The 144,179-nt window shown below is 40.0% G+C and overlaps 2 protein-coding genes and 1 long non-coding RNA gene across 3 annotated transcripts in view; all 3 read right to left on the reverse strand.

Annotated features, from left to right (window-relative positions):
* Positions 1 to 19,480, reverse strand: part of PPP1R17 (protein phosphatase 1 regulatory subunit 17) — a 34,678-nt gene extending 15,198 nt beyond the window's left edge. Inside the window, exons 1-4 of the mRNA XM_053466981.1 lie at positions 19,387 to 19,480; positions 17,168 to 17,255; positions 12,019 to 12,168; positions 10,352 to 10,501 (exon numbers count right to left, since the gene is read on the reverse strand). Coding sequence (XP_053322956.1) covers positions 10,352 to 10,501; positions 12,019 to 12,168; positions 17,168 to 17,237 — 370 coding nt within the window. The 5' untranslated portion in view covers positions 17,238 to 17,255; positions 19,387 to 19,480. The remainder of the gene's footprint in view (positions 1 to 10,351; positions 10,502 to 12,018; positions 12,169 to 17,167; positions 17,256 to 19,386) is intronic.
* A 20,213-nt stretch (positions 19,481 to 39,693) lies between these two features.
* ITPRID1 (ITPR interacting domain containing 1) lies at positions 39,694 to 99,830 on the reverse strand. The gene is given in 15 exon segments (XM_053466973.1): positions 39,694 to 40,048; positions 40,527 to 40,586; positions 40,589 to 40,777; positions 43,162 to 43,273; positions 44,264 to 44,391; positions 44,972 to 46,189; positions 49,366 to 49,436; positions 49,655 to 49,756; positions 62,122 to 62,176; positions 66,862 to 67,415; positions 76,778 to 76,980; positions 81,315 to 81,395; positions 86,920 to 86,971; positions 89,153 to 89,178; positions 99,670 to 99,830. Coding segments are annotated over 15 exon segments (2,955 nt in total). The 5' UTR covers positions 99,738 to 99,830; the 3' UTR covers positions 39,694 to 40,012.
* Positions 90,011 to 95,801, reverse strand: LOC128497092 (uncharacterized). Its single transcript, XR_008354279.1, has 2 exons — positions 95,705 to 95,801; positions 90,011 to 90,434 (listed from the first exon to the last, which is right to left on the reverse strand). It is a non-coding gene; the product is annotated as an uncharacterized LOC128497092 (long non-coding RNA).
* Positions 99,831 to 144,179: the final 44,349 nt, after the last annotated feature.

The following is a 144,179-nucleotide window of genomic DNA, read 5'->3' on the forward strand; positions in this document are numbered from 1 at the left end:
AGTTCCAACAAAAACTCAACTGGCGGACCCTTGTACAGTGGATTATTGGTGATAAGTTGCTTGACAGCTTGCATGCCCAGGTCATGGGGAATCACTGTGTATAAACTGGTAACGTCCATCGTCGCCAGTTGAATTTCACCTTCTGGTAGAGATGTATTTTTGAGTATTTGTATTAATGCTTGGCTATCACGCAAGTGACTCCTGGTGTTTTGGATCGCATCTTGTAGATGGTAATCTATCCATTTACCTAATGGCTCAAGAAGTCCACCTTTTGCAGATACTATGGGTCGGCCTGGTGGCTTATGTGCATTCTTGTGAAGTTTTGGTAACGTATACAGTACTGGAATACGAGGAAAGTCTTGAATCAGAAAATTGGCTTCATCTGGAGTCAAATAACCAGCTTCTTGCCCTCGCTGAATCACTATTTTAATCATAGCTGAAAATTTCTCCGTTGGATTATACGTGAGTGTCTCATATGTTTCTGGATTCGAGAGTTGTCTTATAATTTCATCCCTGTAATCTGTATAGTTAAGGACCGCAATCCCACCACCCTTGTCAGCGGGGCGAATTACAATCTCTGGGTCAGTGGATAAAGTAGTCAATGCCTGTTTTTGTGAAATGGTTAAATTAAAATGAGTTTTACGTTGATTCCAGGGGTAATTCTCCAATTGAGTTTCTTGAACCCTCTGGAATGTGGTGAGAGAAATATTATTTGAAATAGGATCAAAAGTGCTTCTAAGTTTGAACGGATGATTCAAAATATCAGTCTTAATTTTTTTCTTATGAAAAAATTCTTTCAATCGTAGTTGTCGTCCAAATTTATACTGTTCAACCTGCCAGTCAAATTTCTTGATATAGTTAGTAGGTATGAAATTCAGACCGTATGACAGCACTTCACGTTCACTTGTAGAAAGGGAGCGATTAGAAAGATTAAAGACAGGAATTATCTCCTCGTGGATGGTTTTGTCTTTATTGGTTGATTGCCTTTTTTGCCCTCGCCTAGGTTTCCTTCTGGAGGTTCTCCTAGGGTATCCTGGCGTGTTTTTCTGGTACTCTTTATATATCCCGGTCCTTCGCCTAAAAAAGAGGTTGGAGTAATAGTGGTATTTTCTAGTCCACGGCTCGCTTGGTTCTTCTTATTAGTACCCTCTGTGTCTGAGGCTGAGGTTGAATCAACAGAACTCTGATCCACCGTGAATTGGTTTGGTTTCCTAATTTTATATGGATATTGACGAAATCTTCGAGCTGGTGAAGGATTCTCCATTTTATTCCCTAACCAACGATATACTCTGTGTCTATCATAATCTTCATTCACTTTGGAAAGCTTCTGTCTTTTAAACCTTAGTAGATCACTGCGATAGGAATCCAGTTGTTGTTGTAGAGTGGTTATGGTAGTTGCATCAAATTTGGTGATAATATCCATTTGTGCGGTCTCAAAGTCTAAGAGTTGTTTACGAACTTGCTGTAATTCCTCTTGTACATCCTCCATGATGATTACCATCAAATCTAGGGAACATTTGTTAAGTAATGCTATCCATTTTCTACACACCTCAGGTTTATGTCGTCCGAGTGTGGGAACATTGTGGATCCGAAATCCCCTTGGAATCCTCTTTGCTCGATAATAATCTGACAAAAACAGACCGTGCATATCCAGATCTATTTCTCTCTTTTTTAATCTGTTTAGCTCTTGTGACACATCTTTTTCTGTAGTTGTGGAAGGGTAATCCGTATTAGTAGTCTGCCATAGTACCCTAGCCACCTGTTCTTCAGTAATTAATAGAGTCTCTGCATAGTCAAGATGAGCTCCAGCCCGTTGTTCAAAATCTTCCATCATGTGGTATGGTCCAGGTCGTAGAGGTAGAGTAAAGGGTCTCCAGAGGTGCTGTTTATCTTTAAGCCAAAAAAGTGTATGCAAAAAAATCTTTAAATATATTTAAGAGGTGCCAGACCACTGACCGCGCCACCGGTCTTTACATTCAATATACACAAACCAAAGGGAGCGGCTGCACACTCAGAGAATTTATTAATATACACAGGCTTTTATTTGCCCAGGTGCTCCAAAAATAGCCAGATATATGAAACCAAAGAAAAAATGGGCACTCACGGGTCTTTGCAGTAAAGTGCATTAAGCACAATTTTATTTCAACCAGCACAGCCAACGTTTCGGACCACCTCCGGTCCTTTCTCAAGGCAAGTGCTGTGTGGCAAAGTGAAACAATTTATGCAGTGCAGTGATTAATGTGATAAACAACAGGAGTGGCTTACCCCACCTCTCAAACGATCATCCTGTGGGAATGAAGACTGGAATCACCAGAACAGCATGTGCATATCCCCAGTTAAACATGGTGTGTACCTAGTAAAACATCCCCATGCAACACGCGGAACCTATAACCGTTCCGTTCAATACATTGAATTTCCTTTGGTCATGTGAAATAATATAAATAAAAGAGAAACTTCTCAGTGAAATAGCAATTAAATAGTGCATATAGAATGAAAATGTGTACGTTTAAAAAATACATAGTACCATACCCCATGAATCTGTAATGGACAAAATTTAGTGAAGGCAGAGACTTCTGCAGGCTGCAAAGAAGTATTATGCATGCAATAAATAAAAACAGAACATATAGGGATTTCATAAGTGCCGCAAGCAAAAGTCCATAAAAAGGTATGATGCTCCATTTCATCGAGTATCCAAAAATGAGGAAAAAGAAACATGTTCATTTAGTCCCATTGGTGTGAGGGTGTTGAGAGTCTTGATCCAAAAGGTCTCGCGTTGAAGCAATAGCTTAGCCCTGTCACCTCCTCTTCTCAAGGGGGGGACCATATCAATGGCTACAAAGCGTAAAGAGCTCAAGTGATGTTTCTCGCTCAAAAAATGTTTAGCCACTGGCTTATCAGTTGTTCCATCTCGGAACGCTGTATTGATAGCTGACCGGTGTCCCCGGATTCTGTCCCGTAATGTCAAGTCCGTTTTTCCAATATAGCAGAGGCCACACGGGCATGTGATTTTATATACAACAAACTCCGGTGTACTAGGTACACACCATGTTTAACTGGGGATATGCACATGCTGTTCTGGTGATTCCAGTCTTCATTCCCACAGGATGATCGTTTGAGAGGTGGGGTAAGCCACTCCTGTTGTTTATCACATTAATCACTGCACTGCATAAATTGTTTCACTTTGCCACACAGCACTTGCCTTGCGAAAGGACCGGAGGTGGTCCGAAACGTTGGCTGTGCTGGTTGAAATAAAATTGTGCTTAATGCACTTTACTGCAAAGACCCGTGAGTGCCCATTTTTTCTTTGGTTTCATATATCTGGCTATTTTTGGAGCACCTGGGCAAATAAAAGCCTGTGTATATTAATAAATTCTCTGAGTGTGCAGCCGCTCCCTTTGGTTTGTGTATATTGAATGTAAAGACCGGTGGCGCGGTCAGTGGTCTGGCACCTCTTAAATATATTTAAAGATTTTTTTGCATACACTTTTTTGGCTTAAAGATAAACAGCACCTCTGGAGACCCTTTACTCTACCTCTACGACCTGGACCATACCACATGATGGAAGATTTTGAACAACGGGCTGGAGCTCATCTTGACTATGCAGAGACTCTATTAATTACTGAAGAACAGGTGGCTAGGGTACTATGGCAGACTACTAATACGGATTACCCTTCCACAACTACAGAAAAAGATGTGTCACAAGAGCTAAACAGATTAAAAAAGAGAGAAATAGATCTGGATATGCACGGTCTGTTTTTGTCAGATTATTATCGAGCAAAGAGGATTCCAAGGGGATTTCGGATCCACAATGTTCCCACACTCGGACGACATAAACCTGAGGTGTGTAGAAAATGGATAGCATTACTTAACAAATGTTCCCTAGATTTGATGGTAATCATCATGGAGGATGTACAAGAGGAATTACAGCAAGTTCGTAAACAACTCTTAGACTTTGAGACCGCACAAATGGATATTATCACCAAATTTGATGCAACTACCATAACCACTCTACAACAACAACTGGATTCCTATCGCAGTGATCTACTAAGGTTTAAAAGACAGAAGCTTTCCAAAGTGAATGAAGATTATGATAGACACAGAGTATATCGTTGGTTAGGGAATAAAATGGAGAATCCTTCACCAGCTCGAAGATTTCGTCAATATCCATATAAAATTAGGAAACCAAACCAATTCACGGTGGATCAGAGTTCTGTTGATTCAACCTCAGCCTCAGACACAGAGGGTACTAATAAGAAGAACCAAGCGAGCCGTGGACTAGAAAATACCACTATTACTCCAACCTCTTTTTTAGGCGAAGGACCGGGATATATAAAGAGTACCAGAAAAACACGCCAGGATACCCTAGGAGAACCTCCAGAAGGAAACCTAGGCGAGGGCAAAAAAGGCAATCAACCAATAAAGACAAAACCATCCACGAGGAGATAATTCCTGTCTTTAATCTTTCTAATCGCTCCCTTTCTACAAGTGAACGTGAAGTGCTGTCATACGGTCTGAATTTCATACCTACTAACTATATCAAGAAATTTGACTGGCAGGTTGAACAGTATAAATTTGGACGACAACTACGATTGAAAGAATTTTTTCATAAGAAAAAAATTAAGACTGATATTTTGAATCATCCGTTCAAACTTAGAAGCACTTTTGATCCTATTTCAAATAATATTTCTCTCACCACATTCCAGAGGGTTCAAGAAACTCAATTGGAGAATTACCCCTGGAATCAACGTAAAACTCATTTTAATTTAACCATTTCACAAAAACAGGCATTGACTACTTTATCCACTGACCCAGAGATTGTAATTCGCCCCGCTGACAAGGGTGGTGGGATTGCGGTCCTTAACTATACAGATTACAGGGATGAAATTATAAGACAACTCTCGAATCCAGAAACATATGAGACACTCACGTATAATCCAACGGAGAAATTTTCAGCTATGATTAAAATAGTGATTCAGCGAGGGCAAGAAGCTGGTTATTTGACTCCAGATGAAGCCAATTTTCTGATTCAAGACTTTCCTCGTATTCCAGTACTGTATACGTTACCAAAACTTCACAAGAATGCACATAAGCCACCAGGCCGACCCATAGTATCTGCAAAAGGTGGACTTCTTGAGCCATTAGGTAAATGGATAGATTACCATCTACAAGATGCGATCCAAAACACCAGGAGTCACTTGCGTGATAGCCAAGCATTAATACAAATACTCAAAAATACATCTCTACCAGAAGGTGAAATTCAACTGGCGACGATGGACGTTACCAGTTTATACACAGTGATTCCCCATGACCTGGGCATGCAAGCTGTCAAGCAACTTATCACCAATAATCCACTGTACAAGGGTCCGCCAGTTGAGTTTTTGTTGGAACTTTTACACCTTACTCTTTCTTTGAATTACTTTAAATTTGAACATAAATTCTACGTACAGCGCACTGGAACAGCTATGGGAGCATCTATGGCACCCTCTTATGCTAATGCATATATGCATCGTTTTGAAGAAGACTACTTGATGGATATCTTGGGTGATCAAGCCTTGTTGTACAAACGCTACATCGATGACTGCCTCATAATTTGGAAGGGCACCAAACAGTCATTTCTGGAGACCGTTGACCAAATTAATTCACTCCCCACACCTATTCTGATGACATCAGAATGCAATATGGATTTTATAAATTTTCTTGATTTGAGGATCTCCATCTCTGAACGTCAACTACATTTTTCATTATTTAAAAAACCTACTGATCGAAATACATTACTCCACAGACAAAGCTGTCATCCTCCACATGTGTTTAAGGCCATCCCCTATGCACAATTCCTGCGGGTATTGCGAAATAATTCTAATATTGACAACACGGAACAACAATTAAGTGAGATGGAGAGCAAATTCCTATATCGTGGATATGAGCAGAATTTACTAAGAAAATGTTTAACTAGAGCTAGAAAGACGATGGGCCAGGATATCTCTACTAATATTATCGGACAAAACAACTCTGATAGATTGACGTACAATATGCGATATACCATGGCTTCAAAGGATATCTCAGATGGCATCAAAACCAACTGGAATCTGGTAACAAACGATAGAAGCCTTCCTTTATCATTTAAAAAGCGACCGAAGATGAGCTATTCGAAAGGCAAAAGCATTAGAGACATGGTAGTTTCCTCTGATCCTATTCACTGTTATGACACTAATTGGTTGGCTAAACTTCCGGCTCGAAAAGGGTGCTATAAATGCAGTGGTTGCGTTACCTGCGGCCACATGACTCAAACGAAATCATTTCAACATCCACATACAAATAAGCAGTTTGACATTAATCATCATATCACTTGTAAATCAGAGTTTGTTGTATATAAAATCACATGCCCGTGTGGCCTCTGCTATATTGGAAAAACGGACTTGACATTACGGGACAGAATCCGGGGACACCGGTCAGCTATCAATACAGCGTTCCGAGATGGAACAACTGATAAGCCAGTGGCTAAACATTTTTTGAGCGAGAAACATCACTTGAGCTCTTTACGCTTTGTAGCCATTGATATGGTCCCCCCCTTGAGAAGAGGAGGTGACAGGGCTAAGCTATTGCTTCAACGCGAGACCTTTTGGATCAAGACTCTCAACACCCTCACACCAATGGGACTAAATGAACATGTTTCTTTTTCCTCATTTTTGGATACTCGATGAAATGGAGCATCATACCTTTTTATGGACTTTTGCTTGCGGCACTTATGAAATCCCTATATGTTCTGTTTTTATTTATTGCATGCATAATACTTCTTTGCAGCCTGCAGAAGTCTCTGCCTTCACTAAATTTTGTCCATTACAGATTCATGGGGTATGGTACTATGTATTTTTTAAACGTACACATTTTCATTCTATATGCACTATTTAATTGCTATTTCACTGAGAAGTTTCTCTTTTATTTATATTATTTCACATGACCAAAGGAAATTCAATGTATTGAACGGAACGGTTATAGGTTCCGCGTGTTGCATGGGGATGTTTTACTAGGTACACACCATGTTTAACTGGGGATATGCACATGCTGTTCTGGTGATTCCAGTCTTCATTCCCACAGGATGATCGTTTGAGAGGTGGGGTAAGCCACTCCTGTTGTTTATCACATTAATCACTGCACTGCATAAATTGTTTCACTTTGCCACACAGCACTTGCCTTGAGAAAGGACCGGAGGTGGTCCGAAACGTTGGCTGTGCTGGTTGAAATAAAATTGTGCTTAATGCACTTTACTGCAAAGACCCGTGAGTGCCCATTTTTTCTTTGGTTTCATATATCTGGCTATTTTTGGAGCACCTGGGCAAATAAAAGCCTGTGTATATTAATAAATTCTCTGAGTGTGCAGCCGCTCCCTTTGGTTTGTATATATATATATATATATATATATATATATATTGTTATTGATTTTTTTGTCTAATTTTGGTGAGTTACTTTTAATAAAAGTGTTTGTTTTTTTTCAAGGTGTGGGGGGTGAATGCTAAATTTTCAGGTCCAGAATTTTCATTTCGGTGCACCCCTATATATATATATATATATATTGATAGATAGATACTAGGCCAGACACTAAAGTGGTAGGCCTACACCACATCAATGTTTGGCTTAGTATTTAGTGATTGGGGTTATGCTGCATTATTGTCAATGTCTGGCTCAATGTATAGTGATAGGTGTTATGTTGTACCACGGTCAATGTGTGCCTCTGTATATAGTGATAGATGTTCTGCTGTACCACTGTCAGTGTTTGCCTCAGTATATAATGATAGCAGTTATGCTGTACCACCGTCAATGTTTGCCTCAGTATATAGTGATAGCAGTTATGCTGTACCACTGTCAATGTTTGCCTCACTATATAATGTTAGCAGTTATGCTGTACCACCGTCAATGTTTGCCTCAGTATATAATGATAGAAGTTATGCTGTACCACCGTCAATGTCTGCCTTAGTAAATAATGATAACAGTTATGCTGTACCCCTGTCAATGTTTGCCTAATGATAGAAGCTATGCAGTTTTAAAGTGTGTGTGGGGGGGTCCCACGTACAGGATCCGCCCCAGGTGCCAAATACTCTAGGTATGCCCCTGCGGACAACAGTTTTTCCCAATTTTTTTCTCTCCTTTATGCAGCCTGGAGCCTCCGCTCGTGATTCGCTCATAATTTACTTATGCAGTCAGAATTTCACCTTTAAAAAACATTACAGTAAGTAATACTGTTGTGTAACTAATACTACATTATCACACTATAATGTAGTGTTATTAACCATGAGCGAGCTATACCAAACATATAGAATAACAATTTAAATTTAACATTTGCAGAAGCATATTGTGTGCACAAAATTTTGGCTCTAGAAAAATTTTTGCACAAGAGAAATTTTCTGCGCACACCACCTACGAAAAATTAGAGGGAACATTGCTTTTGACCCCCTATATGCCACTCTGCCTCCAGAATTGCCTTATACCCCTATATGCCACTCTGGCATTTAGAGGGTTAAAAGGCATATTATGGGGCAGAGTGGCATATAGGGAGGTATAAGGCATTTCAGGAGGCAGAATGGCGTATAGAGGGTTAAAAGGCATTTCTGGAGGCAGAGTGGCATTAAGGGGGTTAAAAGGCATTTCAGAGCGCACTCTGCCTCCAGAAATGCCTTATGCCCCCCATTTAACACTCCCTCCCCCTCCCTCCTCCAAACTTACCGGTGCTTCTGAGTTCCCGGTGCTTAGTCCGGGCAGCGTGTAGAGCTCTACGCGATTCGTGTAGACAACTTCCGAAGTTGGGGGGGGGGGCATAACACAGGAGGATTCAGGTCCCCTGCATCGCCGCAGGGGATCTGGATCTTAGTCTCATAGTCAGACCTATTTGAGGTCTGATTATAAGACGACCCGATTATAAGACGAGGAGTATTTTTCAGAGCATTTGCTCTGGAAAAAAAATCGCCTTATAATCGAGCAAATACGGTAATTAAATTGTCTCCTCAGAGAGGAGCATCATTATGCGCCTAGATATCATGCAGGTCCCTCTCTAGATTCCCATGGACCAGTGCTGGATTCCCACATATGGCTAGTCTGGGCAGTCATAAATAAAATAGACAAGTATGTATTTGTGGGGTTCAGTTAAGGGCCAATGCTCCATATAATTCTGATGATGCCACGTCCCATTTGAATGGATGGGGCATATGAGCATATTAGAAAAATTTCTGTAGACATCCAGACGCTTACACATACACACAAGCACATGCACTTTTGCATACACTTACAAAACACACTTGCACTGAAACATTCTTACACTTCTGCACCTTTGCCTTGTCCAGAGCCTCTTTTTTGAGCAGCTTGTGTTATGTGATCCAAATGAGTTTTTTGCCTCAATGTGTAGGACAGTCAAACTCAGACCATAAGAATAAGTCATGGTAATGTGTTTTTTTCATTGATATAGCAACAATGTCTGGTCAACAGCCTTTTCATTTGGATCCACAAGCAAGAACTGAGGAGTCCAGAGAGGCCTTATGGGGTGTTGGATGATCTGTTTAAACCAGTTATATTACTTGTCCATGGTTGCGGTTGTTGATTGAGGCATTATGTGATGTTGTTAATGTTTTGTCGGTGAAAATTGTATAATTAAAGCTATGGTCACTTTACATTTAACTGGTGTCCTGTGATTCTTTATCTGCAAGAGGGGTTTCAATGAGGTGTAATATGGGTACAGGAAAAGTGTTGCATCTTTGAGCAAAGGCAGTCAATGGGCCAGTAGTGCCATTAACATCATAGGAGCATAACTGTCATGCCCCAGCTATTAATAGTAGCAAGGTCGCTGTGTATGGTAAAAACACAGAATTTGATGTTAGATAAGAAATATTTAACCAATCTAGATAACCCAAAATGTTTCCTTTCCTGCATGCCGCAGCTCATTTCGCCTTGGGCATAAATATCACCTACAGTTGGTGTCCTCTGTTCTTTATCATGTTCTTCTTAATGCTTTTAAAATCAGTTTCTACTTAATCCCCTCTATTCCACAACCCAGGAGTTGACGGGGAGGGGCACAGGATGGTGTCTGTGTTTTAGTCCAACTTTTAGACTTTTGAACCTAGTCTTACTTGCATGCACACCCCATTTAGTAATTTAACAGATCTGCCTTATGAATGTACAAGTCCGGATAAAAAGAGATACAGTAATAGGGGCAAGTATGGTAGGTAGAATAAAACACTAGTAATGCAAGAGAATTGTTTAAACTCATCCTAATTAAAGCATCAGAGACACAACATGTAGAAATTTTATGACTACAAAATGCAAGGAATGGTTGTATACAATAACTACCACTGAGCAATGTACATACCTGGGAGAAGAGGTGATATGTATAAAGCAGGGGTGTCTTTTCTTTTAGGTTTCATCAGCACCTGCTCATTATTGTACACAGGATGGATTGTTTTACTTGTTTGTTGTCTCTTTATTGCATCACGGGTTTTCATTAATTTATCTGAGAAATCTGATGAAATATATTTTTTTTAAGAAAGGGAACAAAGAAAATCCACAAGTTAGATGTGATAACATATACATCTACTGCCCTCAACCAATAATCACAGACACGGTGATACTGATACACTGAGGTTTCTCTGATGCAGTTTATCTACATATTAAAGTTAAGAAACAACATTAATTTGCTACATTTTTACAGTTTATAGGTTATAGTAGTTTAGGTTGAGAAGAGACTTGCGTCCATCAAGCTCAACCATTTTCCTGTTCCTTGTTTACCACCGTTGATCCAAAAGAAGGCAACAAAAAACCCTATGTCAGCAATTTGGAATGGAGTCATTCCTTCTTTACTCCAAATGGATCAGATTTCTCCTTGGATCAACAAGCACTAAATAAATAATAATTCCTATCATACATAGCCCTGCTATGTTCTGCTTCATTAAAAAATATCCAGGCCCCTTTTAGAGGCATCTAATGTATTTGCTAGGACCACCTCTTCAGGCAGTGAATTTTATACTTTTATTGTCCTTACTGTAAAAAATCCCCTCTGGTGTGATGGACTAAATCTCCTTTCTTTAAGTCTTAGCAGGTGACCTTTTGTCCTTTGCAATGTTCTATTAATGAACAGGTCTTTAGAAAGTCCTTTGTATGGGCCCTGTACATATTTATATGACATTATCATATCCCCTCTAAGTTGCCGTTTCTATAGTGTAAACAAATGTAACTTTTCTAGCCTTTCTTGATAACTAAAACTTTATATTCCCCTTATTAGTTCTGTGGTCCTCCTCTGAACTTTCTGTAGCTCCATAATGTCTTTTTTTAAGAAAAGGTGCCCAGAGTTGCATATTCAAGGTGAGGTCTTACCATGGACCTGTAAAGAGGCAGAATAATATCTTCCTCCCGTGAGTCATTACTCCATTTAATATATGCCAATATCTTATTTGCCTTTACAGCCCCTAGTTGGCACTGCGCACTACTGCTAAATCTATTGTCTAATCTAATCTATTGGATGTAATTTGACTGAGCTTCAATAAGGTTGAATGCTAGATGCTTCTAAATGTGACTGCTAACTGTGGAGTTTTTAAAGTACTTGTGCCTCTAGCAGCAGCTTTTTGTTTCATATATTTTTGTTGTGGATGCCAGCTGGTGTTAGAGTAAAATAAATGAAGCTAATTTTGACCCTCTTTTTTTCCGACCATTGGTTTCAAATTCCGTATTCAACTTCTTCTATGCATTTATTTCTTGTTTCCATGGCAACTGGACGAACGAATGGGATACCCAAAAACGGAATGGAATCCGTGGACGGAAGGTGGAATTTTGTTGAATATGAAGAAAATGTTCTCACTAAAACGACCACGAAAGTCTCCAAGTCTGCAGGAGAACCTGCCAGATACCTGTATCTCTAATAAACAAGTAACTGGCCATCGGTATATTGTTTTAAAGAGGGAATATAAACCTAGTATAATTTTGTAAAACACAGTTTTAATCAACTGAAAAACTTTTATATTCTAATACAACATTCATCCTTGCCTTGTAAGATTGGTGGTGTGTGTAACGCTGGTGTGTCTTTTCTGCGGGGATGTTTTTGTGCCACCTCCTTGCTCTGGGAGACTTGCGGAGTCTTTTGTCTTGCTTTAATTTGGATGTCACAGCTTCTGATCAGTTGTTCAGATAGGTTATCTGTGAGTAAACAAAACCTCTTAATCCAAGATGAAATATTAAAAATTATTTAATTTGAATTAATCAAAATCAATTTGTATGGAATATTTAAAATCTAATTAAGTTACATACAAACTTGCAATGAAAATGTTCTTTTTTTTTTAAATTATAATATCTGATACTATATCTTTGTTTAAAAAAAAACAATTTTCTGCAAAATGTTTCCCCCCCATCTAACTTTGAAAGATAATGGTTTATATATGAAGAATGGCCTCAGATTGGTCAAATAAGAGTGATTTGCCCGAGGAACGATATTCTATACAGGCCAGATACATTAAAGGTGTTGCCCTGTGCTAACAGAGATCCCTAAACCAATTTTTTTTAAAAACACGGTGGATCTCAACCCAAAAAGTAAAAATTTACCCAAAAAGTAAAAAAAATGTATATATATATATATATATATATATATATATATATATATAATCCCACCATATCTATCCTTTTAATTTTTAAAATCCTTTTCCTATATGCAACACCCCCAGTTTAAAAAAATTACAGTAGGTCGACTTCTTTTTTGAACCGGGGAAGAATTAACTAACCTAATTAACACTACTTGATCTACTAAAATGGAGTTTTTAATACAGTAGCCCATTTCTATGCATAAAAAAAATCAAAATGGCAAAGCATGAGTAAAAACCAGATAAAAAAGTTCCCGCCAAATTTGATGATAGTATGGCCTCCTTAAAAGTGTCAAACTGTCGCTAAGTCCCTCTTAATTGATGGAGGGCTCTATATATCTTTTAGTAATACATGAAAGTCTATGTAGGGGCGTACCTAGAGCATTTGGCAACTGGGGCGGATCCTGTATATGGCACCCCCACACACTTTAAAACTGCATAGCTTCTATCGTTAGGCAAACATTGACGGTGGTACAGTATAACTGTTATCATTATATAATGAGGCAAACATTGACGGCGGTATAAGATAACTGTTATCATTATATACTGAGGCACGCACCGACGGTGGTACAGCATAACACCTATCACCATATACTGAGGCAAACATTGACGGTGGTATAGGATAACTGTTGTTATTATATACTGAGGCACGCACTGATGGTGGTACAGCATAACACCTATCACCATATACTGAGGCAGACATTGACGGTGGTACAGCGTAATCCCTATCACTATACATTGAGCCAGACATTGACAATAATGCAGCATAACCCCTATCACTATATACTAAGCCAAACATTGATGTGGTGTAGGCCTACCACTTCAGTGTCTGGCTTAGTATATAGTAGGGATGCACCGAAATGAAAATTCTGGACCGCAACTGAAAATTCAGCATTCACTTGGCCGAAACCGAAAACATCCCCCTCTCACCTTTAAAAACAAAACAAAACAAAACAAAAAAAACACACACACATACTTTTACTGAAAGTAACACACCAAAATTGGACAAAAAAATCAATAACAATATTAACCCCTTGGCTGCTAAGCCATTTCACACCCTGGTGCTAAGCTAGTTTTCGGCATTTTGGTGCATCTCACGTTTAAACGTGTTTCAAGTAAATTTCTTGGGAATAAACTATACAAACCATATATTGTTTTTTTCAGCACATCCAGCAGATTCCAAATATACCATTTTTATATGTGTATGTCTCATTAGGTTTGCAAAATACAACCAAAAATGGGAAAAAAGTGTAATTTTTCACTTCCAACTCAATAAAAACTAGTTTGTAATGTTATTTTTCTAAACTCTAATATCAAAACCTGTGTTGCTAAATATTTGTAGTAGGTAACCGGTCTAAAATAAACAGACATTGAGAACAGTAGACTGTGTTTTTCTAATATTTTATTGCTAAAAGTTAAATTTATTAGACTATCACAAAATTCATCTTTAAATTTAATGCATGGCTGCATCAATTAAACAGCTCTAGCTGCCCGGGATGTTAAAATATGCCAACTAAACTATATATTTTTAGAAACTACACCCCCAGCCGCAGCAAATGAGGTCTTATTTGTATTTGTATCACAAATCTGACGTGCACAACAAATAAGTAAATATCACACAAATAAAAATAAAAAATAAATAAAATTAAAAGCGACAAGTTCATTTATGTCTTCCGCACTCCAGGTTTGTCCTAGAAACACATGAAGCCCCTCATTTGATGCGCCAAGGGGTGTAGTTTCTGAAAATATATACTTTATGTACCATAATTTAACTTCCCAGCTGTCTAGAGCTGTCTAAATGCAGGCATCGCCCCTAAATGTTTTAAGACAATTTTTTAACAAGATTCTCCAATCTGCCGTATCTGAAGTTAAGGTGGTCTAGACATCTGGGAAGTTAAATTGGGGTACATAAAGTACACATTTCAAGAAACTACACCCCTTGGAGCTTCAAATGAGGGGTTACATGTATTTCTAGGACAAAAGTTAAGTTCACAGATAATGATGGAATATGTCGCTTTGGCTAGAAAATATGTTTTTTCTAACCATAGCGACATGTTCATTTGTGTCTTGCGCACTCCAGGTTTGTCCTAGAAACACATGCAGCCCCTCATTTGATGCGCCGAGGGGTGTAGTTTTTGAAAATATGTACTTTTTGTGCCATAATTTAACTTCTTACGTGAGCAGTAATGCCACGTCAAGGCTTCAACCCATACACACGCTTTTCATATCTCCATTCACTCGCAGAAGCACACACCATACTTTCCATACATTCACTCGCAGAAGCACACACACCATTCTTTCCCCTTACAATCCCAAAGAGATGATCGTAAAGGGAGAAAAAAATCATTTTTACGGCAAAAATAAGTTTTGCAGTAAAAATGCAAGGGGCTCCAGGGATGACATGGTTAACTTACGTACTACAGGCTATACGGCTGATTTTTGCAGTTCATCTGGATTTCAAAAATTGCCTTACTCTACCATTGGCTAAATTTAACCCCATGATCAAAGGGATCATGGGGTTAAAATTTAGTATCGGCCATTTTTAAAAAGGGAATGTGACTTTTTATAGCTGTATGATCACTGTGGTAACATTGGCTACCACAGTGATCATTTACCTAGAATACTTAAACTTTTTTTTTTTTTTAAAGTTAAACCAGTTTATGTTTAGATAATTTAATTTGGGGGTCTCTAGGCAATTTTGATCTTTATTTATCTGCCTTTAGAGACCCCCAAATCATTTTTTTTACTTTTTTTGTACATTTTTATTTTTTTAACATAATATTTTTTATTCTTTTTTTACAGGCATTATACCGTTGGAAAGGTGAGGCGATTACCTTTCCAATGGTATATGTTGGGGGTCTGTAGCTGCTCAGATGCCTGAGATACAGGCATCTAAGCAGCATGCCCCCATACCGTGAAAACTGACAATTGTTCTCAATAAAGTTGCGCGGTGACGTCATCGCGTCATTACGCGCGACGTCACCGGCCGGATCGGGTGGTCCCAGCGATGCCCTTCAAAATGACGGGCAGATCGCCGCTAGAAAATATGTTTTTTCTAACCATAGCGACATGTTCATTCGTGAACATGGGTGATGATGGGGGTCCACAGACCCCCATCAAGGTAGGAGAGTGCTAGCGACGGCATGGTGCCGTCGTTTGCACCTGACTGGGACTGCTAGCGACGGCACCATGCCGTCGTTAGCAGTCAAGGGGTTAATATACATATATATGATTGTTAACAGCAATCACAATCCTATCATGCCTAGGTTATAGCATTGCACCACCGACAATGTCTGGCTCAGTATATAGTGATAGAAGTCATACTGTACCACCCATCAGTGCCTGACTCATTATAAAGTGATGGGAGTTATGCTGTACCACCATCAATGTCTGGCTCAGTATATATTGATGGGAGTTATGTTGTACCATCTTCTGGGACTGGCTATATTTAATGATAGGAGCTACCGTCTGTGTTTAGCTCACTATTCAATGAGAAAGAGTTATACTTTACCACTTTCAGTGACTGGATAGCTATATAGTAATAGGAGTCATGCTGTGCTACCCTTTGTCTGGATCGATATATAATGATAGAAGTCATGCTGTATCACACTCAGTGTCAGGATTACTATATAATGATAGGAGTCATGCTCTACCAACATTTAATACCATATTTACAGGCTGTGCTGAGCTGGCACAGCATCCATAGTGTAAATAGGCCAGTTGGGGAGATCACTTTATACAGAGGAACCTTGACGTGGCGGTGGGCTTAATAATGCCTCGGCCAATTCATATAACCAAAACCTCTCATTTATATTATGTTTATATATTTGTTGCCAACTTTATTAGGGTGAGCAGCACATACAGTTTTTGTTTTTTGTTTACACTGTATTTGCAGCATGCTCACACCTATTTGGTAGGCTTCATTTACACGTGTATTATTTGAGCCTGGAACTAGCTTAGCGCACGAACATTTTACTTTTTCCATATTGCTTGCCTTAGCAAGAGCTGCCTAAGAGTGTGCACATCTGCATAGTCTATTGTCAATAAGAACACCCAAATCCTTTTTCATAAAGGAACACACAACCATTTAGAGTATAATTAGCATTTTTGTTTTTCTTACCCGTGTGCACTTAAAAAGCATCTGCCAATTAACTGCCCAGTCTCCCCTTTTGACTAAATCCTTTGCAGGGAAATTACATCCTGCTCAGAGTTTATTACCTTACATAATTTTGTGCCATCTTAAAAAATTGAGACATTAGTTCCAGTACATTCCTTTAGGTCATTACGTTACATATTCTGCTTAATTATAATGGATTTACTTACTGAATACAAGATTCCTTTAAGAAACTATCTATTATTAAAGATATTTGAACTCACAGGCCATTCTGAATTGTACTTTTGATTAATGTGAGGCCATCCCCATCTGGCATCATGCTTTTTACCAGAAGGCAAAAGATATCATGTTTCCTCAGGGTGAACCATTATCTTATGTGCTTTAGCTGAGGATGACTCACGTTTCTACTAATGAATGATAACGCATTATCACCAGTAATTATATTTACCTAAAAGCTGTTCTCCCTTATCCAATCTGTCTTCTGTGATGTCAAGTGGCGACACATGTTCTGTTGACATGATTAAATTTTTCTTCTCCTGAAATTTAGAAATAAACCACAGTAATGAATTTGAAGGTGTTGTTACTATTTAACATATTTTTGAAAACTAATGTATTAATGTAATCTAATAATTATATTTGTGTTACTATTTCAAAAATCAATCGCTGATGCACAGATTGAAAAGTGGCTTTATCACCATAGCAAGGAATGCAAAGTCCCTGGTAATTGGAGCTTTCCATTAATCGCTGTGGCAATAACACCACTTTTAAGAATTACTTTTTTTCTATATATCTGTGTATTTTATACACTAATGCATGGGCAAGTAAGCTTGACATTTTCACTAAAACTTCTTTTTCAAGCTCCTTATTGTCTCTGGCACCTTTTTTTTTTTTTTTACCATAAATGTAAATAGAACCAACAGCTTTCCCAGTTTGCATTTTATGGAGAAAACAGACAGACTTCTACTTCACTCATTGAGGTCAGCTTATGACTCAGAATTCAAATTTAGATATAACAATACATAAGGAGCTGAAAAGAAGAGACCTTACTGGTCTAATTACAAAACTGTCGTGATATTTTTGCCTACCTACAGGATATAACTTATTAAAACATACCTCCCTTCTGAGTAACTTTTCATTATCATGTGACAATGATTAACGTTTCAACATTTAAATTATTTTGTTTAGCATATTTTTTTAAAAGTAGGATCAATAACAAGCATTTGATTTATACCTTACAAAATATATTATTGTGAAAGCAGTAGATTATCATGCAGATGTCATTCTGGCTAGTGTATATAACTTGGTCAATAACCATTAATAATTCATGTTCACAGCGCTTACCAACATGTGAACCTTGAGGAATCACTGAAATAAATCAGTGATGTAATATGTTAATATTGGCAAGCCAGAGACATTTTTAACTACTACAGAACTTTTAGTAAAGATTATGTTTAATTGCATGTGATGGAAATAAATTCATATTGGTGTAGGTGTTATACAATCTAAATAGCACATTGTTGGGCTTATAGTGAGAAGAATAAATTGTTAATGGCATAGTCTATCATTTAAGACCCTACACATATACTTGAGAATATGGGGTAATTACTAACCACTCACTTCAGACTTCTCCTTTATATATTTTTTGATCCAGATATGATTCAGAATAACGTGTAATATGTTTTATCATAGGTCATGGTTACATACATTAGGAGCTGCTCTAGTTTGTATCATGCAAATGCAAATAATATTTTTTAATCTGCCTGCTGAAATGATTGTTATAATTATGGATTTTCTTTCCAGCTCCTGGACACAACTGTTCCATGCATTATTCATTTTCAAACGGCACTATTGCTGGGTGAACAAACTTACTGTTCCCTATTTCTGTGAAATATACTTTGTCTTGCACAAAATGCTCAACCTTTATTATTAGGGCGTCATCTGTTATTTGTTTATCTCTTTTAGTTACTAAGAAAGGCTTTTTTAAGTGATACAATGGAAAGTCCACCCAGTGGAAGTGATCTAATCTCTGGAGAAAGATCAGGGAAGGGCTACTAAAATGGTTTGCAGGACATAAAAGACAGACTGCAGGATCTCAAAATGTATAGTTTGGAAGAGAGAAGAGAAAGATTGAATATAAATATAAAAAACTGAATTTTTATGGAAGAACCATTTGGGTTATTTGGCCTGCCCATTATAGATAGAAGCATTTACATACATAAAGGGATTCAACAAGGTACAAGGAAAGTATATTTCAAAAGAGGAGATACATTGGGACAAGAGGTCACATGCAACAACTACAGTGTCAGAAGCTTAGATGTAATTTTTCCTTCACAGAGAGGTGGTAGAAAGTGTGGTATCTTTCCAAAAGTAGTAGTAGCAGTTAATACAATGAGGGGATTGAAACATGCATGAGATAGGCATAAGGCTATCCTGAACATAAGACAGGACCAGAGATCGAATATAAAATATGTATAGTACTGGATGTCTACAAAATATATATATATTTTTTTTTTATCTGGTGATCATATTATAAAAAACTTTAACACACTGAATAGCTAAATTGTGGAACAAAATACTAAAATAGTCATGTCTGTTATTCATATTATAGTGCAGAAGCAAATAAAATAATTCAGAAATACATTTTCTCCAAACGTTAATCTTACTTACTAATATAAAAGCCTGGTCCAGAGCAGCTTTCAGTTTTACTCCACTGCAATTCTTTCCTCTAATGGCACCTTCTGGTCTTCACTTCTATTTAAGAGGAAGCGGCAGATGTTACCATGGCAATATTATATCCAAAGACAGGCGCCTTTCTTTGAATGAAGTAGCAGTGTTAATGTCCACGTGATGCCTATTGATTTTCTTCTAATGCAATACCCCTAAAATGTAAGCACATTAATACATGCTTAAAATGTCCATTATTGAATGACAATAAACAAACATGGTGTACTTTCATAATTAATTACATAACTGTAAAATGGAACAGCCTATGACTGGAAACTTAATTATGACCAAGCAAAGACTAAGCTGAGAACCATTAAGCGAAATACGGAATATACAGAATACGGACAGCTGGATGTTTTTATATTGTGGAGTACCAGAATAAAACAGCTGCTTTTCACTGTACCACCTGAATAGGTATTTGAATGGTAATGCAGGCAGATACTCAGAGAGAATGAGGCCTCTGTTGAATGAACATGAAAGAGAATCTTGTGCATAATAAAATGCATTACAAAAAATTGCAGTATAATCTCAGTAATAGCAGAATGAAGAAGCAAATGAATGACTAATTAAAGAGTTACCCGTGTCATTACGCAAGCCAATAAATATTCCACCAATTATTTGGTTACACAAAATTATTAAGGTGCTTGCCAGGGGCGGGCTGGGCAGGGGGGCAATTGCCCCCCAGGCCGCCCGAAATCTAATCTAAAAGGCCGCTGGGTGCTGATGCCGCCGGCCGGCGCTACTTTAATACTTAAAAAAAAAAAATGGAATATGGCAAGCCGGATCGGCTATTAAATGAAAAAAAAAGTATTAAAGCAGCGCCTGCCGGCGGCATCAGCACCCAGCGGCCGTATGCAATGGCCGCCAAGTGATGGGAGCAGCGTGAGGGGTGAAAAGTGAGTGCGAGGGGGTGGAGCTTTCACCCCTCACGCTGCTCCCATCACTATGCGGCCATCAGACTGCTGGAAAACTAATCTAAACGGCCGATGCGTGCTGATGCCGCCGGCCGGAGCTACTTTAATACTTTTTTTGTTCATTTAATTGCCGATCCGGCTTGCCATACAAATTTTTTTTCTTAAAGTATTAAAGTAGCTCCGGCCGGCGGCATCAGCACCCAGCGGCCGTTTCGATCAGTTTTCCAGCAATCTGATGGCCGCATAGTGATGGGAGCAGCGTGAGGGGTGAAAGCTCCACCCCTCGCACTCAGACTGCTGGAGCACCGGATGTCGTGTCAGTGACATCCTGTATACATAGAAAACAGTCTGTTGCTACCAGGGGATGGAGGTCTAGACGAAACCCCTCAAAAGTGGAAGTAGAAGGTTAGTAAGCCAATTTATTGTTGTACAAGCTATATATTTTTATTGTATTCGTTAAAAACTAAAAAATAGGTGTGTGTGTGTGTCCCCAGTGTCACTTCTGTCCCCAATCAGCCCCCCCATGTCATTGCTGTCTCCATTCAGCTCCCCAGTGTCGCCTCTGTCCCCAATCAGCCCCTCCCAGTGTCACCTCTATCCCCTTTCGACCCCCCATGTCATTGCTGTCCCCATTCAGCTCCCCAGTGTCATCTCTGTCTCCAATCAGCTCCTCCTAGTGTCACCTCTGTCCCCTTTCGACCCCCCATGTCATTGCTGTCCCCATTCAGCTCCCCAGTGTCATCTCTGCCTCCCTTCAGCCCCCGTGTCATTGCTGTCCCCATTCAGCTCTTCAGTGTCAGCTCTGTCCCCAATCAGCCCACTTTATGGTATGATCCTGGTAGGGTACTCATATTAGCCTTTACAATTTTCCTGCTGCTGTGTACTATACTTCCCATAATCCTCAGCCAGTATCATGGGGGGCATTTAACTGGCTGAGCATCAGGGGGACATTAGGTTTTGCTTTTTTTTTTTTTTACCATCCTTTGTTGCTATTAAATTTACTTATGTTGAACCACATTTGAATCATATTTGTATTTTTATAATGAATATGCATTCAGGAAAAGATGGCCATGTATGGTGGGCTGATTCGTGGCACAACGGGCCACTTCACTTGACTTGCCCCCCAAGCCTTAGGCTGCCAGCCCTCCCCTGGTGGTTGCAGACGAGGAGTGGCAAAAAAAAGTGGCGAGACAGGCTAAAACATGAGGACTGCTCAAGAAAGTGACACTAGAAGAGGCAGGAAAACAATAGAGGTTGAACTAGAGATGACGAAGATGTCTTGGAAAAAAAGGGAGAGAAAGCCATCTGTTGATGGCATATATAAGCAAGGTCAAATACACAGTTATATATTTGGATTACAACTAGGGGGTTAGATTCTACCCTGTCTATAATACCACTAAAATCTATCTCTGCTAAGGATATAAAATCAAATGTGGAATGATTATGAATTTAATATATATCAAGTCAGATACGTGCCAGTGCCCAGCAAGGGAAAGGGCCAGAATTGGTATTGGTCGGCTATATATGCTAAAAATTGAACCATCTTGCCTGTGCTGATCCCCTAGCGAGTAACAGAGAAAGCAAGCACTTCTCCAATTTCTGACCGTTGCCCGTAGGATAACAAGGATAAAGTAGACGCCTATCCTTTTGGTTGCCCGCCCACCCTGGAGAGTTGAGTCAATTCTCCCGTGAGCCACCTTATCCCCATCACAAGGGTGTGCATTATTGAGTGTACTTGTTGATCTCTTTAAATCAATCTAATTTAAATCGTCACCAGTTTTTTTATAAATCTCCCTTTTGTTCGGTTGTGTATAAAAGACCTACTTCTGTCCTTAATTAAGGTTTGTATGTTCACGTGGTCCATTTAACAGTCCCAAGTGACTCCCATCCCCAGAGAGGAGATATCCCCATGTAGCCTGCTAACTGAGAAACCCAGCAGTAGCGTACCTAAGGGCATCTGTGCAGCCCCATTGCTGCTAGGCCAGCCCCCAGACCAGTGAAAACTGCAGGAAAGGGAAGGGCTTGTGGGAGGCCGTATGGGTGAATGAGTGAGAAATGGGACACGCAGACTGTTAAGTTGGCAGAGCACAGGCAGGCTGTTTATGGGGGCTAGAGGTGGTGCATGCAGGCTGTTTATGGGGGCAGATGTGGCATAGGCAGGCTGTTTAGGGGACAGAGAGGTGGCACGGGCAGGCTGTTTATGGGGGCAGAGGTGGCACAGGCTGGCTGTTAAAGGGGCAGAGGTGGCACAGACAAGCTGCTAAAGGGGCAGAGGTGGCACAGGCAGGCTTTTTCAGGGGCAGAGGGCTACCACGTCAATGTCTGGCTTAGTATATATGGTGCACTACCGTCAATGTCTAGCTCATCGTATAGTGATGGGGGTTATGCTGTACCATATCTGTTCAGTAAATGTTATTTATTTAAACGTATTTAATGTATTTATAAGGTAAAAATTTTTTTCAGATTTCCAGTTTTTTCCAGTTGACATACAGTTTACAAATTTGTATTTGCCAACATTAATTTGTTTGTGGATATCTTTGCACTATAAGGCTAGGTTTCCACTTGGTTTTTTTTTGCTAAAAACGCCCATAAAAACGCCAATAGCGCCACCTGGCGTTTTTTTAGTGAAAAAACGCAGCAGCCAGATGTTAGCTGTTCTTTAATAGGAAATCGCAAAATGCCATTTCCACTTGGCGTTTTTCTGTTTGGCGTTTTTTCAGTCCTCTTTGGCGTTTTTCTGCTTTTTTGGGCTCTGGCAGTTTTTCAAAATCGCAGCATGTTGACACTCTGGTGTTTTTTGCAAGGAAATCTTGGCGTTTTTCTCCAATAGAAGTCTATGGGAGAGAAAAAACGCCATGAAAAAGCCATGTGGGTTTATTGCCTTGGCGTTTTTTATGGCGTTTTTTCCACAGTTACAATGCAGAGGATGGACCCAGTATCTGTGTGTCCTACGAGAAATAGGCTGAAAACAAACAGTTTCACACAAAACAAAGTCCTGGACTGGTTCATATTGAATTTTACACCATTTGGAACAAACATGCCATTACAAACAAACATACCCGACGCATCAACTGGATCCTGCGTGCCAAAAGCAACAGCAAACAATTTGCACCATCATTTGGGGCCAATCTTCCCAGAGGAGCAGACATTCGAAATAAAGCATGCCTTACAAACCACAGAAAAGAGACAAAAGGGTCTACCAAGTAAATGACATCAGGAGAGGGCAGATACTTGCCATTTATCCTAATCCCTTTTAGCTGGGTGAAACTTCTAACTTGTAAAAGCTGGAAAAACTGCCTAAGGTCAAAAAAAGCAATTTCCACAGAAAGGCTAAAACGCCAGAAAAAACGCCAAAATGCAGGAAAATGCAGTGGCAGTTTTCTTGGCGTTTTTCATTAACAAAAAAACGCAGGACAAAAACCTAAGTGGAAACCTAGCCTTAGGCTAGGTTTCCACTTGGGTTTTTGTCCTGCGTTTTTTTCTTGATGAAAAACGCCAGGAAAAACGCCAAGAAAACTGCCACTGCATTTTCCTGCATTTTGGCGTTTTTTCTGGAGTTTTTTCTGGCATTTTAGCCTTCCTGTGGAAATTGCTTTTTTTGACCTTAGGCAGTTTTTCCAGCCTTTACACGTTGGAATTGTCACCCAGCTAAAAGGGATTCGGATAAATGGCAAGTATCTGCCCCCTCCTGATGTCATTTCCTTGGTAGAGTTCTACTTAAATGCCCCAGCGGACCCTTTTGTCTCTTTTCTGTGGTTTGTAAGGCATGCTTTATTCCGAATGTCTGCTCCTCTAGGAAGATTGGCCCCAAATGATGGTGCAAATTGTTTGCTGTTGCTTTTGGCACGCAGGATCCAGTTAATGTGTCGGGTATGTTTGTTTGTAATGGCATGTTTGTTCCAAATGGTGTAAAATTCAATATGAACTTTGTTTTGTGTGAAACTGTTTGTTTCCAGCCATTTCTCGTAGGACACACAGATACTGGGTCCTGCCCCTGTTTTGTAACTGTGGAAAAAAACGCCATAAAAAACGCCAAGGCAAAAAACCCACATGGCTTTTTCATGGCGTTTTTCTCTCCCATAGACTTCTATTGGAGAAAAACGACAAGATTTCCTTGCAAAAAACGCCAGAGTGTCAACATTTTTGAAAAACTGCCACAGAGCCCAAAAAAGCAGAAAAACGCCAGAGAGGACTGAAAAACGCCAAACAAAAAAAACGCCAAGTGGATATGGCATTGTGCGATTTCCTATTGAAGAACAGCTAACATCTGGCTGCAGCGTTTTTTCACAAAAAAAACGCCATGTGGCTGAATTGGCGTTTTTATGGGCGTTTTTAGCAAAAAAAAAAACAAGTGGAAACCTAGCCTAAAGGTTGTGTGTGGGGACCACATACAGGATCCGCCCCGGGTGCCACCAAAAACAAGCACCAAACTTCTTTTAACCCCTTCAGTCCCCTACGGACGTACCGTTACTTCCAAAAAACGCATCGCAAGAATCCCCTATGAATATAACGGTACATCCTGCTCTTCTTGCAGCGGCAGGGACACATCCTTGCCGCTACATGGGAGATCAGGATGTCAAACAGCCTGCACTCCCCCAGCCTGCACTCGACCCCTGACAGCAGAAGCCAGCATCTCTGGCTTTTTGCTGCCCGATCTCCAGTAACAGCTTCCGTAACGAACGCCTGAAAACATTTTTAAACGCCAGTCGCTTGATCGGGCATTCCCTTCCAGGTCGCGTCACTGCTGACGTCACCCGGAAGGTCATCGCTCTGATGAGGCACAGAGATTGTGATCTGTATGCAAGTCTATGGGGACTTGCATAGAAATCACAGTGCGATCGGTGCAGGGGATCACAAAACGAAGAAAAAAAAAATGGTTAGTGATTTAAAAAAAAAAATGAATCACTAAAATAATACAATAAATAATAATATAAAAAAATAAAGTGAGCTAAGTGATGTCATTGTGACATCACTGGCATTAATAAAATGTTCAAGAGGTCCCTAAGAGGACCTCTAAACATTTTAAAAAAATATATATATAAAAAATACAAAAAAAATAAAAAAAGAAAAAAAGAAAAAAAAAACTTACATCCCATTGCCCTAACACAACATCTAAACAGTATAACCCTTCTGCCCGCGTTCACAACCCCCAAGCCCGTTAAGCCATAAGCATAAAAATTCTATGAATAATGTACACCTTATAGTGTTGGGAAAGTATGGAAAATCTATATAAATTAGGTATTTCTGAAATCAGGACACCTGAATTGATAAACTTGGGGAGGATTTTCCATCACTTTACCTAATTTTGTGAGGATTCAGAGGCAAAATTTATAAAAAAAATTTGGTGTTTTTTTCTAATTTTTGCTAGTTTTTACTACATTTATTATCCTAAAGATACCATAGTTAGATATAGTTGGATATGTCTCCTTGAAAAAACAATATATAGTTTACATGGTACACTATTCACAGGACAAGAGAATAATCGCTGAACCGACATAACACAAAAATGGCAAAATTGCTCCGGGACTTGAGGTACCAAAAACCCCTGGGACTGAAGGGGTTAACTGGATTAATTAGCAGTAATTATTTCAGCCAAACACATCCTTAATTGATTAAAATAATGTTAGCTGGTACAATTGTATATAGTATATATTTTTTTGAAAACTTACTCAGTGCCTTTTCATTTAATGCAAATAGCAGGCTGCTTAAAAAGCAATGGGCATCTAAACAGAAAGGTGCTGTTAAACTACACGCTGATAACTAGGGCAGCAAGCCTTGATATGACTCTTCAATGAGCATTCCTGGAAAACACAATGATGTTATATCAATATATGTCTCAATGCTATTGGTCCACTGGGGGCATTTCTCAACCCAAAGCAGACATGAAGACGCCTTTGGAAAATCCTCTTGCACAATTTTCAGCAGGTGATGTCATTTATTTGAATAACCTATATCATTGTGCAAATCTTGACTATGCTAGCATATTATATTTACATAGAAATGTTTACAAGTTTGGAAACATCTTCTACATAATAAATATGTAATAGTTTCTAAAGGTATCAAGTATAAATGGAATTTGTAAATTTACATGTTGGTAAAAATGAAAATCAGGTATTACCGTACTATTCTATTTCACGATGGCTAACCACATATAAATGTTCTAGTTAGGATTACTGTTATATTTACCTATACAAGAACTGGGGGCAAGATTCTAAAACACCATTTTTTTTGTTTTAACTTTATTTAACATCCTCCGTGTTAAATAAAGTTAAAGAAATGTTATTTAACATGGAGGATGTTAAATAAAGTTAAAAAAACAAACAAACAAAAAACCCCCCGATGTTTTAATTTAAGTCCCAGGCAGGTGCCCCTGTTGCCATGGCACCCTGTGCGGCCGCACAGGTCGCACACCCCTAAAGCCGGCCCTGAGCCTATGTGCCTGTGATTTGTATTTCTCCTTTATGTGAGTTTGCCGTGGCCCTTTCTTGTAGCAGATGGTCTCATATTTGGTCTTATTATCCCTGCCTCACCATCTAGGCCTTCCTACACCGCCTGAACCACCGAATCCGAACCCATTTATGCATCAAGCACAAATGGCTTCCTTCTTGTTCATCTAAGTGAACTTCTGCCAATATACCAGTTGGCCACATAAACACAAAGCTTAATTTGCATTGTATGGTTACCCTGTAAGCTCACTTCTGATATATCACTCTTGATTTTAGGGGGGGTTTTGACAGTTACCTGTGGTGAGAAAAACACTGAGAAATGATACAGCCCTTTCTTCATAGGCAACGTATAAAGTAAAACATAACATTTATTAAATATGATAAGCATACAACCTTATTACAGAGCAGACACATTCAAAACCTGTATCACTCTTTACACTGTGCTTGTAGTATGTTGGTTGCTTAGGCACTCATTTTAAGTATTTATCTGTTCTGAGTTCCCAAAAATAGAGAAAATAAGTGAACTACAAGGAAATGCTGGCCTTTGAAGTAAGGGTGCAAATACCCCCTGGGCCAGTCAAAATTCTTCAAACAGGGCAGGTATAACTCATAGAGGCAGTTTTCAGTATTAGGTAACATAACAGCTTTGTGGGTGAATAAGTGTATTGGACTGTGGTGTAAAAATGTGTTAGAAACCACTGGTGTGTCTGAGTGATTTTTTGGTTGTTTCTGGTTACAAGGGAAAATCCTGAAAAGCTACTTCATGCCTGAAACTTTGAGAGAACTGATTGAGGTGATTGTCAAGGAGATTAAGTTCATTGTACCTACAGGGAACGGGAGACATGGAACAGGAGACAAAGAACTTTTTCTTGCACTTCAAAGCTGACTCCTGTCCCTATTTTTTAATTATTTATTTAATGAATTTTCATCAAGCCATTTATAAATATAAGAATTACACCAATCACTCCGTATATATATATACACATTTTTTTCTTTCAATATACTATCAAGTAAAGCAAGCTAAGAAATTTCTGGTCTCTATGAAATCTTGAGAGCATTCACACCAGGGGACCAAGATTATACACATTTCTCAAAGGTCCATCTGTCATACTCGAGATTAGATATGTTCTTAGGCACAGGGCAGGATTAACGTAGGAGCTGATGGAGCTGCAGCTCCAGGCCCCTACCTGAAAATAGGCCCAGTCAGGGCCGGATTGACAGGGCCGATGTGGGCCGTGGGCTGGCAGACCAACATTCAAAGCTGCCACTGGTCGCGAAGTTCAAAGCAGCTGTCGAGCGGCTGTAAAACAGCCTCTGCTGGCCGCTTTAACTTCATTAGGCGGCCAGTGGATGCAGTCTTACAGCCGCACAATGGCTGCTTTGAACTTTGTTGCTGGGTTGCCGGTTTGAAGATGTGACGTTAGAGGGAGTGGGACTCACACTGGAGTTCCTCTTGACAAGCAGGAAAAAAGAAAAAAACTAAATATAAGTATTACCAAAAAAATAGTTAGGGGACCCATATTCAAGGGATGGGGGTGGCTGGGTTTTGCCAATAGAAAATCAATATTAACAGGGGGGAGGTGTGGCTGGGGTGAATGAATGTGAATGAGTGTGTGTGTGATAGCATGTAAGTGTGGGGGGGGAGTAGCATGGCATAGGGAGGCTGAAATCACACTCCTATCATGCCCAGGTTCTAACATGTACTGGTTGCCTGGGCATGATATGAGTGTGATTGCTGTTAGCAATTATATAAATTATTATTATTATTATATAATATTGTTGATTTTTTTGGTCCAATTTTGGTGTGTTAACCACACACTTATTAAAAGTAAGCAACACACCAAAATTGGACGGAAAAATTCAATAACAATATCAATATATATATATATATATATATATATATATATATATATGATTGCTAACATCAATCACACCAGGTGTGGATGAGCATGTCCTGGTGTGTGTGTGTTTGGTGTCGGCGTGGCAGAACCTGTCCTGGTGTGTATTATAAGACGACCCTGATTATAAGACGACCCCCCAAAATCTGAATATTACTTTAGGAAAAAGGAAAAAAGCCTGAATATAAGACGACCCTATAGGAAAAAAGTTTTACTAGTAAATGTTAATTCATGTAAACTATGTAAACTATTTTTTTTTAATAAAAGGTAAGATTGAGAAAAATATTTTTTTGTTTTTATTTCCTTTTATTTTCCAACCTGCCCCCCAGTTATGCACATCTGCCCCCAGGCTTGCCACTCTGCCCCAGAAATGCCTTATACCCCATATATGCCACTGTTCCAAATGATATGCCTTTTAACCCTCTATATGCCACTGTTGCCCGTGATATGCCTTTTGACCCCCTATGTGCCACTCTGCCTCCAGAAATGCCTTATACCCCTATATGCCATTCTGGCATTTAGGGGGTTGAAATGGGGCAGAGTGGCATATAGGGAGGTATAAGCCATTTCAGGAGGCAGAGTGGTGTATAGAGGGTTAAAAGGTATTTCTGGAGGCAGAGTGGCATTAAGGGGTTAAAAGGCATATCATAGAGCACTCTGCCTACAGAAATGCCTTATGCCCCTATTTAACACTCCCCCCTGCTTCTGACTCCCCGGTGTGTTGTCCGGGCAGCGTGTAGACGTCTACGAGATTTGTGTAGGCAACTTCCGCTGCAGCCGGAAGGAGGTGCGGTTAGCAGCGGGGGTTGTCTGCGTCCATTGCGCAGACCTTCCCCGGCGATCAGAGAGAATTCCCCCGTGAGGGGAACTCTGATCCCTGACAGCCGGGGAAGGTCTCCCCTGGTTAATAAGATGTCCCCCCTGGTTTCTGATTTATGCTGGAGATGCAATATAGAAAAGGGAACGTATGATTACATGTGGTGGAAATGTGATACATTCTGGGAGATGGTAGCTTCAGTACTAGATAATTTAGAAATAAGGGGGATTCACAACTCCCCTGAGAGTTTTCTAGAAGAAACTAGAGGCACCCTTATGGGCAGCACTTAAACTACAAATCCAGTATCAACTACAAATGGAGAAGGGTTTATTTCCAGGTAAATATGAATCAACTGCGGAGGAGACTCTAAAACAATGAGTAATCTAGGTTAGATTATTCTAGCATAGTTTTCCTTAGCTATCCTCTTGATCTTCTTTATGCAGTACAGTTTAATTCCCTTGGACAGATGATAATAGTATGGCGACTCCCGAGATATGGTCTTAATGTATCTGTTTTTATATTTTATAGTTTATAAATTATATATTTTATAGTTAGTACATATTACTTTTGTATATGCACATATACTACTTTCTATGTACACTTATATGTGTTTTTTTCTTTGTTTATTTGTCTTTAATAAAAGAAATTAAAAAACAAAAACAAAAAAACCCTCAATGTCAGGGAGTTTTACGATCTACACCTACAACATTGTACTTTTAAGGATATGTTTATTGAGCAAGGTATAACTAAATACAACAATAATAACCCCAAACTAAAAGTCTAAATCGCCATTTAAAGCTCAACCTTCTGTTCAGTGTAATGACATTGCTGCATTGTCATTGTCTCTTAGGCTTGGTAACTAAGCAAATAATCCACATTTAACTCATTATGCTTTAAATATGCATTGTTCAAAGTGTGTAGTTAGCATCACAAGCTAAAGTTGCCTAATTGCTTATATTGTTTGCTGCATTAGCAGGGTCATTCATGTACCATGATTTGTTTTATTATAATTTTATATATATATACATACACATATATACACTCACACACACACACTAATGGAAAAGTGGGATTTAAAGAAATGTGTGTGTGTGTATATATATATATATATATATATATATATATATATATATATATATATAGTATCCTAATCCTTAGTAGGTTTTAATATAATAGTCTGTGCTACTATATTTGAACATTCAATTGATTATTTGACTATTATTTGAGCGCTTTCTCAGTGTCTGCCTAACTTTGGAAACAATATATAGCACTGTTCAAACCCTATTAGACTTTTTTGGGTCTCTATCCATACAAATGTGCACTGCAGACGGAGATTAACCTAAATTCGAGAACATTTAGTCACAATGGCCTAACTAGTTTTATATATTAGTTTTTGGACCAATGCCAGAACAATAGTACTGCAAGTGTTTTTAAAAATGAAAACTGCTTTTAATAAAGTAATAAGTCAAGGTGACCATCCTGATCAAGTATTTTCAACACACTGTTAAGGTTCTTTTTTCTTTGAACTATTTAATACAGTTACAGTCACTAGACTTTAAAGACCTTTGAAATATAATACAAAACATGATATCTGGTTACACCAAACCATATGGCTCCTAAAAGGGATTCATTTTAAAATCAAAAGTCAGTCAATGCATTCTATTCTCCGAAGGATCACTCCAAGATCAGATAATAAATTTGATTTAAATTTCGTATTTTGGATATCTCTATTTCTATTACTCAAATTACTTTTAATAGTGCTCTAGACAATTTATATGAGAAGATGAAATCCAAATTTGAAAGAAACATAACAAATCTTAAAAAAGAAATGTCACAACTGTTACCCTGTTATCTCAGGTATCACAAACTATTATCTCAGGTATCACAAATTAAATTACTTCAGGACAAAGTTGATACATTACAAACCCAGAACATCACATTGGAAAATAACCTAAATAAACGGGTTGGATTGGAAGAACGATCTCCTAGGAGAAACCTGAAAATGAGGAATGTTCCAGAGTCAGTATCTAGTGATGAGCTTGAAGCTTATTTCCTAGAATTATGTAACAACCACAGCATGCAGCTGTTGTATCAGTACTCTAGCAAATGTTTATGCTCCTTCAGATTGTCCAGTGAGGTATCTTAACAGTATTACACACAGACAATAGAAAAAGGAATTGTAATCTTAGGTGGAGACTTAAACTGTATTAGTTGGGTGCCAGCGAAGTCTTTGTGTTCGGGAAAAAAAATCTTCATATTCTCTGAATATTCGTCAGTTCCCATGTTTGTTTCGGGCCAATATTCGTATACACTCTTCTTATTAGTTTTTCTCTTCGTTTTCTGCTGGTTTTCTAGCAGGGGTTAATATGAGGTAAACACTGTAACTGTGTTTAGCAGCAGCTTTGGCGCCAGGTTTTAAAGGCCTGTGATAGCGAATCTGACAACCACTCTGAGCAACTTAGCTTGGGAGGAACAGGGATTTTAGTCCCACTGGCAAAGGGAGAGCAAGGTATACCTCAGAGCAACGTAGCCTGAGGAGACTAATGGATTTGGCTCGAGGAATTAAAAGGCCCGTAAGAGTGACTCTATTGGTTGCCGGCAAGCGGCTCTTCTGGCATCAACCAATACATTGGTAAGTGTAGGCGGGGGGCTGAGTGGCATATCAGGGGAGCAGAGTGGGATATAGGGGGGTATAAGGCATATCTGGGAGGACAGAGTGGCATATAGGGGGTATAAGGCATTTTTGGGGGCAGAGTGGCATATGGGGGTATAAGGCATATCTGGGGCAGAGGGGCATATCAGGGAGGCAGGTTGGCATATAGGGGGCTATAAGACATATCTGGGAGGCAGAGTGGCATATAGGGGATATAGGACATTTCTGGGGGGGCAGAGTGGCAAGCCTGGGGACAGATTTGCATAACTGGAGGGTGTCATGATTAACACATATAATGTAGTGGATGCATAGAAGGGTAACCCAGCAGAAGTGGTTAGTTTCTTTGTTTAAGCATTCAATTAGTTAATCTGAGGTTGATTTAATGTGCATGCCCTCTGTATCTGTTCTGGCTAGAGGTGTCATCTTCCCAAATGACCCCTGTGGTGATTCATGGCCTAACAGATAAGGACCCTGAGTTATAGGAATTCCATTCCTATCTTAAGTGGTGGGGTTTCCATCACCTTTACCCCACCATAACTTATTGGCACATCAAAGATGGGACACGATTCTTGGGGATGGTGTCATATTATCAGTCATGTGGTCAGAGGGGCGTTTGCTTGCAAATGTCTGATTTAGGGACAATGCAGCGACCTCAAAGCAGAACTCCATGATATACTCTGATCGGAACAACATCATAAGAAACCATCTGGACTTAAGGAGTTCCCACAGGCCTACTTATCGGAGAAACTCGTGAGTGAGGGTCCTGTGTTTAAGTCCCATTGTTTTTAAGAACTGTTTGCTGTTTTATTTTTCTTTTGTATGTCTTGTTTTTTGTAATTGTGGCACTGTGTAATCTTTGTCTTTTTGATATTAAAATATTCATAATCCAAGTCTGTCTTTGGGCTCTAGTATTGCTATCCACAAACCCTAAGAGAGGATAACACGTTACCGTATTGTTATTAAGTTCTACGGGATATATATATGTTGGTTGCCCGGGGTGGGTTGATATATATATAGAGATAAAGGTTCTAATTCGGATTTCTCACGAATCCGTTATCAAAATCGTGAGTGGTGGCAGACTACCTGGGGGGATACAGGCAGGATTTGGGGGTTAATTTGGTGTAACTTATGCCTTGATAAGGGGTGAAGTTAGTAAATCCAGAGGCCTGGTGCTATTAACCCCTTCATGCCCACGCCCTCCACACAGTCACAGCTTGGCAAGTAGTCTTGACCGTGACAGGGGGCAGGTAGGCAAATAAAAGGAAATAAAAACAAAAAATGCATTTTTCTTCATCGTAGTTTTTATTAATTATGAAAAACAGAGTTAACGTGAATTAATCTGTACTAGCAAAACTTTTTTCCTATAGGGTAGTCTTATATTCAGGTTTTCGTCTTATAATCGATCAAATAGAGTAAATGAGTATACCCTATCTTTATAGGTTAAAAGAGCTGGACTTATTACCGTACTTGCTCGATTATAAGACGAGGTTTTTTTCAGAGCAAATGCTCTGAAAAATACCCCTCGTCTTATAGTCGAGCTCGTCTTCTAATCAGACCTCAAAAAAATGTCCGCTGGGGCCAGGCTGCTTACCGGTGCTTTGGTCTTCTCTTCTACTAGCAGCAGGAGAACAGGAAGCTAGCAGAGTGTCACATAATTCTGCCTCCCCCCTCCTTCCTCTGGTGGCGGGGCCAGAGAAGTTGCTCGCACAGCTGGGCCCCTGCAGAAGTCTTCGAGTGAGAGATCTGCAGTTCAGGTAAGGGGGTGGGTGAGGGTTTTTGAGCAAGTATGTGTGACATAGGGAGGCTGTACTCACACTCCTATCATCCCCAGGTTCCAGCATGTACTGGCTGCCTTGGCTTGATAGGAGTGTGATTGCTGTTAGCAGTATATATATATATATATATATATATCTCCAGAAATGCATTTTAACCCCCTATATGCCACTCTGCCCCATGATATGCCTTTTAACCCCCTATATGCCAAAGTGGCATATAGGGGGTTAAAAGGCATATCATGGGGCAGAGTGGCATATAGGAGGGTATAAGACATTTCTGGAGGCAGAGTGGCATATAGAGGGTTAAAAGGCACATCATGGGGCAGAGTGGCAAATAGGGGGTATAAGGCATTTCTAGGGGCAGAGTGGCAACCCTGGGGGCAGATGTGCATAACTGGGGGGCAGGTTGGCAAATAAAAGGAAATAAAAAAATATATATTTTTCTCAATGATAGCTTTTATTAAATATGAAAAATTTGTTTACATGAATTCATATTTACTATTAAAACTTTTTCTCCTATAGGGTAGTCTTATATTCAGGCTTTTTGTTTTTTTCCCCTAAATTAATATTTAGATTTTGGGGGGTCGTCTTATAATCAGGGTCATCTTATAATCGAGCAAATACGGTAATTAAGGACAGAATTTTATTAAGGATAATGATAATGGAGAAGTCTCAGATGCAACCTTATGATGCTCATTTAAGGGTGCCATGAGAAGACATTTGATTAAGATGGGATCTGCTCTTAAGAAATCTCAAGATAAACCCTTGGCTTATCTTTCTACTCACTACACTGGAGAATGCTAATAAATTAAATCCCACTAAAACCACTTGCTTAGAGACTAAAATGACTCAAGATGAAACCAAGATAAAACTGGATGCAAGAGCCAATAGAACATTAACATAATGAAAGCAATCAATTAAGCTACTTTTATAATTTAAAACATCTCTTAAATGAGATACAGGGAATTGTTTTAATAGAGAAACATGTATTTCTCCATCACAGATTATTCTAGATCTTTGTATAACCTTTCACAAAGTAATAAATTGCCGACCAAAATCAAGCAATTTTTGGCAAAATTGAACGTCCTCAATTATCCGAAGAGAAATTACAAGCTAAAATTAAAAATATAATTAAACAACTGAAAAGTGGTAAAACTCCTGGCTCGGATAGTTACATTTCAATTTGTATCAACTTCTTAAAACCAGTAATTTTCCCTCTTCTAGGTAGACTATTTAGGGAAGTAAGTGGCAATAAAGCTTTTATGTTGAAAGCAACACTTTTCCTGATTTTAAAGTTAGGGAAAGAACCCCACCTTAATTCTAATTAGTGACCCATCCCCCTGATCATTCCAGACATCAAGATCTTTCTTAGATCTTGGGGCATAGATTAAAACTAGTCATTTAAGATGTTATTCATATGGACCAGGTTGGATTCATGGTGGGAAGATCTTGGTAGAATAACACAATAAAACCTTTGTATATATCTGTATATATCATATATGATGTAATAATTATGTATTTTTATAAATACCGTATTGGCTCGGATATAGGCCGCACCCGAATATAGACCACACCCTAAAAGTTAGGTGCTTTTTTAATGAAAAAAGTTTCTGCCCCCCCCGAGATATGCTGCCACTCTATCCCCCCTCCGAGATATGCTGCCACTCTACCCCCCCACCGAGATATGCTGCCACTCTGTCCCCAAGATGTCCCCCCTCCACCAGACTTACCGGTGCAGACTCCACGGGGTCTTGCGGGGCCGGCGGGGGACATCTACACATAACACTTCCGGTGCCGGCACTTCCGCCGTGGGAAGTACCGGCAAGGAAGATTGTTCGCGCAGACGTTCACCGCCAGCGGCGATGTGAGCATAAACAACCTCCGCTGCCGGCACGTCTGCAAGATGTGCTTTAAAAATCACCCTTGCCGGGACTCCCCCCGTGGGCAGCGGAGGTTGTTTATGCTCGCATCGCCGCTGCCGGTGAACGTCTGCACGATGCGCTTAGGCAATCTCCCGTGCCGGCACTCCCCCCGTGGAAAGTGCTGGCAGGGGAGGCTGTCTGAGCACATCCGAGAGTAGGATACGGGTCCCCTGCACCGCTGCGGGGGATCTGTATCCTAACCCCGCTGCCTGCCCGGCGCCCGGGACTGCATGTCCCGGGGCGTCGGGTGCTAGACCACGAATATAGCCCGCACCCCCACTTTAAAGACTTAAAGTGGGGGGAAAAAAGTGCGGCCTATATTCGAGCCAATACGGTAATTTGGGGGGTTTTATTATTACCTGAGATGACCCTCTTTTCAGAGCAGGGTCATCCAGAGGCTGCCATAATGATCAGATCACTCCTATTGGCCAGTTAAAAACTGCTGCAGATCCTAAACTCACAGCAATTAACCTGGATGCACCTTTGACTTTCAGGTCAGTGCTGTTATGTTTTTTAATTATTATTATTATTATTTAACTCGTTCAATGCTGCTGCTCCATAGGAGCACAGTATTGACTGATATCTGGTCCCCACAAGCTTGTGGGGACAAATATTAACCCCTTGCAATGCTGCGATGGTGTCATAGGGCATTAAAGGGGTTAACACTGCACCCAGCAGGGGTGGGTAGGGGCTGGTCTCCAGATTCACGTGGAGACCGAAGAAACCTTTCTCCCTGTCCCTGAAGCTTCCTTTGACAGCTAGGAAACAATCAGGGATTGCAGGAATGAGTCTCTTTGATCACTCCTGTAGGGCTATGTGGGGGCTGGTTTTTTTTGCTGTTGCTGGTCTGCGTGGGCAGCATCAGTAGAAGAGCCCCGTACAAAACTGGTATTAACCCCTAAAATGCCGCAATCACGGCATTGAAGGGGTTGTCGCTGCATTGTCCCTCTCATGGAGCAATCAGGCAGCAGGGGAATGTTGTGATAAGTGTGGGGACCCAGTCAACAAACATCCCCCTTCCCTGAAGCTGCCTATGGAAGCTGAAAACATGATCGCTGGTTTGCGTTTTGAGCCTACAGATTCGCTCCGTGGGAGTTATCAAAGGCTCGGGGGCGGGCTCGAGGTAGCTGTGCTGGTCTGCCCAGGTGTCTGAAAACAGCAGCAGTGCCCCTGCGATCACCACGACTGTGGTGACGTGGGGGCATTTTTTTTTGATGATGTACCAGATACGCCACAGAACCACTAAGCACACTTGGGCATTGCGTGCCTAGTAAATCACCAGATGCGAAGGGGTAAAAATACTAGCGTTTCAAATACCCAAGGGGTGTCTACTTAAAAAAAAAAAAAAAAAAAAAAAAGAATGATTAAGAAAACTTTTACTTGAAAATCTTTTACTCATCTATAAAAGCTAATGAAAAAACCTGCTAAATAGATTCTACTATTTGTCCTGAGTTTAGAAATACCCAATGTTTTGATGTGTTTTTGCTTTTTTCTGCACTTTATGGGGCAATAAGTACAACTAGCGTTTTGCTATTTCAAAACCATTTTTTCCAAATCTGGTAATTCTTCCCCCATGTGCTATTTCGGGTATCTTTGAAGCTGGCCAATGCAATTGGGGCACGCGCATTTTTCAATTTTGAACTTTGACATTTGGTGATCCATTGCCCATGCCCTATTTAGTACATCTTTGCATGCACATATTTTACCACCAGCCTTTGTCAAAATTTTATCAGAAAAGGTGAAGGATTGTTAAATGCCTTACAAAAATATTAAAAAGCAGCAGACATTTAATTTCAAAATGAGCAAGGTAACTTAAAAGAAAATGAATATGAATGATAAACAGCTTCAGATACCTGTGGGTATAAAAGTTTGTTAATTCTGCAGATGTTATGACAGTCATACATTGGTTCTGCTGTCAAGCAGGTAAGATTCAACAGTGTTCTGTAAATCATCTTTTGTAATGTTCTTGAGTACATACTGTATCTTCCTGTACTCATTAGATGTGATACGAATGGTGAGTGAATTAACAGGACATATGTTTATGGTGCATGATGTAAGAAATCCAGGCTTTCTTTATTTGAAATATAGATTCACATAAGGTATAAGTGAAATGTGTTTTAACTACGTGACAGAAGTACTAGAGGGTCTCTCTGGAATTCTTAAATGATGTAGTAGGTACATGAGATCTATGCATATTTTTTGCCATAGAAGGTAATCCCTTCAACTACTTCCGTTCTCTATTCCAGGGGTGTCCAAGTTTTTTTCTGTAGTGGGCCACTTCATCAGAAATATATGTGTGTATGGGCCGCACTTATTTTTCATTGAGAGAAAATATGTATTTTTAGCAGTGTAATGCATGTCAATACAGGGTTAATTTGGAAAAAGTACAAATTCAGTCAACAAACACACATTGAGACATACACAGGCACTAAGCACCAACACACACCCACTCACACCAACACAACTATACACTCAGCTCTAACACATACACCAACACACACCCACTCTTACAAACATACTTAGGTACTCAAACTAATACATCCAGACACACACTAACATACAGACACATGTTCACACACTAAAATACCCCCAACAAACTCACAAACATACCCAGACACGCACATTAACATATGCAGACTTTCACTAACATACTCAGACACAGGCTAACATACCCAAACAAGCATACTTACATACCCAAAGACACATGTTCACACACTAAATTATACCCACAAAAACACACTCACTAAAATACCCACAAACACACACATGCTAACATAGCCAGACACACACACACACACACTAACATACTCAAAGATACATGTTCACAGACTAACATACCCAGACATATTTTAGGATACATATTAATAACAATGGTGTAGAAGAAAACCAACTAAAAAGGGATTATATAATATATTTTATTTTTATCATCATTAGTATTTATTCACACATATCGTATAAATTCTGTTTTATTCACAAACTCAAGTCTGTTGTGCTAGTGAAAAACATTAGCAGTGGATTACACTAATGGCATAATAGCGACAGACTCTGCAGGTGCTATATAAATACATTTTTACGTTTTTACTCCATTAGGAATATGTTATAGAAAAAAAATATTACAAATGTACTATTATATAATTCCAGATGTTGTGCACCTGGTTTATTTTTAGAATGTATTAAATCAATCATTTAATATTACTGTGTACATTATTTGCAAATGTCATTAATGAGGCTTCAGTTTGCTGAGTTCCACCTCCTTAGTGCTTTAAAAATAGTTTTTTATGCCATTTCTTAGCAATGTAAAGTTTTTCTATGTATTGATCTCTGGGATGAGGCATGCAGAGGAAAAGGTGGTAATAGGATGGATCTATTTATTATACATTTTTGCTAATTGGGATACTGGGCTGCTCAGAACTGCATCATGTTCATGTTATTATGCTAATAAACCAGTCTTTGCTTGGTATGTTTTGCCAAGCCAAATTGAAGTATATATTCTACTGAGTGTAAAGTATTTGTCTTCAGTAAATTATGTCTTTGTCTATGTGTTACTTTGATATTTGTCCTCTGTACACAGGGGCAGAACAACAGGGGACACAGCTGGCCAAAACCCCCAGGGAGCCCGATGAGGGAGATCACATCATCTCTCCCAGGGAAGCCCCAAAGAAAAAAAAAGAATTGTGTCACTCCTTAACTGCATATTTCTAGAGTATATGTTGTGCTTATGAGACATCCCTGTGCTATTTTGCTGACTCTTAGAGGCCAACAGAACATGGTACCCTCTGATATATAAGCATGCTTAATTGAAATGAGAAATAGTATTAAGGACAGTTCTGAAGATACCATTCAAAAGGTGTTTAATGATTCAAAAACAAAATTCATGCAATCTGCAACCTATATCTAGCATAAATCTGTTTTAATACAAATATGATTATATAAGTAATGCATTTCAGGAATGCATCTGTTAAGTTACCTGGTTCCTTAAAAGAATAACAGGTAAAGGATAACAAGGGTCACTGTTACCGTACAAAGCAAATAAAACTTCAGTTACATCTCAAATACCAGAACATTTTTAAGCAAAATGTCCATTTGCCTTAATGAGCATCTTCAATTGTAAAATATTTTAATATGTCAATTGTCTGGAATACTTTCAGGAGTTTTTAAAGCTTCCGAATGATTTCTTGATCTAGGAAAAAAAATAACTTGTGTTAGAAATGCATATAACTGACCTTAACATAACATAACATAACAACCTTTAGTTTTATCTACATAAAAATTGGAACAAGTTATGACCAAATTATAGAGAGGGGAATATTACATTAGATACAGATTAAAAGTAAAATGAATTACTGCAAAGTACTTAAAGACCCTTACATACTTCCAATTAAGTAGCCCTTTTATGCTTAGTTTGATACACTTGTTGCTGAGTGAGGCACCAGGAAAAATAAATCCACTCTGAATTTCACTCCAGGGATTACCTGACCTTATATGCCTTTTATTATTCACATCAGCAAACAACCTCCTAAGAAAAGTCAATGAACGCTGAAGTGCTTGTTTTGGTTAGGACAAATGTGTTCCTGATCACACAGGGAGCAGCATTGCACTAGATGTGATTAGTGGATAACCTAGCATCTTTAAATTCATATATTGTTGAAATTGCTTACGTTTTGCAAAATGGAACTGAAGTCGGTTTTTGGTTTGTGTGACTGCAGTTGCTCTTTTTGTCAATTTCATCTGGTTTAAAGGCGTGAATTGGTGTTTCATGAGATTTATTTTTGGAAGATGCCGATGATGTGAAATTTGTTCTTGTCTGAAGATTACCATACTGCCTTGAATTGTTCCCTTCCCGTTGCCAACTAGAAAACTCCAATTCTGCATACAGTCTTGATTGCTCTTCCAATGCCTGTTCAAGTTGCTGAAAACAAATGAAGAAATAGACATGACTTGAACTAGATGGTCGCTGTAATTATACAATCCACCCACTTAACCCCTTCAGTCCCTGGGGTTTTCATAACCAAAAGACCAAAGTATATTTTGACATTTTTACCATATGTTTGGTAAAGCATGGTTTCCAGTTTCCATATTTAATGAACCCATACAAATTATACACCATTTTGCTCAGGACAAATAATAGAAATACATATAACATAATTATTAGTGCTAATAGAAAAAAAAACTATACATAAAAATAAAAAAAAATCTAACTTTGGTAATCCTCTCTTCGTCTGCATCTCCAGTGGAAATATTCAGCCAAAATGGCGCCGCTTCCGGCGACATCCTCTACCCCAATTTAAGAATTGGGGAGAGAACATCACCAGGAGCTCTGTCATTTTGCAATATGATAACTTGCATAGCTGAGCTTCTGGTGATGTCCAATCGGTGGATTGGGGGCAGAGGACATCACCGGAAGCTCCGCCATTTGGAAGTTCGCCGGGAGTTTATGTCCGTGGAGATGTGGGCAAAGAGAGAAAAAAGAAGAGGGTCTTGATGTCTTTTTGCTGGCGACACAAAAATATGCAACAGGGTTGATGTTCCTGGAGGGAGAAGCCAAATAGCAAATGATTTAGGTACACTGAAAAAATGGTCAGAGCTGTGGCAACTGGCATGTAATGTGGATAAATGCAAAGTAATGCACGTAGGGCATAAAAACCCAAGAGTAAAGAATATTCGATACAGCCTAACCTCACCATGTGAGGACATTCTTAAGTTCTTAATTTTCACACCCTTATATAGTTCCACCAGCTGGCTAACTTCTCTCCAGGTTGCCTTAATCTTAGCCCTCCACCTCATTTTACATGGAGGGTATGTTCTCTTATCCTTCTTGAGTGTGTAGTCAAGCATTTCCAGCATTGCAGCAGCTGTAGCAAATATCAGTTCATAGGTCTGTGTTATGGTGGTAATAAAGATTGCCACGAGGCATCTATTGGCATCTTCTAGCATACTAGGTGATGGACCTTCTCCATTGAGCCTTGGTAATCGTTCTTGAGGGTTGACTGAAGCTAGTCTATCCATAATCGTATGCCTCATCTCAGCTGCTGTGCTCTGCAGATGGCAGTTTAATAATAGTGAAGACCCAGCTTCTGCTGTCAGCTGCACAGTCTTTTGTTCTTCTGGGTCTTCTCCTGGCTCTCCAGTCATAGTTCTCTTGTTTCCTATATCCCCTCTCATTAGGTCTGCTGTTGCAGTAGCAATCCATCAATTTCATGTTCTCTTGTCTTTTCCATTTATGGTTTGTTCAAGTTCAGGTAGCCCACTTGTCATCAGATTGTCCTGATTCCTGATAACATGGATGCTGTTAATTATAGATAGATAGATGTATAGGCTGTTTACAGCCTGTATTTGTGGGAGGGGTCTTAGGGGGTATTTATACCCCCCTTCAACATCCTCTTCTTCAGGGCGTTACATTTGCGTTCTTCCTGCCCGCACCCACCCTCTCTTTACTCTCTGTGCTCCCCTCAGTCTCTATATTCCTATCCCCCTTTCTTCTCCTTTATGCCCCTTTTCCTATCTACCTAAGGGGACATTTTTTGGGGTCTAGGCATCTCTTCCCCGCTGGGCATTTCCTACATGTTTTACCCCTACCACAAATATATATATATATATATATATATATATATATATATATATACGCACATACATACAGACACATGTATACACTGTATGTATATATATATATATATATAAACATACATATAAACATACTGATATTCAATATTCTCTTTGTTTAGTGCAATTATCAAATTTAATGATTTCCTATATGTGGCTAAACTGCAAAATATTTTGGACTGTCACCTAGGTGGGCTGCATGTACAGTCTACATATACAGACAACTTATCTTTAGGTTAAATTTACTAAAGCGGTGTGAGATTTATTACTTAGATTCCATTTTTACTATTTATATGTTTTTGAGTTTTTGTATTTTTACCCCTATATTTTGTTATGTGATACACAGTCTGCTAGGTGTCTATGGACAGCTGAACATGAAAAAAGATAGATTCCCATAGGCAAAGTGTACACTTGAATTGTAACCTAAAGGAGAAAGTAAGCACATATAAAATCCACAAAAGGACCACTGAATGATCTACTCATAATGTAAATACTGTCTAAGGTCATTATTAGTCTAGTCACTGAGACAGTGTAATTAAAAGTAAAATAATGAACATATTTCTAGCAGTAGTCAAATGTATTTAAATTAGAGCACTTTTTACAGCCCTTTCCTGATTGAGGTAGATACTAATATCACATACCACACAGCTACAGTTTTTCTTCACTATGTTACATTGTACTTAGATTTCATACCATTGAAATTGTTTCTTTAACATGATGTGCTCTCTCATCTAAATGGAATTCCAATTCTGACATTTCTTTCAAAACACTACGACGTAGCAAATATAGTCTTCTTATTTCTTCCCTAAATAAAAAGAAAATATGTACATGTGAGGAAACAATATTGGAAGACCCCAGATCTTCATTGGTCAAGCACTGCAAACACACACATGTATCATCCTGTTTATAAACAGAAAACATCTAATTAAACATTAGTTTTTTTAAGACAAGTTTTAATATTTCTGGTTTAAATGCTTTAGGGTAGTGATTTTTTTTATATTTTTTTGTTTTACTTGTGGAGGGGTAAAAGGGTATTACTTTTTTTTCTTTGTACTGCTTTCAGGGTAATATGCATAGTGGTGATCTCACTTGCATCTTACAGAAGCCAGTGATGACCTATAAAGTTTATTTTCCTTGAAATGTATTTTTTTTTAAAATATTTTCTATTTTTTGGAATGGGACAAATTTGTGTTCTTCCCTGTACTAATCATTCTGCCATCAATAAACATGGCTCCAGTTTGGGAAGGCCCTACTGGGCCTCTTCTGTGCTTCCGGCTGGTGTATGCTTGGACACGCGATTAAGCATTCAGGCAATAATGGTATACCAGTTATTGTGCCAAGCACGTTCACACTAGATCTGTTTTCAGGAAGCCAACAATGCTGGCTTCTGTGAACAAGGAAGAGTCCAGGCTGTTGTTATACAGTTATATCTTCTGTGCAGTAGCAGGCAAATCACCCTGCCACTGCAAATAAGACTGGAACGTCATGTGGGAAATCTTGCATCTCATTTTATGGATGTACCAGTACGTCCATATGGACAGAAAAGGGTTGATATCTTTTTAAGAATAACAGCAATACGTGTGGATTAGTTTCTTTCATCTATTGTGTTATAATTTCTGCATGTATGTATATACCAAACTTTATGGACGCATGTATTAGAATCATGAGAAATGCTTTACTGTTGCAGGGCCATGGTGAAAATGTATTAATCTTTTTATATGCCCAGTTATTGTGCCTAGTTATCTAGTACCTTTAAACATAAAAGAAGTGATAATAATACATATATAGTACATACCTTTCTTCACTTGAGAGTATATGGAAGCATCCTGCTTGCTGCTCAGTCAAAAGTTGCTCAATGTCCAGTAGCTGATTCCGAAATATATTACATGCTTTTTTGATGTTTTCTATATCATTGCCTGTACACTGGGCAGAGCAACAATATAATATTACAGAGCTTGTGAGACAAAAAAAGAACAATTTTTCTACCTGCTGTAAAAGATCAAGCCTTATTCACTTCGCAGCGTTCAAAAATCACTTTTTCAAAATTATAATTAACCTGCACATTGTTTGTGAGTTCCCACTGAACTTACACACCCTTGTCTAATACTCACAAAAGTTGCATGCTTCTTTGCTTTTGTCATTTTGCCACCAGGATGGATGGTTAATGCAGCCCTTTAGTGAGTTTTTGTTGTGAGAACTGTGATGTTAGACATGCACGCTGCATCAATTCAATCTTTAAATACCCACATTAAAGTAATTGTGCATAATCTACTTATAACTGCCTACCACTGGATTTGTGATCTGCTTCTTACTCTCTCCCACTCATATACCTCAGAGGTATCACAAACCCTCCTTGCATTGTGCCCCACAAACCTTGAGGTCAGCCGTGGCTTAGCATAAGGATTTGCCGACACACTTGATTCACTACATGGCATGCTAGTGAAGAACATACAAAAAATTAGTACTATGTTTTAGTAGTGTTCCATAGGATTGGCATACATACCAGTGAGATATTTGTAAGGGACTCTTTCAATAATATCAATGTTTCTGTTAGTTCCTTTTCTAGATTGCTGTGAATTAGGTTAGGTCCCAAAGATCCAATGTGATTATGCGCTGAGGGCAATCCTGAAAAACAGCAGTGGTGGCAGTGGCAACAATGACAACAGTGACAGCCTGTCCCCTGTAGTGATATATGACATGGATGATACAGACCACAAAGACCTGTATCAAAACAAAGTGACTCTGTGAGAAAATCTCTGTGAAGCATGCGGTAACAGTTAGTACAGTTATTTGACCAATTCATATCAGTTTGGCTGAATGCCTCTTTCTTCTCAGCATTATTTTCCTTCTGCTCAGTTATTGTGGAGTGAAAAGAATGTTGGCTTCTTAAGTATCCATTTGTGCTTTTAGAATCATATATTAAAGGTGGAGACATCTGAATGGTCACAGATTTATAAATGTTGGTGCTCAGTTTTGTTTGGAATGTGCTCTTCTTATTTTCATAGGAAAGACTTGGTTCTTGTTTTTGGTGATCTGAAAAACTGCCATGATTCTGTATTGGAGAACAGAAGCTTGGAAAACCACTTATGGGAAGAGGTGTGCATTTCATTTCTGATACTTCAACTAAACTATCAATATGATAGTGACTGAATGTATTTTCAAACATATCTTCGCCAGTATTACTTTTGTCTTCAAGATCACTTACACTTTTGTCAGGGCTGTTTTGTTCTTCATGCATCAATCCATAGGTGTAATCATCACTTCCCATAGCTCTGCCTATGTAATGTGTTTTGTATACCGGAAAGTCAACTTCTGAGACATCATTGTTGGTGTATTCATCTTCCATTTGAACATTTGGTCCACAACCTTGCAGGTAATGTTCTTCACTTTCACTTCCAATTCCCTGCTGATTGGTTTCTGGCAGCATTACTCTTTGATGCATTTCATTTAAAACACCTTTGTCAACTTCATCTATAGAACTTTCAAAGCTCTGAAACACACCATTACTATTTTCAGTATTTATTGATAATACCCTGTGTTTTTCTTGGTTTACTTCAACTGTATCACCTCTAGATGGCACTTCATATTTTCCAAATTCTTTATCAAGTTCATGGCCGTTTTCATCATCAGAAATTCCACTACATTTTTGTATGTTTTTTTCCATGAGGGTTGTTTGACTGTCAGTACTATTTGAAGAAAAATTTAAACTTCCATGCAGGTTCTAGGAGAAAAAAAAACATACAATGTCATTCTGCAATAAGAATAAAACAAAACAAACTTTAAGTAGTTACCTAAGCAGGTGTTGTAGTACTATTAAATATCTCTATTATTATCTATTTTATACATATAAAAGCCTGGCCCCACCCTATGTGACCAATAATTCACACAAAGACTCTGCCAGAAAGAGCATTGTGCAAGTACTGATGCTACTAGATCATATTGTGTGAGCTAAGTGAGCTAAGGGGTGGATGTCCTTAGAAATAAATAAGTCAGCTTAAAAACTAAAAATATGCTAAGGTCTATTCACTAAGCAAAAAACTAGTGAAAATTTCAAGGGATATGCATGAGAATTGCAAACTTGAAGCCAAAATATCACAGTTCTAACAGCTGTTAGCTATTTTGGACTCAGTTTTTAAATTCTTCTACAATTTTCATGAAATGTATTTCCCATCCATTACTCTTTTCCCAATATGTACTTTTTAACCCCCTCCTGGATGTCTCACCATATCTTTTTTTATTAACACTCTCCTTTGCTTCTCCCTGATACTCTTTCTTTACCAATTCCTTTTCACCCTCCTTTATGCCTTCTCCTATCATTTTTTTAATGAAATTACTCATTTTTCTTGTCTAGTCTTAACCTCACCATTACATCTCACCCTCAATCATCTCCTCCAAGTTTTAGACCCAGTGATGTATCCTGACCTAGGCCGATCAAGACATCTGGTGGGCCTGGTACAAGGCAGATCTTTGATCACCCCAACCATCCTATTTACGTTATGGTGGCAACCACTTCTTCCTGTCTTTTCGTACTGGTTAAAATAGTTTAGAAAGGGTCCTTCCAACTTAGACTGGACCAGGTTGGAATGGCCCTTTATAAACTATTTTGAGTGGGAGACAGGAGTGAATTGGGGTCATCTTACGTCACAGTGTGCAAGCAGCCGGTCAGCAAGCTGCAGGAGCGGTGAGAGGTAAGCGAGGGCTTATATGTATGTATGTGAGTGAGCATAGATGTGTAATTGTGTGTATGTGATGTGAGCATGAATGTGTAATTGTGTATGATTATGGATATGTAATTGTGTGTATGTGAGCATGGGTGTGTAATTGTGCGGGTGTCAGCATGGGTGTGTATGAGTGTCAGGCACCACAGGGATTCGAACCTGCAACCCTGTGGATTCTAGGTAAATCACTATCGACTACTCCACTGGGTGGATCTTGGATTGCAGTGTCCTTCTGCCTCTCCTTGGACCATGCTGTTCCCTAATCATGCTGTATTAAGATGGAGGACTACCAGGGAGCATTGCATGGAAGAGAGGGGCTGCTGCATAATGTGTACAGGTGATGTCAGATAGAGTTGTGTGTCAGGAGGGTGATTTTGGGGAGTGGATTCCTTTCCTTACTCCCCCTTCCCAGGCTTTAAGACGGTACAGTTCTGTGATACAGAAATTACACCCTTTTTGAATTCCAACAATTAGGTAAGTACTACCTCGGATGAATTGGTCTCTCACATCATTGTGTAAGAATTTTGGCCCACTCTTCTTTACAACGTTGCATCAGTTCATTGATGTTTGTAGAGATTTGTTTTTGCACAGTGCTCTTAAGGTCCCGCCACAGCATTTCAATCGGGTTGAGGTCTGAACTTTGACTGGGGTATTGCAACACCTTGATTTTTTTTCTTTTTTAGTCATTTTGTTGTTGATTTGCTGGTGTGCTTGGGATCATGACCCAAATTCAGTCAAGCCTTAGCTGTTGTATTCACATTTGACTCTAGAATACTTTGGTATACAGAGGATCTCATGTTGACTCAATGAATGCAAGATTGCCATGTTTTGTGGCAGGAAAATAACCGCAAATCTCCGCCTCTTTGATTGACAGTTGGTATGAGGTTTTTGTGCTGATATGCTGTATTTGGTTTTCGTGGAATGTGGCGCTGTGCATTATGGCCAAACATCTCTACTTTGGTTATGTCTTTCCAAAAGTACATTGTTCCAACAGGCTTGTGGTTTGTTCAGATACAACTTTGCAAACCTAAGCGTTGCTGCCATGTTATTTATAGAGAGAAGAGGCTTTCTTCTGGCAACTCTTCCTGACAAATCATACTTGTTCAGTCTTTTTCTAATTGTACTGTCATAAACTTTAGCATACTAACTGAGGCCTGTACAGCGACCTTATTGACCTTGGGGTTAATTTGCTGAGACATCCACTCCTGGGAACATTGGGCACCAACCATTGCTTCTCTAAGATAACCGCTTTATTATTATTATCATACTTTATTTATAAAGTGCCCTGTTCCCGCAGGATCTTACAATCTAGGTGGATAAGGGGTGAGAAATCTTGTCTTTTGTCCTTAACATTGTGTTAACACACACCTAAATGTCCCAGACCAGCAAACTGCTAAAACTTTGGCTTTTATAGAGGTGGTCACACTTGTTGATGATCAATTAATGAAGGGCATTTGATTAGCAGCACCTACCTGCTATGTAGCATCTTAATTCCTATGAAAGCAGTAAGGATGTACTTAGTGTTTCACAAATGGCTTCTCCATTTTGGCTTTATTTTGTTGAATAAATATGTCATGGTGTAATATGTAATGTGTTGTTGTTTATCTGAGGTTGCATTTATAAAATTTGTAGACCTGCTACAGAACAAATTTATTGTTGTTATGTCCTGTTATGTAAAGCCATCGCATTCAAAGAGAGTGTATGTTCTTTTTCACACGACTGTATATTTTTTCATGCCTACCTTCTCTCCTGCGAAATGTTTTTCCATACCTCCTCTCTGTAGGAGGTATGCTCTGTATGCACTCCAGGAAGAGATGTCACATTAAGGAGCTAAGTTACCCTGAGAGAGTGTTAGAGACAGCTTTTCATAAAGCAAGCTACCTCATTTTTGAGGCAATCTTCAGGTAATTATGGACAGTAGTGAGGTATGCAAAATACCAATTCAGTATAAGTATAACAATCTTTAAAAATGTCTCTGAATTTAGGATGTCATCAACACCAGATATTGACTAAATTCCAATTTATAGTAATGTCTTCTTTGGAAATGTACAGCAATTGATTTTTTATAATATATCAATGAATTATATCACCATCTGTTTTACTTTTTGGGGGTACATGTTTTCCATTTAAATAATATTATAATAATTATTACTTTAAGTAGCTTTAAAATGCCACTTACTTGTAAATGTTCTGGTGGTTCATCTTGAAAGCCACTGCTGTCAGACTGACAGCTATTTGTTCTTGTCATTTCTGCAGGTATTAAATAAACATATGTTATGTTAATAAATGAAAGTTAATTGAACAGTTTGTAAATGTATTGATTAGAAGGAAATTTTTAAAATAGAAGAAAACCAAATATGATGCATTGATTTCATGCTTGCCTCTTGATCAATGGCCTGTGGGATGTAGGGGGATAAGTAAAAATACATGTATAAAAATATTTTCTTTTTTTAACATAAAAACCCTACCTACTCCAGCCTTACTCCTAAATCCTCCTGGTGGGAAACGGGTCCATCCAAGGCAATTTAAGTCCATGGAATACACTGAAATTAATGGGCCAGCTGGTGCTTCTATGATACAAAGATAGATGCGTGGACCATTGCTGGATGGCTTAAGAAAGTAAGACAGGTAACAAACTTTGTTGCGCAGGACAGAGATAGAGGGAGGGTGCGGGATGTGGTCCAAGCCCCTCTAAATGAGATTTTATTTATTTTTAACTCCACCCTTACTCCAATGGGCAGGAGGTGGGGAACAAAAGTGCAAAAGGGGCAATACTGCAACCTTAACTCCCCATCCCACTGAGAAGGTTTTTTAGATGATTTAATACCCTCACCTCCCTTATCAGGGGATGTGGAAAAGGTGAAAAAAGGGACATATACTCTCAAGGGTTACTTAATCACCCTCACCAAGCATGAGGTGGTGGAACAGGGGGGCATTTATCACCCTCCGCCCTTGGCTTTGGTAAATTTAGTAAATGTATCAGCTATAAACTCACATTTTTGTCAACTCGCGACCATTATTTCTTTAGTGAATAGAACAGAATGTCTGGCTAGACATTATCAATGTGCTCAGTCAGTACAATATATTACAAATATAGTACCAATGCATAATAAAATTATATTTCTTTTTCACATCTGTGACCATATACCTTGTAGGAAATAATTGTCTGGGGTATGGTGGCCACAATGACCATTTCTTTCCAGGACCTTTTCTAAATCTGACAATTATTTTAGAGTTCTAAATGTAAACTAATGACCATGAAAACATTTCTGTGGACTGCTTCACATGTATCTTCTATTCACAAATGTGCTGTGCATATACAATATACAATCCAGTGTAAATATACATGCACATGGTACCAATTGTGCTAGCACAACATACAAAAAATGTTAATACATCCCATTGTACAGAGCTGTAGAATATGATGTGCTATTTAAAATAATATATTTGTAAACTAACTGATACATGCTTTTAGGGCTGCAACTAACGATTATTTTAATAATCGATTAATCGGCCGATTATTTTTTCGATTAATCGATTAATCGGATAAAAAAAAACAATATGCAAATTTTTCGTTTATTTAAAAGAATTTAATGAACTGGATGTTAAAAAACAACTTAAAATTTACATTAACATTCTTATTTTGTTATGATGTAATAAAAAACAATATTTTCAAAGTACAAGAACCCAAACACAATATTTATGAAACAAAATAACCCCAAACATTCTAAAAAGAGGTGGACTATTACTGTTCAAGAAACTTTGCCCCAGCACTTTGCACTTTGCACCCAGCACTTTGCACCCAGCACTTTGCACCCAGCATTCAGCACTTTGCACCCAGCCCTGGCACTTTGCACCCAGCACTTTGCACCCAGCCCTGGCACTTTGCACCCAGCACTGGCACTTTGCACCCAGCACTTTGCACTGTGCCCCTGCACCCAGTCTCTAACTCTGCCCTGCACCCAGCCCTGCCCCCACATTCTGCCCTGCCCCCACACTCACACTCTGCCCTGCACCCACTCTGCCCTGCACCCACACTCACACCCTGCCCTGCATCCCCACCCCCACTCTGCCCTGCACCCAGTCTCCCACTCTGCTCTGCACCCACACTCACACCCTGCATCCCCACCCCCACTCTGCCCTGCACCCAGTCTCCTGCCCTGCACCCCCCACCCCCACTCTGCCCTGCACCCCCACCCCCACTCTGCCCTGCACCCACACTCACGAACCGCTCTGTGCGAATGGAGCCACTCGCACAGAGCGAACCGCTCTGTGCGAATGGAGCCACTCGCACAGAGCGAACCGCTCTGTGCGAATGGAGCCACTCGCACAGAGCGAACCGCTCTGTGCGAATGGAGCCACTCGCACAGAGCGAACCGCTCTGTGCGAATGGAGCCACTCGCACAGAGCGAACCGCTCTGTGCGAGTGGAGCCACTCGCACAGAGCGAACCGCTCTGTGCGAGTGGCTCCATTCGCACAGAGCGATTCGCTCTGTGCGAGTGGCTCTGTGCGATCCGTGCACATAGACATGAAGAATACTTACCTCCGGAACGCGTCACATCCGTCACGTAGCTAAAAGAAGGCGGAGACTGCAGAGCGTGTAGCAGAAGCGGGGAACGCTCGCGGAGGTAAGTAAAAGGAGCCGAGTGCTCCAACAACGAATTGATCACTCGATTAATCGATAACGGAAATCGTTATCGATGATTTCCGTTATCGATTATTATCGATTTTATCGATTCGTTGTTTCAGCTCTACATGCTTTTTTCATAACAAAAAATACCCCTATTTTGTTTAAGTAGAACATATAGTCTTATATCCTGTGTAAAGCAAGGTCCATTAACACATACATTTATATGTTAAATAAAGCATACATTTCAAACTTTAAAATATAATTGTTAATTTGCTTTGTATAAAATGTACAACTATAATCAGTAATTTCTACTTCACTTTTAAAGATCCCCAAAAAGAACATTTTTATTATTTTTTAAAAATGCAGTTCCAAGAAGTTTCCACATGATAGCAGTAGTGATTTATTTGTTCTGTATAATTTGGGAAATATATAAAGTTAATCCTGATGTTTATGGTATTTTTTGAATCTCATTATTAACTGATACCGTTAAGAGACATGTTATTTAAGTGGAAAATGGGCAACTAAAAAATAAGCTTCCTTACCTTTTTCTGCCACAAATGCACAATTCATACTGTATAAGTATCGAGATATACTTCTTAAACGCATTGCCACAAGTGTATAAAATCAAGCTTCGCATTCTGCATTTACAAACATTTGTGAAAAAAATGGGTCATTTTCATCCCTGCTAGATAATCCACAGTCAACTGTAAGTGGTATTATTGGTAAGTGTTTAGGAACAGCAGTAACTCAGTTGTGAAGCCAAAGGCCACTCAAGCCCGGTCACAGAGTGCTTAAGTGGTGCGTGAAAGTCGCCACCGCTCTGCTGATTGCATAGCTGAAAAGTTCCAAAGTTCCACTGGCATTAATATCTGCACAAGAACTGTGCAACGGGAGTTTCATGGAATGGGTTTCCATGTCTGAGCTGCTACCTGCAAGCCCCACATCACCAAGTACAATGCCAAGCAATGCATCAAGTGGTGAAAACACTAGCTGTGTAACACTAATATTAGGTTGTACATACTGTTGATGGCTGCAGTCCTAACAACAGAAATAATTCAATTATGACCAGTGACAGAGGCTAATTAAAAACTCAGACAAGTAGCCCCCCTGACATGTTTCGCTCCTCAGAGCTTTATCAGAGGTCTGGGCTAATAGCTTAGGGTCATAATTGAATTATTTCTGTTGTTAGGACTGCAGCCATCAACAGTATGTACAACCTAATATTAGTGTTACACAGCTTATGTTACTGTGACGTATACCTTTTATGGTAGGACTGGTGACACTGGTGTTTTTAAAAATCTTTTTCTGGTTATACCTTTTAATAAACATATTAATAAAAGTTATGTTTTAGGGTGGGGTTATAATAAGGGTATTTTTTGATCCCGGGAACAGGATTGGTTTATTTATTAGACATAATGGAATCAAAACATTTGCTATTGCAAAATTTTTTAGATAAAAAAGTTCCATTTTATTCAGTGGAAAAAAACAGTGATCACATTACTCTTCACGATATTCTTGTAAGAAACTTCTGGCTATTAATACCACCACAACTGTTCTAGCTCTGCATCATCCAATGAATACCTCATCCCACATACATTATTAATTTTTTTTTTTAAATGCACACAGTTCATGGTGCAAAGTGTTCTGCGGTATGTTTATGTAAAAGGTCCTCTCTTAAGGGGGAAGGACTGCGAAACCAAAGGGAATAGCGAAATCAGTCCTTACAACTAATGTGGCCGTTCCTGCAGCTGAAGAAGTTTATATAATGAAACACGTCCTGCATTGTTGGCGCCTAGCCTGGCCAGGCATAACTCTCTTTAACAGTGAGTTTCTCTCTTGCTTGTATATTCAAGCCATATTGGAGATTGTCATTTTACTATTTATACTCCGTTTGTATATTGTTTTATCTTTTTTATTTATATGTTGATTCTTTTTATATTTTTGTATTTTATTTACATTTGTTTCATTATTTTTTGTTTATAATAAATTATTTAATATTTATATGTCTTCAGCGCCGTCTTCTTTTTAATGTAATCCTTGTCATTATAGTTTTCCCCCAATAGGTGGAACTGTTTTTTCAAGACTATCTGCTCTAATACCTTCCATTATTGGTAATGGTAGGACACTACCTCGCTCTATCAGTCCTTTACCATTCTATCATATTAAGCTGTTAATTACCATTTTTCCCATCTATTTTACTTCTATAACCACAGTTGTCACTATATATAATTTTTTGGGGATTTAATTGTGTTTATAATCTAACACTGGGTTAATTAAGTTGTATCCTATATTCACTTTTCTGTGTATTGTTTGTTGTCACTATTAGATAATAGGATATTAATTGATTGCTCTCTGAAGCTGATCTTAATAAATTTAAAGACACAGTTGCACTTTGGGAAATTAATAAACAACTAAACAAGCAAGGGTAACAAATTGGAGGATGAGTGAATTGAGCATAAAAGGTGAAAACTGCGAAAACAATAGGATTTATGCATGGAAAAATATCATCTGTAAAGTCTTTACATAAGAAGAGGAGATCAGCATCCTTGTGCTGCATTGATCAAGTTAATCTATTTATCTATCTCTCCTCTTCCATCACACAGGAAAAAAGATCTACTAGAGAGTCTATTACCACTGATGAGGAGGATACAGATTTATAACATTTTTCTTCAGGGTCTAAAAACTGGCCCACTTTTAAAATGAAAAATCAGCATGAGAGAGGAAGAAGAGGAATGTCCCTCTGTCAAAGTCAATAGTAGAGAGAGAAAGAGGAACCTCAATTGGGCTTAAATAATGTAATCGTTCCAAGTATAACCTATCAGCAGTGGGGGCTTTGATTTGTGCCTTGTACTGATTTTCATTTACAGTTACCACAATGAAAGATTACCTTTGTGGGAAGTGGTGGAGAGAATACAATGGATTATACACTCACTGGTCAGTACTGGGTTGGACCCCCTTTTGCTTTCAAAACTGCCTTCATTCTTTGTGGCATACTTTCTACAAGGTACTGGAAATATTCAATTGGTACTAAGGGACCCAAAGTGTGCCAAGAAAATGCCCCACACACAATTACACCACCAGTCTGAACTATTGATACAAGGCAGGATGGATCCATACTTTCATGTTGTTTATGCCAAAGTCTGACTCTGCCATCTGAATGTCACAGCTGGAATCGAGACTCATCAGACCAGGCTTCCATTATCCAATTTTGGTGAGCCTGTGCAAATTGTAGCCTCAGTTGCCTGTTCTTATCTCACAGGAGTGGCACCCGTGTGTGGTCTTTTGCTGCTGTAGCCCATCTGCTTCAAGGTTCGACGTGTTGTGCATTCAGAGATGGTATTCTGCGTACCTTGGTTGTAATGAGTGGTTATTGGAGTTACTATTTCTGTCATTGCCCATTCTCACCTGACCTCTGACATCCACAAGGCATTTTTGTCCACACAACTGTCGCTCACTGGATATTTTCTCTTTTTCGGACCATTCTCTGTAAACTCTAGAGATGGTTATGCATGAAAATCCCAGTAGATCAGCAGTTACTGAAATACTCAGACCAGCCCGTCTTGCACCAACAACCATGCAACGTTCAAAGTCACTTAAATCCCCTTTCTTCCCTATTCTGATGCTCGGTTTGAACTTCAGCAAGTTGTCTTGACCACGTCTACGTGCCTAAATGTATTAAGTTGCTGCCATGTGATTGGCTGATTAGCTATTTGTGTTAACAAGCAATTGACCAGGTGTACCTAATAAAGTGGCCAGTCAGTGTAATTCTAAATGTGAATGGAGCAGTAAGACTCAGATATTACACCCCCTTTGTAAGGTTACTTAAGGTTTATCTTTAAGTGTGATCATAAAGGATGAACATGACTTCAAAATGGGCCAATGGCTCCCTAATACGGACTTCACTCTGGGCCAGGCGTCATAATAAGTGGCTATGCATCTGATCCTAAGTCCTACATAGGAGGATGTATTGCACGATTCGAATGCCCTCTTTAAAAGAATTTGGATACGAAATCTCCACATGTAACAGATTGTAGCTGTCTATTTTCAAAATAAGAAAGCTTTTAATAGCTGTATTCTGGACCTTCAGATCCAACAATACAACTTGTTTGAATTTATGACTGACTCTTGTCTGGTGATATTCAATCCTTTGAACAGTTAACAAAAATTCTAAATACCTTCGCTCAAACAAGAAGTAATTGTGTGTTATAATGAACTGTATGGATGTTGGGAAAGCCTCATTAAAACCACACCTTTTTGATTCAAAAAGTGAGTAGTAGTTATGGATACAGAGTACTGCACAATAGAAGTGTTGACAGCTGACTTCCCTATATTTATACCATTGCAGACATTTAAAAATATGGCAGCTGAGACAGAAGGAAGAAAAGCCGACACCCCGCTAAAGAAGAATATAATGTCAAATGATCAAACAAAGCACAAGCAGTTTTAATGAGGAAATTATCCTTGACTATGAGAACTCAAATGTTATTTAAGACATTTGAGAAGCTATCCTTAAAAGGAATCCTAACCTGGTGAGAGGTAATTAGCATGCAAAAATATTTTTTAATTCCTTACTTTAGTCTGCCTTTAAAAGATCCTTGGACGATCTTGTGTGTTTTAGCTAGTCACTCTGACCTTTTATCTGCTTCCCAAGATCAATAAATCCATGACTAGTTCTCAGGGCAGACTTATTATTACTGGCCTTGGTTCTTTGAACCAAATAGACAATAAGTGTAAATCATTTATACAACTAAAACGGGAATATTCCCTAGACGATAGAGAAATATTTACTTATTTGAGTATAAAAGGGTATATTAAAGCTTCATTGCCTAAAGACTACACAGAATCTATGAGTAGAATAATAAAATTAATGGATGAATCAAAAGGAGATATTCCCTTTTTTCAATATGAAGAGTTGATTTCAAGTCTTAAAATAGATACTAAAACGCCAGCTATTCGGTTATGGGATAAGCAATGTGGCCAAGAAACAACTCAATTAGATTGGATAAGACCTATGAATAGAATTAGGAAACATATCCACTGTTTAAATATTTTAGAAACTTTTTACAAGATGAATCACTGATGGTATCTTACACCAAAAAAAAAATAGCTAAAATATTTCCTTGCCGATCCTCAAAATGCTGGAGATGTAACAAACCAGAAAGAGATTATTTACATATAGGTATCATTTATGTGGTAGGATAAAACCAATGTGGAACAATGTTATATATTGAATATATACAAAATAAAAGGGAAGAAAATAGATATGTTACCAGAAGTAGTGTTAACTCAAACGAAATGGCCTAAACTAACCTATGAACAAGATAACATAGTAACCCAGATAGTAATGGCATCTTCACAAACCATAGCCAGAAATTGGAATACCATAACCATCCCAGATTGGGAAATGATTAAACACCAGGCTCGCATTTGATAATGGTAAATGGAATAGAAAATTGGACAAAGAATAACATCGAACAAGACAATAAATATAATAGAAGAAAAAAGAAAGTTAACCAAACCTGTACACATTGTAACAGGAAATTAGAGACATTCTCTGATCCATTTAAGAAAGAAAGCACTCGACCATACCCTCCTCAGACCACAGATATCTTTTTATTATTATTATTTTCTTCCTTCCGTGTTTTGTAGTTCTTGTATGTAATGTGACTATTAAATGTGTACCAGGATGAATTGAGAATGTATGTCTTTTATCTTGTAAAATAAAAAAATTAAAAAAATAAAATTGTTGGAGTGGACACACACCTCCAATCTTTAGTTCACATCTTAAAGGATATTAAGCATGTATTACAGCATACAGGGAATTTTGTTTGTTGCCTTGTGTCTGTCCATACCGTACAATGTTGATGTTGTTACAGGCCTTAGTAGAAGTATGGTTAATGATTTAACTATGCAGAACTAGTATTGTCTGTTACATAAGATGTATTTTTATGTAATAACATTAGAATGTTTTGGCTATTCTGTAAAAATGATCAACAGCTTGGCCTTGGTGGTAATTTTCCCCTTTTTTCTGACCGTTAGTACTATTTTTGAGGTAGCGATATGCAGGTCTAGTTATTATACCATATATATATATTTATATACCGTATTTGCTCGATTATAAGATAAGGTTTTTTCCAGAGCAAATGCTCTGAAAAATACCCCTCGTCTTACAATCGGGGTCGTCTTATAATCAGACTTCAACTAGGTCTGACTATGAGACTAAGATCCAGATCCCCCGCAGCGATGCAGGGGACCTGGATCCTCCTCTCTCCCCTCCCCCACTTACTGGTACTTCTGAGTCCCCGGTGCTTAGTCAGGGCAGCGTGTAGAGCTCTACGCGATTCTCGTACAGCTCTAAACGCTACCCGGACTAAGCACCGGGCAGCGTGTAGAGCTCTACGCGATTCGCGTACACAACTTCCGCTGCAGCCGGGAGGAGATGCGGTTAGCAGCGGGGGTTGTCTGCGTCCATAGCGCAGACCTTCCCCAGCTGTCAGAGATCAGAGTTCCCCGTAAGATTTGGTAATTTATCACTTAGGGTGGAGAATAACCTCTTCTTAAGACATTACATGGGAGGTAATGTGTGAACCCATCACAATGTGGAGGTACTCCGATATAATTTGAGATTTCTCTCAAGATTTTCTTTGTGATGTCAAGACTTTTTAATGGATTGGGTCCAATTTTTTGTCATATTTCTTTCATTTTTACTCTTACTGTCTCAAGAATCTGGGCACGGCTATGTGAGCACATTTTGTACCATCCTATGTCAACCTTTTTATGGGGTAGTTTGAGCCAGGCTACGTCTTTGGAGATGGTTATCCGTTGTTTGGTCATTAGATAGATGATCTGCTTATAGTCTGGGATGGCCTATAAATTCCAAAGATCTCAGTCCAATGGAGTATCTATGGGATGTGCTGGACAAACAAGCTCGATCCATGGAGGCCCTACCTCGCAACTTACAGATACCTCAGCACTCCGTCAGAGGTGTAGTGGAGTCCATGCCTTGATGGGTCAGAGTTGTTTTGGCGGCAAAAGTGGTACCTACACAATATTAGGCAGGTGGTCATAATGTTATGGCTCATCAGTGTATATGCTTTTGTGGGAGTACTGAGGGGGGTGCTAAACAGGCCCAAATGAGACAAAGAGCCATGTGATGGTGTGTATAAGTATTTCCCTGAAGAAAGTGTTAACAGCTTGCATGAGTCTAAGCCCAGTACTGCAATCTACTTGATTGGTATTTGCTGCTGTAGCAGTTACTGGGGCTTAAAACACACCTTCACTTCAACAGGAGGTTCATTTGTGGATCTTATGCAGACAGTGACAACACTAAGCAGCCTAGATTTAGGTTGTTTGGAAGCCTTTTATTTTGCCCTTAAGTGGAGGGATGTTATGTCACTGTGAATGCAACAGTGTTGAATACTTTGTATGCTGAGAAAAGGAGTTGTGAACACCACACTCTGTTTCAAGTCACTAAAGCAAAGGTGAACATTTCATGTGTGGAATCGGTAACACAATTTAACTAATTCTGTGAGGATTTAGAGTGGAAAATATATGAAAAATGTGTGTGGGGGGTTCTATTTGTTTTGTTTCTTATCTAATGATATAACTATGATATTAAAAGAAAGCTCTTTTGTAACAAAAACCACTGGGACTGAAGGTGTTATGTGTCTTATTTTATTTTTTCTAATCATTATTTTTGCCATGCTTCCATATTGGTTATATACAAGCTTATATAATGTATTCCTTTGAGTGGCATTATAGTAGCCCTTTATACCAGGAGCTCTAAATTTATACCTGAAGTACAATTTGTGTGAAAAAAAATACTACCAAAAGGCTGGTTGTAGAATTCATGCATTGAAAGTATTAAAATACCACTATTTGAAATACCTTGGGGTGTCTAGTTTTCAAACATATATGGTTTGATGGGGACGCCTTCACAAATTGAATTGCCCAACATCAAAGATGCCCCAAATAGGAAAATAGGTGCCGAATGACCAGATGTCAAAATTCCAAGTTGAAAAACTGAATTGCGCATGTCCCAAATGTGGCCCTTTAACTCCCAAATAACCTGACAAACTCATGCGTGAATAAGAACCCTTTACTGTTGATGTTCCCTTTCCAGGTATTTGGATGAAAACCTGTGTGATGTAAACAGGCTATACTGTATATGTAGCTCCCACTAACCGCCAGCTTGAATTGCTTCACAACTACTGGGTCTTAAAGCAGGCCTGTAAACCGAGCGTCATTACAGAACAATGGTGTTGGCTGCCAGTGCCTACAGATCTGAATAAACAACAAATAAGCAACATCTGCTTCAGCATATGTGTTTAGTAAAAAAAAACAAAAAACTCACAAAATGAAAGAATTTGTAAATGCCAAAAGCAACACTAAACTGTCAGTGCAACTGTAGAGCAAATTTTTAATTGCACATGCATGCAGGCGGACTGAGAGTATTAGTCTCACATATGTCTTATTGCTGCCAACCTGGGAGTGAAGACAAATTTAATTAAATAAGGATTATCCCTTCTCTCATGCCCAATTACTTATTCATAACAATTGTACAAATGGCTGATAATAATGTGACCATACATCACATAAAGAGCAAGGAAAACACCCAATTTTTTTATTGCTAATTAGTCAAGAATATGTGCGTATAGGGGTATCTTAAAATTACATTTTTGCAAACTGCCATTCCAAATCTCCCCCAAACAATCCACATCATCATACACCATACTGCAATGAAGCAGCTTGACAGCATAGCATAAAGAAGACATAAAGCAGTCTGAATATTGCTTGTCATGGGGAGAACAGGAAATGAACCAATTGGACGGAAGTCGTGGCCAAGTTATTAGTTTAAGGGACCACACCACTGGGACAGACAATTTGATTCAAATTGAAAACTCTTGAATGTGCTGTTGCAGTACAGCATGTACACTGTTGATAACTAGAACTTTATACTTTACACTCGATGAAGCAAGGGGTTTTAGCAGTTTTGCTATGTCTTTGCTCAACTGTAATTTCTTATTTTCATTCCCACACAAACCATATATTGTTCAGTAAATTTGCAATCCATACGAATCTGAATGCACAAGCCTAGTGGTCAAAAACATTTTAACACAGCATTGTAGCATTTCTTCAACAGAATATGCGCAAATACATAAAAAAAAAATGCACAGTTCAGTGTTTACATTTTTAGCAATTGATTTATTGGGCCCGTGTCTTATTTAAGGTAGTATGGTGGCACCATATTTCAGTTTAGCCCCCCAAAAAACATATATATTTTTGAAAAACGTATTAATATGGTCTTTGTCGATTGAAGGTTTCAGTCCATGTGTAAAATACCAAGATGGTCTGAAGCTGTTCTGCGCAGCATCTAGGCAGCTAGCATCACCCTTAATGCTGACCATCATTTAAGAGAGCATGGCATGATTTTCAATGCAGGACGTACTCAGGGCCACCATTAGAAGGTTACAATCAGCACTGGTGTACTGGAGGCAGACAAAGAGGGGGCCCTGCCTCTATGCTTTTTCAAGGGCCCTATTTAGCTGAACACCATCTATCATCTGTTCCCATCCTGCCATTGGTGAAGGAGGCTGACCTACAGTCCATATAGAACCATGATCAAGTGGTTACATGTGATTGTATATTATCGAGCACCTCTGTATCTGGGGGTAGCATGCCTGGTCCTTTTTTCTTCTTCTTCCTCCCCTGCCAGCACTTTCCACTGGGGCAGTTGGGGAAGTTGTCTAAGCGCATCGTGCAGACGTTCAGCCTGCTCGATGTGCTTTAACAATCTCCCTTGCCGGGAATTCCCACAGGGGGAGTCCCGACAAGGGAGATTATTAAAGCACTTCGTGGGGGAAAGGTTGTTTATGCTCGCATCGCCGCAGCCGGTGAACGTCTGTGCGATGTACGCTAACAATCTTCCTTGCCGGCATTTCCCACAGCATCACAAACATTTATGGAAGTAGAAAAGGAGGCAATGGCATACCAGCCGGTTGACTCAAGCGTGACCCCTCACTTTGCTTCACTTAGGGCAGTTATCTCTATTGCCCCATGTATGTTATGGCTTTGAAAGGTACTGTTCTGTCATCTTAGAATCATTATTGTTGCACTTTGAATTTACATTGTATTACTCAGTTACACAAGCCTCTCATTTCCATATGCCCCCTACTTCTTAAGCATTCCACAGGGCTGGAATACCATAGGCCAGAGAGTTCAACTTATTTGCCTCTGTTTTAATCTTGTTGGATCTCGTCAGTGTAGGATATAAACATAAAATTTTAAGTATGCATTATCCATACCTAAAAGGTTGTCCTGGTTGATTGTCTTTGGATATTCTTCCTCAAAGCTCTGAACCTAGAGGGCACACAATAGGAAAGTTGTAAGAAAGGACATACTGATATATTTCCTCAGTAAGAAATATGAAAAATGTATTGGACTAAATAATGCTTTAAAGCTTTTATACAGAAAAAACTCACAGATAGTAAAACTCTGTTTTTAGGACACTTCTATAAGTGCATAAAATATATGTACAAAATTATAATCTTTTTAGGTGGTTAAAAGCAACCCAGTAATTGTTAGCATAAATAAATAAAAACTCACACTGCTTTATTAAATATGCTTGTATGTTGTCTACCTACAAATTTTGTGTATTACATGCATATGTGTATTTGAGTAACATTTTAATCTTAATACACCAGTATCCCCTTTGTACAGTGCTGTCACCCAGTCATGATTAGATTCAACGGGGCTGGCATCAAACATCAATAAATAGAACCTGTCTTGCAGTAAAGTAGGCTAAAGGGTTTCAAAGCAGAGCACATGATGACATGATCTACAAGGCCATTTCTAAGGTTCTGGGACTCCAGTAAACCATGGTGAGAGCCATTATCTACAGACAAAGTATACTAGGAACCGTAGCAAACCTTCCCAGGAGTGGTCGGTCTACCAAAATCCTCCAAGAGTGCACCAACAACTCATCTGGGAGGTCACAAATGAACCCAGACTGACATGTAAAGAACCGCAGGCCTCCCTTGCCTTAATTAAGGTCAGTGTTCACGATTCCACAATAAGAATCAAGACTATGCCAAGGTAAAAACCACTGCTGGCCAAAATGAACGCAAAGGCTTGATTTCCAAAAAAACATATTGATGACCCTCAAGACTTCTGGGATAATATTTGTGGACAGATCAGTAAAAAGTGGAACTTTTTGGAAGACATGGCTCCCTTTACATCTGGCATAACAAAGCATTCCACAATAAAAACACAATAACAGCAGTCAACATGGCAGCAGTAGTGTGATGGTCTGGGGCTAATTTGCTGGTTTAGAACATGGGTGACTTGCCATAATTGTTGGAACCATGATTTCTGCTCGCTACTAGAATGTTCGGCCATCAACTTGTGGCCTAACACTCAAGTGCAATAGGGTTATGCAGAAGGGCAATTATTTGAAACATACAAGCAAGTACACCTCTGAATGTCTCAAAAGAAAAAAAACAAAGATTTTGGAGTGGCCTAGTCAAAGTCCTGATTTGAATCCAATTGAGATGATGTGGCGTGGCCTTAAAAAAGGCCGTTAATGCTCGAATTACATCCAATGCGGCTGAATTAAAACAATTCTCCCTAGAAGAGCGGGCAAAAAATTCCCCACTGCGATATAAAATACACAGCCAGTTATTAGGTCCAGAGTGGCAATTACTTTTTCAGAAGGGTGATATAGGTTTGTTGCTGACACAACATTCCCCTGCTGCCTGATCGCTCCATGAGAGAGAGGAGTGATCTGAGCATTATGGCAGTCCCTGGATGACCCTGCCCTAGAAAGAGAGAGGGATCATCTAAGGTAATAATAAACACTTTAGGTCACTGATTATTGATTGGTCTCCCTGTTCAATGTCACTGGCATAAAATTGTCACTTACAAGTGATCTGATTGATAAAAAAAATACAATTATATATTAGATTTAATAAAATACTATTTGACCATTGATCTATTACCTTTTTGGTCACTAATCATTGATCCATCTCACTTCAATAGCCAGGGACCCAATTATCATCCCTAACACTATATGGTACTGTAACCTAACATCTAAACGTACCTATAACTATCCACCAACTGGATCCTAGTGCTACCCCTATCAGCTAACCCATATTTTCATTAAACTGAAAGGTAAGGGGGTGACTTTGACATCCTTGGGCTTTGTGCTTTCAGGGAATATATAGTTTTGTGAGGTTAAATTGATATTTTGGACCTTTATTGTGTATCAAATGAGAAATGGACCCAGTAAAGTGATCTGCCAAAATTCTACTCAACTCCTAACATACCGCAATTTAAAAAAATCTTGTTTAAAAACAGCGATGCAAGTCATATATATTTAACCCTGTAATCGCAAAATGAAAATACCAGGCATATGAGGTGTTTCCATAAACAGGACAAATAACTGCATTTTTGGAGGTTTTTTTTTCATTTGCACTGGTTATATATATATACCGTATTTGCTCGATTATAAGACAAGGTTTTTTTCAGAGCAAATGCTCTGAAAAATACCCCTCGTCTTATAATCAGGGTCGTCTTATAATTAGACCTCAAATATGTCTGACTATGAGACGACTAAGATCCAGATCCCCCCGCAGCTGCAGGGGACCTGGATCCTCCTGTCTAGGTGGCATATAGGGGGTATAAGGCATTTCTGGGGCAGATGTGCATAACTGGGGGGGCAGGTTGGAAAATAGAAGGAAATAAAACCAAAATATTTTCTCAATCATAGCTTTTATTTAAAAAAATAGTTTACATGAATTAACATTTATTGGTAAAACTTTTTTCCTATAGGGTCATCTTATATTAAGGCTTTTTCTTTTTTTCCTAAATTAATATTCAGATTTGGGGCGTCATCTCATAATCGAGCAAATACGGTATATATAGTTTTTATAGGTGAAACGGTGCCATTTTTTCCTAATTTTCCCCACATTTTTTGATATTTTTTATACTAAATGATGGTTTATATATATACAATAATTATTTCAAAAGAAAGCCCTACTTGTGCTGAAAAAACCCAATATATATTTTGTTGGGGTGCACTTAATGAGTTAGTGGGCTATGTCACAGTTGAAGACATAGCAAAAACACAAAAACTGCTCTGGTCATATAGGCAGGGCTTAAAGTAGAGTCCAATCAAAGTGCACATGGTTCCTGCCCTGCTCAGCGTTTAAATTTCAATGAGATAAGTGTTTTAACACACCTCTCCAGTTCCTCTCCTTCCCGGAGTGTTGTGTCGCTGGCTGTTCAGCATTGTTTTGTTATTTAGACTGCATTGGGGAGAGACATATGGTTCATGTAGGCTAAGTTTGGCACAGGTATAATGATCAGTTCAGGCAGAGGAAGGATATTAGGTGGGTTCAGAAGGATATTGCCTTATGGTTGAAGGCCCCCGGCCCCCACTTCACCAAGCCACATGTCATACTATGCCAGCTTTCCCCTTGTGTCATCTGTGTTCTCAAACAACTGGCCTGTGCCATATATGCCCCAAAAAGCTTGTATGTGCTATTGTTGTCTCTAAACAGTTTGTCTGTGCCATCTTTGCCACTAAATAGCTTGCCAGTGCCCACAAACAGCTTGTCTCTGCCATCTTTGCCCACAAACAATTTGTCTGCGCCATTTGTGTCACCAAACAGCTTGTTGGTGCCCCTAACCTGCTGGTGCCATCTTGCCCATAAACAGCCTGCTGGTGCCATCTTGCCCATAAACAGCCTGCTGGTGCCATCTTGCTCACAAACAGCCTGCTGGTGCCAGTTTGCCCACAAACAGCCTGCCTGTGCCGTCTTTTGCCCACAAACAGCCTGCTTGTGCTATCTTTGCCTGAAAAAAGTCTGCTTGTGCCACATTAGTGCCACAAAAGCCTGCTTGTACTACATTTGCCCCACAAAAGCCCGCTTCTGCCACATTTGCCCCAAACAGCCTGCATGTGCCATCTTTGACACGAAACAGCTTGTCAGTGCCATCTTTGTCCTGAAATAGCTTATCCTTGGCTCCAATTAGCTTGTCTATGCCATCTTTGTCCCCAAACAGCTTATCAGTACACCCAAACAGCTTGCATACGCCATATTTTTCCCCAAACAACATCTGCTTTATCTTTGTTCAAGCAATCAGTCGGTGCTCCTAAAACGCTCTGTGCCACCTTTGCTCCCAGTCTGCCTGTGCCCCTGCCCACAACACTTAGTTGCAGGAGTGGGGTGTTTCTCTTCCTCTGTGCTGTGTGCAGACTGATCCAGCATGTTGGAAGTGGATGGGATGCCACTTCCTGCATGCTGGATTAGTTAGACACAGTGTGCCTCCCCCTTAGCAACATGCTAACTAGCACACATTTAAAGCACTCTCACACATACACACATACATGCACACTCATTTTACTAACATGGGTAAACTAACACATACACACAAACACACATTTACACACTCATGTTAACACACATTTTCACATATATACTCATGCTAGCACATACAAACACATGCTAACATGCGAAACATTCAGTTACATACATGCATACATACATACATACATACATACTCACTCTCTCCCTAACTCCCTTAACTCTTTCATTTTCTCCCTCCCACCCTGCCTCCCCTACTCACTCCCTTACCCTTTCACTCACCTCCTGATCCTTTTACCCCTCACTCTATTCCCAGAGGCACACGGTGTGCAAGCAGCCCCAATTTCACCCTAGGAGTCACATGATCCCAGTGTGTTTCCATTCCCCCGGGTATGCCGCTAGCTAGGACACACAGTAGGCTGTATTTGAAAGCATTCAGTTTACAGCTTGTTTAATTGTGTCATTAGAATTGGCAAACATAATTTACTAATCCCTACAAGCATAAAATATAGCTCAAAATAAGATATGTTAGGTATTACTAACTTAGATTAACATATGCATTTAAATTAAAAAAGAACAAATATTCAGAAGCTGATGATAATTAAAGGCAATATGTTTGGATAATACATAGTTTCTTTATTTAGAAATATATTTAAAGAGGTAAATGCTAAATCTTACCTCTTCCAATTCAAAAGAGTCTGGAGGTTGAAGTCTGTGTTGCTGACCAGATGTCATTCTGAGTGCTTTTGAACATGTCTTTTGCCCTTTAAATTTCCTGTTCCTGCTTGGAAGTTCATGGTAACGATTGATTTGCTTCACAGGCATAGGCACAGGTGTAATGTTAAAGCTCTGGGCATTTTTTTCATTTTGGGAGCACAATTCCATATTGGTGGCCGGTAGGATTGTCTCTTTTGGTGAAAATGTCACACTACCATGTTCAGGCAAATGCCTTCTTGGTTTTCTATAAACCTTTGTGTTACTCATATCATTTAATTTTTCATCTTGATTTTCGCTGTGCTCTGTATTCTTAGGGAATTGGTTAGCATTCTGATCAAGTGCTTTAGATTGTTTAGAAAACTTCCATAGGAGTTGCCGAATTCTTTTTCGTTTTTCCTGGTTCAGTGTTGATTTCTTTCTATCCTTCAACTCCTCTTCACTAGTCTGGACATCAGTCAACAAAGAGGAAAACGCACTTGTGACCTGTTCGAGGACTTCTAACTGACGAAAACGGCCTTTTCAATAGAAACAGAAGCATAGTCAATAACCTATTTCCGTTACAATGTACTGGGCCTTACATAGCAAACCACAACTAGATTTTAAGTTCCAAAAATACATGAAAAGCTAACGGTTACTAACGGTAAAAACACAATGTGCATTATGAATATATGATACTTAAATATTTTTTAAATATAGAGATTGCACAGACTAAGGACCCATCTATATCCAATATTGCTTTTCTTAAATAAGAGAGTAGTGAAATATTGTAGCAGGCTTTTAGTAGACTTACTAAAGTTTAATTCAGCGAGCACCATGACAAGAACTACGTAATATTTGAAGTTTTACAAGCAGAAAAACCAGGCTAAACTTGATGACCCAAATGGCTCTCATCTATCATCAAACTCTATGTTTATGTATTGGTAGAGAATTGCCATTTGGCCAAATTGGTTGTTTATTTCAAGGCATTCTTGCTTGAAAAAATATCTGGTATTTATAGGTGCATATTAATATTAAATATATAATAATTATAAAAGTGCACAACCTGCCATTTAGAATTGTATAACAGAACAGGGTTAACCATGTCTGGAAAAATTTGTGAGGCTGACGTTGTTCCAACAATTGAGACATACTAACTACTAGACTTGCCCATGGCAATGAAATGGCAATGGCAATGAAAATATATTTGGATTAATTTTTAGTTTTTGCAGCGTTTGGAAAACAAAATTCCCTTTGCTTTTACTAACAGCAGCAGCATCTAAACGTTTTGAAAGAGACCCAGACTTGACTTTGCATTGGACCACCACCACCAGCAGCAATATGTCAATGGATAGTCACCTCCAGCAGCTTGCTATGGGACAACCATTTTGATAAATTGATCCCTCAGAGTAAGGAAGGTGATAAAGCAGCAGAAGCAGGGCATGCACTGGCAGCAAGGCACATCAAGCTCAGCCTCCTTCCTTACTTTGGTACAAGAAAGATCCACTTAATATTAGAAAAAAGAACAATAACTAATCCTGCAGAGTAAGGAATGAGATTAAGCCACAGCAGCAGAGGTAGGGCATAGGGCAGGCAATGCCGCATTATACAGGACTACATTTTCCCCAACATTTAAAATATTAAAATAAACAATTGATCCCTCAGAGGGAGAAGGAGATTGAGCCTACAGTAAGCAGCAAAAGGACGGCATGCACAGGCCAAGCACCAGCAGACAGACACATCATACCATATGGTACAAGACTTAACCCCCCCCCCACCCCAGTATTACAAAAAAGAGCAGGGATTGATCCCCCAGAGTAGAGATGGATACTGAGCCACAGCAGATACAGGGCATGGCACAGGGCAGGCACTAGCAGACAGAGACATCAAGCCACATGGTGCAGGACTGAATTTCCACCAATAAAAGAAAAAAGAACAAGAATGTATCCCTCAGAGTCAATAAGGCGATAGAGGAGCAGCAATAGTAGTAGGGCATATGGCCTGGGCAGACACTGGCAGATAGACACATGCAACCCCTGGTGTATGACTAAATTTCTCCAATTATCACAAAAATAAAAGAATTGATCACCCCAGAGTAATTCCTGTCAGTTTGACCCTAAAGCATTCATACCAGAATAGGTGAGATGTCGCCTTACCCTGGCTCACCTCCTTATGACACAGTTTGCAATGATCACTTTATATGGTACATGGAAGTCAATGGTGCGGGGTGCTGGAAGTTCAAACTGCTGCAGAGCCGATCTGGTGATGATCAGATCACTCCTGACCAATAGACACCACCAATGCACTAGATGACCCTCTCTCCTCACAAGTGGATTAATAAAACATTTTATTTTTCATATTTTTTACATATCTATTCACTTATCACTATTTGATCTCTGATTAGTGACACTTTAGGTGACTGATTATTAAACTTTGCCATAGATCAATGTCATTGGTCTATAGTTGTCATTTTAATAGCATTCATTTAATATTTATTTTTACCTGGGATTCATTTGTACCCCTTAATCAATCTCACTATACACTAACTGTAACCTAAAATGTTCACTACAAATAGTATTCCTTATACCACCCCCTAATCCCTAAGACATTTGTGTGCTAGTGGGGTTTGAGATAGCAAAGTTTAAAAATACCCCCAAATGCAGAGACTGAGACACACAAAAAACATTTAAAAATTCCTTTTCAACCCCAGGGATTAAAAAATGTCATGTATGCAAGAAAAAAGGAAAAAGACTCCAATGTGTAGCATTCATCATGACAGGAGCAAAAATAAGAAAGGAAAAAAACTCAATACAAAGGGTATTTGGGGTCGTTTTGCAAATTCTGGTAATTTTTACCCCCTCCCCCCATCATAAACTGCACTTTCCTGGTTCAGTCATAAAAAAGGTGAAACATCCCAAAACATAACTCACATGTGAAAAGGTAGAGGAAAAAATCCTTGTGGATGTCTTTGAAATTTGCATGGAGTGCACTTCCAAGCAATATATAGTTTGTGGAGGTTACTGAGATGTTTAGGAGTAGTTATCCCCTCCTACTCACATGGTTTGCATTTTTGGTTCAAACATGAAAATTTCTTGGTGGCTCTTGTTTATGTAATATAACGCACACATCATACTGTGTTATTTTGGAGACTTTGGAGAATCATATGTATGTGTCACGTACAAGTAGTTAGGAGACACCGTGGTCAGGTAGGACTCCAGGACAGAACAGGTACAACAAGCCGAGGTCAGGATTCCGGAGAGCAGGATAGTCGTATAACGGAGCCGAGGTCAGGATTCAGGAAAACAGGATAAACGTAAACGGAGCCGAGGTCAGGAATCAGGAAATCAACGAAGTCAGACAAGCCAGGATCATACACGGGAATACAGAATCAGGAAACGCTATCTGGGCACTAGCACAAGGCATAGACAACCAACAGAAGGCAAGGTCAGACAGAACTGGAGAGGTTTAAGTAGGAACCGCAGAGGAAGTTTCAAATCTCCCGCCAAACCTCATGACGTCACTTCCAATGTCCGGGAATCACCACCATGATGAGTGTGGCGCAATCTCCCTTCATATAAGCCTGCAGTTTGGGAGTTGACCACCAGAGGGCGCGCGAGTGCCGAAACCGGACGCCGCGTACCAGGAGGTCTGCCTCTCCTGCGCGGCAGTCCCGAAGAAGACGGCGGAGGCGGCACAGCGTTGGAGGGGGGTCTTCCTCTCCTCCGTGGCGGCTCCGGTGTCCGTGCGTTGGAGGGGGGTCTCCCTCTCCTCCGTGGCGGCTCCGGTGTCCGTGCGTTGGAGGGGGGTCTCCCTCTCCTCCGTGCCGGCACCGGTGGCTGCGTAGTGGAGGGAGGTCTCCCTCTCCTCCGTGGCGGCTCCGGTGGCCGCGTATTGGAGGGGGGTCTCCCTCTCCTCCGTGGCGGCTCCGGTGGCCGCGTATTGGAGGGGGGTCTCCCTCTCCTCCGTGGCGGCTCCGGTGGCCGCGTATTGGAGGGGGGTCTCCCTCTCCTCCGTGGCGGCAACGTGGGAGCCGGGGGCAGGTAAGTAACAGTACCCCCCCTTGAAAGGGCGCCCTCAGGGCGACCACCAGGGCGAGAAGGATGCCTAGCATGAAACGCACGTATCAGTCGTGGTACGGAGAGGCGTGCCGCAGGTATCCAGGATCGTTCCTCTGGACCGAGACCCCTCCATTGTACCAGGTACTGCAAACTACCCTGTTGTCGCCGGGAATCAAGAATTACCCGAGGAGTCCTTCTTTCCGAAGCCCTCCTGGCAGTCTCCATAGTAGAATTCCCACCTCGGGTAAACCGGTTGCAGACTAGGGGCTTCAACAACGAGGCATGAAATACCCGAGGGATGCGGAGCGTTCTGGGCAATGCAAGTTCGTACGCCACCGGATTGATCTGCCGTATAACTGGAAAGGGCCCAATAAACCGTGGGGCCAATTTCATGGACGGAACCCGGAGTCTCAGGAATCTAGTTGACAGCCACACTCTTTCACCAGGCCGGTACGAGGGGTTGGGAGAGCGCCTCTTGTTAGCCTGACGTTGCTGGAGCGAAGCCGCGTGTTCTAATGCGGAATGTACCGAAGCCCAGGTGGTACGAATAGACGCAAGTCTCTCCTCCAGATCTGGAACAGCCGAAACCGGTAATGTCTCTGGGAGGGACTGCGGATGGAGACCATACAGGCAGAAGAAAGGCGAAATCCTGGTAGATTCTTGGAGCGTGTTGTTCCTGGCAAACTCTGCAAACGGCAACAGATCGACCCAATTGTCTTGATGATCGTTGATGAAGAGACGTAGATACTGTTCCAGATGTTGGTTCGCTCTCTCCACCAGACCGTTCGTCTGCGGATGATATGCTGAGGAGAAGGCCAACGTGATGCCCAGGGATTTCGCGAACTCACGCCAGAATCTAGCCACGAACTGGGTACCTCTGTCCGACACGATCTCAGACGGTACTCCGTGGAGCCGCACAATCTCCCGGATGAAGATGTCCGCCAGAGTAGAGGCGCTGGGTAGTTTCCGCAGTGGAATAAAGTGGGCCATCTTGGAGAAACGGTCGACCACCACGAGGATCACGGTATGTCCCCTGGACGGCGGTAATTCCACAATAAAGTCCATGGCCACATGGGTCCAGGGAACCGAAGGGCAAGGGAGAGGTCGAAGAAGGCCAGCCGGACGAGTGCGAGAAGATTTGTTGGCCGCGCATCTCGCACATGACTGAACAAATGCTGTAATGTCTCTGCCCCAATGAGGCCACCAAAAAGTCCGAGAAAGTAGCTCCCTAGTGCGTGCCACTCCTGCATGTCCCGAGGTCCTGGCACCATGTAGAGTGCGTAGAACGGGTACCCGCAAACTGGGAGGGACATACAGCTTCCCCGGAGGCAAGGAATCCGGAGCTTGACCTTGAGAACGAGTGACGCGATCCAGCAAAGGAGCATAACCCCGTAATCGAATGGCTGCAACGACCTTGGCAGAAGGGATGATGGGTTCTGGCTCTCTACTCTCCTCCTCAGGTCGTGTAAACATGCGGGACAGAGCATCCGCTTTAGTGTTCTTTGAACCCGGACGGTACGTTAGCACAAACGGAAATCGGGAGAGAAAGAGAGCCCACCTTGCCTGGCGAGGATTGAGACACTTAGCCGACTCCATGTACTGGAGATTCTTGTGATCGGTCAGAATCAAGGTCGGTACCGAGGCCCCCTCCAGCAAGTGACGCCACTCCTCCAAGGCCAGGATAACTGCCAACAGTTCTTTATTCCCTATATCGTAATTCCTCTCGGCTGTAGAGAAGTGTCTGGAGAAGTAGCCGCAAGGGTGTAGTGGTCCGCTGTACGAAGCTCGTTGGGAGAGTATCGCTCCCACTCCAGACTCGGAAGCATCCACCTCCAGGACAAATGGTAGAAGCGGATTGGGATGCCGTAATACTGGAGCCGTCGTGAACTTCTCTTTGAGAAGAGCGAACGCGGACACTGCTTCGGAGGACCATTCAGACACATTGGCCCCTCTCTTTGTCAAGTCCGTTAGAGGGGCGACAATCCTCGAGTAATTCCGGATGAAGCGTCTGTAGTAATTCGCGAATCCGAGGAAACGTTGCAGAGCCTTGAGACCCGTAGGCCGTGGCCAATCTTTGATCGCCAGCACCTTCGATGGGTCCATATCGAAACCCTCAGGAGTAATCACGTACCCCAAGAAAGTCACCTTGCGGGTCTCAAAAACGCATTTCTCCAACTTGGCATATAGCCCATGCTGTCGGAGACGGCCCAGAACTTGGCGGACCTGGTCGCGATGAATGGATAAGTTCTCTGAGTAAATCAGGATATCGTCCAGGTATACGACCACGAACTGCTGGAGAAAGTCCCGTAGACAGTCGTTAATAAATTCCTGGAACACTGCCGGGGCATTGCACAGACCGAACGGCATGACCAGGTACTCATAATGTCCTGAGCGGGTGTTGAAGGCTGTCCTCCATTCGTGACCGGCCCGAATACGGACCAGATTATACGCCCCACGAAGATCCAATTTAGTAAAGATTTGAGCCCCACGTAATCTGTCGAAAAGTTCCGAGATGAGGGGAATAGGATAGGAGTTCCGCCTTGTAATCCTATTCAAGCCTCTGTAGTCGATGCAAGGTCTTAGTTCTCCGTTCTTCTTCTTGACGAAGAAAAACCCCGCTCCAGCCGGGGACGTAGACCGCCGGATGAAACCCCGCCTCAGATTCTCCTCGATGTAGGTCTCCATGGCCTGGGTCTCGGGAACAGACAAGGGGTAGACTCGACCTCGGGGTGGCATAGTGCCCGGAAGGAGATCAATAGGGCAGTCGTAGGGTCTATGAGGAGGTAACTTCTCCGCTTCCTTCTTGTCAAATACATCAGCAAACTCCCGATAATGGCTTGGAAGAACCGTAGCGGCCATCTCCGACCCAGTAGACACCATGGCCAATCGAATGGGTGAGTCACAGTGCTTCCCGCAAGCTTGACTCCAGGACGTGATCTCCCCAGTTGCCCAATCGATGGTAGGGTTGTGCCTTTGTAACCAAGGAAACCCCAAAACAACAGGAGTAGAGGGAGAGCAAATTACCAGGAACTGTAGATTCTCCTTATGTATCATCCCTACGGAGAGTGTCACTGGTACGGTAGTTCGGGTGACCTGTGGCGGATGAAGTGGTCTGCCGTCAATGGCCTCAATTCTCACCGGCGTGTCTTTAGGTGTGGTGGGAATAAACTGCTGTTCGCAAAAATGGGCATCAATGAAGTTCTCTGCGGCTCCAGAATCCAGGAAAGCCTCAGTGCAAACGGATCCCCCCGGCCATGATATCCGAATTGGAACGGTCATCCGAGTGCTGCTAGAATCAGAGGACAGACCCAGCACACCTAAAGCAGGTCCTCTAAACCACTCTAGGTGCGGTCGTTTCCCGACTTCTTAGGACAGGATCGGGCCCAATGTCCAGTCAGACCGCAGTATAGGCAAAGACCCTCCTTTCTTCGCCTGGCTTTCTCACTCTCTGACAAACGAGTGATTCCCAGCTGCATAGGCTCCTCACAGGAAACAGGAGACGTGGGTGGTGGTATGAACTGAGGAGCCAGACGCGGGAGGGAACGTACACTTCTCTCCCGTGCTCTCAGATTGTCTCGTTGCACCTGCCGTTCTCGAAGACGAAGGTCGATCTGGGTCACATAGGAGATTACAGAGTCTAGGTCAGATGGAAGATCACGAGCAGCAATCTCGTCTTTCAAAGTCTCAGATAGTCCGTTCAAAAAAGCAGCGATAAGGGCCTCGCTGGTCCAGTTCACTTCAGCCATTAACGTACGACATTCAATAGCATAGTCCATGAGGGTACGCTCTCCTTGACGGATGTTGAAGAGAGAGGATGAAGCAGTGGAACTCCTCCCTGGAACATCGAATACAGCACGTAGTGCAGCCACAAATTCGGAATAGGATTGAACCGCCTGGGTCCTCCTCTCCCACAGAGGAGATGCCCATGCCAGGGCCCTGTCCGTGAGAAGCGAGATTATGTAACCAATCTTTGCCCGATCAGAAACAAAGGCATAAGAGTTAAGTTCAAAATGAATCTCGCATTGGTTGAGGAATCCACGGCAAGTAGCAGGATCTCCTCCATATCGCTGGGGTGGTGGAAGATTCATCGAAGCATGAACCACCGGCATCGGAGCTGGAGATGGTACCGGCGGAGGAGCTACAGCTGGAGGAGCATGCACCTGTAGACCGGGATCTGTGCGTTGTAGGAGAGTCTGGAGTGCCTGGGCAAACTGATCCAGACGATGGTCCATCTCGTCCAGACGAGCCTCACAGGAAGCCTGAGATCCTACCGAAGCGGGTCTCATGATGGCCTTCTGTTTCTGTCACGTACAAGTAGTTAGGAGACACCGTGGTCAGGTAGGACTCCAGGACAGAACAGGTACAACAAGCCGAGGTCAGGATTCCGGAGAGCAGGATAGTCGTATAACGGAGCCGAGGTCAGGATTCAGGAAAACAGGATAAACGTAAACGGAGCCGAGGTCAGGAATCAGGAAATCAACGAAGTCAGACAAGCCAGGATCATACACGGGAATACAGAATCAGGAAACGCTATCTGGGCACTAGCACAAGGCATAGACAACCAACAGAAGGCAAGGTCAGACAGAACTGGAGAGGTTTAAGTAGGAACCGCAGAGGAAGTTTCAAATCTCCCGCCAAACCTCATGACGTCACTTCCAATGTCCGGGAATCACCACCATGATGAGTGTGGCGCAATCTCCCTTCATATAAGCCTGCAGTTTGGGAGTTGACCACCAGAGGGCGCGCGAGTGCCGAAACCGGACGCCGCGTACCAGGAGGTCTGCCTCTCCTGCGCGGCAGTCCCGAAGAAGACGGCGGAGGCGGCACAGCGTTGGAGGGGGGTCTTCCTCTCCTCCGTGGCGGCTCCGGTGTCCGTGCGTTGGAGGGGGGTCTCCCTCTCCTCCGTGGCGGCTCCGGTGTCCGTGCGTTGGAGGGGGGTCTCCCTCTCCTCCGTGCCGGCACCGGTGGCTGCGTAGTGGAGGGAGGTCTCCCTCTCCTCCGTGGCGGCTCCGGTGGCCGCGTATTGGAGGGGGGTCTCCCTCTCCTCCGTGGCGGCTCCGGTGGCCGCGTATTGGAGGGGGGTCTCCCTCTCCTCCGTGGCGGCTCCGGTGGCCGCGTATTGGAGGGGGGTCTCCCTCTCCTCCGTGGCGGCAACGTGGGAGCCGGGGGCAGGTAAGTAACAGTATGTTGGTTTTTTTTTAGAGAAATATACCGTATATAATCATGTTTTCTGATGCTGTTTGTTTCGTAAGAACACATTGTTAAAAAACATTTATTTCAAAGTTGTTTGTGACTCATAGTGTTAATAAAAACTTGTGCCTGTGTTACTGCCCTTGATGTGAGCTTTCAGGAATTATATACTTGTATTCACTATAGACACTTGTAGACACTTTTTTACTAGATTTACGATGGAATTTATCAGTTGTACTTAAAAAAACCCTATAAAAGTTGTGTTCTTATTAATTTTCAGTATACGTGTACAGAAAATATAGTTAATGCTACACATATGTAATAAAATTATACTTAGAGGGTGTTGTATAAAAACAATGTCATGTGCATATGCAACATCATGTATTTTTGTAGTTTTATAAAATGATACAGTATGAAGGTATGTATTTTTTTACTTCGACGTTTATGAAAGATTCCCCTCAGGTCAGGTGATGAAAATCTAAACTTCCATGAGTGAAGTGAATCATGCTTAAATAAAAGGATGCAGAAAAAGTTTAAAATCTCCCATGATCCCAGGGGGATACATTTGGACAGACCTCTGGTACTAAAAAGGTTAAAGTGCTCTAGTGTACCTTTAATAAAAATGTCACACCTACTCCAATAATTCAACATACCACACAAATTGGGATTCTCAAAGTCCAGACGCTTCTTCTGCGCTTCAAGGAAGACACGAATATTGATTCCTTTCGCTTCAGAAGGGTTCATAATGAATCGAGAAGGAATTTTGGTGCAAAGATCAGGTTCATCAACTCCAAAGCCCAGATCAATAAGAAGATCAACTGGATCAGCTTCACAAAGTTTAAGCAAATCTGAAATGCTGTGAAAAGAAAAAAGTTAATCGCAACTACAACTAATCGCAACTTCAAATATTGTTTAATAGGCAACCTTCAATGCTTTCAGATATGTCATAATGTCATAATGACCTTTTTGAAAAAGCTGTGACATAAATGGAGAACCCCAGGAGAGAACTGGGAATAAAACCAGCCCTGGAAATAACTGAATAACAGCCCCATATTTCATGATGCCATTATTGTGCATACAACACATGTGTGGGCCCCGGCCCAATTTATTTAGAAATGTAGAAATTATTTAGAAATTATATAGAATAGGGACAAGCCATGCATAAATTAATTTAAAGCAATCATGAAAAAGTATCAATGTAGCCCATGACATCATACAATGGGTTAGGACCATCTTGGAGAGCACTGGTATAGTCCGAAAAATGTGATAATTAAAGTATGCAATTAACTATTTTCAAGTTTACTTAAATAAATTATTGGGGAAAAAAAACAAAAATCAATTTCATAGTAGATGATAAACAGGCAAATAAACTTGTAGTGTTCCAAAAAAAAAAATTAGAGCTACAAATGTGTAAAATGATTTGCTAAACAGTCTGAAACAGTAGAAATTATTCTTTAGAGGTAAACATTTGCAAATCCTACATGGTGTGTATAGATCAAATGAGAACCTAATGGAAACATAGAGATCAACTGAGCAACACATGCAAACCCTAGATTGCAAGTATACATCAAATGAGAAATTTAGATTAGCAGGAATACCTATAACATTATGGATGGGCCAGTTAGGAGAAGATCTGTTATCTCCCCAACTGGTCCTGCTCATCAGGGAAGCAGGCACCAGACCAGCCCCAGTGGTTACTAGGTGCAGTGCACTTGTATCGACACAGCCCCGTAGGACCAGGTAAGGTGGCATGGTTTCCCGGTAAGCCAGTTCAAACCTGGAGATCCCGTTTATGGTTTGATTTGGTTTTTCTTCTTTTTTTTCAATATACAGAGCATTTTTGAAAAAAATCCTATCTACCCAGCATGGTTACTATGATTCTCCATGCTGCCCAACCAAAAAACCATTAGAAAAAGTTATCACCAAGTACACTAGAGGAATGTTCATGTTCCCTTCCTAGCATTTTGTAGCTTTTTGTTACAAATGGTTTAAATATATACAGTATGTATGTATATTTCATAGGCCGCACCCGATTATAGGGAGCACCTTAAAAGTTTGGTGCTATTTTAAAGAAAAAATACACATTAGTGGAATAGTAAAACAGTATTTTACCTAATAAACAGGAATACATGTATTTTAATATTTTTGGTATCAATTATGTGGTTAGTCAGCATACAGTATGTTATATACAAACAAAAATTTGAAAAACCAATAGCCATTTTAAGGACGCCCTTAATTCATAATGTACTTTATTATAGATATTCCCCCCTGCCCCCAGATATGCCACTCTGCCCCCCAGATGTGCCACTCTGTCCCCAGATATGCTTTATGCCCCCTAGAAATCCCACTCTGCCCCCAGATATGCCACTCTGCCCCCAGATATGCTTTATGCCCCCTAGAAATGCCACCCTGACGCCAGATAAGCCACTCTGCCCCCTAGAAATGCCACTCTGCCCCCAGACGTTTTATACCCCCTAGAAATGCCACTCTGCCCCCCTGATATGCCACCCCCCCCTCAGACTTACCAATGCACCCCCAGACTCCCTGGTGTCTAGCGGGGCCGGTGGATGTCTCCGCGATGCACACAGACAACCTCCGTTGCCGGGACTTCCGCCGGGAGTTCTATGATGGAGAAGTGTGTGTGACATTGAACTCAATAAATTGATAATTGAGTTAAATTTCACACACACACACAGGCATGAATACAGCCAGCCCTGTTAAAGCTAAACATCAAATACATAGAACCTGTCTTCCAAAGCCAATAGTGTAAAAATGCCTTGAAAAGCAGCACATGATGTTGTGATATAAAGCAATTCGAGAACAGTGATGAAAGGCATTGACATCTATCAGTCTGGAAAGGGTTACAAAGCCATTTCTAAAGCTCTGGGACTCCAGGAAACCACAGTGAGAGACATTATCTACAAATAGAGAAAACTTGGAACAAAAGTGAACCTTCCTAGGGGTAGCAGGCCTACCAAAATTCCCCCTAGAGCACATGGAGAAGGTCACACAAGAACTCTGATTAACCCCTTCAATCCCAGGGGTTTTTGGTACCTCAAAGCCCAGAGCAATTTTGCCATTTTTGGGGTATGTCGGTTGAGCGATGATTCTCTGTTCCTGTGAATAGTGTACCCACAGGGCCGGCCCTACAATGGAACCGACTTGGGCAATTGCCCCAGGCGGCACTTTTGAAGGGGCGGCACTTTGCCGCCCCAAGGGCTTTTTTTTTTTAAGCGGAGGAGAGAGAGGGGCGCCTAGTGGTGTTCGCTTACCCGCTCGGCGCCCCTCTCTCTCTCTCTCCTCCGCGGCGAGTCTCCCTGTTCGGTCTCGGTGCCGGCTTGTAATGCTGAGCGCCGGAAGTGGCGTCAATTTCCGGCGCTCGGCATTACAAGCCGGCACCGTGGCAGAGCAGGGAGACTCGCCGCAAGACTGTTTAAACGTAAGTACTTTTAAACGGGGGGGGTAAGGGTAGATAATGGCGTCGGCGAAGTTTAAAATGCCGCGGCATTTTAAACTTCGCCCCAGGCGGCATTAAGTCTTGGGCCGGCCCTGTGTACCCATGTAAACTATATATTGTTTTTTCAAGGAGAGATAGAGCTTTCGTTTGATACCATAGTTGGATGATTAGCTGAAAATTTAGAATGAGAAATTTAGTAAAAACTAGCGAAGATTAGAAAAATAAACTAATTTTTTTTTACATTTTCCCTCTGAATCCTTACAAAATTAGGTAAAGTGATGGAAAATCCCCTCCAAGTTTTTCAATTCAGGTGTCCTGATTTCAGAAATACCTAATTTATATAGATTTTCCAGACTTTCCCAGCACCAGGGAGCATACTATTAGGTGTTTTTATACTTACAGTTAGAGTGTCACAGCCATGTGGTTCTGGCCTTCTGGGAGAAGGAAGGGGCGGGGCCAGTTGTCACAGTGATTTCAGGGAGGGACTGGTAAGTATTTGCTGCTGCTGTGAGTCACTGAAACGGATTATATAATGAGGGGTATTTTTCAGAGTGTTTGCTCTGAAAAAACCCTCATTTTATAATCGATTCAACTAATCGATAATTAAATTCATTGGCAACGAATTTCATTATCGATTATTATCAATTTTATCGATTAGTTGTTGCAGCCCTAGTTCTTTTTGATCAATAGTGGTTTTTCACCTTGCAACTCTCCCATGGATGCCATTTTTTGCACAGTCTCTTTCTTATTGTGGAGTTGTGAAAACTGACCTTAACCAAGGCAAGTCTGCAGTTCTTTTCATGTTAACCCCTTCATTCCCCTATAGACGTACCGGGACGTCCAAAAAACGCCCACAAAGAAACCCCTATGGACGTCCCGGTACGTCCAGCCCTTCGTGCAGCGTCAGGGACACATCCCTGCCGCTGCACGGGAGACCAGGCTGTCGTTTGACAGCCTGGACTCCCCACTGGCAGCAGCATGTGGGGGTACAGTGGAGTGGCATATGTGGGAGGCAGCATGGAGTGGCATATGTGGGAGGCAGCGTGGAGTGGCATATGTGGGAGGCAGCTTGGAGTGGCATATGTGGGAGGCAGCGTGGAGTGGTATATGTGGGGGTAGAGTGGAGTGGCACATTAAATATGTGTGTAATTAAAAAAACAGTTCCAGATTCCTTAACAAAATTAAAAGAATTCAGAATCTATTCAATATGATTTTCACGGGGGTTTACAAGTATGTGGCTTATTAATACCCTCTTTAAATACTTTTATCAATGGCAAGATATATAATTGAAATAATTAACTGAAATATGACTAAAAAACACAAACGCTTCCATGCTCCTTCTAGTCATAATATAATCAGCACATGATGTTAGTAGTGGTGTATCTCATTGTGCCGCTGCAATATTTTGGTGCACCCCCATCAGCATATTTTTGCCTAAGATGGCAAGTCAATGGGGTAGCACTCCAGGGGGCATATCGCCCACTTAGGCAATGAGGCACCTACTCATTAGACTGGTTACAAGGGAAATATTTGATCTCACCAACAGGCCCATTCACACTATGGACATCTTTTAAAAAGGCGTTTTGCATATTTAAATCATGGAGTGCCAGGATAAAGATGATAACCGTGGAGGCGGTAGCTAGGTTAATAGGTCACTGTGAACACCATCTCCGGCGGTTCTCCTGGTTATGTCATTGCACGCACATTCAATGGCACAACTTATTATGACCAACCTTTTAGGATAGCGAGAAACAGATTTTGTAAGTGTATCCCATCTTGGTGTTGATGGCGTCTCCATATACGTATGCAGAGAGCTGGATGGGAAAGAAACCAAAGCTGTATAACACAAAACCACAATCAAGTAGCTAGGGCAGATTTTAACCGAACAATAATTTTCATTTTGCCTTAGTTTACTCTTAAATTATGTATATTAAGGAAAATGTAGGCAAGGAAAAAAAACATAATGCAAACCAACATCATCTAACTTTGGAAAACAAAATATGGTAGCATATTGTAGGTGTGAGAATAGAGGTGTTAGGTGCTAGCAAATGCAAATTAGACTGTAAATGAGACAGAAGGTATTCTGCTTTATGACAGATGGTAAATCAGCTGCTAACCTTCAGGGAACACAGCTTCTGTAGCCATGGCGTTTAAAACATTTTTTTCTCAAATAATGTGTTTATTTCTGTGCTGTGTTACAGCAGAAACCAGACTAGCTATGTCATCAGATTACAGAATACTTTATTAATTAAGCAACTATTTAACCTGTCCTAGTTAATTGTGGTTTTCTTAAGATAACTTAAAAAGTAATTTGTGGCAATGGAAATAAACTTAAATAAAAGTGTCAATTTAACAAATTATCAATGTTGTTATCCTTTAGGATTGTACATAACCCTGTACAATTAAGAGGCAATTTTGTGCCTTTTTGCATGCTCTGGTTTGATGTAATTATTTCACTGTACTGAATATTATGTACTATTATTTTTGTTGTCTCCTAGCATTGTGTTTCTAATCTAGATAAAATGAGTATAGATTTATTATTTTTTGTACAGATTTTTGGTATATACAGTTGTCTGTTTTTCCATACTGAGCGTTTCTAATAGTCGTTTAGGTTGTGCAAAGAAAGGTAGGTTTCTGCCTACTAGAAAGGGTTAATATTAATACTAAGGGTTAATAAAGGGTTAATATTTTTCACTACTGGGGGACAAAAGCACATTGATATTGTCATTGGTAGTGAGGATCCACACAGTGCAGTACAGATTTAGCTGGCTAGTATACTGTCTAGAGACTAGCTGAAACCACACACAAATAACCCAATGACCTTTACAGAGCTCATCCATATCTTCTGCCTGTATTCCTTACCTAATGGGTATAAAAAAATCTTAAGGATGAATATAAAGCAAAGTTAATCCTTTAAAAGTTGGTGAGGCAGAGTCTACCCACGCTTCTCCTTCTATCCTCTGGGCAGTAGGGGAGTTAGTGGTGTTTAAAATAAATAGATACAATTAAAACTGTTCTACCACCACCTCTAAATCTAGCTGGAAATACCATAATGACAAATCAGCACTTTTTCTGTCATAGTGGAATATATTTTTTAGTATGGAGTCACACCCAAGAGAAGTGGACAACAATTGAGCTTGCTAGGTTTGGCATCCAAAGTTTACCAGATGAACCTCTTCTATATGAATATTGTCTCATTTTAATTAAATATTTTGTATAAAAAAAGTGATTCTAGTGCAAAATTTTAAAAGTAGTTGCAGAACAATAGCAAAAAATGTAATACACAAAGCTTAACGTACAGTTAAACACACACTTAATATAGCACAACACCAAAGCAGGGCAATATTTGAAATACTTGCAAATGTAAATATCCATCCTCTGCAAATTCAGTATGCACACAAATAAGTATAATAACAGTACATCCATGAATACATAATAGATATGTGTGGGGATTTTGTTTCTCGTTTTCTTCTTTTAAATTATTTTGATTGGCATTCATCTATAGAGACTGAAACTTAATATTTAATTTTTGTTATTTTGTTTTATTTTATTTAATTTATTGGTGTGAATATCAACCTATAAAGTGATTTAACCCTCTGAAAGGCAAATTCTTCTGCAATGCTTTTCGGCAATACACTGATATTTCATGCTTTTGCTAACCGCTCTGAAGGAGACTTTGGAAGAATTAAAAGGGGCAGTGATGAACTGCGGTAAGACAACATACAGCACAAACAGTTCAAAATAGACACCATTAGCCTTGTAAGGCTATACAATGCACTCAAGAGAAAGAAACCATTTCTAAGTTATTTCATTTAATGCTAATGAATCTGCCAAAATGAAATCCAGGCTTAAGAAAAAATCCCTGGGTTCTACAAGTTAGAGGAAAATGTAAACAAAATATATTTAAGCACAACGATGACATTCACACACAATTCACATAAAGGTTTTTCCACATGCTGTTTATCTTAATAGGTTCCTTCATAGGTAACAAGTACATATTATAAATATTTTAATACATGTTTGCTGAAAGGTAATGAGGAATGTGCTGTAGAAATCATAGTGACAAAAGCAGTGCCAACAATATATAGGGGTGGCACATAATATACAGTGGCAACTCTAGGAACAATATATAGAGGGGGCACATAAGATACCACAGTCAAAACTGGGGGCACTAATTAGCTCCACCACTAAATCATGCCACTAAAAAAACTAATTATATATCAATAAGATACAGGATGCAATGATACCTTTTTATTGGATTAACATTATACTTAAAAGACAAGCTTTCAAAAGTTTTCCTCTCTTCCTCAGGTATTGCTTCAGACCTGAGAAAGAGAGGAAAACTCTCAAAAGCTTTTCTTTATAGTTTACAAATAAGTGCAAAGACGGAGCGACAGGCTCTCACACTGCCTGGTTGTTGTGAGCAGAGCTGTAGCTGGCTCCTTTTGCTCCCGAGGCAAAGGAATATTGTGCTCCCTCAGCAATTTTTTTTACAGAGGTTATTTTATTGACACTGCCTTCACACACCTGCCCATAAACACACATATACACATACACTGCCCATACACATGACTGCCCATACATGCCTTTACACACAAACATATACACATACACTGCCCTTACACACTGCCTTTTACAAACACCTGCCCATAAACACACACACTTACACTGTCATTACATACACATCTACACATACACTGGCCTTACACACACCTGCCCACACACTCACTGGCCACTTTATTAGGTACACCTTGCTAGAACCGGGTTGGACCCCTTATTTACCTTCAGAACTGTTTTTATTCTTCGTGGCATACTTTTTACAAGATGCTGGAAACATTCCTCAGAGATTTTGGTCCATTTTGGTCCATCAGTTGCTGCAGATTTGTTGGCTGCACATCCATGATGCAAATCTCCCATTCCACCGCATCCCAAAGGTGCTCTATTGGATTGAGATCTGGTGACTGTGGAGGCCATTGGAGTACAGTGAACTCATTGTCATGTTCAAGAAACCAATTTGAGATGATGTGAGCTTTGTGACATGGTGCATTATCCTGCTGGGAGTAGCCATCAGAAGATGGGTACACTTTATGGTCATAAAGGGATGGACATGGTCAGTAACAATACTCCGGTAGGCTGGCATGTTTAAACGATGCTCAATTGGTACTAGGGGGCCCAAAGTGTGGAAATGAAATGTCCCCAACCCCATTACACAACCAGCCTCAACCGTTGATACAAGGCAGGATGGACCCATGCTTTTATGTTGTTTACTCCAAAGTCTGACCCTGCCATCTGAATGCCACAGCTCTAATTGAGACTCATCAGACCAGACAACGTTCGTCTAGTCTTCCACTGTACAATTTTGGTGAGCCTGTGCGAATTGTAGCCTCAGTTTCCTGTTCTTAGCTGACAGTAGTGGCACCCGGTGTGGAGTTCAGAGATGGTATCCAGGATACCTTGGTTGTAACGAGTGGTTATTTGAGGTACTGTTGCCTTTCTGTCATCTCGAACCATTCTCCTCTGACCTCTTAACCTCATCAACAAGGCATTTTTGTCTACACAACTGCCGCTCACTGGATATTTTCTCTTTTTCGGACCATTCTCTGTAAACCCTAGAGATGGTTGTGCGTGAATCTCCTCCTAAACTCTTTTAAAATGGGTGTCATACAGTATATGGCAGACATTGACAACCCGGGGAGGGGCCAGACATGGCGATCTCGGTGTTGCTGAATGCCTCAACTTTGGGTAAAGAAAGTGAACGTAGATTGCTTTCTACACCAGTGTAAAGCCATGACGGTCCTGGTACATCAATTGTCGTTAACTGAATGTTTTTACGTGATGTGACCGTCAATTGTCGTCAAGGGGAATCGCGTAATAATGCAATGACCATTCCAATACGTAACTGATGCGTTCTATTATACTGTCCGCTAACGTTACAAAGAAAACAACTGTCAACTGTCTTTTTTATGTACCTGCCAGCTCCACCCAGTTAACAACATCATGCTTGTACGGGAGCCTGATGTCATCCGTCCAAGCGTGCAGCAAGCACAACACTACACACACAACTACCCATACAAACACCTTTCTATAAACATACATATACACATACACTGCTCTTACACACCACTACCCATACACAGCGCCTTTTACAAACACCTGTCCATAAACACACATATACACTTAGCGAATAGAAAAATGACGGTGCGCTAAGCTAAACCCAGGCTCAACTAATACAAATGTGTAAAATGAAGCCTACCAAACAGGTGTGTGCATGCTGCAAATACAGTGTATTGGCTGTACAGTGTATACAAAAAACAATAACTATCTGCGCTTCTCAACCTCATAAAGTTGGCAACAAATATATAAACATAATATAAATGAGAGGTTTTGGTTATATGAATTGGCCAAAGCATAATTAAGCTCACCCACCATGTTAAGGCACACTCTCAATAAGTGAGAACCTACTCTCACCTCCTACATAGTAGGCACACAAAGCAGTTTATACTGCTACCAAAACCTTATTACTGTGTTAGGGGAGGTGCAAGTAAGCCATCTCCCAATTAGCCCCTGGATTGGGCTATGTAGTCTAACAGTAAACTGACCAGACTTAATTGAAGTTGCATGTATGCACACTAATGGGGAGTACATTGTGTACAATGCATTGCGCCTGGCTTTTTTTATTTTATATTTGCAGTGGCCCTTTTCCTTGGCCTCAACATAAGAATCATTGGCTCCACTTTACAATTCTAAATGGTCCCTAATATGTAAAAGTAAACATTGTGGGGCGGACAGATTGTTTTCCCCCTCCACCAATGCCTGGTGCAATGGAGAGGGATGGAATAAGCTACAACTCATTTACAAATCACAAGCAACTCATGGGTTAATTAATCCACAAGTTATTTTAACCTCCTACAGATAAAGGTCGTGCTGAAATGCCCAATATCTACATACAACAAAGCAAATAAAATACTACATCACAGTAGCCTACACTTTTCAAATCTTAGCTAACATAGCTGTGTTTCTTACTAATAATTCCAGCCAACATATTTACTGCAACATTAAAGAAAGCCACATTGCTATCACTCTACATAGTAAACATGCATCCTGTACCCAACACATTTTTGCAAGCTAACATTCATCATAAAAAAAGTGTAAATCACATTGCAGCTAAAGGTGGAAGGAAGGAAGAATGCAATACATGTACATGTTCTGTTATTTTTAAACTTTCTGCCTTCAATTGCAACAGTCATAATGAGACAACGGGAAACAATTGAATTTCTGCCATAGCAAATAAAATATTGAGGTTCTCTCGCTTAATATCTGCAATTCATTCAAACTTACCTCATGTAATCTTTAACACTCACTTTAATCATTCCCTTTGCTGGTATGGAACCTTAAAATGAAACATACATTGTTAAGCAGAAACATCTCATGTATACTACATGAATAGTCAATTAAATGTTGTCTGGATGTCCAATATGAATATTTTTAATAATAGTTGTTTGGTTGTCTTCCCTATCTACTACATACAAAAATAGAATATTTTTACCTCATCTTTAACGTTGAAGTGTTATAGCATAGCTGTATGCATTCAATTATATCAATATTGGTATCTTAGTCCAGAACAGGTACACAGGTCACAATGTTTTTCTATATACATTATCTCACAAAAGTGAGCACACCCCTCACATTTTTGTTATTGGCATTCATCTATAGAGAATATATTATATCTTTTCATGTGGCAACACTGAAGAAATGACACTCTGCTACAATGTAAATAAGTGAGTGTACAGCCTGTATAACAGTGTAAATTTGCTGTCCCCTCAAATAACTCAACACACAGCCATTATTTTATTTATTTATAAGTTAATAATTTAATATTAACAATTAATCATTATTTTTCCAGTTGACATACAGTTTACAAATTTGTGAAATAAATATTCTTGCCAACACCATACAGGATCCACCCCAAGTGCCAAATACTGATAGCAGGCATAGTTCATTCATAAACTATAATCATAGTAGCTTTGTATAATCTAGCCACACATGATATTACTCTAAATGGACCACCGACATGCTCATATTATAACACATGGAAAACATTACTGACAATTGGGTTTTTGTGAGATGGCTAGAAATGCCAGTTTAAGTTTTCTCCAAGTATCCAGCTACCATGTACTTGTGCTACTTTGGACCTAGAGTGTAACATAATAATCATCAATTAATGTTTCTCACCAAAAAATAAAGTAATGCAATGTGATGTACCGTATTTGCTCGATTATAAGACAAGGTTTTTTCAGATGCTCTGAAAAATACCCCTCGTCTTATAATCGGGGTCAAATAGGTCTGACTATGAGACTAAGATCCAGATCCCCCGCAGCGCTGCAGGGGACCTGGATCCTCCTGACCCCCCCAACTTACCGGTGCTTCTGATTCCCCTCTGTGTAGCCGGGGCAGCGTGTAGACGTAGATTCGCGTAGACAACTTCTGCTGCAGCCGGAAGGAGGTCCATTGCGCAGACTTTCCCCGGCTGTCAGTGAGGAGAGTTCCGGTGCGGGGAATTCTCACTGACAGCCGGGGAAGGTCTGCGCGATGGACGCAGACAACCCCCCATGCTAACCGCACCTCCTTCTGGCTGCAGTGGAAGTTGTCTAGGCGAATCACGTAGACGTCTACACGCTGCCCGGACAACACACCGGGGAATCAAAAGCACCGGTAAGTTTGGGGAGGGGGGAGTGTTAAATATGAAATGCCTTTTAACCCTCTATACGCCACTCTGCCTTCAGAAATGCCTTTTAACCCTCTATACGCCACTCTGCCTCCTGAAATGCCTTATGCCTTCCTATATGCCACTCTGCCCAATAATATGCCTTTTAGCCCCCTAAATGTCAGAGTGGCATATAGGGGTATACGGCATTTTTGGAGGCAGAGTGGCACATAGGGGGTCAAAAGGCATATCATGGGGCACAGTGGTATATAGAGGGTTAAAAGGCATATCATGGGGCACAGTGGCATATAGGGGGTATGAGGCATTTCTGGGGCAGAGTGGCAAGGCTGGGGGCAGATGTGCATAACTGGGGGGGGCAGGTCGGAAAATAAAAGGAAATAAAAACAAAATATTTTTCTCAATCATAGCTTTTATTTAAAAAAATAGTTTACATAGTTTACATGAATTAACATTTATTGGTAAAACGTTTTTTCCTATAGGGTCGTCTTATATTCAGGCTTTTTCTTTTTTTCCTAAAATAATATTCAGAGTTTGGGGGGTCGTCTTATAACCGAGCAAATACGGTATTAAGAGTAGTAGGGAAATGTTAAAAGCACCACATTTTTGTGCTTAATGTAAATTAGACTAATTTTTTTTTATATTATTTGTTCCTAGACATTAAATATTTGTTTCTTGATAAGACTACCCTTTGGTATAGTAGACCCAGCAACATTTTCCTTTGTTGTCTAAAAATTTTATTTAACTAGTATACATAACAGAATCAACCATTTATTGACTTAGAATGTAGACAAACACACTGATAGATAAAATTAGAATGTTAGCTATTTTTAGCCATTCTTATCTTACCTGCCTGCCTTTGTGCTTCTGGTAAACTGCAAAAAAAGTTAGATAAGTTTCAATGATTAAATGATTGTGTCACAATTACAGTTTCTGAACTTTATAACACATATGTGGAAAGTCAAATAAGTTAAATGCTTAAATGTAGATTACAGTAAAACATGTTTTTTCAAAGACAAAGGATGAAAGGCTTGGCTTAGTTACAGGTGAAATATGAACACTTGTTTTATTCTATAACTTGAAAAATACCTCATTGTGAGGTCAAAACGCTGTTTCTTGTCTCAATAAATCTGCCTGATGGAACTCTTGAGTGCCTGGAGCCTTTATTTATCTAATGGATTTACTGAGGAACTGGCCCTTCCTGGCACAGTTAAGCACCTGGGTTCTCTTGGAGTGTGCAGATTCCTCATTCTGGTTATTCATAAATTGGCCATTAAGCAGGTTCAGAAACTTGCTGCCCTTAGTGGAACTAGTTCATTTATTCCACTCTATATCTGGGTAATTAAAATCTCCCATGATCAAAACTTCATTCCTATTTGCAGCCTATTCAATTTGAAATAGCAACTGATCCTCCCCTTCATTACTAATGTTTGGTAGCTTGTAACATACACCTACAAGTAGTGTGCAACTCCTTTTACTATCTAGGCTAATGTCCACCCACAGTGTCTCCACATTACTACTGTCATCATGCACAGCTTCATTAATACTGATTTTAGTTTAGGGTTTGCATGTAAACAACTGCCTCCCCTTTTTCTATTTACTCTGTCCCCTTACACAAGGAACCCAGCTCTCTGTCCTCGAGACCTCTTCTTCACCATCTCCACCATCTTCTGCATGCATATTGATTGCAAGTGAATGTGAGTTGCATTTTGTGAATCTGGAGAATTTTGCCAACCTGGAGGTACTTGGATTTAACGAATAGACCTCTATTTACTAAATTGCATGTGCGAAGTGAATCAATGATTATTACTCTTCCGTGTACCGTTTTTAATTATATTGCAAAAGGACAGGTTACTCCAGGCAAGAATACATAAAACCTGGTTACAGACATTATTATCAACACATCATGTTTGTGTGCTAATAGTAGTCATTGCTTATTATAATAATAGCTCAGTCTAGATGTCACCTAATCAAACACACATAGTATAAGATAATTTTACCATTGTGTAGCCTCTGAGCTGCAGCTTTTAGGGAGATCCATTGTTAGTTATTGAGTGTTTCTTCTTAGTAAATACAAAACATTCCTCTATCCCATGACAGAGAGACACTGAAGCCATGTCACACAATAATTCTGTAACAACAAACAAAATAACCTGTTAAACCAGTACACTTTTATGATCACAAAAGCCTTCAATTTGAAGACACTTTATTGCATTTTTTGTAGCAGGACTTAAATAATAAATTACATGTTATGATATAATCTACTAAAACAAAGAATTTATTATAATAACAGTTTTGATGACATGAATAGTAAAGTTATGTATCATCAATGGACTTTCCCAGAAAGACATTGCTGAGTGTGTTTTAAACAAAAATAAATATTGTGGTTTGTACAATTTGTACAATCTACTTGATTCAGCATAAGAAAAACACACATACTTAATCAAGCCAGACTGTAAAACAACAACATGGAAACTGTATTAGAAGTTATGAATTTGTTAAAATAAACACAAAAAAAACAATCGGTAAAAGAAAGAACACAGGTTTAGTTCAGCCTGTGTAATCTTTGCTTTAAATGGTTCTGTTTTAAAATCAAAAGCAACGAATGTAACAAAAATTTGGCCAACTTACATATAAAGTCTTAGCCCACTTTATGTAACATATCTCGTGTTATGTGCTATGGAGTGACATGTGGACATACACATCAATCCTTAAACTCCCTTGTCTTAATATGTGACGAAAACTGTAGCATTACCAACTCACACAAACAAAAACATTTCAGAGTTTCTTTTTTGCTGGGTCAATTCCTGGCTTTAGTACTGCCACTTAAATGATCACTAAAATACAAGATGGCCCTTAAAATGGGGAATTGGCGCCCAGAATGAGTTGGGTTGGTTACTGTATATATACCGTATTTGCTCGATTATAAGACGACCCCCCAAAATCTGAATATTAACTTAGGAAAAAAAGAAAAAGCCTGAATATAAGACGACCCTAAAGGAAAAAAGTTTTACCAGTAAATGTTAATTCATGTAAACTATTTTTTTTAATAAAAGCTATGATTGAGAAAAATATTTTTTTTGTTTTTATTTCTTGTATTTTCCAACCTGTCCCCCAGTTACGCACATCTGCCCCCAGGCTTGCCACACCAATATGGCACTGTGGCCCATGATATGCCTTTTAACCCTCTATATGCCACTGTGCCCCATGGTATGCCTTTTGACCCCCTATGTGCCACTCTGCCTCCAGAAATGCCTTATACCCCTATATCCCATTCTGGCATTTAGGGGGTTAAAATGCATATTATGGGGCAGAGTGGCATATAGGGAGGTATAAGGCATTCCAGGAGGCAGAGTGGCATTAAGGGAGTTAAAAGGCATTATATAGAGCACTCTGCCTCCAGAAATGCCTTATACCCCTATATGCCACTCTGGCATTTAGGGGGTTAAAAGGCATATTATGGGGCAGAGTGGCATATAGTGAGGTATAAGGCATTTCAGGAGGCAGAGTGCACTATTAAATGCCCCCTTAACGCCACTCTGCCTCCTGAAATGCCTTATACCTCCCTATATGCCACTCTGCCCCATAATATGCCTTTTAACCCCCTAAGTGCCAGAGTGGCATATAGGGGTGTAAGGCATTCAAGAAATGACACACACACACACACACACACACACACACACACTTACTTACTTACTTACCGGTGCTTCCAATTTCCTGCTGTATTGCCGGGGCAGCGGGTTGACGTCTCATTCCGCGGCAGCCGGAAGGAGGTGGAGTTGGCAGCGGGGGTTTGTATGCGTCCGTCGCAAATACCTTCCCCGGCTGTCAGAGATCAGGAACTCTGGAACTCTGACAGTCGGGGAAGGTATTTGCGACGGACGCATACAAACCCCCGCTGCCAACTTCACCTCCGGAAGCACCGGTAAGTGTGTGGGGAGGGGGGAGGCGACGACAGGAGGATCCAGGTCCCCTGCAGCGGTGCGGGGGATCTGGATCTTAGTCTCCTAATCAGACCTCTATTTGAGGTCTGATTAGAAGACGACCCCGATTATAAGACGAGGGGTATTTTTCAGAGCATTTGCTCTGAAAAAAACCTCGTCTTATAATCGAGCAAATACGGTATATAATGTATAATGTATGCAAAACAGCAATGTTATAGTTTTATATAACTCACAATTGAGGAATGTAAATAATATAAAAAAACTCCAAAAACCCATAAAGATCCACAGTTAGTCACCAGTTATTTGCCACTAGCATACACCACTCAGACAATCTTCAACTTAGAGTACTCCGTGTTCAGGTATCCATGTATTAAGGTGAAATATAATTTATAATTATCTAGTTAATTAATACTTTCTTCAGAGTAACATTGATCTATATTAAGAAAATTGTTCAGATATTTTTGCATTGTCCCCTATGAGGTAGTTGCCATGCTATGCACATAAACCCTAACTTAGAATGAGGTCTTTTGTGCATGAATTGGCAGTTCACCAAATTTTCCAGAGCCAAATGAAAAGTATCGCATTCACAGAACAATTATCACATTCCAGATAATCATATATAGCTACACCTGTATAGGCATTTGAAACACACTGCAACACTTTTTCCATTAAAAAACATCAATATTTTATCAGATACCAAATTTTTTTGGTGCATTAGAATATCAACGAAAGCAAAAAACAAAAAGAAAAAAATATATAAAATAAACAAAAACTGCAGTTTCCCATCCCTTTTTTCATCTTTCTGTCAAATTTTCAAGAGAAAAGGTTGTAAATAATCTGCCTACCGGGGTGATATCCAGACTGCAATACATTCTTCCAAGAGAGACTATTGGCATTAGAAGAAGCTGTGCAGGAATACACCTGGCTTTGCCATTGGTGGAGTTAGATGTGATGTTAGAGTTGGTAAATACAAATTAGAATTACTCCTAAAAAGACAATATATACATTATAGAAGTTATATAATAGATCACTTTAGTGCTAGATTCACTTAAGTTTTTATTACAAACACTAAAATTGCCTTTAACTTGGTTAAGCAGAATGGTAAATAAGTTATAATAAACCTAGATTTTCCCTAGGAAATTCCTCAGCTCAGTTCAAGAAACCAGTTTGAGATGATGGGAGCTTTTGTGACATTATACTGCTGGAAGTAGCCATCTGTGGTCATAAAGGGATGGACATTGTCAGCAACAATACTCAAATATGCTGTCGCCTTTAAACATGGCTCAATTGGTACTAAGGGGCCCACAGGGCGCCAATAAACTGTCCCCCACACCACCAGCCTGAACCATTTATATAAGGCAGGATGGATCCATGCTTTCATGTTGTCTACGCCAAAGTCTGACCCTGCCATCTGAATGTCGTAGCTAGAATTGAGACTCATCAAACCAGGCAATGATTTTCTAGTCTTCCATTGTCCAATTTTGGTGAGCCTGTGCAAATTGTAGCCTCCGTTTCCTGTTACTAGCTGACATGAGTGGCACCCAGTGTAGTCTTCTGCTGCTGTAGCCGATCTGCTTCAAGGTTTGATGTGAGCTCAGAGATGGCATTCTGCATACCTTGGTTATAACTAGTGGTGATTTGAGTTGCCTTTCTGTCATCTCAAACCAGTCTGCCCATTCTCCTCTGACATCTGACATCAGTAAGGCATTTTCGTCCACATTGCCGCTCACTGGATATTTTTCTATAAACCTATAAACCCTAGAGATGGTTGTGCTTGAAAATCCTAGTATATAAGCAGTTTCTGAAATACTCAGACAAGCCCATCTGGCACCAACAACCATGCCACATTCAAAGTCACTTAAATTCCCCATTCTGACGCTCGGTTTGAACTTCAGCAAGTTGTCTTGACCACGTCTACATGCCTAAATGCACTGAGTTGCTGCCATGTGCTTGGCTGATTAGCTATTTGTGTTAACAAGCAATTGACCAAGTGTACCTAATAAAGTGCCCAGTCAGTATATATATATATATATATATATATATATATCACATTCACATACAACATTAACTTGTTCATTGGTACACATATTAGTTACATAACCAAGATTTTTGAAACTTTCCAACAAAGTGTACATAAGTGTAGGAATCCACCAAAATAAATAATTGTCTTGCTGCTTTCTAAAATATCCCCCAAAATGACCATTCTAGGATTTAAAAAATTAAAAATGCACAGTGAAAAAAAAACCAGTACAAAAACAGTGTATACAGCAATGGGGATTGTAATACTGTTTCATGAAAACATAGCACTTAGATTACACAGACTTCAGCTTTATATCAATGTATAACTGTACTCTAGTATTGTAATGTCTACCCAATTGTACCTAATTATAATAAGACAGTCTTTGCAATGGACAGCACATTTGTATTTTGTGATGTATAGACAACCTTTAATTGAAAATATTTTCACAGTAAATATTCGTCTGTTTTTGTGTATTTTATCAATTATTAAATTGTAATTCTTAAAAAAGTCTAAAGGAGAAATATAGCAAGATGCTCCATCAAAGGCAAATTTTATTTAGAGAAAATATTTCAGACATTATTATGGATCTATCTCATACGGATAGAAGAAATGTATTTATATTTATTTAAGTTTGTGAAAAAAGTTGTGAAAAAAATGAAAAATCTAAATTTGAAAAATCTGAAATAAAGCCAATGCACCCCAGTAAGACATTAAGTTAACAGCATTCAACTCGTCTGATGCAGGAATAGGCAGCAAGAAACTTGTGGCAGAAATTTGACATGCACCAGTGACCACATATATTTTCACAAATTATGGTGGGCAAGAATTGACCTGTGGTTTGGTTGTGGAATAAAGTATACACCATAAGAGTGCAGCAGTTTTAGTGAAGGCTGAGTAAAATTCATAAATACTCAATCTGTGGTGCAAAAGTCTGTTTTCTTACAACGTTTGTACACACCATTTTTTGGTTCAGCTCTGTTCTTTACATTTAACAACTACTACAGTCAGATGATTCTCAAATGTCAAGTGATTCTAATTTATATAAAAGTTCCCGTGCTAACTAAACTGTTATAACAATAACAAGACTACATAATAAATATTGAATAGTTATTTTAAAACAGTTTCAATAGGCTTATACAAGGCTTATACAAGGGTGGCTAACTACAGTTAAAAAAAAAGAGAATTTATAACTCCTTAACATAGTATTTTCCAAACAAAACAATTAAAATCTAGTTTGTTGACTTGACACAGAAATGCTGCAGAAAAAAAGAAAGTAAGTCCCAGTTACCCTGGCTACATCTGTAGTTGAAGTATATCACTGAAAAAAAATTCACATCTATAACTTGTATATTTAAATGAAAGATTAAAACATCATTACGATGCTTAAAAATGTAGATTCATTTGGAAAAAGTGTAATGGTTTAAAAAGCAAACTTACCTTGAAAACCTTCAAAAATTAGAGCAGGAATCAAAAACTGTACATAAACCGGTCAATACACAGTTCCATATTAATAAAGATGTATAACTGAAAAGGGCAACACTTGTACAACAGCAAATGCAGTCAGATTGCCGGCTCTTTGTTTATCTCTAATGAAGTTAGAGTTTAGATACCATTTTATACTAGTGCATCAAAGCTTCTCAGCCGCAGTGTCGTCAGACTGTACACAGAGTTTATTGAATTGCTAAGAAACACAATGTAATTGGAAAGGAAAGACAAATTATTAGGGTCAGATACTTCATTATACTTTTTCTGCAAAACTCTGTTCTTTTTTCACAAATTGGCAACGACAACAAAAGGGGGAATCGTACATCTTTTTAACTGGTTTCCATGGTTATGGCACTCTTTACTTAAAACTCTTATTTGCATTAAATACAATAGAATCACAGAAAAGACTGCTGATACTTAATATTCAAGAGCAGCAGCTTATATAAAAGTTAACTTAAAATACACAAGTTGGAAAATCTGTTTAGTTTTAAATTATAGAATTGTTGTTGTTATTATGTAATATAATAGGCTTGTCACCATAAGAATTGTTGTCATGGTGAGTGTGGCTTAAAGTAAGGTCCAGTCACAGTGCATCTGCCACACTCTGATTGGTCTCCCTCAGCATTTCCATTTTCATAAAGGACAAGTGTGCTCTGTTGCACTCCCTGTGCTTTCACATACCCATGCAGCCTCTTCCTAGCTGTACAGGCAAAGCTTACTGGTGATGTAATCTGTGACATCACAGGGGTTCTTCTGTGCCCACTGAGATATCTCTAGTCCAAAAAATGTAAAATAAAAAGAAAAGACTCTACTGGGAACCTTGTACAGAAAAAAGAGGGAGAGAGCACAAAAAGAGAAAGGAAAGAAAGAGAGAAGGGAAAGAGAGAGGGAAAAAGGAAAGAGAAAAAGGGAGAAGAAAGGGGGTAAATGAAAAAAACGAGAGTAAAGAGAGTAGAAAGTATGAGAAGAAAGGAAGCAGAAAAGAAGAGGTTTAAGAATGAAGAAAGAAAGAAAAGAACATGGCGAAAAAGGGGAAAAAAAGGGAAAAGAAAGGAGGGTAAATGAAAAAAACAAGAGAGTAAAGAGAGTAGAAAGTATGAGTAGAAAGGAAGCAGAAAAGAAGAGATTTAAGAAAGAAGAAAGAAAGAAAAGAACATGGCGAAAAAGGAAAGAGGGGGACAGAAAAAGAAAAAGGGAGACAGAAAAATAAAAAGCAGAGTCAGAAAAAAAGAGGAGGTGGGAGAGAGAGCAGAAGAGGAGAGTATGAAAGGATAGAGAAAAGAAGAGGCAGGGGTTTTATTGTTTGGCCACATCACTTCAATGATGGGCCTTTACACTAGTATACTATAAAAAAAAGCTGGAGCTGACCAGCGTAGATACTGCTGAGATTCTTACCATAGTTGCTACCTCGGCTGACGTTACACAAGCTGCTGCTGCTGTACTCACCGCAGATTCACTAACAGTCCAGGGAGGCTGCATTGCAACCACTGACAACCCTTAAGGCAACACATTAGGAACCATGTAGGGGGCAAGACCCCCTTGCCCTGCTACACTAAAACCCTGCAGACCCCAATAAAGAAGTGCCCAGGACCAAAACCCAGAATGGGCACCCCAGATTTAACCCTAAGCATTTGGTTAACCGAAGATGGAAAAGGAGAGACAGAAACCGGTGGCCACTCCACACCCTGACTGTGCCACACCATCCTGGCCAGCCACAGGTCTGGAAACTGGATGTTGCTGGCTAAGCCTTGAACCCCCAGCATACCTACCTCCTGCTCCGGGTGGGTTGAGAGCCCTTCTTCAGCATCTGGACTTCTGCTGGAAGCTCAGTTGTTAAAACAGCCACTGGCTTGCAATCCTGTTGCAACCTGGGGTGTTGCGTTAGGCCCTCGGTCTGCTCTGACCTTGCTTGTAGCCCCCTGCCCCAGAACCGGGGCCCCTTTTCTCCCTTCTGTTTTTCAGGCCTATGCTAAACCCTGGCTGACGGGCCTCCTGGCCCAGTCTTTGGATCCTGTTACACTCAAGGTGGAGCCTTGCGCCCAGACTGAGACTCTACTCCCTTTTGCAGAGGTGAGACGTGCCGTTCCCAGCTCTCATAACAGCTGGAACGGGAAGCTGAACGTGAGACGTTTGAAGGATCTTGTGAGAGCACCTACCTTGACGATGACCAAAATAATGAAATCAAAGGAGAGAGGCATGAAGGGCACGAAACTGGGAGCATTGAAGCTACCTGCTTTGCGGGAATTACCACTGCCAATTGGAACCAGGAATGGAAGCGTTTAACCTGACAGAACTTTATGTTTTAAAGGTTCCAGCATGGAACCAACATTCTTCTGAAGCCAGTCTTCACCATGGACTGCAGCTGCTGCTCTCAGCTTTGCCAGAACTTCTTCAATCTCCGACATCTTCACTGTTACCTATGGTCTCTTCAGTGTTGTCTGTTGTTTGATATAAGTCTGAATCCAAAGCCCCTTCTCCTGCACTTTATATCCCCCTCCTGAGATCCGATAGCCTCCCTGACCTGGCTCATTTTATGGAGACTTTAGGGATATAATTCATTATATTATACAGATTAGTTAATCTAGAACTTTAGAATTCCAAGTTTATCCTTAAATTGCAACATAGCCATTATAATTACTGATTAGATTTAAACCTTTTTTATTTTGAATTCCCTGTCACATAAAAACATAAAATCAATAAGCTGATGTTATTCAATACAGCTTACATATAGTAGGTTCACATATTCACTTTGGTGATCTGAAAAGAATCTGTAATGTAATATGTTTTTTTTGTGCTTGCTTTGTATGGTCCTAATACATATCTATCCACATAAATGTGGTTAACCAATATCGCTGCCCCTTTAAATTTATTCAGTAAAAAGAGAGTTGTGGTTTCAACTCACAGAACTCACTATGCATAAAGCAATGCTCAATCAGTTAAGAGATTTCCAGAAAATCTAATTTATTTAAATATTGGTGTAAATATGTATTTACAGGGGAATCTAAGATATGCTTGTACAGCAACCCTGTTAACTACCTTCTTCAGTGATATAAATATAAACGTGTTATGAACTTGCTATATATATAATCTTTTTTACAAAAAACAAAGTTTAAATGGTGTTGGGTGCATTTAAACTCACTCTCTGCGTCAAAAATACCCAGCCCTTTCCAAATATTGTCTTCATGCTCATAGTGGAAGTTGATTCTGTAGAAATTTAAGTGAAACTAACCTACCATTATAATTCATTTATCTTCTGAAACTAGAAGCTAATGTCAGTGTTTGTATATAAACTACCAATATGAGCAGGTGCAACAGGTGTAAAAGCCCACTATAGCAGAAATGCACCTGCCAGTGTGGCCATTGATCTTGGCAGATAATACCATAGTCTTTAAACAAACCTGCATATTCATCTGCACGTTAAATAAAAAAAACAATTAACGTTAGCTCTAAGTAAATCATTGATTTATATAGGCAGACAATACTGTAAATAACATTTAGCAGAAACTGATATTAAATTTTAACCTGTTACATAATCCAGACAATAAAAAACCCAGTCCCTACATAAAAATCATAATAATGCAGTAAATGTACTGATTTTTCTACTGATGTTATGGTTTTAATATAAATGTTCAAAGGTCACCCAATAGACTGCACACCACATTTAAATACTAGCATTTCTAATGTTATCATTTAAATGACCCAATATATATTAAAATATTATTTAAAAAAAACATTCCCATCCAAACAAAACAACCATTCCAGATATTTTGCAGTAATTGCAATTAATGAACCAAAAGAGGCAAATTGACCTATATAGGCAAATTATTATTATTATTTGTTACGTAATATACTAAATAATGAAAATTAAAATAAATCCTAAATTTCCTTTATATAACTAAATAAAAAAAGCATCTTACCTTTTGAAGGGGGATGATCTGAAGCAGCTTTGTGAAGTACACATGGCAAAATTAAGAAAAGTTTCCATTGATCCCGCAGAAGTTCATTATTTGTCTGTTATACTAGCTTAAGTATATCCTTGCTTTCTCATATTGGAGCATTCGTGCCTTGCAGGAAACAGAAAAGGCATTTGCTTAATCTTAGCCAGTATTTTCATATTCCCTCCCACCAGATAGAAACCTGTTTTTCTAGGTAAACATCAGGTAATGTCACTTACTGGTTAAGCTAAAGTAAAAGAGCGAAGTTAGAAACAGGGAAAGCCTGGGGTCTTTGGAATTAACAAGAATTTTTTTTAAAATAGACTGACAAACTGATTGGAACCAGGATAAGTAGATAATATACAGCCTGTCATCTGTGAATGGGTGCATACTTTCCAGTGTGCCTCACTGCTAGCATGTGGAAAGAAAGCAGAAGCCATGGCCATATAAGTGGAGACATATATGAAAGAGGGAATAGAGGAATAAAATCAAAAATCTTTTGAACAGAATGTTAACGTGGCTGGTACCCGTGTATCAAGTGGGTATCTAATCCATATATACTATATATATATATATATATATATATATATATATATATATATATATATATATATTGTGGTAAAGTGTATGGGAAAGTGGTGGATGGGGTATATATCTCACCTGGTTTCCTCAGCCAGGCACGGTGGCTAACCCAGGAGCCCTCAGGTGAGGCTTCCTATGCTTGTTACTGGGGAGGAAGCCTTAAAAGAGAGGGCTGTTGGGTTTGCAGGGTGGAGGAGGGACTGAGGCAGGGAGTAGCTACAGCCAGCGTTGGAGCCCACCAGGTATGAAGCTTTATCCATTGACAACCTGTTACTTTGCTTTGTGCCAGACCTTAGGCTTGTAGAGAGGTATCCGAATGTTTAGTTAGAGCCGGACAGGCATAGAGTTTGTTTTATTTTCAAGGTGCTCTGTGCCTACATCATCTAAATAAACACGCTTGACTCTGTCCCAAGCATGGAAGGCACACGCTAATCCATAAATTTACTTGCCCCAGTGCTGATCCTCGACCACATAGATGCATAGAAAAAATAGGACCACTTGCAGGACTTCATATAAAAGTGCAAAAATATTTATTCGTTTAGGTCATAGCAACGTTTTGGTCTCCTACACGGAGCCTTCATCAGGACATACCATAGTATATATATACCGTATTGGTTTGATTATAGGCCGCACCCTTAAAGTTTGGTGCTATTTTAAAGAAAAAATATACATGAGTGGAATTGTAAAACAGTATTTTATCTAATCAACAGGAAAACATGTATTTTAACATTTTTGGTATCTATTATACAGTTAGTCAGCATATGTTATATACAAATAGAAAACCAATAGCCATTTTACGGTACCCCCCTTTAATTCATAATGCACTTTCCTTATAGATATGCCACTCCGCCCCCCAGATACGCCACTCTGCTCTGCTGATATGCGTTATGCCCCCCAGATATGCTTTATGCTCCCCTGATATGCTTTATATCCCCCAGATATGTCACTCTGCCCCCCCTTCTGAATGCATCCCTAGACTCCCTGGTTTCTAGCGGGGGGCAGTCGATGGACGGCTGTGCGGAGACAACCTATAAGTCCCAGTGGAAGTGCCAGCAGCAGCGGAGGTTGTCTGAGCGCATCACGCAGACGTCCACTGGCTACCAGAGAGAAGGATACAGGCCCGCAGCAGAGCTAAATGGAAAAAAAAACACTTGCCTGTCGCTAAACCCCCGATTATAGGCCGCAGCCCCACTATAAAGTGGGGGGAAAAGTGTGGCAATATTAGGAACACCTGTTCAATTGCTTAACACAAATAGCTAATCAGCCAATCACATTGCAGCAATTCAATGCATTTAGGCATGAAGACTTGGTCAAGACAACTTGCTGAAGTTCAAACCGAGCATCAAAATCGTGAAGAAAGGACAATTAAGTGACTTTGAACGTGGCATGGTTGTTGGTGCCAGATGGGCTGGTCTGAGTATTTCTGCTGATCTACTGGGATTTTCACGCACAGCCATCTCTAGCGTTTACAGAAAATGGTCCGAAAAAGAGAAAATGCTTTTTCCAGTGAGCAGCAATTGTGTGGATGAAAATGCCTTGTTAATGTCAGAGGTCAGAAGAGAATAGGCAGATTGGTTTGAGATGACAGAAAGGCAACAGCAACTCAAATAACCACACGTTATAACCAGGGTATGAAGAATACCATCTCTGAATGCACAACATGTCAAACCTTGAAGCAGATAGGCTACAGCAGCAGAATACCACACCGGGTGCCACTCCTGTCAACTAAGAGCAGGAAACTGAGGCTACAATTTGCACAGGCTCACCAAAATTGGACAATGGAAGACTGGAAGAACGTTGCCTGGTCTGTTGAGTCTGGATTCCAGCTGCGACATTCAGATGGCAGGGTCAGACTTTAGCGTAAACAATATGAATGCATGGATCCATCTTGCCTTGTATAAACGGTTCAGGCTGGTGGTGGTGGTGTAATAGTGTACAGGACGTTTTCTTGGCACACTTTGGGCCTCTTAGTATCAATTGAGCATCATTTAAATGCGACAGCCTACCTGAGTATTGTTGCTGACCATGTCCATCCCTTTATGACCACAGTGTGCCCATCTTCTGATGGCTACTTCCAGCAGGATAATACACCATGTCACTGGTTTCTTGAACATGACAATGAGTTCACTGTACTCCAATGGCCTCCACAGTCACCAGATCTCAATCCGATATTGGGATGTAGTGGAACGGGAGATACGCATCATGGATGTGCAGTCGATGCCATCATGTCCATATGGACCAAAATCTCTGAAGAATGTTTCCAGAACCTTGTAGAAAGTATACATCGAAGAATGAAGGCAGTTCTGAAGGCAAAAAGGGGCTCCAACCCTGTACTAAGCTAGGTGTACTTAATAAAGTGGCCAGTGAGTATGTGTGTATAAATGTGTATATATGTATGTATATATGTGTATATATATATATATATATATATATATATATATATATATATATATATATATATATATATATATATATACATACATACATACATATACATAATGTGTATATATATGTGCTGTATGACCATACATATATGGACACCTGACCATCACCCCTTTTTAAATATGAATTTGTCTGTGGAAATTTGTGCCCATTCAGTCAAAAAGAGCATTTGTGGGGTCTGGCACTAATGTTGGATGCAGTAGCGTTGCTAGGAAGGGCAAAGCATCCATGTGCCCTCCAACTGAAATGCCCTTGGCTCTGCGGTGAAATTTATTCCTGGCCTACCAGTACACCTGGAAACATTTTATTATTACCCTTCACTTGAAGAGTCCTAGCCCAAACCCTGAAAAACAGCCCCAGATCATTATCATTCCACCACCAAAATTTACAATAGGCATCATGCATTCTGGTAGGTAGTGGTCTCTTGGTATCAGCCAAACCCTGCTTCATTCATCAGATTCCCAGATAATAAAATGTGATCCATCACTCGAGGGAACACGTTTCCACTGCTCCAGAGCTCAGTGGCGACATGCTTTACATTACTCCAAACAATGCTTGATATTGCGCATAATGATCTTCAGCAAGTGTGCAACTGCTTGGCCATAGAAAATCATGATGCTTCTGACGCACAGAACTTATGCTAATGTTTCTTCCAGATCTCTGTAGTGAGTGATGTTTAAGCTTTTTAGCTCTGCTCTGTGAGTTTGCGTGGTCTACTGTTTCTTTGCTGAGCTGTTACACCTAGATGCTTCTACTTCACAATAATAGAATTTACAGTAGACCAGGGCAGATCTAGCAGGGCAGAAAATTCATGAAACCTCAATTGTGCAAGGGGACTTATTTTTAGTGGCAATTTGCCTTGCTGTTTTTGATATTCTAACTTCATATTCAGGAAATAAGCATTGTACTTCCTGCTTAAATAAACATAAATGTATTCATCTATTACAGTAATGCAATCAACCCCTTAACATCCATTGACAGGTCACGTAATTTCATTAAACAAGCTTAGAACGCTTGTTTAAATGGTGTTGCTGTAATGCCTCGATGCCACCGAGATAGGCATTCAGCAACACCGAGATTGGCATCAGGGGCCATGTCTGCCATACACTGTAAAATAGGCATTCATAGACACCGAACACTCACCCCAGGACGCGCTGTGACCTAACGTGTGTATATATATATATATATATATATATATATATATATATATATATATGCCTGTGTCTGCAATCTCATGCGCTTCATAGTGTGTCCCTGAATGGCAGATATAAAATGTGGTCACCCTATCCCAAAGGGTACAAAAAGTAAAAAAACAGCCTGGTTCTTAAGAGGTTAAATATGTTGAGAAACAGGCCCTGCTATGAAGTTTGGTCTGAGATCAGCTTTATCACTCATCTGGTGCAAACACCAAAAGCAAATGCTATTTAACTCATAACAGATATTGGATCAATAAAGCAGTCCGTCATATCACTAACTGGTTCATAACCTAACAAAAGGCACATCACCTGACATTGTAGACACACCTTACGAAGTTAAATTTCTATCAAAAGGCGATTGACTGTAAAGCAAGTATGTTGTTTAAACTGTACCCTTATTGAGCCTCTAAATGACAACTGATATATGTAGAAATATATTGCTTCTCTCTTTCTCTCGCTCTCTCTCTATTTCTTTCAACTAACACAGGGGTGACATTTACATACTTTAAGTGACAGAGATGCTTGTGAGCAGGGCCTCTTACTTAATGTATCAATTTATCTCAGTATGTCAATTAAAATGTTGTCATACCCTTTCAATTTATGTAATGTAAAAAGTGCTGTACAAATTGTTGACACTATATAAATAAAAAATCATACTAAAAAGAAGATTCTTCTATTCATGTGATTTTCAAGCCTCAGCCAGACTTTTTCTTATTCAACGACAAATGCAGTCATCCTTAGTAAATACAAAAAAATTGCTGGTAAGAGGAGAATTAATGTTTGAATTTATATTCTACTTAGTCAAATAACACCACCCTCTCAATACACACAAGAAAACCGGCACTATATTTACTTTGTATTATTTGTCATCGCTTTCCTTATGTAAAGGTAATAAGCTACGTCACTGTGAAAACCCCAAGTGCATTTAAATGATGTGCTGCTATGGACAGATAAATATCAAGGATGTATGTGTGCGTGTTCAAAAACTTTAGAATATCACCTGATCCACCCACTTCCTGCTCCACTGGCTAGGATGTTGGATTGGGCATATACATTTGGGTTTAAGAAAAACTACCAGGAAGAACAATCAATGCAGCTGAAGAACCAACACACCCAAAGAATAGAACAGTGCCCTAGGTGCAAACAGTTCCATGGAATTCCTGCATAGATTAAATATAAGATAAAGATGCAAAGAAGATCACTAGTCAGTATTATGGGGAAATTGCTTAAGAGAGGCAGCCTTTCTAATTTGGGGGACTAAAGCAAGAGGATTTAAGGTGTCTCATCTTTAAAGTGACAAAAAGTGTAACTGTACATAAACTAGCATCTGGAATGAAATGATAAGGAATAGAATACACACGATCAAACATTTCTTTAAAAAAAAAACCACACATTATAGTGAAATAACACTGCTCATGCAGATCCAAATTAAAACATACAAATAGACCAGGCTCTACTGAGGCTGCGAAACAACTCTTATTTAAATAACATAAAAGTTGGTTTCAAGTGTATGCTACTTTAGATTTTTAGAGAAGGGAAAATTAAATGACTGCATGTCCTTTCCTGCAACATAAAATATTGGATTTTTTGAATGTTGGTAGAGTGGTAGACCCTGGTGGAGACTGTGATCAATCATCCTAGTCATCAGTTGATGCTGCTGATTACACATAATGTGATCAAGAAAGCAGGGCTGCACATTACTGTACAGTGACACCTATCTTGTGAAATAAATCATAAGAAAACTTATGATTTTAAAACAAATCCCTTGTTGTCCTGGAAATGAATTTTGTTCATGTGGGTATGCTTATTAAGCAAAAGAGTAATCTACAAATCTTAACCTTAGTGCAAATAGCTAAGAAAGAATTGTGCATTCTGGATGTTTCTCTGTTTTTTTTCTGGGTAGAAGAAAACAGCTTGGAGACACAAGTAAACATTTGCATGCACAGTGGATTGAGAGCCCCACACCTTTTATGCAAATAATGACCCAGTGGAAGACCTGTTGCTTTAGCAATGATGCATTTAAGTGATTGCTATTATTGGAACACTATTCAAAGCACAGAGGAAGGCAGCTTGTGACAAAACTGTTTCTTTTAGCTACTGATCTGCTACTATATTGATAAAACTGGAATGTGTTATAATCACATGCATTCTGCTAGCTAAATCCCTAAATACACTATATATGGACAAAAGTATCGGGACACCTGACCATTATACCAACAGGGACTTGATGATATTGCATTGTAAATACATAGACATTAATATGATATTGGTCTCCCCTTTGAAGCTATAACACTCTTTTGTTCCACTCTTCTGGGAAGGCTTTCCACACAATTTGGAGTGTTTTTGTGGGATTTCTTGCCAATTCATCCAGTAGGGCATTTGTAAGATCAGGCACTGATATTGGATGAGCAGGCCATGAGGTTAAAGTCTTTGTGGGGGCAAGTCAAGTTGTTCCACGCCAAACTCATCCAAACATGTCTTTTATTGCCATCAAATTCCCTGTTTTGTCTGTATAGTGTATGTAACTCTATATTATGTGGACTACAAATAATCACACATCATAGGTACACAAATAAATGAAAATAAGCACTAAAAGGAAAAAAAGAACACTTCTAACCAGTACTCAGGGCAGTCTCCCTTAAACACACCCCAAAAAATAGATTAATAATCTGAAAACAAGTGAGAGTAGGTGAGCTGTATGTGATTCTTAAGGGATAGTGTTGTATTACAAATTACACCGTATAAACTTTGTCTCCTGGAGTATCAACTAAATTGAACATAAGAAGATCCTGCACCATTTACAATCTTTAAAAGCACATGTACCAGTCATCTTAGAAGCACAGTTTTCTCAGGATGAGCAAATTAAAAGGATGGATATAATCTAATGGTGAGAACAATCACACAGATCCTAAACAAGAAGTTAACATAGCTGGTCCTATAGGAAACACAGGCTTACATTATAAATCATTTTACAAATGGTAATTTTATTTCGCTGATACCATTACATAGGCTTACTTGGTGTAAAATGAAGGATTTGGGAAATTCCCTTAAGGTTTTTCCTGTATTTTACACAAATTTTATAACTCTTTACACCTCTTAATGACAACTCAATAAAAAGAACAAGAAGCTTATTCCTATAATCAATAAAACAAACACTACTTCAAATAGCTTACATTATACATGTATCAGTTTTATTGTATATCATGCAGTATATATATTTGTTTAATCAAATCTACAAAAAGCACTCTCACACAAAGGCAATTTAGGCTGTGAGAAATTTACTAATACAAGAATTGGTTACCATTTGGCTATTTTCAACTTTTGCCAGCAGGGGGAGAACTAACCATACGTTCAAGTGTACCAACGACAATACTGCTAAATTTACTATATTCCTGCCTTCAATCCTTTAGTTACCAAGGGTATTAGAGGGGTTTTTTTTGCATTTTTACAATATTTTTTTGTTCGACAGCCATATCTGTTTTTTTTTATTTTTCAGATTCCCATGCAAATGATACATTGTTTTTTCAAGTACATATTCACAAGTGCTCTACTGGATGACTGAGTAAAAATTCCCACAGAAACACTCCAAAATCTTGTGGAAAGCCTTTTCAGAAGAGTGAAAGCGGTTATGGCTGCAAAGGGGGGGTAATCAACTACATATGAATGTCTATGTATTTAGAATGCAATGTCATGAAAGTCCTTGTTCGTGTAATGGTCAGGTGTGGCTTTTGTCCTTTTAATATATATCAACATACAGGTTTAACACCAATAAGTGAACCTTTATATTATATTTGTAATATATATGTTGTTAAAGCATATACTGTAGACAGGGCCGGCCTTATGGGTGTGCGACCTGTGCGGCTGCACAGGGCGCCATGGCAACAGGGGCGCCTGCCCGGGACTTAAATTAAAACATTGGGGGGGGTTTTAACTTTATTTAAATCCTCCATGTTAAATAAAGTTTTTTTTAACTTTATTTAACATGGAGGATATTAAATAAAGTTAAAACAACAAAAAAAACCACGATGCTTTAATTTAAGTCCCGGGCAGGGGCGCCGAGCGGTTGCTCGTGAAGTTTTCAGCAACCGCTCGGTGCCCCTCACTCTCCGTGACTCCGTTGCGGTGCCGGCGTTTCATGCTGAGTACCGAAATATGATGTCATATTGAGATGGGGCAGAGGGGGGGGCAGTGAGAAGGGGCAGAGGTGGTAGATATTGAGAAAGGGGAGTTTTGTGGGGGGGCGCCACAGGAGTAGTCCGCACAGGGCGCCAGAACACTTAAGGCCGGCTCTGCCTTAAATAATAACTTTAATCCCTCCCTCACATATCATGCCATCTTGAATAGATGTGCCTTAAAACATATAATGATGCCATGGAACACCATGTCTTCAGTAGTGCTGTGCTTGTCATTGCACACTGCTACCTGATGGTATGTGACTGACTTTGACCCTATGCAGTTTGTGGAACCATCTTTAAGCTCCCCAGGGCCAGACATCTTGTACAATTATCTGTAAGTGACAGACTTCATATATCAGCAATGATAAACATATGGCATGCCTGCCACAATGCACACACAAGGTCTCTATTGTGGCATGAGGCTAGATTGTAGACTACCTGCTGCTGGAGGAGCAAGTTGCCTGTTGGGGAGATGATTGAGAACCAAAGTAAAGGGAGTGTGAGGTCTGCTGTGTGCCGGAATATGATGTCATATCCCGGTGCTCAGCACTGAAACCTTGTGCATCGCAATGGAGCAGAAAAGTGGTCTGCAGTAAGGTAAGTGATGGGGAAAAAAGGGAGAGATAATGAGAAAGAAGGTCGAGAGTGCATGGGGGAGAGAATGAGAAAGAGCAAAGAAGGGAAATATAAAGATATAAACGGAGAGAAGGGACATAAAGAGAAAAATAGGGATGAGATAGAAAGGAGAGATATAATAAGAATAAGAGATGGAGAAGTCAGAGAGACAGGGAGACAATTGAGAGATAAATAGAAAGATATGGAGGAGCAATAATGAGGAGGAGAAATAAAGGGGAAATGTGAAAATTGGGAGAAAGGGGAAGATAGTGAGAAGGAGGAGATAATGACAAAGAAAAGAGACAGAAGGGAGAAAGAAAATGAGAAAGGTGAGAGATAAGCCACAGACATCTTACACTTATTCTGTTTAATTTAAATATATTTAAATATATTTAGATTAAACAATGTGTGTGCAAGGTGTCTCGGTGCCATTTAATTCCTTGAGATATGAGAAAAGAAGGGTTAAACATAATGTAGATTATTCTTTAATTGCTGCATTTACAAACAATTGTAAATAGCAGCTAGCTAGCTGATCTATACCGGTTAGCTGGCTGACACACAAGTTAGAGATAGTTAACCTAAGGATGCAAGGAAGACAAATACTACACATACTACACATTTTGTTCATGTACCTATGTTTTGTGTTCTGTTTGTCTTTTAAGTTTTTTGTGCCCTTGGGTTGAATATCTACAGTCAGAGCCGGCCTTAAGTGTTCTGGCGCCCAAAAAAGGAAAGGAAAAAAATTTGGTCACAAAACTCCCCTTTCTCAATATCTACCACCTCTGCCCCTTCTCACTGCCCCCCCCTGCCCCATCTCAATATGACACCATATTTCGGTGCTCAGCATGAAACGCTCGGCGCCCCTGCCCGGGACTTAAATTAATGCATCGTGGTTTTTTTTGTTGTTTTAACTTTATTTAACATCCTCTATGTTAAATAAAGTTAAAAAAAAACTTTATTTAACATGGAGGATTTAAATAAAGTTAAAAACTCCCCAATGTTTTAATTTAAGTTCCGGGCAGGCGCCCCTGTTGCGATGGTGCCCTGTGCGGCCGCACAGGTCGCACACACATAAGGCCGGCCCTGATTTAAGGCAGTTACAATGAGCATTGTAAGCAAGTTCAACACACACGTATAATGATTGAGGATGAATACCAATTCAGACATATGCACAACTATGATGTGCACATTTTTCTTTCTGAATATGCACATAAGTGGATCCCAACTGAAACATGGCATTTTGTACTTGACAGAAAATTATTTTAATAATTTTATCTTTATTTCTAATATTTTTATATTCTTAAAATAAAAATGTTTGATTGTAATTGAATGTTTAGTTCAATATATAAATACAGGAGGTTGTTTCTTAGGTTTTGTTTGTGATGATTTACAGTAAAAAATCCTCCATGGTAGAATTCTCCAAGTCATGTGGCTCTCTTGCCTCTTTGTGTCCCATCCCCATGTCACACTAATTTCCTAAACAAAATTCCATTTTACTGTATTATGCCACACAAGAGCGTTCTCTAGTATGGAACATGGGGTTGGCCAAGTGGTCTTTTTGCCACAGAAAAATAGTTCCTCAATGCTATACAATATTTCCATGTACAAACAAAACGTTTTTAATTGTACTCTTAACACTTTCTGGCACATATGTTGCTAACCTGCTACTTCAGACAGATTTTATTGCTAAAACTTGTCGCAATAATTTTGGGCTTACAACACCATTATAAATCACCCTCCATGTTACATTTTAGTTTGTTCTCTATACGTTCAAAAAAGTCACAGTACAGAAAATTGCAAACTTATAATGCAGCACCAACAAATAATAAATGTGCTTCCAATTTATCCTCAGAAATCAGAAAAAAATATTATCCTTATTTTTTTTAAACCCTATGTGTTTGCTTAGTAAAGGATTACAGGACAAGACAACACTTAGAAATACACTAATGAGCGTTCTTCTAATGGAGCAATTTATCATCCAGCTTTAATTACATATCTCAGTATTCCATCCAATTCAGCTCCTTTTTTAACAAAGTGATATTCTCAGTCAGCACATACTCCACCTATGAAAAAAGGTTGTGTTATGTTAAAAGAAGAAGATCATATTAAAATAGTATCAGTACTGAAAGCACTTCACTGAGACTTTTAAAATGCAAGGTTATTTTGATATTCTAACATTTTAATATTTAGAATTGATATTCACATATACAGATATTTTGCTTTTATGTACACGTGTTGGTTGCTTTCTTACTTCAATTGACACATTTAGGATACATCATCGTCTGCTTATTATCCCTCGCCTATTCCTTTGGTGTCTCAATGGATCTACACATTGTGATGGCCACCAAATTGACCTTCTTTCTCCCACCTTTTTACAATCTCTCAGTTCTTTAACACTATCTTCTTGCTGTCTGACCACAACCTCTTAACATTGAACCATGGCATACCTCCCACACCTCCTGTACCTAAACAACCACTGCAACCTCCATGACCTTAACCCTCTTACAGCCAACAAAAACATCTATGCAACGGAGGAAATAGTTGAAATGACAGTGGAGGGGGATGTTATAATCATGGGTGACTTTGACCTCCCTGATGTGAACTGGAAAACCAAAGTAGCTGGTTGTGCCCAGAGTGTACATATTATGAACCCCCTACTGGGATTATCTTTAAAACAAGTATTTGAGGAGCCAACTCGTAAGGAGGCCATATTGGATTTAGTGTTCACAAATGGAGATTTATTAACAGATATTTATGTAGGTGAAAGCTTGGGATCTAGTGATTATCAGTCTGTGTGGTTTAATATACGAACAGCGAGTTACACCACAAAAAAACCCAAAAGTTTTAGATTTTAGAAAAGCTGATTTTTCGAATATGAGAATATGTGTAGAGGAGTCACTATCAGACTGGGGCCATTTAAATGGATTCCAGGAGAAATGGGATTATTTAAAAGTTGTATTGTTGAAGATAACAGAAAATTGTATTGGGCTTTACAGTAAGAGTAAAAAATTAAAGAAACCGCTGTGGTACTCCGCAGAAGTGGCCAAAATCGTAAAAGACAAGAAGTTAACCTTTAGTAAATACAAAAAATACAAAAGTGAGGAAGATAGACAGATCTATAAGAAAGAAGTAAAGCAAGTTAAGAAGTAAAGCAGTAAAGTAAGTTATAAGAGCTTAGTTACATAGTTACATAGTTACATAGGCTGAAAAAAGACATGCGTCCATCAAGTTCAGCCTTTCCTATATCTGTTAATTTGTTGCTGTTGATCCAAAAGAAGGCAAAAAAACCCCCGGCTTCGCTCTTTCCAATTTTGCACTAACCAGGGAAAAAAATTCCTTCTTGACCCCAAAATGGCAGTCAGATTTCTCCTTGGAACAATAAGCTGTTTCCCCATAATTAAAGATTATATCCCCGAATATTATGTTTTTCCAGGTATCCATCTAGTCGCAGTTTAAACGTCTGTACAGACTCTGATAAAACTACCTCTGCAGGCAGAGAATTCCACATCCTTATTGTCCTTACTGTAAAAAACCCTTTCCTCTGCTTTAGTCTAAATCTCCTTTCTTCCAGTCTAAATGCATGACCACGTGTCCTATGCATAGTCCTGTTTATGAACAGATTTCCACACAATGGTTTGTATTGGCCCCGAATGACAAATCAGATGCAGAAGAGAGAATTGCCCTGTCAATAAAAAGGGAGATTAAACATTTTTATATATATAAATGAGAAAAGGAAAGTAAATAAGGGTTAGTTAGATTAAAAACCAAAAGAAGGAAGGTATGTAGAAGAGGATCGAAGAAGAGGTCTAGCCGACTGCCTCAATTATTATTTCGGTTCAGTTAGGAAAAAAGAATTTGATACATGTGAGTTTATCGAGGTGGAGGTTCTACTTCAGTTGTCTAAGGTAAAGACAAATAAGTTGATGGGGCCGGATGGGATACACCCCAAGTTATTAAAAGAGCTTGATAGTATACTAGCAAAACCGTTAACTGATTTATTTAAGGAATCATTGGTAAGGGAGTTGTCCCAGGGGATTGGAAATTAGCGAATGTTGTGCCCATTCATAAAAAAGGCAGTAGGGCCAGTAAGTCTTACATCTGTAGTGGGGAAATTAATGGAAATGGTTAATGTTAAAGGATAGGATTGTTGAATGTCTGAAGTCACATACATTTCAAGATTAAAAACAACATGAGTTTACCTCAGGAAGATCATGCCAAACAAATCTTATTGATTTTTTTTTTGATTGGGTGACTAAAGTAATTGATCAAGGTGGTGTAGTAGACATTGCGTATCTGGATTTCAGTAAGGCCTGTCCCACATAGAAGACTTATAAATGAACTGCAATCTCTGAGTTTAGATCCCAATATTGTTGAATGGATTAGGGAGTGGCTGAGTTACAGAAAACAGAGGCTTGTAGTCAATGGTGTATATTCAGCAAGGTCTTGTTACCAGTGGGGTACCTCAGGGATCTGTACTTGGACACTTTCTCTTTAATATTTTTATTAGTAATATTGCAGAAGGTCTTGATGGAAAGCAAGTCTTTTTGCTGATGACACAAAGATTTGCAACAGGGTTGATGTTCCTGGAGGGATAAGCCAAATGGCAAATTATTTAGGTAAACTGGAAAAATGTCAGAGCTGTGGCAACTGGCATTTATTGTGGATAAATGCAAAGTAATGCATCTAGGGCTGGAGCACACTGTGGGTACAAGCTGGATTTAAGCTGGCTGAAACAGGAAACAGATGACCAAATACACAGGTTCTGCCACAGTGACACCCAAACACCCACACCAAGACAGGCTCTGCCACATTGACACCCAAACACCCACACACACCAGGACAGGCTCAGCCATGCCGACACCTAAACACACCAGGACAGGCTCTGCCACGCAGACACCCACACACACCAGGACAGGCTCTGCCATACCGACACGCAGACACACACACCAGGACAGGCTCGGCCGAAAATAGCATTATCGTCATGTGATAGCATGGATGTATAAGTAGGGGGGCAGGACACAGGGAGGCTGTGTCTGATCTTTTCAGCCCCACTTTTTTTGATATTCGGGCATGAATATGTACCACATTGCATGCATCTTGGAGGTGTTTTTTGTAATGTGGCACCATAGGCCTAGACGAAAAGGTACACCTATTTGAAGGTGTGCAAGCACTAGCCACAAAGCAAGGTTGGACTTCAAACCTCTAGGTATGTGAATAAACTTCTCCAGAGTATGAGGCCATCTGATCCAGGAATTTAGTCCTCTATAGAGGCCGCATGTGTGCTGTTACCCAAGGGACCCCTGGGATGGGAGACACCCTCATGGCCTTTCAAATAGAGCAACAGGAATAATGAGTTAGGCTTCTGGCATCTTCTGAGAACACTTCTTTTGTTGCTGGGAAGAATACAACTTCGTGTTTATTGAATAAGAGATGGAATAAAAGATGACTTTTCATGATTTACAATCCAACCGTGAGCCTCCAAAGAAGTGATGGCCTGTGACATATGGAGACTGAGTAGCGAGCTGAAAGAGCCTTTATGAACAAATCATCTAGGTATGGGATCACATTTGAGACTGTAGGGCCATCAAATCACTGTGACTTTTTGAAATTCTTAGATCCAAAGATAGGCTGTATGGGAGAGCCGAAGTTAAAAATGGAGAGTGGAAGATGCTTTCCGAATTGGGAATCTTAAAAACCTTCTGGAAAAAGAATGAATAAGGATATGGAAATAAGCACTCTTTAAATCCAGCACCCCCATAAAATCTACTTGGTCTAAAAGATGAGCCACTGGCATTAGAGACTCTGAAGTTTTCCTTTCTCACAAACTTGTTAACCTCGAATGGATCCAGAAAAGACAGAAAAGTCATATTTGGTTTTTGACCTAATTAGATTAGATAGGAAACAGTGCCTGCTTCTCTATTAGATGTTGAATTTCTCTTGGTATGCAGATTAACTTTTTCTGACACAAGAAAAACTAGAGGAGGAAGCTGGCGAAATTCTATTCTGTAATCTTCTCAAAATAATATGGATCCAAATGTCTCCTGTAGATAGGAACCACTGGTGATAGAAAAAAAAAGCCTTCCTCCTACCTGCAGCAATCGCCAGAACTTCTTCCCCTCTTAAATCTTCCAAAATATTTGTTGGAGGAAGACTGGGATGAACATGGTTGGAAATTAAGTGATAATCTATCCTTCTTGTCTCTGTAAGAAGAGCTAAAAAGGTTGAGTCCCAAATCCTCTTGGGTTTTTTAATCAGATAACTTCTCATTAAAATGATCCAAGTGAGAGCCAAATAGCCTGCATTCCTCCAGCGGAATAGAACAGAGTGAGACTGAGACTGACCAAACTTTAACCATTGGGCTCGGACAGTGCCTGGGTGCTCCTGAGAGGAAGGGTGGCCACTAGTGGCTGCAGGTAGGCATGCATATGTGTAAAACAGACAGGATCCTGACAGACAAGAAGGAACCCTGACAGTACTTCTCAAAGCTTTCCTATCCATGGTGTATTTTAGACCTGAGAAATGTTCAATAGGAATAGTAGTGCTTTTTCCTAAATGAGACACAGCTGTGTCAATAGAAGGAAGAGCTTCTAAATCTTGTAAAAATGTTTTGAAATCAAGGTCTTTTTATCTGGATAATTCCTTTCTAATTGCATAGTCTTGCAGATGTAAAGGAAAACCTAAGGTGTTTTAGTGGCAAAAACAAGGTGCCCTGTACTGGTGTGTTGTCATGTGACAGTTTGAAGCCTTGATCAATCTGGGTTTATTCTCTACAGAAACAATGTCACCATCTTCTGAGGATGATATACAACTTCCCCTAGTTAATTATGATTCCTGTTAAGAGGAAATATCCTCAATTTACGTTTTACAGGCAGGCCGCTAAATGGACTGGCACATTTCTGCAAAGGCTTGCTGTAAATTAGACTTAATACAAGCCGCATATGATTTTCTCTTATTAACATGAAGCAAGGTGTCAGGGACTGGGTCCATACAGACCCAGAGTGCCAAATCGATGGAATTCAGGAGATACTACGCAGTAACAGAGTTGGACAGGGCCTGGTGCTGGGTAACCACACTCTCCCCTAGTGATGAGCACCTAGGGTTGTGCGGCCACATACCAGCGCCCTGACATAGCAGCAGATGTTGTCAAGAACAAAACAAAGTGATATCCTGCAGGCACCCTGGAGCAGGCATGAGACATAGCTCAACAGAGAAATGCGCAGGATGCTGCAGGGTGGGAGTAGGGAAGCTAAGCAGAGTAACAGCAGAAACATAAGAAGCAAGGGGGACAGAGCAAACAAGGAACATACCAGACAAGACATACATGGTACAGGACTCAACAAAGGATAGGGAACAAGGCAAGGAACACATGGGATGGAGTGAGGAGCTGAGATCCTCTGCAAGCATAGGATATCTTAAACTGGGACATGGGGAGAGGAGAGAAGAACTGAGATTCTTAGATGATACAGAGAAAAGAGGGCACAGGCACACAAGACACACACATAAATACAGGACTAGCCTAGGACAATATGAAAACAATTGGAGATTCAGTCACATCTTATGGCCATAGTATGCTTAGCCCACCACTAAGCCAAAGTACTCCAATATTCGGTGGGTCCTGGCACTAAACCCTACCTACTGAATTACTAATTAGCTGAAACTAAACATAGAACCGTGAAGGACATACCTTTAGACTGCAGACTGTGACAAGCATAACAAACTGGTGGGGCACACCTTATAAAGGAAACAGAAGCTGAAGCTAAGAGCAGGACAGACACAAAGTATCAGAAGTAAACAGCAGAGCACAGGGAAATCCAGGAATGGATTACAGCAAAGGGGGAACTGTAGCGAGACAGGGGAAACCAGAGATAAGCAGCTTTGCAGCCTGAATAAGGCCTGACACAAGGGCTGATCACAGGAGGAAAACAATCAAGTGCTTTGATTCAGGAAAAGGTTCGGGAGCAGGATCATTACAGGCTCACATCCTAAAAATAGTTTAAAAAGCCTTTAACAAAATACACTAGACCTAGTATAGAAACAGTCGGGAACATAATAAAACAGGATACTGGTTAGCTTGAGGAGCTGTACCAAAACACAATGGCAGGGGTCACTCAATTCACTCAAACACAGGGCTATACTGCTTCAGGGATCACCATTTAGCTTGAATTTTGTACTACAACTTGAATTTTGTACCACAACTTGTCCGCTAATGTCATCAGGGCGTGCCCTGAGACTCTTCAGTTCAGGTAATCACACGAGACTGCGCATACACCAGAATACTGCCAAACACTGTAAAGATGGAGGATGTCGTCGGCAGCTTCCCTTTTTAGACTGCAACAAATGGGAGCCGAATCCGTCCTGGAGTCCACAGGAGGAACCTGCCTGATCCGGAGGCACCTCTGCTGATCTGCTGAGCCGAACGACCCGGGTAAGTACCTGAAAAAGAAAACTGAGACCTGTCTCTGCCCAAGACAGGAAAATATTGGGGAGTTTCAGGCAGAATGTATGACAGTAGGAAGGTGGCGGCAGTGGGTGAAAGTTTTTACTTAACTTCTGTCTTTTTCAGTTTCCTTTTCTGCCCAAAGGAACAAGGAAGAAACCATAACGTATGCTGCTGCTTGAGGGAAGGGGAAAAGGTGGATTCTGGCAATGACGTCTCTACACTGCTTTACTACAGGTGCTTTAATTTCGCCAGGCAGTGAATTCTGTCTACTATCAAATCTCTTTAATATATGCAGTGAGATTTCCCTCTTTATTTTTTCTCCTATCCCTCTGAACCTGATGTGGCTCCCTTGTCTTCCATATTTGATATCTTTAAGTTTTTTTTCTCTCCAGTGTGTAGATCTGTCAGGTTGTTGTGTGTTGTACATACTCCTTCCAATGTATCTTCAAGATTGGAGGTCCTTTTCCCAATGTATTTTAAATTCTCAGTTCTGCAAAAGACTCTTTAAAATACTTTTCGATCAGGTTTCTCAGGTCCATAAGCAAGGATTACATGGTATTAACAGGAACTATTTGTCCTACTGTATCTTCCGATGGTGTGTCTGAATCCCTTTGTGATGCTGGTCCCATCTTGGATCTCCGGGGCTTTCCTGTTTTTTTATTAGAATTTTCCGCTTTTTTCCTGTGTATTTCTTTGTCGACATTCTCTTCTCAGTTATAATTTCTCTCCCTCTTGAACTATATCTTGTATATCACCGTTACCTGAGAAATCGCAATTTTTTTGTCTCTCTCATTTTTCCCCTTTAGCCTTCCCCTACTAATCTTATTTAATTTGACCTCCTCTGTTTCTTCCCATCCATCTGTAAAGGGACAGTACAATCTCCGGTACAACCCCAACAACACCATATTAAAGGATTTTCTAAACATTTTAATATGTACAAGAGACATTCGAAATGTTTCTACACTTTTTTAATATAAAATATATATATGTTGTATTAAAAAAAGTGCGGGAACATTTCGAAGGTCCCTTGGGGAACATAATATCTACAATACACAACAGTAACGGTAAAACGCTATAAGCATGTGTTGTAGGATAAATGCAGAGAAATGTATGCAGAAAACACAGTGGCTAACTGAACACATCGGGCTAACCGGGCCCAGCCTCAGGCTTCACCTTAATGGCTGATGGGTAGCAGTTGGTGTGTTGAAGTGTTGGAGCCCTTTGCTACAATCCATAATAATAAAACATTGTAACTCTTTACTTTTATAAAAAGAAGACAGAAGTCTTCTGAGGTAATCATTTACACCGGACAAAAGAGGAGCTTCAAACTCTTTCAGCCACTTGCTGCATCTGGACGTCGCTTCACAACTATCTCGCTGGATCAGGATGCTGCTTGCAGCACACACACTGGATCAGTCACCAGATTCAGCCTGCTCCATAGTTTACACCAGGACAGCAGATAGAAAGGAAGCATTTGCTGAACACTACTTCCCACAGGATCTGACTTCTGTGTAGGACCCTCTCACAGCTAGGTCTCACACCTCTCAGCTTACTGCAGCTTGATCTTTCTCACTCTCAGCAGATGCAAAACTGGCTTACTCCATGTCATGTGGCCACATGCCCGGGAATTGTGCAGCAATCCCTCTGCTGCTCCAAAAACCAAGATAGTAGTGTCTGTTTTTTCTACAGAATGGACAATGTTGTTATGAGTATCATGCGGTCTTAACATTGTTAATTAGACCGTAATGAAAGGCCATTTTATACTAAACAAAATACTTTTTTTAATTGTATTTGATTTAAAGAACAATGCCACCAATTATTTCTTTTTTAAACACTTGTAGTTTTTGCACCATAATATTTTAAGGCAGCTATATATTAGCCATTTGTATAAGTCCTAGCTCTGTTATCCCTGCCCACTTTATCATACAGCCTGTGGGAAACAATAGAATGGCACAGTCTTAATCACCCAGTCTGACATTGGGTCGAACTTCACGAACATTGCCAAAACAGTTCAGTGTGGTGTTTGAGGAGGGAAGGTCACACAAAATATCACAACAACAATGGTGGCCTCCAGGTCTTTAGATAAAGGGGTTTATTGAAACAAAATAAAAACAGAGCAAAAATAAATAAACTAGGGTTTTGTCAATGATACTGGTAAAGAGCTTTTAGCCTCACTCAATAATCAGGGACTGGAACTAAATTCACTAACAATTTGACAAAATAGAAATATAAAACTTAACATTTAATTAGTAAGTTAAAACTTTAAAGTGGGAAATAATTAGTTCAACAAATAAAAATACCAAGATAAGATCTCCCTTTCACTGATAGAATATTAGGAACAAAATAAGGGTGATTTTTTAGCTAATTATTTCCCACTTTAAAGTTTTAATTTTCTATTTTTGTCAATGCTAACCTACATTACCATATACAGCACTGGCAAGGACCAAAATATATTTTTCTTGGTACATAATATTACCACAAACTGCAATACTATTACATACCTGCCAACAGTCCCTAAGTATTTTTCAGTCGAAAGACACATTATAAGCAGCTTGTAACAACTGTTGGAAAAATGAGTAATATTAAATAGAGAACAATAAAACACAACAACATCCATGTACAACATATGCATAATATGTAGACTTACACTTGCAGGGTCTCTCTTCTTCTGCACCAGTATTTATTATTAAATGTGCCATTTATTGTTAAATTCTTGTAATATAACGGAAATATAGTTCTCTATAAATAACATTGTAGATGCTTAACCCATTCAGGAGTGCATAGTAGTTCACAGGAGAATTATGAAGTATAAGACAAATGGACATACATGTGTTTACACACTAATAATGGAATTCATGATTAAAATTCAAACATTTAAATGTATAGCACTTAACTTTAATAAGCACACACTTAATGTCTATCCACCCTTGTATTGTCCCTATCAGCCCCTGTCATGTCTCCTCTCAGCCTCTGCAACCCCCCCTCTAAACTCCTGTATTGTAGTCATCAGCCCATGCCATGTCCCACTAGCCTCTGCCATGTCCCCTCAGCCTCTTCCATGTCCCCAACAACCCCTGCCATGTCTCTCATACCTCGGCTTCCATGCTTCCTAATAACTATGCGCCGGCAATTGATGACGAGCACCAGGATATCTTATCCCAGCGCTTTCCATTAATAGCCAGGGCATAGTGATTAAACAAAGAGCACTAAAGCAGAGGTCTGAAATGACAGACAACGCACTCCCACAACTGGATAGAAGATGATAGAAGATAAGAAAAGTAAGAGATGGGGAGAAAGGGATGTAAAGGCAGTGTATGTGTGTATATATATATATATGTGTGTGTTTGTAAGCTGATGTGTGTAGAGGCAGTATATATGTGTGTGTGTATGGGCAGGTGCATGTAAGAGCAGTGTAGGTATTTGTGTGTTTGTAAGCTGGTGTGTGTATATGTGTGTGTGAGGGCAGTGTATGTGTGTGCATGTGTAAGGGCGGTGAATGTGTATATGTATGCGTATGGACAGGCTTGTGTAAGGGCAGTGTATGTGTATATGTGTGTATGAAGGCAGTATGTGTGGGCAGCTGTGTGTTAGGGCAATGCATGTGTATATGTGTGCTTATGGGCAGGTATTTGTAAAGGCAGCGTGTAAGGGCAGTGTGTCTGTATATGTGTGTTTATATATATTTAGTTTTTTTCAGTGGCATGACTGCCCCCCCAATGTTCACTGTTATCTTATGTGCCCCCCCCTATATATTGTTCCTTGAGTCGCCGCTGTTCCTCAGAGAACTCCTAGAAATGGCAAATGACTTACAACTAGTTCTACACAAGTAAGGGCTGTAGACAAGAAACATGCCCCGCAGTGTCTCAAAGTGTCGCTTCATATTTTTTTTTTTTTGCTGCTCCTTCATAAAACCCATATGTGAAGAATTTTGTTGTTGGGAGACTCTATACTAAGAAGTGGGATTTTGGAGGAAGGTCATCATGGTTGCAACTAGACTTGTGCATTCGTCTTCGGGCGAACATGAAAACGAACACGAAGAGTGCGTTTTCGTGTTCGTTCCGAAGACATGAAGAAGAGAAGACAGTGCAGGTAAAACGTAGGCGAAGACGAAGACTCACACACGAAGAATCTTCGCCTTCGTCTACTAATCTACCCGGTCCCTCCCCCATCTAACTTACCTTATCTTCACAGCATCGCGGGAGTTGACTGAAGTGGAAATCAGAAGGTTCGTCGTCAGGGGCTACAGGGCAGTGTGAGTGAGCCTATTGGTCACCTGCAGGGTCTTCCTCTGGCATCAAACAATTGGTTGATGCCAGAGGAAGACCCTGCAGGTGACCAATAGGCTCACTTGCACAGCCTTTTTAATTCCTGATTTCCGCTCCCGTTAACCCCTGCAATGCTGCGTTGGATAATGGGAGCAGAAATCTGTAGGGTAAAGGGCTGTGCAAGCGACCAATAGGCTCACTCGCACGGCCCCTTACCACTAGTTGCTAGGCAGAAAAAAAAAGCAACCTGGGACCCTGCTGCACCAGTTAACTTAAAAGTCCGTGCCAGCGACCAACAAAGTTACCGGTACGGACATTTAACTGACACAGCAGGGACACCAGTGGTCTCCCCACTGTGTCAGTTAAATGTCAGTGCCAGCGACCAACAAAGTCGCCGGTACGGACATTTAACTTAGTATAAATAGCTTACTATAACTTCGGACACAATGCTGCCCTCTGTTGGTTTTACATTAAGCAGCATATGCTTGAAATCAAAAAGTTATTCTGCTACTCAACGTAAAACCAACAGAGGGCAGCATTCTGTCCGAAGATATATTAGCCATATGTGGCAGTGTGCTCATTTTCATTTATTAATTATTTAAATAAAATATATTTCCATGATCCGCTGGTCTCCCCGCTGCAACAGTTAAATGTCCGCACTCGCGGACATTAATTTTGTCGAACTTCCAAACTCTTTTTTTCTATTTATTTTGGGGTTTTTTTGTATTAAACTGTTAGACGAAAGGATCATGGGAATAAATGCAAATGAGCACATTGCCACACATGGCTAATATATCTTTGGACAGAATGCTGCCCTCTGTTGGTTTTACGTTGAGTAGCAGAATAACTTTGGATTTCAAACATATGCTACTTAATGTAAAACCAACAGAGGGCAGCATTCTGTCCAAAGATATATAAGCCATATGGGGCCGTGTGCTCATTTGCATTTATTCCCATGATCCTTTCGTCTAACAGTTTAATACAAAAAACCCCAAAATAAATAGAAAAAAAGAGTTTGTAAATTCGACAAAATTAATGCCCGCGAGTGCAGCGGGGAGACCAGCGGATCATGGAAATATATTTTATTTAAATAATTAATAAATGAAAATGAACACACTGCCACATATGGCTAATATATCATCGGACAGAATGCTGCCCTCTGTTGGTTTTACATTGAGTAGCAGAATATTCTGCCCGAGAATATATTAGCTATATATGGTACTGTGATCATTGGTCGACAGCAGGAGGCCCCCTGCTGGCGACCAATGGAGTTGCTGATACACACATTTAAAGTACTGGCGCCAGAGCTGCGTTAACCCCGTATTAACCCCTTAACCGGAAAAAACGAAGAAAAAACGAATATTCGCCCGAAGAGAAGACAGGAACGGGCGAATATTCGCGGAATACGAAGATTTTTTTTTTCCCGAAGACGAGCACGAAGACGAACACGAAGAGCCCCCTGGTGCCCAAGTCTAGTTGCAACCATGTCAGGTGTCTTTCAGGTGCTACAGCTTAAGACATATAAAAATTGTTAAGGAAGCAAAACAGGATGGAGAGATGGATGTAATAGTCCATTTAGGGACTAGTAATTTGTTGTGGAATGAAATCAGTGTGGTATCATCTGTGTTTAATGATCTAAGGATCTGCAACAGGTTGAATTTTATGTATCAAGAGTTTTTACCAGCGTATGAGAAAAAGAATGGTAAGAAGATGTGAATTGGAGATTTTAATATATGGCTGGGGTTTTATTTCTCCAACCACTTTCTATCTGGGGTAATAAGGAACCGTATAAAAAAGATTAATTGCATATTTCTTCCAAAGGAACAAACGAGGTTCTAATGTTTTATTAATAGATATTTAAACTTGTGATGCTGCAGGTTAACAATACTTGCCCTCACAAAATGTCATGTATGAATTTAGACAAGATACACTATATGACAAAAATATATGGACACCTGACTATCACACCTATACAAGCTTCTTGGACATCCCATTCAAAAACCATAGGTGTTAATACAGAGCTGACCCTATGTGTCTATAACAACCTCCAATGTTCTAGGAAAGCTTGTCACAAGATTTAGGAGTGTATCTATGGAAATATGTGCCCATTCAGCAAAAACAGCATTTGTAACACTGAAATTGGATGAGAAGGCTTGGCTCACAATCGAAGTTCCACTTCATCAAAAAGGTGTTCAATGGGATTAGGGGGAGGGCTCTGTGGAGGCCACTTCAGTTCCTCCCAATGAAACCATGTCTTAATGGAATTTGCTTTGTGCACAGAAGCACAATCATGTTAGAAAAGGGGCTTCCCTCATACTGATGCCGCAACGTTGGAAGCATGTACATCCCTCCAGCCAAAACTTAACATCGCGCATAGTGATCTTTGGCTTCTTTGCACCTGCTTGGCCATGAAAACCCATTTCATGAAGGTTTAAGGATGTTAAATTTGTGAAGGGAAAAACCTGTCACCTGTATAGTGTGTAACACTTTGGCCCTCTAAAACACAAAATAGCCTATGCAAAAACTTTTTTTTTTAACAATAACCCCTATCTTGTGCAAAAATACAATGCAACATTACAAATGGGGTGATAATTTTTTGCCCCCTTTTTATTATAGTATAGTATTTTATGTAATTTGATTACTAACGGAAGCCCTACCTGTCCTGACAAAAGCAATCTATAATATATGTTGGCACACTAAATATGACATAGGGGAATTATGATTGAACGAAAATTTTCAAAAAGCTCCAATCTTTACAAATGAAAACGTATTTGTGATGTGGTCCTCCCACTATTAAAATATAAAAAAAATAACATAGACCTTTTTTATTAAAACTTTTTAATTAAGAATTAGCTTAGTTGATATTGCAATGGAACAACAGAAGCAGAGTAGAGAATTGTGCCTACCAAAATAAATGGATGTTTCTTTCATTGGGTGAGAGGGGACGCTGCTCAAGGCACCTTAAAGTGAGTGATGTGCTTGAACTGCCCAGAGGAAATCTCACACTTTTGTCACCAGAAGTGAGTATGATGCCCCCCCCCCAGTGACCTGACCTTCCACCCTGCCAGAGGCACCAAGAGCCCTAGTTATGGCTATACCAAAATGTATTTGTTGCAATGAATGCCCATTATATGACTATGGTGATTTAGTTAGATTCCCCAGTTAAATCAACAACTAATACATACATGTCCTTCATGAACTAATATGACACTAGGATTTATACAATATTCTGATAGGCGCATCAAACAGTAAATAAACAAAGTGCAAGAGTATATTTCAAAGGGAAGAGATGTTAGGATAAAGCATCATAGTCTAAAACTATATGGTCCTAAGCTTAAATTTAATGGCAATTTTAATTTAACAGCAGGAAAAATAGGTGTACTAGATGGTGATATGGTTCTTATATGCTGTCAAATTCTAAATTCTAAACAACTAATCCTCAAAACATAAAGGACCTATTTTCAGCTGTGTGCCGCTTTATATCTGCTCCCAATGGTACATGTGATATTTCAGGCCTCTAGAGGCTCAAGCACTTCTGTCATAAACCCAAAACAGTTATATGCCCTGCTCTTAAAAATGCCCATCGTCCTTGTAAAGTAAGACTGCAATGTTTGTTATTTTGCTTAAGGCTACTTAACCAAGTAGAGAAGAGTTAGTGACATAAATAGAAGCACTACAGATAGTTAGCAATACTTAGGTTACCACAGGGTAACATTACCCTTTCAGAGAAATGCTGGATAATTAAAATGTGCAGTTACATTTCCATCATTATAATATTTATGTGCATTCCATACGCCTTAACTATAACTCAATCAGAAAAAAATAGCTCTTGCTACAAATATTTCATTCTTAATTGTTTTCCTCTAAAGTGTATGAGAGTATAAAGTATGACATATGGGATATTCTGAAAAGGAAGCTGAGAAATTTACTGAGAAGTTATGATATATTTAATTTGCTCGATATACAGACTTGGCTGTGTACTTACATAAAAATCTATTCCTAACCCAAAGCATCATAAAGAACCACATGCCATAGCTTCAAAGGCCCAAAAAACAAATCCTTTAGTATCGGAAATAAATTGTAAAGATTAAAACACTTACATTTAAATCATATTTGTGAATTTAAAAAATGCTTAAAATATCTGTGTATGATAGCTAAGAAGGAAACGTATATGTGTTCTGTCTCTTGGCAGCAACCTCAAATAAGATTAAAAATTAGCAGCATTTGACCAGGATGTTTGCACCAATCCTAGAGTGAAGGGACAAAATTTTAGGGTCTCAAAGTCTGGAGCTTTATATTTTTAAATAATGTCTAAGAACAGGTATTAGAGTTTTTTTTGGTAAAAACACTTGATGAGTAACTACAATTAGGGTGATCACATGCCCCGGACTCGGGTCCCGGGCAGCCTCAATTGAAACACCGTTTTTTTGTCTGATGCGGAGGAGAGAGGGGGTGCTGAGCAGTGGCTCATGAAGTTTTCAGCCTCCGCAAGGCTTCTAGCTCGGTCGCGGTGCCGGCATTTCATGCTGAGCGCCGGAATATGATGTCATATACCGGCACTCAGCAGTGAAGCAGTGCCCACCGCGGCAGAGAAGGGAGACAGAGGCCTTGCGCTCCCACTGCAGGACCTCTATAAGGTAAGTGAGCTTCAAAGGGGGGGAGGGGTAAATAGTGAGAAGGGAGTATGGGACAAAGATGGCACTGGCCGGACTGTTTGGGGACAAAGTTGACTTGTGCTGGGCTATTTGGGGACAAAGATTGCAAATCTTATGTGTGTAATCTGGGTGCTGGCCAGGTTCTATGTGGGCAGTGTGGACGCCAGGGCTGGCTTTGGGGTGTGCAACCTGTGATCTATGCCTGTAATTTAGGGGGTTTTAAATATACCTTTAATGCTGTGTTTTTATGTGAATTCCAATTGATCTTTACCTGCAAAGCTGGGTTTTTGTGTTATTCTGTAGATCCATATCTGCTATGCTATGTTTCCATACATTATTTATGTGTACCTGCAAATACAGGGTTAATATGTCTTATTTAGTTGATCTATACCCGCGATGCTACGTTTCATATATTATTATTGTATACCTGCAAATACAGGACTTGTATGTCTGATTCTGTTTATTTGATATATACCGTATTTGCTCGATTATAAGACGAGGTTTTTTTCAGAGCAAATGCTCTGAAAAATACCCCTCGTCTTCTAATCGGGGTCGTCTTCTAATCAGACCTCAAATAGAGGTCTGATTATGAGACTAAGATCCAGATCCCCCGCACCACTGCAGGGGACCTGGATCCTCCTGTCTCCCCCCCCCATCCCTCCCTCCAACACCCCCCCACACACACACTTACCGGTGCTTCCTGCTGTATTGCCGGGGCAGCGGGTTGACGTCTATGCGGTCCGCGTAGACAACGTCCCCTGCAGCCGGAAGGAGGTGTGGCTAGCAGCAGGGGTTGTCTGCGTCCGTCGCGCATACCTTCCCCGATTGTCAGAGATCAGAGTTCCCCGCACCGGCTGCAGCGGAAGGAGACGTCAACCCACTGCCCCGGCAATACAGCAGGAAATTGGAAGCACCGGTAAGTGTGTGTGTTAAATGGGGGCATAGGGCATTTCTGGAATGCCTTATACCCCTATATGCCACTCCTTCACTTAGGGGGTTAAAAGGCATATTATGGGTCAGAGTGGCATATAGGGAGGTATAAGGCATTTCAGGAGGCAGAGTGGCGTTAAGGGGGCATTTAATAGAGCACTCTGCCTCCTGAAATGCCTTATACCTCCCTATATGCTACTCTGCCCCATAATATGCCTTTTAACCCCCTAAATGCCAGAGTGGCATATAGGGGTATAAGGCATTTCTGGAGGCAGAATGCTCTATACAATGCCTTTTAACTCCCTTAATGCCACTCTGCCTCCTGGAATGCCTTATACCTCCCTATATGCCACTCTGCCCCATAATATGCATTTTAACCCCTTAAATGCCAGAATGGGATATAGGGGTATAAGGCATTTCTGGAGGCAGAGTGGCACATAGGGGGTCAAAAGGCATACCATGGGGCACAGTGGCATATAGAGGGTTAAAAGGCATATCATGGGCCACAGTGCCATATTGGTGTGGCAAGCCTGGGGGCAGATGTGCGTAACTGGGGGACAGGTTGGAAAATACAAGGAAATAAAAACAAAAAAAATATTTTTCTCAATAATAGCTTTTATTAAAAAAAATAGTTTACATGAATTAACATTTACTGGTAAAACTTTTTTCCTTTAGGGTCGTCTTATATTCAGGCTTTTTCTTTTTTTCCTAAGTTAATATTCAGATTTTGGGGGGTCGTCTTATAATCAGGGTCGTCTTATAATCGAGCCGATACGGTACCTTCAGTGCTGAGATCACAAGTGAATTTCAATTGATCTGGGTTTGTGTGTTGATCTATACCCGCTATCGGCAGCAGGGACTAATATTTATATATATATATATATATATATATATATATGGGCAGCAGGGGCTAGTAAATGGGTTTTAGATATTTGGACAGGGGCGCAATTTCAGTGCTTGCCATAGGCGCTATTTTCAGTAGATACGCCTCTGCAAATCACACCAGACCACGCATTGGTGAAAAATGCTAGAGAACTGGTATAGAGTAAGAGGGCCACCATCTAAGGGCAACTACCTACCCAACTTGGACCTAACCTCCATGAACTCTGAGATCAGGCTAACAGGACACACCTCCCAGCAATCTCCCTTTGAACCTTAACCTGACTGTTCTGATGGTAGCAAAAACCAGGGCACGCCCCACAAGTCACTGACATCAAACAAACCAAAGTTGTGGGGCAAGAGAGGTTAATCCAAAGTCAAGCCAAGGTCACATAGGATCAAGCAGGGTCAGTGAGCTAAACCACAATTCTAGGGAGAAATGATGCCTGTACCAAGACCACACTACAGCTTGGAACACACACGTACTTACTGAGCTGTGAACAGGGGTTAGATATGGTCAGAGGCTGGAGCTCTGCCCACTCCCAGCTAGGTACCTCCTCTCTTAGCCGAATTCACCCGTCCAGCACTGAACTACCACTCAGGAGCCACCATACAGAAGGACATGCCCCCATCAGCAGTAGCCGTGTCGTTTCGTGCCACCTGATCCCTCTGAACATATACTATAAGATATTGCTGATTGGCCGTTGCCCCCAACTCCAGTATGTGGTACCAATGTTCCTGGATTAACAGTTCGCTTTATCTCTAGATTTTTTATGAACCCTGACCTCCTGCTTGCACCTCGACTACGATCCAAAGACGTTTACCTTGTTTTTGTCCTTTTGTACAGCACTACTGAAGTTTTGTGATTAGCCCTCATGCACTCACTTACTTTCCTTGAAGTTGTCCCCAACTCCAACTATTTGGGACAGTGCTTACATTTGCACGTGAGCATATGGCTCTTCACCTGCTCCTAGACTCCCTCTTCAAAGGTAAGATATCTTGTGTTGACAGCATCAGCTATTACATTATGAAACACAGGCACATGCCTCGTCTTAACCCAAATGTTATGCTGCACACAATGAAGCACCAAGTGTTGCAGCAAAGCTAGTACTGGACGTGAGCTAGAAGTAGAACGATTTACCCCTGAACGACAATCCACATACATGGTGGTGTTACACAGAAACAAAGGTAGGAATCCAGCACTTAGTTGTGAGATGGTGCACGAGCCAGGGTACCACCAATTCCTTCAATAAATCCAAATAAAGCAGCAGAGGCTCAGCACTCAAATGGTAAGGTGAGTTTATTTCACACAGGCAATGTTTTGACACACATATTGGGGTGTTTGACATGAACATATACCAGGAGAGGTAAATTTATACCTGGAGTACGTGTGTGAAAAAATTACAAAAAATGTGGACTACCATAAAGTTTGACAAAGGCTAGTGCTCTAATTAGTGCACGGAAAGGGTTCAAATACTAGCATTTTAAATACCTTGAGGTATCTAGTTTTCAAAAATATATGGTTTGATGGGGTAAATTGCATTGGCCGGCCTCAAAGATACCTGAAATAGCACATGGGGCAGAATTACCAGATTTGGGGAAAACTGGTTTTGAAATAGCAAAACGCTGCTGGTACATAGTAGAATCTGTTTAGCAGGTTTTTTCATTAGTTTTTGCAGATGAGTAAAATATTTTTCAAAGAAAAGTGAGGAAAAGTCTTTTTACAAAAAAAATCACCATATTTTATTATTTTTATAGTAAATTAGATGATATGACAAAAATAATGGTATCTAAAGAAAGCCCTGTTTGTCCTGAAAAAAACAAAACAATATATAACGTGTGGGTGAACAGCAACACTGAAAATGTTAAGAGCATTTGTCCCAAAATGTACTACGAGAAAGAAACAGTCTTGTCATTAAGGGGGTAATGACATGCACCACACTTATTTTATCTCTCCGAAAGATAACATGCTGGTTTGCCAGCACTGTCTGGAGCCTTGATCTCCTTGCACTCCTTCTGCCTCTCCTTACTGCACCTTCTACAGGGTGTTCTCTTAGTGTGGTGTCCCTGGAGGTAGACTGTGCCCTCCCTGGGATGTCCATCAGGGAGGCACTGTCATGCTTTGCTATATAGTCCCCCATAAGGGACTCCAGCTGCTACAGGTGGGAAAGAGGTAAGAGTAACCCTTTCCTCACCTTATAAGCCCTTTGTCAGCAACATTGTTGCACCCACCTATCCAATAGGTGAACAGCTGGCATGCCTATACTGCAGCCAAGGACATCAGTCATATTCCCCCTAACAGTCCAGTGGACCCTTTGTCTCTAATCTTCACACTGCAGGCTTAATGTGACTAACTGTCTCCCTTTAAATACCCACCAGTTGCTGGAAGAAAAGAAAAATTGTTTACGTTGTAAGTAGTTATAGAACTAACTGGATTCATTAACTGTAAACTGTTCATGAAACTAATAAAACATGTTTGCTTTCGAGATTTCTGTTTCACAATTTAAACTAAGATGCTCTTATTTTTCGCTGTGGCCTTATAAACACGTTTTTTCTCTCACTATGCCACGGGCAATGTCAGCAAAAGATTACATTAATGTTATGAAAGCAAAAGTTAAAGCACATATGAAAAGCAACAAGGATATTATGAGGCAAATGTGAAACACAACTGTAAATTACCTGGTTATTTTTGTATCCTTAAAGCTTAAAACCTCAATCAGATTTTAATACTATTGAAGAATAATTTTCTCTGAAAACATATAATGATTACAAGCTTATTTTCTGTACTCAGATTTCCATGAACATCTATTGACCTACACTAGTTTTTCCCATATTCTTCTATTCTCAAGCAGTCCCAGTACTTCCCCTGATCTGCTTCTTCTAGTCCTCTGTCCCTCTTAACTGTCCTGATGCTCCTCTTTTCTAGTAGCTCTGAATGTTTGCCTGTTAGTGTATCACAGCCCTAAAAATCACAATAATTTATACAGAAAAAGCAGAAAATGTGTGCATCAATTTAATTGTGCAATAAAATCCTTCTAAATACATTGCTCATTCATTACATTAATTGCTACCAATAGTTCAGTCACATTCAAAGTAAAGCCCTATTCATAGCCACACCTCGAACTATAGCTCTGATCCCTTAAAATGTTTTACATAATTGTTTTGTTTTCTGTAAGCTATAAACAAATCTTTTAGACTGCTGCTACACGTGGCTGCTCTTTTTTACTTTCACAATTAATGTAGGCATACTTTAATACAGTGTATTATCCAAAAACCTTTAGGCATCATCAAGTTGTTTTTTTGGTAAAAGTGAAACAATCCTTGTGTTATTTTTTTTTTTAGCAGTGTTTCTTGTCTTGTAACTCTCCCATGGACTTAACTGAGGCAAGTGATGCCTGCAGTCCTTTACATGTTAGTCTGGGTTGCCAACGAATTTCATTATCGATTAGTTGAATTGATTTTTATTGATTATAAAATGAGGGTTTTTTCAGAGCAAATGCTCTGGAAAAAATACCCCTCGTTTTATAATCCGTTTCAGTGTGACTCACAGCTGTTACTACTTACCAGTCCCTCCCTGCAGTCACTGATGACTGGCCCCGCCCCTTCCTTTCTCACAGTCCCTCCCTGCAGTCACACTGAAGATTGGCCCCGCCCATTTCCTATAGTGTCCACATGGCTGTGACACTCATCTAACTGTGAGTATAAAATTAATATTTGGGTTGCTGAAAGTTAGGGGAGGTGGGGGTTAATTTAGGGGCAGTTATGTTGATGGGGTGTTTAGGGTTAATTTAGGGGCAGTTATGGTTGATGGGATGTTTAGGGTCAATTTAATGCTGAGGACTAAGGGTTTATTTAATTAATTTAATAAAGTTAACTTAAGGTGCAGTTAGAGGTAAAGGGGGCAAACTAAGGGGAATCTAAATCCTGGGGGCAGCGAAGATTAATCCTGTATTTTTTTATAAAAGTATTGTGTCAGTGTGATGTGAACGAGTCTGTAAATCTATGAATGCACTATGACATATCTGGGGGGTATAAGGCATATCTGGGGAGGACAGAGTGACATATCTGGGGGTATAAGGCATACTGGGGTATAAGGCATATCAGGGGGCACAGTGGCATATCAGGTGGTATAAGGCATATAGGGTATATAAGGCATATGTGGGGAAGGCTGAGTGGCATATCTGGGGGTATGTGGCATATCTGTGAGGTAGTGTGGCAACCCTGGGCTCAGATGTGCATATCTGGGGGGGCAGGTTGGGAAATAAAAACAAGAAGTGCATTTTTATCAGTTTTTTTTTATTCTGCCGTTTGTTTTTGACATCCACTTATTTTTTTAGCCGATTAATCGAAAAAATAATCGTCCAACTAACTTATGAAAATAATCGTTAGTTGCAGCCCTAGCGTGGTTGATGCGCTCTTGGAGGAATTTTGATAGGCTGGCCACTTCTAGGAAGGTTCACTATTGATCCTATTTTTCTCCATTTTCAGATAATGGCTTTCACCATGGTTTTCTGGAATTCAAGAGCCTCAGAAATGGCTTCGGGACAAACAGATGTCAATGTTTTTGTTTCTCATCTGTTCTTGACTTTCTTTAGAATGTTTTTAGAGTCTCTGATTCTTTGGAAAACGTGGAATTCTGTACTAGGGGAAAGAAGTAGTCCCAAAGGATCCCTTGTGCCCACCTTGCCAAAATAGAGCCCCTTCCAAGGCTAGGGCCCATAGTTTGTAGGAAGGAGGTGGGCCCTCAGGCCCCTCCTGGAGCCCAGGGCACGGAGGCTTTGTCCTCCCCCTCTGGCCTCCTCCTCTTTTTACTTTAAACTTCTTTTCTTATTCATCTCTCTCTCGCCCTTTTCCCTCTTGTAGCTTTCCTGCATCATACAAACAGCCTGTTTACTGTTTATCTCAAGCTATGTCTAAGAGATGGTTCCCCCAGAGATCTTCCTCTTTTGTTCCTTATGATGATCAAGAAGGAGTATGGTTTAGTTAAGGAGACATGGTTAACCACACAGAGGGGCAGGGATAGTCCCCAAAAAACATTACAGGCTGACTGGCAAGGTCTTCCTTTTAATTCCCCCTTGATCCCTCTAGCGGTATTAAAAGGGAATGTTGACAGGAGAGCTGCGGTTTCAACTCCTTGATTTGACCATACATTATAAAATGACAGCCAGAGTGAGTTTCTTGGCTGACCCTTTATTATGCATAGTTCATTGAATGAGATGTCAGTCTTTTCATACATTGAACTATGGAGTACACAGGGCCAAATCAGCCCTTTTTCAAGAAATTAGTTAGGGATAGCTCTTCATAATGCATAGTGAAGTGAGAGCATTGAAGCCACAACTTTGCTGCAAACTGATCAGCCAACTCACTTTAGTGATTAAAACTTCTAGTTAGTCAATGCCAAAATATGCCACTAGGGATGGGCTGGGCCAAATGCCAATGCTTTGATTCCTGGAGCCTCTGACCAAAGGAGTTCCCAGGACTATATGTTTTTTTATGTATAGGTTTCTTGTAACCTTGTTTTCTATTCAATAGAACGCTGAAAAAGCCCGGTCTATTTCTAATTTTTGGCTGGGGGTAGCACCCATGTATATATATACACACACACATTTATATATATATATATATATATATACACACACATCCGTTGAAAATAAAAGACATACCATCATAAAAGTGGGAGAAAATGATAAAAGGGGACATTAAAGGCATGTGGCATTTTGAACTACAAATGCAACAAGATAAAAAGGCTTTTCAATTCAGTTGTGAGTTTAAAAGTGAGTTGCGATCAAACATCTCACCTACACTCTCCATTATGGAAAGCCAACAAGGTTATCTTCTACATTGAGTTAGCAGGGCATGAAGTAAAGTTAAGTCAGTAAGATATCTTGAAACCATCTCACTAATTTAACAATGCATTACAAAGAACCAGTTAAGCTCCAGTGGGTTTGTGCACAAGAGTGTAATACATCGTAAAATCAGCTGAAATGGTTCAACTCACCTGCAACTTCACTCCTAAGGGAATATGTTTTTCATCTCTAAGCAATTTGCCATTTTATGAATCCAACATCTATTGGGAAGACAACATACACAAGAGCCTCCCACGTGAAATAGGTCTGAATGCACAATTACATTTTTTAATTAATTTGAAAACATTAAAACACAAAAAGGGAAATTAAAGGAAACTTTGATGTGAGATTTCATATCTTCTAATTACTTGCAACGGAAGACGCTTTATTTTATAACCCCGGCAGATATATATTTGGGTTTCACCGTTTTATTTTGCATGTGCAGTACTTTTTCCCAATAAGAGCAGTTATATTGGCAGCACTTCCCAGCAACAAAAGGAAGACATAGCCCCCAGCAACTGCATATTTCATTTTCAGTCCAGCAGTTTTACAGAGTTCATGCCATTACCCAGGAATTTGAATTTGGAAAAGAAAACAAAATCACTAGCAATAAAAAAAGGGGCAAATTGCAAAAAGATGCTTCGATTAAAAAGCACGCAGTTTCCAACATTTGAAGCCAAACCACGTATTTAAGAAATCCACATTTTTCTGACTAGTCATGAAAATAGTAAAAAAAAATAAACAAAAGGTGACTAGCATATTTGATTATAAACATCATGGTTCTTCTAAAAGAATGAAACTAATCATAAAACATCATAATAGCAGATAGATTATGATGTATAAATTAGTAATATTTTTTTATTTGTAATTCCTGTAAAGTGGCTTTAGCACTTGCATACAAAAAATCAATGTCTTGGCCGTAGTTACTAACTGTCACTTTTCTTTATGGAATTTTATGTTCAGCCATTACAAGGTATAATGGCTTATTATACCTACTTCAAAATATTTTTTTTATAATTTAGTATTCCACAGTCAAATTATATGTTTAAAAAATCTGGCCGAGAATTATTATCATGCTTGCCATTAACGTCACTCAATAAATACCTCTTAAGTGTTTTTCTAAATGTTATGAAAAAACTGCCATTTCATATTACAGTTTCTTGATTCATAGAGATTACATATCTATTTAAACAGAACTGAAGTTGTTTGCATGTACCAAAAATAGACATTTTACCTAGGCATCCAAACAATACACATTTCAACACAAAAAAAAATAAAACTACTTGTAAACCCCTTGGGTTATTTCCAGTTAGAATATTAATTTGAAGGTGATTTAAATTCCACACATAAACATATAAATAATTTATAACTGGATTTGTGATGGTGCTTAGTCTTTTTACACTGTTTTCTGTTAATTTGATATTTCCTATGTTTGTTCCACCATATTCATTTAATTCAGCAGGACTTTTAATTTATGCCATTCAGTTGTTTATTTACATTTAACACTATTATCAGTACAAATGAAAGTTTCATATAGATTAAAAAAGAGACTGAAATACTCTGCAAAAGCAGTGTCGTTGATCCTAACAGTGTCAAATCCTACACTGACAATTTAGTTGGCCGGGAGAAATGTGCTTCAGAGTGACATTTTTAGTGTTTTATTAGCAGAGTTACCTGGAGTTAATCATGGATCCATCTGGGTTTAGTTGAAGACATCTTGTAAACATGTTATGGGTACTTGCAGAATACTATTTTTATGGGCTGTGGAACAAGTTTGTAGGGAGGGCTAGATCTGTATGGTTCCTACAACAGCAAATATTTTTGAGACATTCATTGATGTTAAGTACATCTGTTGGTGCTACATAAAAACACACATAACTGAATGCCTCTTAGTACATAAACTATTTGTGATACGCATACCCAAGAACTCTAACAGTTTGAACCTGAGTCTCAGGAGTAAAGGTGCAGACTCACAGGGTCACATGATCTGGGGCTCCTTCCTATTCCACACTACTGTGATCATATATAAGACTCCCAGTTGGTGCTTTTGCTACCAGTATGTTACAGTTGATATCCCTGCTTGAATGCAGGTGACTCACAAATATGTATCCATACTGATGTTAGCAGTTAGAGCTCCACCTGTGGTAGCACAATCTCAGACCTTAGTGTATCACTAAGTCCCCTCTGGTAGCCTGGGGAGCTATAGTCCGCAGCAGCTGGGTGACCATAACACATAGCAATGCTGCATATACTTTTTGTATAATATACCAAAGATGACCAAAAAAATAAAGTAAACTTTTTTACATCAGTTCATGATATTTCCTTTTAATTACTACCTGCCCACCCAAGTTTAGATGTGTGGCACTTGCCCTATAGTCAGCAATTAAACTTGATGTTACAGCATCTTCGTGGTTGGTTGCCAGGTGCAAGATGGATTCACTGCATGGTCTTCTCCCTCCTGTGAATATAGTGCTGACAGAGGAAATTTTGAATTTTGAGGTTGTTGCCAAAATGCAATTGACACAAACCACAAAAATGTAACTCCAGCTCGAAATAATCATATATCTTTAAAGAAAAATAGTTAATGCACCATTTTACTATAACACATCTACTTGTAATAATTAAAAAATTGTTTTGGCATTGAAATGCTGTGGTTCATACATTACTGTTTATTGCTATAAAAAAATAACTATTTTATTACACTCATCTTTTCTACTTGCTTACTGACTAATCATGCAACCAATGCCTGCTTTTTCTATGCTAGAACCCACATCTTTAAATCATTTTCTAGAATTAGGTCAACAGAAAATTTAAATTCACTTAACATCTAGATTTCTTATCACACCCATTATTATTATTATACTTTATTTATAAAGCACCAACAGATTCCACAGCACTGTACAAAGATGAAAATGTTACAGACAACGACAAGTACAATACAGCAAGTGACATACAAATACAAGAGGAATGAAGGGCCTGTTTTTCCGCAGGAACTTACAATCTAGGTGGATAAGGGGTGAAAAACAGGAGGTGAGGACTGCGTGGTAGTGAATGATGTTAATGTAGGGCGAGATAAGGGTGGTAAGTGGGTGAGAGAGAAGATTTGATGTTTATATCAGTGGTAGGCTTCCATGAAGAGAAAAGTTTTTAGGGAGCGTTTGAAGGAGGGTAGAAAAAAAAAAATGGCAATGGAACCCCCCACACACATTTTTCACAGTTTTCAGATGTCAGATCAGCAATCGCTTCCTAAGCATAATCGGTGTTGCTGACGTGCCTCGATCGTCTTGTGATTGTTGGGAAGAGCAACCACAAGCTCCATCAGTGAATGGCATTGCCGCCACAGAGGGTCTATCCTGATCAGGATCTGCGTTCAACCATGCACGTCAATGGAGCCCAGCTCACTAATCACAATGGGATTACTACAATTTAAAAAAAATTATAATAAAAAAATAATTAAAAAAATAAATATATCAGAGCCTGTTGCCAATATATTTAATATTGAAAAAAAATTGGGCCACAGGAAGGCATTTCTTTGGGCATGCAAGTACTCCCTCCGCTATCTCCAATAAATATATATATATATATATATATATATATTTCCCACACTGACTGCAGTTTTCCCTCCTCCTGACCCTACTGTGACATTGAGAGGTCCTCTCCCCTGTACTCATCTTCAGAGTCCCTTTGTCCCTTATTTACTAATAATACCTCTCCTTTACTTAATCCCTACAGTTCAGGTATAGATCAAATAAACACATACATAACTAAATAAATAAAGAAAAAAGACATAAAAACTCTGTATTTGAAGGCATACACAAATAATGTATGGAAACATAGCATAGCAGGTATAGATCAACAGAACACATAAACCCAGCATTGCAGTTATAGATCAACTGGAAATCACATGTAAACTCAGCACTGAGGGTATAGCTCAAACAAACAATACATGAAAACAGCTTTGCAGGTAACCATCAAGTGAATAAGAAACAAGCCTCGTATTTGCAGGTATACATAAATAATGTCTGGAAACATAGCATAGCAGATATAGATCAACAGAATAACACAAAAAACTATTTGCAGGTATATATCAATTGGAATTCACACAAAATCTCCGTATTAAAGGTATAGATAAAACTCCCTATAATTCAGGAATAGATCACAGGTTGCACACCCCAAAGCCAGCCCTGGCGTCCACAGTGTCCACATAGAACCTGACCAGCACGCAGATAACACACATAAGATTTGCAATCTTTGTCCCCAAACAGCCCAGCATATGACATCTTTGTCCCCAAACAGCCCACCCTGTGCCATCTTTGTCCCGTAAACACGTTACCTGTGCAGCCTTTTATGCCATCTTTGCTTTTCCAAAAATCAATTATTATTACATCCAAAATACACACAGAAGCTTTTACAGTCACTCACTAATTCACACAATCATTAATTCTCTTACTCTTTCACACAATTTAGATAAACATATTTATTAATGCATTCTCACAAATTCATTAATTCTTTCACTCATTCACACAATTCTTCCACACATCAATTTGTTCATTCTCGCACTCATTCTGACTCTTTATTTCAATATTCTTATTACCCTCTTTTCTCCCCCCTTCTCACTATCTACCCCCTCTCCTCCCCCTTCTCATTATCTACCCAGTCTCTTCCCCTTCTCACTATCTACCCCTCTCCTCCCCTTCTCATTATCTACCCCCTCTCCTCCCCTTCTCACTATCTCTCCCTTCTCACTATCTACCCCCTCTATTCTCCTTCTCACTATCTACCCCCTCTCCTCCCCTTCTCACTATCTACCCCCCTCTTCTCCCCCTTCTCACTATCTATCCCCTTTTCACTATCTACCCCCTTTCTCACTATCCCCTCTCCTCTCCCTTCTCACTATCTACCCCCACTCTCCTCCCCTTCTCACTATCTACCCGCTCTCCTCTCTCTTCTCACTATCTACCCCCTCTCCTCCCCCTTCTCACTGTTTACCCCCTCTCCCCCTTCTCACTATCTACCTCCCCTCTCTTTCCCCCTTCTCACTATCTACTCCCTCTCATCCCCCTTCTCACTACCCCCTCTCCTCCACCCTTCTCACTATCCACCCCCCTCTCCCCCTTATCACTATCTACCCCCTCTCCTCCCCCTTCTCACTACCTCCCCTCTCCTCCCCCTTCTCACGATCTATCCCCTCTCCTCCCCCTTCTCACTACCTACCCCTTCTCCTCCCCCTTCTCACTATATACCCCTCTCCTCCCCCCCTTCTCACTATCTACCCCCTCTCCTCACTATCTACCCTCTCCCCCCTTTGTAGTTCACTTACCTTCAGACGTCCGGTGGTGGGAGCGCGAGGCTTCTGTCTTTAGTGTCTTCGTCACGGTGCGCACTGCTTCACTGTTGAGCGCCGGAATATGATGTCAGGTGTACTACGAGTAAGAAACAGTCTTGTCATGAAGGGGTTGATAGATTATTTTTGTGCAGAAAATGTACTGTTGTATGGCGGATCAGAATTACTACTGTAGCGTATTACAGAGACTGTGGGAGACTTTTTTCCCATGTTCCTGAGTAGCATTTAGTTGATTAAGACAGTTGCCCAATTACGCTAGTACCAGCCAAACCTGTAATGTGTGGACAAGCTAAGCTTTTATTACCTTTCTATCATATAATCTATTTTTCTTCAATGATAAATATTGGTGACAAAAACAAAATATTTGTATTATCTTCAATTCATTGCTGAATAATAAATATTGGTGACAAAATCCATCGAGTATATAAAACATTTGAAAATCTCCATGAGAAAGAGTAATTCAAGTGTTTATGGGTTGGGAAGAACTAGCAGCAGACGTGTACAAAAAAGTAGTAGTCAGGGGAACACCGGTATACCAGTCCCAAGTAAGTAGAAGCCTTCTTGATGGTTTAACTACCCTTACCACAAATTGCATGCTTCAGCCTGTCAGTGACTTGGTCCATACAGACGACTGTAATCACCCAGAGCGCCCAAAGATGGTGTTCAGGAGATATTGCGCAGTAGCAGACGTGTACAAAAAAGTAGTAGTCAGGGGAACACCGGTATACCAGTCCCAAGTAAGTAGAAGCCTTCTTGATGGTTTAACTACCCTTACCACAAATTGCATGCTTCAGCCTGTCAGTGACTTGGTCCATACAGACGACTGTAATCACCCAGAGCGCCCAAAGATGGTGTTCAGGAGATATTGTGCAGTAGCAGAGATGGACAGGGCCTGGTGCAGGGTGACTGCACTCTCCAGGGTGTTGAGCACCTAGGGTTGTGCGGCCACATACCAGGGCCCTGTCATAGCAGTGGATATTGTCCAGAACAAAGCAGAACTTGGAGATATCCCGCAGGCACCCTGGAGCAGGCATGAGGCATAGCTCTCCAGACGAATTTGCAGGATGCTGCAGGCTAGGCGTGGGGAAGCTAAGCAGAGTAACAACAGAAACATAGCAAACAAGTGGGACAGAGCAAGGAGCAGGGAGACCGAGACAAGACATACATTTACGAGACACAACAAAGGACAGGGAACAAGGAACACAAGGCATGGAGTGAGGAGCCGGGACCCTCAGGCACTTCTCCTTTAAGCAAGGATAGGATATCTTAACTGGGACATGGGGAGAGGAGAGAGGAACCGAGATCCTCAGATGATTAAGGGAAAAGAGAGCAAAGGCACATAAATATAGGACTAGCCTAGGACTACGTGATAATAATTGGAGATTCCCTCTCATCATATGGCCATAGTATGCTTAGCCCACCACTATGCCAAAGTACTCCAATATTCGGTGGGTCCTAGCACTAAACCCTGCCTGCTGAATTACGAATAAGCTAAAACTAAACATTGAACCTAAACACAGAACCAAGAAGGACATACCTTTAGACTGCAGACCGAGACAAACATAACAAATGGGTGGGACACACCTTATAAAGAAAACAGAGCTGAAGCAAAGAGCAAAACCAGAATCCAGGAATCAGAAGCACAGAATAGAGCATATGGACATCCAGGAATGGATTATAGCAAAGGGGAAACTAGCGAGACTCTAGCAAGATGGGGGAAACAAGAGAGAAGCAGCTCAGCAGCTAGAATGGAGCCTGACACAGCCGCAGTAGTACCAATGAACATCCTTAATCTACTGCTATCGTAAAATCTTTTCCACCCCACCTACCAAAGTAAGGCACGGCATTAGTCACAATTACAACCAAGGACTAACTGGGATCAGGAAACAGGGCAAGGATAGCTTGTAAGCTATTTCATGATGATGCATGGAATAAAACCACCACTACCAATACAACCACCACCGCTAGCGCTACCACTACTGTAAGAACTGGCAGCACTCACCAGAGCGAAGAGTAGCACTGTCAGATGACAGCAGCAGGTCTATTTTTGCCACAGAAGATAGTGAGGAAGAAGGGGGAAGGTTTACTCTTGCAGCAGCAGTGGACCTTCTGCCCAGGTGGAAAAAAGATCTTTGATGACAATAATGACAAAGACCCCAGAGGAGTAAAGTGACACATCTTCCAGTCTCTCTGTTGAAAATGGGTTTCCGTTCATGCACTGGCAGCACTACCACCACCACCATCACAACCATCACAAATCACTAATACCACTGCTACCTCTGTCTGGTGGGCAACATTGCAGTAAAGCGTGTGAGCATTTTGAGACTATAGGAGATGGGGGCAGTACAAACTGCAAGTTGTGTCATAAGGTAGTAAACAGGGGTAAGGTGAAAGAACATTTCACCCATTCTGGAAATTCTGAATCAGCATCTACATACACAGTGCAGCTTTGCTTCAGGGGGAAACTGAAGACATTGGTGACAACAGCAAACCCAAAACAGTGTCAGCTTATCGTTGTTGGAGGTGCTTCCTTCTCCATGATTGAGGGGGAGTCCTTCAGGCAGCTCTTAGAGGCTTTCGCTCCCCACTACTGCCTCTCCTGTCACACTGAAGACCGAACTGTCCAAGGCAGCTGGACAAACCATCCACTTCCAACAAATGGAGCGCCACTAGTGCACAGCATGCCTTTCTTTCACTGGTGGCTACCCAAATATATGGGGAAAAAGGACAGGGCCACTGTAGCTGGTATAGACAGAGGCACATGGGGTCAAAGGTGGGCAGACTTCCAGTGAATTGTCCTCTACCAACAATATATATATATAAAAAAAACAAAATACTTCCCCTATTTTACAGCTGCAACCCTAGAACAGCATTCTCCGGATTCCGATATCAACAAAACACTTCCACTTAGGGACATGTTAATTTGGGGAAGAAAAATAAAATAACAATGGTGTAGCCAGTAATAACACATGTGATTTATCAATCAGTAGCAAGTATTGCACTCACAATTAATCTGATATTGTGATGTGATATTCAAGCTCTTATCAATATCTTTGGATCTAGATGTAGTGATAGAGAAAAGGGACACAACTGCACAGTGTCTCACCCAAATATGATATAATAAAACAAGATTGCAGTTACAGGAAGGTGAGCACACTCAAACATGTGCTAATAAGCCATAAAGCTGATATATTCCACGGCTTCAGGATGATCCTCAGGTGCTTTTAAATTCTTAAAGTGCTGCAGTGCTTTGTTCCAAACTGGTGTAAACTATTATTTGTGGATCAAAAAGCCAGAAAAAGAGAGCCACAATTGGATCCCATATATTGATGGGAGTTATGCTGTACCAAAATCTGAATAAATCACTAGGTTTGAGGACATTTTTACTATTATTTTTATGACTCTCTGCAGTTCTAATACCATGAAATTCCTAGTTATTCATTTATCCACTTTCCTCAAAATAGTAGGGGGGCACAATTTTCTGTTCTTGCCTCGGGCACAAAAAGAGCTAGCTAAGGCTTTGCCCCTCTTGCTTAGCGGATTCTTTTACATCAGAGCCCGGATGTCACTGACATCTGCTGTTTGGGAGCAAATATATCACTGACAATCTGTTTGGGCCCAAAATGGCACTGACAAGCTGTTTGAGGAAAAAGATGGTACTGATTAAGTGTATGGGGCAAAGCTGGCACTGTGGGAAATGAGTGAAATGTTCCTGGTGAATTTGGGGAGGCAAAGAGGTGGAGTAGAAAATACCTGTTTTTAGAGAGGTTATGTTAAGGGGGGTAATAATCCCACACCCACCTGGGGGCGTTAAAAATAATTTGCACCCAGGCATCATTGACCCTAGGCTCGGCCCTGATACCAAGCTTATTTCTGATCTGAAAGGCACCATACTCTTCTGGATTCACTCTATGTTCAACAAATTTTGCTTTATTTTGGATACCTTAAAAATAGTGTTGGGCCCATACTTGGTGGTCCCATTGCAAGTTATGGGGCAGTTGGAGAAGCGTAATTAAATTCTAACAAGATAACCATTAATTTCAAGTTGTCTAGTAACACAATCTAGAAATAATGCCATTTAAAAGTTTTTTTCTGAAACAATGGCTTAAGAAGAAATGTGAGAAGAATACATATTTCTGGCTAGTATCAGGTCTAGTCTTCACCATACGTAAGTATTCTCAAGAGCTAATTTCCTACCTTTTTAGAATGTGAACAATGCATATGATTTCCAGTACAGTCCAGCTGTATCTTTGGAATCAAACTTGTAATGGTCCCTTTGGGAATTCAAACCATTCAAATTGTGCTTTTTATTTTCTTTAGTTTTACTTTGTTTTCTTTTCCAGACCTGTGAAGTACAGCTGGCACAATAAAAGTTTGATCAAGAATCAGCTAATGCATGCGGTGCATATTTCTTTCTAAATGTATATCAAAGACAAAAATTCCCAGTATAGGAGCACAGCTTATTATCAAGTCTTAGTTAAGCATTTAAAATGTAATTTTGTCTTTTGATGGCTTCCTTTTTTCTGGAGGTTGTCGTTTGAGAATTTGGAATATTAAGTAAAATATTTTACTGAAGATAATTTAGTGTTATTTAGTACAATCCTCCCTATTTCCCCTTCATATTATTATTATCACTTATTGTTTTACATAACGCCATCAAATTCCACAGCGTTGTACAATGGGTAGTTAGTGTGTGCACATGATCCGTGCACTGTATGACACATTTAAACAGTAAATTGCAAACATGAACTGACCCCCAAATTAACTAAGATGTAGCAATCTGATCAATATTTAAATGTATCCCTTCAATTCCAGTTATCCAAAGAGGTAAGCACAAAACTAAGGGAGAATCTTCATTACCCCTTAAACTTAAAGTAACCCTAAAACTGCTGATATTCCTCTTAAGATGTAAATCTACACCACCAAACCTATCATCTATAATAACATAAATCCCCCCAGGGACCCAGCTCATTAGGGTATGTCAAACCAAACAAACCATCAAATTCCTGCCAGTTTCTTCAGTTAAACAACCCGTTCCTCTTGCTGACCACAGCTCCCTGCCTGGGAATGTATGGATCACATCCTAGAAATCTAAAAAACATGAATCACAGACAGGGCCGGCC

The sequence above is a fragment of the Spea bombifrons genome, chromosome 5, assembly GCF_027358695.1.
Source record: "Spea bombifrons isolate aSpeBom1 chromosome 5, aSpeBom1.2.pri, whole genome shotgun sequence".
Classification (NCBI taxonomy): domain Eukaryota; kingdom Metazoa; phylum Chordata; class Amphibia; order Anura; family Pelobatidae; genus Spea; species Spea bombifrons.